The sequence below is a fragment of the Rattus norvegicus genome, chromosome Y (genome assembly GCF_036323735.1).
Source record: "Rattus norvegicus strain BN/NHsdMcwi chromosome Y, GRCr8, whole genome shotgun sequence".
NCBI classification, from domain to species: Eukaryota; Metazoa; Chordata; class Mammalia; order Rodentia; family Muridae; genus Rattus; species Rattus norvegicus.
Window position 1 is genome coordinate 528,949 of NC_086040.1, and position 144,179 is coordinate 673,127.

General features: G+C 39.8%; 3 protein-coding genes, 1 long non-coding RNA gene and 1 pseudogene across 8 annotated transcripts; 3 read left to right on the forward strand and 2 right to left on the reverse strand.

Moving 5' to 3' along the window:
• The first annotated feature begins 2,687 nt into the window (after positions 1-2,687).
• On the forward strand, positions 2,688-3,200 carry Sry3b2 (sex-determining region Y protein 3B2). Its single transcript, NM_001409369.2, has one exon. It carries the CDS (start codon positions 2,688-2,690, stop codon positions 3,198-3,200), a length of 513 nt encoding a protein of 170 aa, NP_001396298.1.
• A 5,466-nt stretch (positions 3,201-8,666) lies between these two features.
• Limd2-ps4 (LIM domain containing 2, pseudogene 4) lies at positions 8,667-9,112 on the forward strand (annotated as a pseudogene).
• Positions 9,113-22,672: 13,560 nt separating this feature from the next.
• Positions 22,673-118,794, forward strand: Kdm5d (lysine demethylase 5D). Of its 5 annotated transcripts, XM_063280592.1 has the most exons (29): positions 22,673-22,811; positions 25,175-25,252; positions 28,126-30,658; positions 35,486-35,863; positions 36,886-36,963; positions 37,963-38,085; positions 38,318-38,488; positions 38,973-39,107; positions 53,120-53,258; positions 53,330-53,523; positions 58,605-58,763; positions 61,869-61,988; positions 62,073-62,231; positions 91,864-92,045; positions 92,133-92,295; positions 102,069-102,188; positions 102,313-102,507; positions 102,781-102,962; positions 103,041-103,165; positions 103,304-103,451; positions 111,849-111,945; positions 112,756-113,114; positions 114,647-114,785; positions 115,631-115,810; positions 115,949-116,086; positions 116,269-116,865; positions 117,285-117,366; positions 117,496-117,695; positions 117,791-118,794. In XM_063280592.1, exons 4-29 carry the CDS (start codon positions 35,714-35,716, stop codon positions 118,136-118,138), a joined length of 4,683 nt encoding a protein of 1,560 aa, XP_063136662.1. In that variant the 5' UTR covers positions 22,673-22,811; positions 25,175-25,252; positions 28,126-30,658; positions 35,486-35,713; the 3' UTR covers positions 118,139-118,794. The 5 variants fall into 5 exon arrangements, with proteins under 5 accessions (XP_063136662.1, XP_063136663.1, XP_008771911.1 ...); XM_008773689.4 differs by lacking the exons at positions 22,673-22,811; positions 25,175-25,252 and having other exon boundaries at positions 27,871-30,658; positions 53,360-53,523; NM_001419852.1 differs by lacking the exons at positions 22,673-22,811; positions 25,175-25,252; positions 28,126-30,658 and having other exon boundaries at positions 35,538-35,863; positions 53,360-53,523.
• LOC134484400 (uncharacterized) lies at positions 33,071-35,218 on the reverse strand. The gene is made up of 2 exons (XR_010061846.1): positions 34,948-35,218; positions 33,071-33,414 (listed from the first exon to the last, which is right to left on the reverse strand). It is a non-coding gene; the product is annotated as an uncharacterized LOC134484400 (long non-coding RNA).
• On the reverse strand, positions 79,540-80,010 carry Sry2 (sex-determining region Y protein 2). Its single transcript, NM_001409365.2, has one exon. The coding sequence runs from the start codon at positions 80,008-80,010 to the stop codon at positions 79,540-79,542; it is 471 nt and encodes a 156-aa protein (NP_001396294.1).
• Positions 118,795-144,179: the final 25,385 nt, after the last annotated feature.

Sequence of the window (144,179 nt, forward strand, 5' to 3'; positions counted from 1 at the left end):
GGGCAGTGGCTTGGCAGAATGGACGGGGGTCCTTTCTGGAGCTGAGTGAGGAAGTCAGAGAGAAAGGTAGTTCCTCCTCCTAATAGGTTACGTGCACTCTCTTAGGAAGACAGCACACAGATCATCAATGCCTCCATCAAGAGCAACCAGGCAATAACAGGCTACCAGACAAGGCATTTGGGGCACTTTAACTCCTGCTTCAGAGTCCTGGAGGACACACTAATTGCTCCTGCCTCATGTGGGAAATCACAGAATGTTGGCCTTGACAGAATTCCCTGTGCCACCCTCCAGTGCAGTTCTCAATGTTGGGATGTGACCTCACTAGACACACTGACTCAGACACAGGATTCAAGAGTAAAGTCTGGGTTTCTGAGAGTAACCCAGAAAGCCCATCCCCGCAGTGTTAGGAAAGGTGCAGCTTCATTGTCAGCACGGTTATGGAACTCCCCAACTTCCATCCCATCAGTGCCCTCAAACTGACTTTCTCCACAAGTATCAGCTTTTCCTGTTATTGTGTCCACAACACAGGAAAACTGCTAGGCCTCACCTGGGTGTCTGGTGCCCCTCCACCTTGACTTATATTGACACAGCAGCTGCAGAGCAGGGATTGATGAGTCTGAGGATCATGGGGGCTTCTCCAGATCTTCCCTTGCTGATTCTCAAGAAGATGTGGCCCCTTCCTACTTCAAGGTCTACTTCTTCAAGGTCTGGCCAAGACCTATCCGGCATGAATATACACAGAATATGAAATGCCAGCACACAATTGAGGAAGGCTGGCTGGGCATTACTCACAGTGTTTCCTTTACTCTTACTTGAATTGAGCTGGCATTCAGACTCTCTGCCTGAAAGGACTTTGCCTCAGCATTTCCCGAACACCCTTCCTGCCCAAGAGCTGACAAACCTTTCTGTGCCTTCTTGGGCCAAGCAGACAAATGTGGTAGGTCCTTCTTGGGCCAAGCAGACATATGTGGTAGGTCCATCTTGGGCCAAGCAGACATATGTGGTAGGTCCTTCTTGGGCCAAGCAGACATATGTGGTAGGTCATTCTTGGGCCAAGCACACATATGTGGTAGGTCATTCTTGGGCCAAGCACACATATGTGGTAGGTCCTTCTTGGGCAAAGCAGACATATGTGGTAGGTCCTTGAAGCAAACTGGGAGAGACATAGGCTTGGCTGTGGATGTTGAGAAATACCTGTCCTATTGCCTCACAGGAGGGACCTCTAGCAAATGGCTTTTCCCTGACCTGGAGGTCTGCATCTTCTGCTCCCCACATTACTCTACTTACCGACATTGCTCCTCTGGTAGGCCATCTACCGTCCACTGAACTAAGAGATGGTTTGTCTGGCACTCTGTGAAATGTCTCTGCCTGTGCTAAGAGTCCCCCTACCATCCCTTGTACACACTGCTTATCTTCTGGACAATGTGGTCAAATCCAGATAGGTCAGCAGCTCTGTGAACTCTCATATACCAGGCTGCTCAGCCATGATTGCATGTGTTCTCCCTCCAGCCTTCTCTGTCGGAGAGAGAAGTACTTCTGGATATCCAGACAGATGTCTTCTGCAGTGACCTGAGGCAAATGTCTCTAGCTTCTGGATGGGGGTCCCTCTGCAGCCCACCAAGGCTCAGGACACATTTTTTCAGAGTAGAGAATACAGTAGTGTGTTTCTGTTGTATTTGTCTGAGTGTCTGTGCGTGATTACCTGCATGTGGAGTGTGTGTGTGTCAGTGTGTATCTGCAAATAATTGAGTCTCAAATGCACTTTAGCAACATGCCAGCAACAACTGTTGGTTGTATTGAAATAATCCTAATAACAATATTTTTAGTATTACTACATAGGAAATTTGTACAAACGAGCTTTATGATGCATGTATATGACAAAGAGAGAAAGAAAACTTCCTTGAGATATTTGTTGAGTTTTAGGTTTTGTAGCTTTCAATTCTAAAACTCAGCATTACTACTGTTTTTGTTTTTGGTTTTTCTTTGTCCCATGGTGTAGATCTTTATAGTGGGCTATTGCCCTGGACAGACTGATTCTTTTTCTTCATGCTACCTCGCTTACTGGACTAGGATACAATTGATTGTTTTCCTACTTATCTTTGACCCTCTCTACCACTTGTACATGCTTGTTTATTTCTCAGTTAGTCCATCATAAATATCATGTATGCTACAGGGCAAAAAGAACGGCTTAGTATGCTCATTGTTGTATCTTAATGCTTGTTGAGAAGAAATGACCAAAGAGAAAGTTGTATGTTTTTAAGGAGTGTAAAAGTGCAGTCTCTACATTTACAATCCACAGGGGTTTTGGTTGACAATATGTAGGTTTGTGTGGTGGCTTCAAAGTAGATTAGTTGGGCTGGACGTGGAAGGTCCTGAGGGAGGAGGGATGAATATTTTCTGACACACTTTAAATACTAAAATCTTTGTTACAAACACAATTTGGATACTAGCTTTTACCCCTTACACTTTATATCTTGACTTCTGTCTCTGTCTGTCTCTGTCTCTCTGTTTCTGTCTCTATCTCTGTCTCTCTCATCTCATCTCTGACTTCCTGGTTGCAATTCTAATTCTTCCACTACATTCAGCATTTCAGATCTTCACTTTCAGTGTTCAGCCCTACAGCCTGAGGACATATTAATCTCTGGAGAAGGGAGAGCTTTGGGAGCAGTGACAGTTGTCTAGATAGCATGGAGGGCCATGTCAAGCGCCCCATGAATGCATTTATGGTGTGGTCCCGTGGAGAGAGGCGCAAGTTGGCTCAACAGAATCCCAGCATGCAGAATTCAGAGATCAGCAAGCAGCTGGGATATCAGTGGAAAAGCCTTACAGAAGCCGAAAAAAGGCCCTTTTTCCAGGAGGCGCAGAGACTGAAGACCCTACACAGAGAGAAATATCCAAACTATAAATATCAGACTCATCGAAGGGTTAAAGTGCCACAGAGGAGTTATACTTTGCAGCGTGAAGTTGCCTCAACAAAACTGTACAACCTGTTGCAATGGGACAACAACCTACACACTATCATATACGGACAGGACTGGGCTAGAGCTGCACACCAGTCCTCCAAGAACCAGAAAAGCATTTATTTACAGCCTGTGGACATCCCCACTGGATACCCACTACAGCAGAAACAGCAGCACCAGCAGCAGCAGCACGTGCACCTGCAGCAGCAGCAGCAGCAGCAGCAGCACCAGTTCCACTAGCAGCAGCTAACCTACTTACTGTCCGCTGATATCACTGGTGACCCTACACCATAGCAGGAGCACCTCAGCAAAGCCCTGTGATAGGTAATCTCATGATACTGGCTCTGCTCCTACCTATCCCAACACTCCCCTTGCTGTAATTTACAGCTTGAGATTCCTACTTGGTTTGGATACTGAGTTCCCTCTGGTTGTAATAAAGGTCCTGCTCCCCTTTTTTTTTCTGGTGGGGGTGTGGGGGAGGAGACCAAAATGTGTGTAAGGATGTGTAGTGTGTAAGAAAGGAGAATGCTTAGAAGGGCTTACTACATACTTTTTGTTTAACAGCGTACTACTCGCATTCTTATGGCATTTAATCGATGGAAGAAACTAGGTTTAGACTCATAATGAATTTATCTGTACTGCCAGCTCAAAGGCAGCAAACAGCTTTAGAGCCAATACAGCTTGACATGCTAAAGTGGGAGGTGGGAGAGGGGAAGGTGGAGTTTTAAAGGAAACATCAGAAGGGTACACACTACAAATATCCAGCTGGGCAAGGAAATTCTTTTCATTCCTGTTTGATAGGAATAAAGGACTATTTCAATCCCTTTCCCACAGATAAGAAGGTGTTACAGGAACAGAGGCAGCTGTTAATTCTTCCCAGCCCATTGTTCTATTCTTTTCTTAAACTCCAGACAGTAGGATCTTGCAGGCATTCCAATGCAAAGGTCAAGGGACTTTACTGGATGCCTGGATGCATATTAAAGTTCTTTAGCCACCAAGGGGAACATATGTAAATTATCACTTAGGTTGAGTATTCTAATGACTAGGATACAGTAGTTCATTTCTGAGCAGGCAAAAACACAGTGCCCTCAGGTCTGGGCTGGCTGTCCTGTCCTTTCAGCATCACCATGGAAACCATTGTCTATCTGTAAGTGGTCAGTACTCATCTCTGAAAAACATACATAATGCTGTAAAAACACTGGCTGTGCCCCTTTAGCATGCAAAGTACTCCTTTGTAGATCAGACACATCTATCTGTTTATCAGGGTCTCTCTCTCCAGCACACAAAACTACATCATATATGACTTCTGTCACTGTGTGTGCTTGCGTGTGCACGTGCGTGCCAGTGTGCATGGGTTTGTCTTTTTCACTTCTCCTTCACACTATGATAAACCCAGTTGTTCTGTAAACTCTTCTCTCTGTAACATCGTTTGATAAAATAAGCATTTATACAAGTTCATGCACAGGAAGTCACATTCTGCTTCTCTTTTACCTATCTTTAAAGAATAAACAGTTTTATTCACAAAATTTTTGTATAAAAGCAGTACAGACAAAGCTATGTTTTCCAGGACCGGGTAAGAATCAGAAACAAAATGTACAAAGCACCAAGTTACATAGGCAAGCTAAGTGGACACTTAGCCTGCAGGTAACACTCCCCATATACAAAGTGATGCAAAATGGACTACTACAAAAGGTGAAGGGAAGGGGAAGTATAAGTGGCCATTTACCCATTAGCTCACCCGCCAGATTTTTAAGCTAAAGAATGGTTCAAAGTTACAAACTCTTACAAGCAAGCTTAAAACAGAATACAGCAACCCCTGCCATAGCTTCTTTAAGAAAGCTCAAGGAACCAGGCATAGGTTTGTCTATACCAAGTTTCATACCCAGAGCTTCAGTTAGCCTCTTCCAGTTTCATCACATTATTCTCCCACAGTGTTTCTCTCATACAAACTGTTCCCCGTAAGCTCTTGAATCGACTATGTAACCCTAAGGCATAGGTCGGAAGGAAAGAGCAGCCCATGGAGCTTCAATTGTGATATCTTACACACTAAGTAAATACAATACAGTGTATTACCTGATGTATTGAACTCTTTGAAACAAACTACTGTTCTACAGGACCGTAAAACCTTTGAGCTTTAATTGATTTTCAAACCATTTAGTGTTCACACTAACTAACTTACATGTATTGTTTCTGTAAATCAGTTAAAAGACTGTTCTCCAGAATTCAGTGGATTAGTTAGTTGACACTACTGGACCTCTAAGTCAGGGCATGCTTCAGCACATTTCAATGCCAACACTCAATAAGGGTTTATGTCTTTGGGTAGACTTCTAATATAAATGAATGCAAATATATCTACTCAATGGGTGCTTATTAATCTTTCGCTGGAGAGTTTCTGCATGTGTTCCCCGTGTCTTTTGTCTTTTGTTTCTCCATTGTGTGGATTATAAGCAAAGAGCCGTAGATACAGGCCAAGGACCTCATGGATCCTATGGCAGTCCACAGGCTTCCTCTTTCTCACCTGGACCTATTTGCTTCTTATCTTCCTCCTTTTCTCTCTCTTCCTTTTCCACTACCTCCTCCTCCTTCCTCCTCTTCCTCCTCACTCTCCTTCATCTTTGTGCACAGGAGTATCCTTGTGCAAGAAAGCTTTGTAGTTAGTTGCAGCTTGAATTTCGTAAGCAGTGCTCTGCCTAAGATTTAGAGTCCTTTTCTCCAAAATGTTCACCCCACTATCAGCTTAGAGGTCAGTACTGGGATTGGTGGCTATTCTTGGAGAACTCATGAGATTCATTCTTTTGTTAGATGCCACCCCCATCCCTCTGCCTGTTACTTTTTCATGGCATACCAAGGAGTCCAAACGAAGGCACTGATCACTGCACCGATATCTGGGAGAAACTTGTACAACGATGGTGAACGTGGGGTTTACAGTCCTGAAACACTTTGTTCGGTCCTCCAACTTTTAAAGTAAGTTGTATAGCAAAAGGGGAGTTGCAAGCAAATTGCATGAGATTTCACTGAAAATCTAAACTAGACAGGGAAAACTATAAGTAAATAAACACCAAAACTATAAATAAGTAAATACTAAGTATCCTTGTTCTTTTTGTTTTGTTATGTTTTTCCACAAAGTATATTGAAACTCTGGAATTGTGACAAGAAGTATTATTTTGGCTTTATGTCCAAGGTTTCAAAGCACTTAATGACACAAACTGTAAAATTAAACTGCTGTTAGCTAATTTTGTTTAACTAAAGAAGTTTCTTTTATCTCTGAAATAAGCAGTTTTTGGTCCCTGGATATTAACTTCCTACTGACCAGGGACTGTGAGATCCTTTGTTCTCTGATAATTGAAATTCAAAACAAAGACAATCAACATTACAAACCACACACACACACACACACACACACACACACACACACACACACCATTAGAAAAAGAATTTCCTGAGAGACTGTTCTTCTAGGAACCAAGCTTAGTTAGCACCTGGCTTTCAGACATCAACAGTTACTTGTTACAAAGGTAAGGGAAAACTCACCCAAATGAAGTCTAAACACTACTGAGCCAGAACCACAAATTCTGATTGTCATTCTTGTCAATTACTCATCTTTACAAGTAGTTCAAATGCCAGTAATAAAGGATTTCTGAAATGTTATTGATGGCAAACTTTGATTTCCAAATACAGCAAGGCTGAGAAAGAAAACCATAAGGGGCATAGCCAAGCCAGCTTAGGGTATTGGTGGTGGGAGGCCAAGTAGGGAACTGGCTCAGACTGCATGTGAGGGGAGCAGGGTCAGGGAGCCTGAGGTGGCCAGTGGCAATTTGTGGGTGGACAGGTGGCGGCAGCCCAGACCATCTGAGACAGCATTTGGTTCAGTTTTTGTTTTTCTGGGAATGTCCTTCTATGTCACTCTGTGTGTGTATTCTGTTTGTGCTTTTTGTCCTCTCCTACAAATTTTTCTTTAATTCCTAGGACGGGGCAGGCACAAAGCATTCCACTGGGGCTGATCCTGAACCATTTTAGGACCTCACAGAGTCACAGAAGACTTGGGTCTGGTTGTTTATGATGTGTTTATGAAAAGATAAAGAGTGGGGATATGTTCTATGGAGGTGTGGTGAGGTATAGGGGAAAGGGGTGCCTCTGCAGGCCCATGCTGAGACATCCCTTCCCCTGAGGAACCAACCCAGGATAATACAGTATAGTATAAAGTTTATCCAGGGCATGGGGAGAGGAGTTAAGAGGGTAGTAGAGGCACAGGAGAGAGGGAGAGTGGGAGAGAGAGGGTGAGTGGGAGGGAGAGGGAGACAGAGGGGGAGGAGGAGGAGGAGAGGGAGGGACAAAGGGAGTGAGGGAGAGGGAGGGAGGGAGAGAGAGAGGGGGAGGGGGAGGGAGAGGGAGGGGGAGAGGTGGAGGGAGAAGGAGTAGAGGAGTAGAGAAGTAGAGAGGCAGAGAGGCCAGCTGTGAGCATGTGGAGGTGGAGGGGAGGGAATGGGGGGAGAAGGGACAAGGGAAAGAGTTGGTAAGAAAGCAAGAGGGAGGAAGAGAACAAGAGAGTGAGGAGGGGAAGCATCCCCTTTTATATAGTCAGGCATACCTGACTCTTGTTGCCAGGTAACCTATGGGGTGGAGCTTAGACAGAATGCTAACATTCCCCTGTTTGGGTTTAATAAAAAAAGAAAAATTCAAAAGAGATGATGGTGAAGCAGGAATAGGGTTGTCATTGTTGTGATCTCTACTTCCTGTTTGCTTTACAGCCATATGTCTCTAGGGAACCTAGAAAAGTGGGCATGGGGATGTTTGTCCAGTCTTAGAGTTGGCTGTTTCCTTGTTGTCCAGGGTCTGTTGAACCGTCTGTGGATAGGTGAGAAGGAACAGGTCCAATCGAAGCGTCTGTGTCTGTGAGGGGACAGTTCAGCATCTGGAGGTTGCTTCTCTGGAGCTGTCCTAGATGTACTAAGTGTCTGGACTTGGCAAGATGCTGGAACACACACACACACACACACACACACACACACACACACACACACACATATATATATATATATTATAGGCAGAGAATAAGATTAAGTGTATTTGGGAGAAAAGTAAATTTTTCTTAGATGTACATTTGAAACCCAGAGGAATCCCACCCTTTGGAATAGGTAGTAAGTGGGAACATTAGACAGATAGACAGATTACCCAGATTATCTGGGTGGAGTCTATTTGGTCCATAAGGGATAGATCTGAGTGGGTTTCCTGTAGTTTACAAGTTTACAAAAGAGATAACAACAAAAGTTAATTTAACAACATGGGGCTGGAGAGGTGGCCCAGAGGTTAAGAGAACTGACTGTTCTTCCCAAGATCCTGAGTTCAAATCCCAGCAACCACATGGTGGCACACAACCATCTGAAATGAGATCTAATGCCCTCTTCTGGTGTGTCTGAAGACAGAGACAGTGTAATCGCATATATAAATAAAATAATCCTTAAAAAAAAAAAGAGTTAACGACATGAACATTCTTTAAGATAATCTGTTTGTGGAACAGAAGGAATAAGAATTTGCGATTATACAGTTAGATCCATGTAGTGAAAAGTTTAACAAGAAGAGGAAATACGGGGCTGCTGCTCAGGGACTACTGGCAGCTATGGCAGCTAGAGCCCGAGCCTCTTGCACCGGAAGCGGTCCCCCAGCAACCTACCCCCGCCCTGCGGCGCAGGCCAGCCCGAGCCTTCTTGGCTTGGCATCTCCTCCAGGGCCGCCAAGCACCTCTGAAGAGCCATGTTCCAGGCTGCTGGAGCCGCCCAGGCCACCTTGTCTCATGAAGCCAAAGGCAGCAGTGGCAACAGCACGGTGCAGCTATCTAAGTCCTTTAGCTTGCAGACTCAGGTGAAGGAGACCTGTGCAGCCTGCCAGAAGACTGTGTACCCTATGGAGCGGCTGGTGGCAGACAAGCTCATTTTCCACAACTCCAGTTTCTGTTGCGAACACTGCCGCACCAAATTCAGCCTGGGCAGTTATGCTGCAATGCACGTGCATTTTACTGCAAACCTCACTTTCAGCAGCTGTTTAAGAGCAAAGGCAACTAAGATGAGGGGTTTGGTCCAAAACACCACGTGGAGCTCTGGGCCCACGAGGAGGTGGGCTGAGGCACCAAGACAGCCTGAGACCCCTTTAACATCCATTCTCTCCCAGCACATGGCCTACAGCTGGGCAATGGGAAGGACTTGGGCTTGGGGGAGCAGGGTGGGAAAGGATGAGGCTCCCTCAGACAGGTTTCAGGCATAAGGCTCTGCTCCAGGATTCCTTGCCTTTCCTTGTAGGATGTTGGCAGTGGGAACCAGAATTGGAGTTTTCACCATACTGCTCCCTTTAACCCGTGTCTCCCTGGGAGGCCCACAAGTCCAGCTTCCCTATTTAGGTGCCTTTTCTCCAGCAAGGTGTCAGCATGCCCTCCTCAGGGTTCCAAGCTCCCTCACTGCCACCTGGGCCTCGTGTACCCCCTTGTCTCCCCAGCTACCTCTGCCCCTTAGCCTGGTTGTGAGCCACAGAGACTGGAAGAGGGAGAGTGCCATCTGCTGGGCCTCATAGATGCCACCTCGCTGGTGGGGGGAGGCCAGGGGGAGAGGGAAGACAGCCTGCAGCCTTGGGGGTCTAGGGGTCCCTTGTATCACAAAGCTAAAGCTCTTCCTAGAGCCTCAGCTGACCGGGTTGGCAATAGCTATGCTCCCCCTCTGTTGTGCTGTTGACTGTTGTGATCAACCCTGGTTTAAAAATGTTTAAACTGGGGGCTGGGGATTTAGCTCAGTGGTAGAGCGCTTACCTAGGAAGCGCAAGGCCCTGGGTTCGGTCCCCAGCTCCGAAAAAAAGAACCAAAAAAAAAAAAATGTTTAAACTGAAAACAAAAAAGGGGGGGGGGGATATGAAACATTTAATCAACGGGATCCAGGTTTAGATAAGGAAACAACCAATTCCATCTGTGAAGGCTTACGGCTGAACTAGTCGCTAGAAACTGAGTTTAGAGTCTGTGTCCTAGTTGTTAAGCTACAGCTACCTTAGCTGTCAATGTAGTCAGAAATCTGGGAATAGCTTATAATCTAGCAGTCATATGTTATTTAAAACATGACAGAGTGTACTACCCAACAGTTCCCTAAGGTCTCCATGGCAACTTGGGCAGACTCAGTCTGGCTTTGGAGCCCAGAAGACACAGAGCTTTTTCTCTGTGTAATGGATAGGTGTGACATGAGATTTTTGACTTACCTTAATTTAGATAAATCATTTGACTCTAAGGGTATCCAGTTTTGTACACTGTGTTTCTCAGTGGCTATCATATCACAATCCAAGCAGACTCTTGAAGCTGTGTTCATATCTTCTGAAACCTTTTGGGGCAAACTGTTAGAGATTTCAGAAGATTCTGTCTCATAAACTTAAATATATTAATAATTAGCAGATTTCTAACAAGATCGGGGGCTATATTGCCTAGTAATATCTGAATAGAGCATACCATAATTTAAAGGCAGTAGCAAAAATCCTATCAGACAGGATAAGAATGAAAGTCATAATACGGAACTTTGACAGGTTTTGTAGGTAGAGAAAAGGAATAAGAAAGTTGTGCTGTGAGGGAGAGAGTGATGGAACTGAACACAGGCCAGTCTTGGTAATGGCTAGTCTGTGGAGCTAGGTAGGGACAGGAGTGGGCACACGCATGCATGCATACACGCATGCACATAGTTGAGGTAGAGGGCAGCCGAGAGGTTGGTTCTTTGGTTCTGCGGTGCACGCTCCTAGTTCCACCTGGCATGTGGGCAGAGTTTCCACCTGGCATCTGCAAGCCCCTGACCACTGTTTCAGGCCCAGCCCTGGTTGGGGTGGGGGACAAGGAGGACTCAAAGTAGCCTGTTTCCCATCCCAGCAATGAGTATGCTATTATTGCGGTGGGTGACAAACAGATTATGAAAGGGGACAGGGCGAAAGCTGGATTTTTTTTCTTTTGAGCCTGCTGTGGGCAGAGAGCAGGAGCAGAGTCCCAAACACACATACACACGCAGGACACACAGACAGAGACAGAGAGAGGGAGAGAGAGACAGAGAGGGAGACAGAAAGAGAGAGTCATGGAGAGAGACAGAGAGACTGAGAGTCAGAGAGAGAGAGACACAGAGAGAGAGAGAGAGAGAGACAGAGAGAGAGTCAGAGGGAGACAGAGACAAAGATAGAGAGATAGAGAGAGTCAGAGAGGAGAGACAGAAGGACAGAGAGGCAGACAGAGAGAGAAAGAGAGACAGAGAGATAGACAGCGGAGAAACAGAGAAAGACAGAAAGACAGAGGCAGAGTGACAGAGAGAGACAGACAGAGAGTCAGAGAGACTGAGGAGAAAGAGAAAGACAGAGAGAGACAGAGAGACAGACACAGAGAGACAGACAGAGACAGACAGAGAGACAGACAAACAGAGAGACAGAGAGAAATAGAGAGATAGAGAGATAGAGACAGAGAAAGAGAGAGCGAGAAAGAGAAATAGAGAAAGCAACATAGAGACAGAGAGAATCCGTGAGAGACAGAGAACGAGAGAGACACAGACAGAGAGAGAATAGAGACAGACAGAGAGACAGAGAAATAGAGAGTCAAAGAAAGACAGAGAGGGAGAGACAGAGGGAGACAGAGAGAGAAAGAGAGAGATACAGAGAGAGACAGAAAGACAGAGAAAGAGAAAGACAGGGAGACAGAGACCATGAGAGACAGAGACAGAGAGAGACATAGTCAGAGAGACAGACAGACACAGAGACAGAGAGACAGACAGATACAGACAGAGAGACAGAGAGAGAAATAGAGAGATAGAGAGATAGAGAGAGTCAGAGAGGAGAGACAGAGGGACAGAGAGGCAGACAGAGAGAGAAAGAGAGACAGAGAGATAGACAGAGGAGAAACAGAGAAAGACAGAAAGACAGAGGCAGAGTGACAGAGATAGATAGACAGAGAGTCAGAGAGACTGAGGAGAAAGAGAAAGACAGAGAGAGACAGAGAGACAGAGGCAGAGAGACAGACAGAGACAGACAGAGAGACAGACAAACGGAGAGACAGAGAGAGAAATAGAGATAGAGAAATAGAGACAGAGAGAAAGAGAGAGAGAAAGAGAAATAGAGAAAGCAAGAGACAGAGAAAGTCCATGAGAGACAGAGACCGAGAGAGACACGGAGAGAGAGAATAGAGACAGACAGAGAGACAGAGAAATAGAGAGACAAAGAAAGACAGAGAGAGAGACAGAGGGAGACAGAGAGAGAGAAAGAGAGAGATACAGAGAGAGACAGAGTAACAGAGAAAGAGAAAGACAGGGAGACAGAGAAAGCAAGAGAGAGCCAGAAACAGAGAGAATAGAGACAGAGACATAGAGAGACAGACAGATGGAGACACACAGAGAGAAAGAGAGAGACAGAAGGAGAAAGAGAGAGACAGAGAGACACAGAGAAAGACAGAGAGAAAGAGAGAGACAGAGAAAGAGAAATAGAGAAAACAAGAGACAGAGAGAGACCATGAGAGACAGAGGCAGAGAGAGACAGAGGCAGAGAGAATAGAAACAGAGAGACAGAGAGAGAAATACAGAGACAGAGAAATAGAGAGACAGAGAGACACACACAGAGAGAGAAGGAGAGACAGAAGGAGAAAGAGAGACAGAGAGACAGAGAAAGAGAGACAGAGAGAATAGAGTCAGACAGAGACATAGACAGACAGATGGAGACACAGAGGGAAAGAGAGCGAGACAGAAGGAGAGAGACAGAGAGACAGAGAAATAGAGAGACAGAGAAAGCAAGAGAGATAGAGACAGAGAGAACAGAGAAAGACAGAGACATAGACAGACAGATGGAGACACGGAAAGAGAAAGAGAGCAAGACAGAAGGAGAAAGAGAGAGAGAGAGATAGGGAGAGAGAGACAGAGAGCTAGCGAGCACTGGAACACTTGGGAGGGAAGATGGCTGCACACAGGGAAAGAGAAGGTCTCCTCAGCCAGTCTCCAGCAGGACTCAAGGGGCTAGGCCAGACCTGCTTCTGCTCTCCCAGCCCACCATTAGAACTAGAGGCTGCAAAGTCAGCAACCAGGCAGGGAGGGTGGCAGAAGCCTAGAGAGACTGGGGGTGGGGGAATAAGAGTAGAGAAATAGAGAAGTAGAGGCTGTCTATGAGTACTTGGAAGAGTAGGGGAGAGGGGAATGTGGAGAGACGGACAAAGGGGGAAGAGAGTAAGAGCAAGAGAGCAACAGAATGAGGAGGGGGCCATCAGCCCCTTTTATAGTGTCATGCATACCTGGCTGTTGCCAGGTAACTGGGGGGGGTGGAGCTTAGACCAATGCTAGCAGTTTGTCCCTACAAGCTAGGCATAACTGCAGGAATGAATGACCCACCTATAGACTGAGGAGGGGACTTTCCATCTCTCCATCATTTACAGGGTGAAGGTTTAGTTTATGAGACTTTGAGGCCACCCAGACCAACTGTCATACATCTCCACGTGGCAATACCTGGTTGAGAAGTCCCTGTTTGGATGAGGTCTTTTTTTGTTATGGGCCTCTCTGCTCCCCACCCTTCTTCTTCTAAAGGAGAATCAGCCTCGGCCCCTTTGCCTTGCTTCCTCTTTCTGCTCCCAAGGATTTCTGTCCCCTTCCTATGTTCCTCATCATGCCCTCTCTGCCACTACCCTTCCTCAGCCAGCACAGGCAGAGGGAAGAGCAGCCCCTGACCTCCCCGACCCCACTTGGAGTCCACCTCACATTCAGGCCCATACTCTCCAGAGGGCAGTCTACTAAGGCCTTACCTCTCCAGGCTATGGAACCCAGGTAGTATCTCCCCCCAGATGTTCAGGGGAATATGTGTTCATGACACATGTGCCATTTGCAGGAACTGGCAGAAACCCCCCTCCCATTTTTAGATAGAACATGAGCTCTCACAGGTCTTCTAGATTCAGTCATGTTGACTTACCTGGGATGAGTGTCAGTCAACCCAGGTGTCAGCTCTAGCTGCACTACACAACAGAGGAAAGAGAGAGAGGGTTCTTGGGAGCCACCCAGAAAATGGTTCTGGGAGCAAATGGGCTGCCTACTCTAGTTCAGGCTGATATAGGTGCAGCCTTTCCTTGGACTGGACCTGACTGAGAATTTAGCAATGCTGTTAAAGAACAGGTGCCAGATTCTGATGGGCGGGGTGGGGGCTCTGAGAGGCCACCGGATAGCCCACAAATTTATGTAAGGTTAGCCAGGTGATGCAGGGAAAGAATGAGGACCCCAGGGAATATCTAGAGTTTTTTAAACCTATAGGACCTATACTGCTTTTGACCCAGAAGCCAGAGAGTAACAGTCAGCTGTGAACATGGCTTTTGTTAACCAAACTGCCCCTGACATCCTTTTGAAAGCTTCAGACACTGAATAGCTTTGTGGCCTAAAGCCAGCCTCTATTTGTCTTTGAATGGCAAGACTGGGAGAGAGGCTTCAAGGGACAACTGACATGGACACACCTGCATCAAGGATTCAGGACTGCAGGCTGTTAGTGCCACTAAATATTAAACCGGACAGGAGCTGATCCAATGCAGTCTCACATGAGGGTTTATTCTAGTTAAGCTAGCTCAGCCCCTCAGTTAACCTCAGGCAGGCAGGACTTCTTTTGTTGGAATAAGGGGCCCTGAGCATCTATCCAGGATTAAGCTTTACAGCAAGCAGCAAAGGGGTGGGGGGAGCAGATAAGTGTGCAAGCATCTAAATTGGAAAGATACTAAGGCCTTTAGTTTAACTGGCTGGTGCTGGAGATCAAATTGTAGACTCAATTTCTATTTCTCTCTGCATTGGTGCTCATTAGGCAGTGGGGGTGAGGAGATGGGGAAGGGAGTTGGGGGCTTGTAACCTGGGGCTGCAGATCTGTTGGGGTAATAACCTGGAGCCACTGGTCTTGTTGGGGGTGTAACCTGGAGTGCAGATCTTACTGGGGTGAGCCTAGAGACTGGAGAGAGGCCCAGGTTTTGTTGGGGGGTGGGGGCTGGGGCGTAACTTGGAAACTAATGCCTGTTTGAACCTGAGTTCAAACTTAGGGCAGGTTCTCTAAAATGGAGTCTGGATTTAAAAGATCTGGTCTCTGAACCTATCACCTTGGAGGAGGCACTGCCTGAGTACTTGGGTCAGCAGCTGTGGGCCCACCCCCAAATAACTGTGGTCCTGTGTGTATTGCAGGGCTCCCGGCTTGGAGACATGCCAGGAGGCCGCATGAGACTCCTACAGGAACTGAGACAACTTGGCTGCCCAGTGTCTGCTAAGAAGGCAGGCCCAGCTTTGTCATCTTGAGGTCCCCTATCTGGGATGCATAGTCAACGGGGGCCAGCCAACATGCTGTTGGACACCTGGAAGCAAACCATCCTCAGCATCCCAGTTGCAACAACCCTAAAGCAAGTACAGGAATTTCTGGGATCTCACAGGTTTTGTAGACTTTGGGTGCAAAGGTCTTGAGCTAGCCAAAGCCTTATGAGGTCGTCCAGGACCAAGAAAACAAAGTAGATGGACCCTTAAGAGGAATGTAGCTCTTAAGACTCTAAGAAGAGCCTTACTGGAGATGGCAGCATTGGCCCTCCTAGAGAGTCACAAACCATTTCACCTGTATGTGGATCAGAGAGAGGGGACAGCAAAGGGGGTGCTCACCCAAACTTTGGGATCATAGAAAAGACCTGAGTCTGATTTATCTAAGAAGCTGGACCCGGTGGGCCAAAAATGGCCAGCCTGCTTCTGGACCACAGCTGCCACTGTCCTTCTAGTCAAAGATGCTGGCAACCTAACCATGGGTCAGGGACTTGTTATCACTATCTCCCCTCCCCCATGCTACTGAGGGGACCCTCAAGAATCCACCCAGCCAGTGGCTGTCGAACCCCAGTTGGTGCACTTTCAGGCTCTACTTTTGAGTCCCCTCACATAAGATATAACCCATCTTCTGCCCTAAACCCAGCCATCCTCCTCTCTGACCCAGCCACAGATGTGCAGCATGTTTGCTCTCTGTATAGTTCTGGGGCACATCCAGAGTGTCAGGCTGATGGGGAACGTATGTACCACAGGGATAGGAGCAGCTTCATCCAGAATGGAGTCAGGGACGCAGGGGTGGTGGTAGTGGACTTGGACCTGTTATTTGGACCACTGATTTGCTGCTGGGAACTTCAGCTCAGAAAGCTGAGCAAAAGGCTCTTACCCAGGCCTTAAAACTGGCAAAAAGAGCCATAGCCAACATTTACACTGACAGCAGATAGGACTAATAACTGCCCAAGGAAAAACCATCAAAAATAAGGAAGGAATACTTGCTTTATTCAAAACACTCTCAAAATGGCTATAGTTCATTGCCCTGGGCATCAATCAGACAGGGACATCAGAAATTGTCTGAGGGAACAGGCTAGCTGATAAAGCCAAAAGGGAGGCTACTCAAGCTGCCAACTCCTGATAGCTTTGCTGCCCAGTGCACTCCTAACCATCCCTGAGTATACTACTGAAGACAAACGACATCAGGTGAAATGCCAAGGAGTTTTCAGAAGAGACTGACAGTTGCTGACCTCTGAAGGCTGCACCATCCTACCTAAGAAGTTTGCTAAGCCAGTCATCCATCAGATCCATTAAACTTCACTGTTGGTCACTGCAAACTGAAGTAATTTTTGTGAGGGGCAAGGTACAAAATATTTGACTTACGACAAGTGGTTGATCAGGTAATCTCAGACTGAGCCATCTGCCAGGCTGTGAACTCCTCAGACTACAGGAACCAGAATCAGGGGTCAACAGCCAGGGGCTAATTGGGAAATAGACTACAGAAATAAAACCAGGAACTTATGGACACAAGTATTTGCTAATTGTTATGGATACCTTTTCAGGATGGGTTGAAGCCTACCCCACAGAGAGGGAGACTGCCAAAATAGTGGGAAAAAAAGCTTCTGGAGGACATCATACCCAGATATGGTTTGCCTACCCTGCTTCGGTCTGACAATGAACCAGCATTCCTCTCTTAGGTAACTCCACCTCTACCATAGGTAGAGATTCTGGGGAACCAATAGAAAATTATATTATGCATACCTTCCCCATGGTTTAGGGCAAGTAGAAGGGATGAATTGGACCCTGAAGGCGGCCTTTACCAAATCTACACCTGAAACTGGCAGCGACTGGGAATCTCTCCTACTTTATGCCTTATTTACAGCTAGGAACACTGCCTATATTTTAGGTTTCTCTGCTTTTTGAGATCCTATATGGGAGGCCCCCTCCCATGCTGCCCTACCTCCAGTCGGTATCTTAGCTGAATATGACCAGCAAACGTTTTAAAAATCCTTGGGAGCCCTCCATAGGATCTACACGCAACTCTGGCCTTCCATCAGCCAGGTTTATGAGTTTGTCCCTCTCCGTAGCCCCCATTACTTTGAACCATGTGACAAATCTGGATTAACAGATATAACCACAAGACTCTGGAACCTTGCTGGAAAGGGCCTTACACCTTGTTCCTGACCACACATAGGGCTGATAAGGTGGACAGGATCAGAATGTGGATACATCACTCTCGTGTTAACCCTACGAGGAGAGACGATCCAGCAGTCAAGGTCCCAGCACAGGAGACTTCCAGGCAACAGGAACAATGGAAGGTCACTCCATACCCTGTTGATACTGAAACTGTGACTCCAGTACTCCAGTGATCCTGCTTGTTTGCTGCCTACATTTTGCTGCACCAGCCACTAGCCCCATTACTATCTGGATTCCCCCAATGGAGATGCTACAAACCTTGTCATCAAGTTCACAGTGGCTGGCAAGAAGGCAGATCAGATTGCTGGTTCTTAACTCCTCTCTCCCTGGACTTAACAAAGAACCGTTGGTTACCAGACAGGGACTCTGCATTGGAAAGAAGATATCCCCAACTGATTCCCACCTCTGCCACTGCACTGTAACGCGTACTTCAGGGCTTACTACATACATTTATGGCCTGGCTATAAATATGACTGAGGATTTTTATGTTCTAGTACACCATGTACCCAGAATGACTTACTACTCTGGGGAGGATGTCTCCAGCCAGCTAGCACCTCCACACAATCAGGTCACTTCTGTTGTGTTTCTAGGTTCTCTCCTTGGCCTATAGGGCTGGCTGGAGCTGCTATTGTAGGTGCCTCAGCCCTAATACTCCTAGATAAAAATTTCAAGGCCCTACAGATAGAGATAGATACAGGAAAATAGGAGATGAAATAATGCATCCCTGACAGAAGTGGTCTGAGAGAACAGAAGAGGCCTAGACTTGCTGTTCCTCTAGTAGGGAGGACTCTGTGCAGCCTTAGATGACGAATGATGTTTCTATGTTGGCTGCTCAGGGGTGGTCAAAGAATCCATGCCAGATTCTACTGATGTTAGCTTTGACTTACTGTCTCTGCATAATCAGTGCTTTAGTTTGGTTTGTTTCAGAACAGTTTTATTAAAATCTCTCAAGGATTGGAGATGGCCCAAACTGAGGGTGAAATGATGAGACAGGCTGACTCCATGACAGGTCTCAAATTGGCAGTTCAAGAGATTAGGACTAAAAACTGAGGCTTCATGCAACTAGTCAGAAACTGCCCCACCACTTGGCCTAAAGTAAGGACAATGGCTCAGCAGCAGTATCCAGCCTTCACACCCAGGTAATAGTTCTGAATGTCCTTAAGAGATAGAACAAGGGTTTGGGGATTTAGCTCAGTGGTAGAGCGCTTGCCTAGGAATCCCAAGGCCCTGGGTTCGGTCGCCAGCCCCGAAAAAAAAAAAAAAGAACCAAAAAAAAAAAAAAAGAGAGATATAACAAGGTCAGGCCACCTACCCCTGAATTACTCAACAACAGATTCCAGGCTCCATGCTCCAATAACATTCCCTAAGAGGTAGAGCAGGATAAGGTCACCTACCTGGGAATTCCCCAATGTGCTTTAAATCAAACCTGCAAGCTCACTCGGGTATCTATCTTGATAATGGGAGACCCCAGCATGCAGAACTTCTACAGAATAAAACACTCCTTGCATTTACATGCTACTTGAATCTGGATATCATTCTTCTTGGAATCATGGATGCTTACAAAAGGACTGAAGGACAGGTACATGTACATACACACATATGGGGAACTTACAGCTATTTTTAACCCTGGCCTCTTGTAATGCTCTTGCAGCTGATGTAGAAAGGTCAGTGTTTTAGATTCAAGTGCATGAGATTCCTTCCTTACCCTTTTGCTGGACCGTTGCTCTTCATATTTCACTGAAAAATTTGGTTGATTACGGATGGGTCCCATGATTCTCTGAACTATTTCACTTGGCTCATTCTGTCTTCTGACATCGGACTCCGCCTCCTACGATGATTAAGCAAACTTAAGATTTTGATGTTTCAGCATTAATGAATAGTGTTTACATCTATTTCCACATCTGTGGTTCAATTATGTGCTGGGAAGAGCGGTATTGTGAGCCTCATGTAGCTGAGACTGTGCTCACTCACTCATGTGTGCTTATTTGTTCCTGAAGGCCAGCAGAAGGTACCAACCACAAATCTTTTGATGTATAATGCTATCCTACCTCCAAGACATGCTATGGTATCTATGTCACATATTTGAGGGCTAACTAGTAAATATTTGACTTGACTTACGGCTCCCTCCATCAGACCTATATCTGACACTGCTTGGGTGGCCAAGAAGTTGAGACTAAAGAGCCCAGTGACCTAAAAGCAAATACTACCAATCTATAGAAAAATAAAATTAAAAGATCCCAACAAATTACTGTTAAGGGCATTTCGCTGTACTCATACAGCTTTGTTCAGTCATCAAAGCTTCCTCCTGCAGCGGATGGGAAAAAAATACAGAATGGGGGGGGGTAGAAAGAGGGCGTGGGGAGGGAGAAGCTTTGGTACACTCAGCCCTAAGTGGGATTTCTTCATCAAATCCTCCTGTCAGGACTCAGGGAACCTCATGAAAGAGTAACTGGAAAGATTGTAAGAGCCAAAGGGAATGGAGGACAGAAAGAAAAGACAAGTCTCTCTAAATTAACTGAGCAAAGCTCATATGAACTCACAGAGACTGAGGCTGGATGCACAGGACCTCCATAGGTCTCCACCAGGTCCTCTGTGTGTATATTATGGGTTTCAGTTTAGTGTTTGTATGGTATTTGTGAGTGGGTCTCTGATTCTTGTACCTACTTTTTGTTTCTTTTCTTTCTGTTATTGTTTTTTTTTAGTATGTTTTATTTTGTTATAATTTATTATTAAACATTAAAAGCCTGTTTTTTACAATAAGAGATAGAAAGGAAGGGGATCAAAAAGGGGCAGAATTGATGGATGCAGGTATTGGGAAGTGTAGAAGGAGGAGATACCATAATCAGGATATATGAAGTGAGAAAGAGATCTATTTTAAATAAATGGAAAAAATAAACCACAACCAATCAAAGAAGAACAAACCAAAACACCTCTCTCTTCAGTACATTAAAATCAAATGTCGCCTGCTTCCTGCCCTTAAACCAGGTAGCCTCGTCTCCAAGCAGGGGTCAGTGGGAGAGTTCTTTTCTCCACCCATGGGATTCTGCAGTTTTCCTTGACATTTGTGATGTGGTGGCTTGAGGTGGGATCGGGCAGTAAGGTAGCTGGATTGAGCCCAAGTGGTAAAGAATCTAGTCCCATGTCAGCTGACTGGTGGTCCCATCCTCTGGGTCTTTCCACTCAGAGGCTAAGTATTCTTGACTTCGGGGTGCCAAAGGCAGGCAGAAGAAAGCTTCTTTCAAGTCTGAGACTAGGTACCAAATTCTGGATGGTGGCTAAAAGCTCAGCAGGGTGTAGGGGTTAGGCACAGTAGGGCGGATGTCAGCCACTGGATGGTTTACCGCTCCTATGTCCTGCATTCAGTAGTAAGTATTAGTGCCTGGCTGCTTAACTTGCAGGAGGGATATGTTTCAGGCCCCAGAATTGTATGTTCCAAGAAGCCTCTCCTAGGGCTATAAAATGGGTAATTACATTGGCCAGCTCAACAGCTTTCTCCCAGAAACTAGCTGACCATAAATCTTAGAGAACAATCTTGAGAAGCAGGAAGCAACTTCTCCTAGGAACGAGCAGACCATGAAGTTAAACAATCTGAGAAGCAGGAGATGGCTCCTCCTACGAAACAATCTTGGGAGACAGAGAGTTTTTCCTTGTGATTTTTCACTGTTATTCTACACACTTTCCAATGACACCATCCCTGCCCCCTCGGGTTGTGGTTTCTCCCTTTAAATAGCTCTTCTCCCAGCCTCTAGGGGTCGAACCCCACTGCCCCTGCGTGGGATACAAGTCTTGACCCCAGTGCACTGGTTGCTATCCATAAACCTCATGTGATTACAACAAGGATGGTCTTGTGTGAGTTCTTATGGGGTCGAGTTATCCCAAGACTTGAGTGAGGGTGTCATCACTCCGGGGGTCTTTTGCTACTGACAAGTTTTCTCCTCTTTCCCTACCTTCCCTCCAGTGGTTAACTAGGATGTTTAATGGGGTAGATTCAGTCTGTCCCATGTCCAAAAATATTGTGAGTTCAAGTCCAAGAACACAAAATGAGATAACTAACACCAACAAACACAGAGAAAGACAACACACAAACACTTTGGCCCTGCTGTGAGTGTAGAAACCAGGTAACCTGGCGACTCCCTTGGATCCTACCAGTATGGAGTTTAGCAAGTTTCAATAGTGCAGAGTCCTCCTGACTCCCTCCAGGGGCCTGAAGTGTCCTCCAGAATCCCCAGGGTCACAGAGTTAAGCCACATCTGCCCTCTGCAATTGACCCACACCAGGGTAGAGGCTTTCCAGCCAACACCATGCTCAGGAGTCAAAAGTGAAAGCAAAAGACCAGAGACAAACAGCAGTAGGTGCCTGTTGCTGAGTTTGTCCTTTTGCACTCTGATAGGTCTCCAGGGATGGGGGCAGGGGTGTCTACCCAAATTCAGGACGACCCTCCCACCCCACAACCCTCTTTCAGTGGTACTTACTTCGAGATAACCCCGAGTGAGACACCGAGATGCAGATCAATGGAAAAGCAAGAGGTTTATTTTTCATCACTTCAGGGTCAACCTTCAATTAGTCCCTCAAGGTGAGTGACTAGAAAGTGACTCCGAATGGCTATTACAAGCAGTTCTTATGCCTTTTATGGGAACTTGCAGGAGGGATATGTTTCAGGCCCCAGAATTGTATGTTCCAAGAAGCCTCTCCTAGGGCTATAAAATGGGTAATTACATTGGCCAGCTCAACAGCTTTCTCCCAGAAACTAGCTGACCATAAATCTTAGAGAACAATCTTGAGAAGCAGGAAGCAACTTCTCCTAGGAACGAGCAGACCATGAAGTTAAACAATCTGAGAAGCAGGAGATGGCTCCTCCTACGAAACAATCTTGGGAGACAGAGAGTTTTTCCTTGTGATTTTTCACTGTTATTCTACACACTTTCCAATGACACCATCCCTGCCCCCTCAGGTTGTGGTTTCTCCCTTTAAATAGCTCAGCAAGGTTACTGCTTATCGGCTAAGAATATTAACCTTTAAAGCCATCAAGAATCAGTCAGTACAGTCTGAGAATTTTCTACTCAAAAATGTTCCTGTGGGTGGAGAATAGAACTTGGCCTAGTCTTGCCCCGGAGACAGTGGGTGTAAGGCTGGCCAAAGGCCCTAGGGTTCTTCACAAGTAAGCATTTATTTGAAGATTAGCTGATTAGCTGATCCAGTCGAAGAGATAGGAAACAATCACAACAGCTGATCTGTTTTACTTTCAGCAAGTGCAGACAGAGCTCAGCAGTTTGCAGTCCTCTGGTGATCCCTGGATGGAGTTTGCCAGCCACTTGAGAATCTGCTGAGATATCATAGACTCCCAGGGGCACAAGGTATAATTTCCTAGTAATTGGAGAAGGTAAGGAATCTCCTGGAGAAAGAGGGGGAATCTCATTTTGAGGGACAGACATGTGCAGAAAGTTTGGATGTACTTATCTAGAGTCATATGACATGTGGCGGGTAGATCAAGGTCTTGAGATTTCTTTGACTCCCTGAAGTTTATATGAAATTTAGCTCACAGATGGAGATATATAAGCATACCATATTAAAATTCATATTTAAAAAAAGCAGTTAATATGTGTCTGTATGACAGCAAGAGCAGACTCATGCCTTTGAGTCTTAGCAAAAATGATAGCTTTAGATTAAAAGATATGTTTGGTTTGGTTTGGTGTTTTGTCCAGAGAGCTAGGTACAAAGGTTGGACAGAAATGTTTTAGCCTAATGAAAACCATTTGTAAGTCAGGAGACAACTAAAGAAAACTCAGAATTCTGAGCTTGTGACTGAGTAGTGGGCAGTCTTTGTTCTTTTTTTTTTTTTTTTTTTTTTTTTTTTCCGGAGCTGGGGACCGAACCCAGGGCCTTGTGCTTCCTAGGTAAGCGCTCTTCCACTGAGCTAAATCCCCAGCCCAGTAGTGGGCAGTCTTACTCCAGCAAATCTTGCATCTTCAAGATCCCAGGGCAATAACAGCATAGGAGGGTCAAGAAATCTGAAATATTACACACACACACACACACACACACACAAACACACACACACACACACACCTTTAATAGTTTTTGAGACCCTCAGACTCAGAACTTATCTTCAAACCTCTACATATCTTAGAACATTTTTTTATCTAATCATTTATCAGAGACATGAATAGAGATTACTGATACTTTATTTCTCTGCTGGTGAAATGAGCCAGTTCAAGCCAATTAGATTATATTAAAAGGAATAATTCTGGAAAGCTGCTTTGGGTTGAATTCATTGAGCTCAAGGTCTGAGGTCAGGGGAGTTGCCATGCTGAGTCAGGAGAGAGAAGAGAAAAAGAGATAGGGTGTGTGGAGAGAAAAGAGAAAGAAAGAGGAAGAAGAAAGTAAAGGAGAAACAAGAGGAGCAGGAGGAGAAGAGAGAGGGAGAGAGAGAGACAGAGACAGAGAGACACAGAGACAGAGAGAGACAGAGACAGAGAGAGACAGAGAGAGAAACAGAGAGAGAGACAGAGACAGAGAGACAGACAGAGAGACAGAGACAGAGAGAGACAGAGATTCGTCCATAGTTCATAACCCAGACCAGTCATCCCAGGCTCCTGTGGTCTCCATGGCATATCTCAGTTAAGCGATCCTTGTGTGTGTGTGTGTGTGTGTGTGTGTGTGTGTGTGTGTGTGTGTGTGTGTGTGTTTGCAATCTGAACATATTCAACAATTTGGTCATTGATAAGGTGACTATGAACATGCATTTTTAAATTGTCGCTAAACGTCTACAGTAACTTAATAGCTTTTGTAAGACTAGGACTTTACGTTAAACCTCTCTTGGGTTTAGATTTAACATAACTATTTTAAATTGAAGCTATAAGTTTTTAACTTATAAACATAATTCATAAAGAATCTGGGGAATTTTTTAATCTTTATGTAGTGTAGAACATAACAGTTTCCTGCATGGGTTAGTGTATAAAACATAGCTATATCGTAGTAATGCCAGCAGAGCAAGGCTAGACTTATATTGTTAAATCAATCTCTGTTAGCGTGAATAGACCTGAGGTCACGAGAGACATATTTTAAACCCTTTTAATGATTTTTAATCAACCCTAAACCCTTCCCCAGCAGGTCATTGGTAAATATTTTAGCTTCTTCTTTTATTGTTTTTCAGTTTTAAAATTAGTTATTTTCTTTATTTACACCCAAATGTTGCCTCCTCCCAGTCTCCCGTCCCAGAGCTCTTCACCCCATTCCCCATCCTTTCACCTCTGAGATGGTGCGCCCATCCCTGGGCATCCCCCTTCCCTGGGGCATCGAGTCTTGACAGGATTAGCTGAGTCCTCTGCCACTGGGGACAGACAAGGCAGTTGGTCCACTTGAACCAGCCCATGTACGCTCTTTGGTTGGTGACTGAGTCTTTGGGAGCTACCAGGGGTCCAGGTTAGTTGGTACTGTTGTTCTTCCTCTGAGGTTGCCCTTCCCTTCACTTCTTTTAATTCTTCTCCTAACTTTCCCACACTGCACCACCGACCTCAGTCGAGTGGTTGGCTTTAAGGATCTGCATCTGTCTCAGTCAGCTGCTGGCAGAGCCTCTCAGAAGACAGCCTTGCTAGGCTCCTGTCTGAGAGCACAGCAGAGCATCAGTAACAGTGTCAGTAAGAGTTGGTGCCTGCTCATGGGATGGATCCACATTGGACCAGTCATGGGATCGCCTTTCCTTCACTGTGTGTTCCATTGTGTCTCTGCATTTCTTTTACACAGGAACAATTGTGGGTCAAAAATCTGCAGGTGGATTGGTGTCCCCATCCCTCCACTGGTGACCCTGTCTGACTACTAGAGGTGAGCACTTCCGGTCCCATCTCCTCACTGGTGGGCATTTGGGCCAAGGTCTCTCACATCTCAGATCTCTAGGACTTTCTAGGGGTTACCACCTTCCATGATGGCATACCCCCCTCTCCCCGAGTGCCTCAACTCCCATCACCCACCCCTGAGAACAGCATGTTTCTATTCATTCTCCTGGCCCTCTGGGCTTCTCTCTCCTGTCTTCCCCCCAATGTCTGATCCTGTTCTCCCTTTTCCCTTCTCCCTCCCCTCTGCCACTCAGGTCCCTCCCTCCCTCTGCCTCCCATGATTATTTTGTTCCCCCTTGTAAGTGAGATTGAAGCACCCTCACTTGGGAGTTCCTTCTTGTTTAACTCTTCAGACTGTGGGATGTATCATGAGTCTTCTGTACATTTTGGCTGATATCCATTTTTCAGTCAAGGGACAATCTGATTTGCTTCCAGTTTCTGGGTATTATGAATAAGGCTGCTGTGAACATAATGGAGCATGTGTCCTTGTGGTATTGTGGAGCATCTTTTGGGCATATGCCCAGGAGTTGTATAGCTGAATCTTCAGGTAGAACAATTTCCAGTTTTCTGGGGGAACTGCCAGACTGATTTCCAGAGTGGTTGTTGCTGCTGAACATTTAAGTGATTGTCAGCCATTTGAGATTCCTCTGTTTAGAATTCTCTGCTTAGCTCTGTACCCCAATTGTTAATCAAATTGTTTGGTTTGTTGGAGTCTAACTTCTTGGATTGTTTATATTTTTTTGGATATTAGCGCTCTATCAGATGTAGGGTTAGTGAAAAATCTTTTCCCAATATTTAGGTTGCCATTTTGTCCTATTGACAGGGTCCTTTTCCTTACAGAAGCTTTCCAGTTTCAAGAGGTCTCATTTATCAATGGATGATTGTACAATCTGAGCCAGTGATGTTCTGTTGAAGAAAATATCCCCTCTGCCAATGCATTTGAGGCTATTTTCTACTTTCTCTTCGGTTAAATTCATTGTATCTGGTTTTATGTTGAGGTCCTTGATCCACTTGGACTTGAAATTTCTGCAAGGTGATAAATACGGATCATTTTGCATTCTTCTAAGTGCAGACTGACAGCTAGACCAGCACCACTTGTGAAGATGCTTTCTTTTCTCAACTGTTTCACTTTGGTTCTTTGTCAAAGATCAAGTTTCCTTAGGTACGTGGATTATTTCTGAGTTTTTGATTTTATTCCCTTGATCAACTTGTCTGTCTCTGTACCCATGCCATGCAGTTTTTATCACTATTTCTCTGTAGTACAGCTTGAGAGCAGGGATGATGATTCTTTATTGTTCAGAATGGTTTTGGCTCTTTGTTTTTGCTTTTGTTTTGTATTCGGTACGAAGTTCGGAATTGCTATCTCCATGCCAGTGAACATTGTGATGGAATTTTCATGGGTATTGCATTGAATCTGTAGATTGCTTTTGGGATGATGGCCATTTTCACTATGTAAATCCAAGCAATCCATGGACATGGGAGAGCTTTCCATCTTTTCAGGTCTTTTTTGATTTCTTTCTTCAAAGACTAAATTTTCTGTCATACAGTTTTGTCACTTGATTGGTTAGAGTTACACCAAGATATTTTATACTAACTGTGGCTATTGTGAAGGTTGCAGTTTCTCTTATTTCTTTTCCAGCCTCTTAGAAAGGAAGACTCCTGATTTGTTTGAGTTAATTGTATATTCCTTCATTTTGTTGAAGTTGTTAATCAGGTGTAGGAGTTCTCTGGTAGAATTTAGTGGTCTCTTATGTATCATCCCTGTATAGTGATACCTTGACTTCTACCTTTCCAGTTTGTATCCCCTTGATCTCCCTTAGTTGTCTAATAGCTCCAGGTGGAATTCCAAATTCTGTATTGAATAGACAGGGAGAGAGTGGGCAAACTTGTCTTGTTCCAGATTTTAGTGGGATTGTCCGAGTTTCTCTCCATTTAACTTGATGTTGACTCTTGGCTGGCTGTATACTGCTTTTATTTTGTTTAGGCTAGTTTTCTGAATTTGTTATCTCTCCAAGATTTTGAACATGAAAGGGTGTTGGATTTTGTCAAGGGCTTTTTCATCATCTAATGAGATGATCATGATTTTTTTCTTTCAGGTGTTTTACATAGTGGACCACATTGATGAATGTTCTTATATTAGTCTATCCTTCCATTCCTGGAATAAAGCCTACTTGATTTTGGTGAAGACATTTTTCATGTGTTCTTAGAGTCAGTTTGCAAGAATTTATTGTTTTTGCACTGACGTTCAGAAGTAAAATTCATTTGAAGTTCCTTTTGTTGGGTCTTTGTGTGCTTTAGGTATCAAAGTGATCCTGGCTTCAAAGAATGAATTAAGTAATGTTCCTTTTCTTTCTATTTTGTGGCACAGTTTGAGGAATGTTGATATTAGCTGTTTGAATGTCTGGTAGTATTGTGCACTTAAACCATCTTGTCCAGGCTTTTTGGGTGGGAGGTTTTTGATTACTACTTTTTTCCTTATGGATTATAGGAGGTTTTAGATAGTTTACCTGATCTTGAGTTAACTTTGGATGTGTGTCTCAAAAATCATCTATTTCATGTAAATTTTACAGTTTTGTCAAATGTAGGCTCTTATGGAAGACTTTTTCTTTTATTTCCTCAGTTTCTTTTGTTATGTCTCCCTTTTCATTTCTGGATACTGTCTCTGTGCTCTTTATGTAGATTGGTGTATCTCTTTTGTTTTTTTCAAAGAAATCTTTGCTTGGATTGTCTTACAGTTGGATATACTATAGTTGTGGGATACCTGTTGAGGTAAGCTTCTACCAAAAAGTGGAATGGTAATGTATATCCTGTGCTATGTACATGTTGAAATATGTAATCTGCTTCTTCATTTTTATTTTACAGGGATGACTGTTTCCCCAGAAAATCAGGGATCAGTTTACCTCAATTCCCAGCTATACCTCTCCTGGGCATATAGTCAAAGGACAGTCTATCCTATCACAAGGACATCTGCTTATAGCAGTTTTATTAATAATAGCTAGAAACTGGAAGCATCCTAGATCTTCTCCAACCAATGAATGATTAAACAAAATGTACATTGATAAGTGGAATATTACTGAGGTTAAAAAACTAACATCATGAAATTTTCAGGCAAATGGATGGAACAAGAAAAAAATCATCCTGTGTAAGGTAACCCAGACTATATACAAATATAAACCATATAAAAACATGGTATATATTCACTTATAAGGCGGATATAAGCTGTAAAGTAAAGGGCAATTATGGTCAGTTCACAGACCCAGAAAGACCCAAAAAAGGATGGGTCAATCAGGGATTCATAGATCTCTATGGAAAGAGAGATGTGGTGAGTGGGGATGCGAACAGAAGATTGTGCTTTGGAGATGGAAGGAGAGTATATTGTAGTGAACAAGTAGAAGTGTGAGCCATTTTAGAGACAAGGTAGAGATGTTGTGCAATGGAAACTCCTAGGAGTCTAAGAAGGTGACAGGAAATGAGAGATATAGTAATGAGGGATATGGAGACTAATCCAGCCATCGTCTGTAACTAAGCAAGGTTTCCAGGAATTGGAACACCAACCCAGCCATAAAACATTTGACGTACAATTTGTCCTGCCTACAAGATGTGCTGTGATAAAAGTGGTGTAGAAATTGATGTAGTAACCTGTGGGTGTTGTGCCTCTAAGTGGTGCCCAGTGGACATTGAGGGAGGCTCCTATACTATTCTAATATTATGAGTGCACATCTCTGATGGCATATCAAATGGCATAAGATAGAAGATCTCAGAAAGCTAGTGAGTCTCAGATTGGTACAGTATAGGATGATGGCTGCTTCTCCCAACTTCACTGAAGTCCCCTTAGGTCCTGGCAGTGGCACTGGGGTGATCGGCTACTCCAGAACTCATGTCAGTGGTCCAAAGGCTATACTAAAAAAATGCTTACAGCTGTATTCTGGTCTTGAGAGTCTGTTTCCCTTGTTAGTGATTCCACCTCCCTCAGTCCTCCTAGATCTTGGTTCCTACAGTTGCCAACCAATATCTGCTGGTCCAGCCTGAGATCAATGCCATGAGAGGGAACACTGCCTGGAGGGCCAGGAACACAAGTCTAGATATACCAGAGTCCTAGAATAGAAGCAAACAAGATCAGAAAAAAAATTAATGAATGGATCACTAAATGTATTCCTTTTTTTTTTTGGTTCTTTTTTTCAGAGATGGGGATCGAACCCAGGGCCTTGCACTTCCTAGGCAAGCGCTCTACCACTGAGCTAAATCCCCAACTCCTAAATGTATTCTTTTATTCTCATAGCCGTGTGCTGTGATAAGGGTAGTATAGAATGGGGGGAGTGGCATGTGGGTGCTTTGGCCTCTGAATGGGCTTCAATGGACAGTGAGGGAGGCTTCCATATACTCTAATACAAATAATTGTCTTCATCTTCAGAGAGGCTCCACACAAACTGATGGAAGCCAATGCAGGGAAGCACAGCTAAACATTAGGTGGAGCTCTGGGAATCATATGGAAGAGGGGAAGAAAGAATTTTAGGAGGCAGAGGTTAAGAACACAACAAGAAAACCCACAGAATCGACTAACCTGGTCTTGTAGGAACCAGGGTCTCACAAAGCCTGAACCATCAACCAGGAAGTCTGCATGGATCTTACCCAGGCCCTCTGTATGTTTTATGATTGTGTAGCTTGGCCTTTTTTTTAAATTTATTCATCTATTTTATGTATATGAGTACACTGTAGCTGTTTTTAGACACACCAGAAGAGTGTATCAGATATCATTACAGATGGCTGTGAGCCACCATGTGGTTGCTGGGATTTGAACTCAGAACCTCTGGAAGAGCAGTCAGTGCTCTAACCACTGAGCCACCTCTCCAGTCTTCTTGTGAGACTCCTAACATTGGAAGCAGGAGCTGTCTTTGTCTCTGTTGCCTGCCTTTAGGATACTTTGCTCCTCCTGTGTTGCTTTGTCTAGCCTTCATAGGAAAAGAAGTGCCTAATCTTACTGCAAGTTGATTTGCCAAGGCTGGTTGATATGCATGGGAGTCCTCCCCTTTGTTCAAGTGAAAGAAGGATGATGGGGGTGGAAAAGTGGGGTGGGAGGGAGTAGAGGCTGAGAAGGGAGGGGAAACTGTGTTTGGATGTAATATATGAGAGAAAAATAAATAACTATAAATAAATAAATAAATAAATAAATAAAGAATAAACTTTGGTCTTTTACAACACTGCTGAGACTTTTACAGACTAAAGAATTTTGAAAGTGGAATAAGTGCATTTTTGCATTATGATATTGCCACCAACCTATGTATGCCAGAGAATGTGGTGATTTGAATAAGAATGACTCATATATTTGAATATTTTGTCATCAGGAAGTAGCACTTTTTGGAGGTGTGGCATTTTTGGAAGAAATGCATCATCAAAGGTGAGATTTGAAGTTCAAATATCTTCATTTCATTTAAAGTCTACTTCAGTGTTCAAGCCAGGCCAAATGTCTCTCTCTTTCTGTTGTTTGTGGATCCAGAACCACAATTTTTTTTACCAGGACCATTTTTACCTGTACTCTGCTATGCTTTTCACTATGTTGACAATGGACAAAAACTCTGAACCAGCAAACCAGCTCCAATCCTTTACAAGAATTGATGTGGTCATGGTGTCTCTACACAGCAATAGAACAAAGTAGACTAAGATTGGTAAAACCTACTTAGAAAAATATTGTAATGTAACGTAAGAGTTGTCATCAAATTAAGATTTTCATATTTCAAACTTGGGAAAATATAAAAATAGTTTCCATATTATAATAGTAAAGCTGTTAAGAGTGTGGAAAATCTCCTACTATACATATTTGTGGTGATAATTTTTTTGAAATATATATATTATTAAATGGTCATCCACTGGATTGTGTTTGATTAATTCACCAGGGGCAACTGTGGAACTTTTTATAATTTTTAACCTATGATACTCATATGTCTTAGTTAGGGTCTTATTGCTATGAACAGATACCATATCTACATCTTTACCTGAAGGAAGCCAGGAACAGACTGAGCACCTTCAGGCAGCTAGGAGGAGGGTCTCCAAGCCCTCAGTGACACACTTCCTTCAACAAGGTCACACCTCCTAATAATGCCATTCCGTGGGCCAACCATATTCACATTCCACTCCCTGACCTCCATAGGCTTGTTTTTAAACCAAGGAGTCTATGGAGGCCATACCTAAACATAGCATAATAAAAAAGTACATTTAGTTCAACTTCCAAAGTCTCCATAGTCTATAGCAGCGTCAACAATGTTAAAAGTCCAAAGTTCAAAGTCTCTTCTGAGATCCATCCAGTCACTTAACTGTAATCCCGGAATTAAGACAGGCAACCAGCTGGGCAAACTCCAAACTCTGCCATTTCCATGTCTGATGTCAGTGTGGTCTTCAGATCTTCAACTCCCTTTTCATCTTTGTTGACTACAACAAACTTCTTTCTCCTGAGCTGACTCCACTCCCTGTTAGCAGCTTTCCTCAGCAGATGGCCCGTGACTCTGGCATCTTTAACATCTTTGGGTCTCCAAGGCAGCTTCAATGTTACAGCTTGTTTCAATGTCTGGGATCCACACATGATCCTCCAAAGGGCTGCCTTCACTTCTCCAGCTCTGCCCTCTGTAGCAGTTTAACTGCAGGCTGACCCACACCACACTGTTGCTGTTGTTCTTAGTGATCATACCATAGTGCTGGCGTCTCCAATACACTGGGGTCTTCTGTTGCATCTAGGCTTCACCAATAGCCTCTCCTAGCTCTCTTCATGGTGTCAAGCCTTAACTCCTTTGCCTGACCCCTTCAGTCCTGGGCCATCAGATGCAACTGAGGCTGCACCTTCACCAATGGCCTTCCAAGGCCTCTCACAGTGCCCAGCCTCAGCTGCTCTCCATGACCCTTTCATGCCTTCAAAACCAGTACCAGCTGGGTGACTCTTACACATTGCCAAGTACAGCCACAGCATGAGGTACAACCTTGGCATCTCTGGAACACAGCTCTCAAAAAACACTTCCCAGAGATTTCACCTCAGTGATGCTGGTCTCTTTCTTAGCTCCAGTTAACCAGCATCAATTGTCCCAGGAATCTCCTTCTCCTCTTGAATATAAAGCTAGAGATATGGCTGAAGCTGCTGAGTTCTGCCACTTGCAGGAGCTGGAACATGGGCCCCTTGTTCTATTACATTTCTAACTCCTTCACTGCCTAAACTTGGCTGTCCTGGATCTTGCTCTATAGATTGACCTTGAATTTAGAGATCTGTACACCAGTCTCCTGGGATTAAAGATTTGTACTAAGTTGCCTGGAGCTAACCTAGCTGGGTGGGATCTTACCCCAAGGTCATTACTCCCTTAATTCAATTTAATAATCTTGAACACAGGATTCAGTTCCATTTCACTCCTGGTGTTTCTTTAATACTTGAACCATATATTTTGTATTTTTCTTTTATCAACCTCCCTTTTTTCATTTAAGATGTTCTTCATGAGACCTAGAGAACAAAATCTATGATGGGTGTTTCTGAGACTTCCTTTGTCAATGCAATTAATCTGAGTATTTTCACCTTATCCTCAGGCAGACTCTTCAGACAGGGCAAAAAGCAGCCACATTCTTCACCAAAATACCACAAAAGCAATCTTTACAGCACATATTGAAATTCTTCTCTTCTGAAACCTCTTGGGCCAGGCCATTCTACTGCTTTCCCAAAATCCACATTCTTCTAAACAAAAACATGGTAAGGCCTATCACAGCAATATCACAGCTGGTCCCTGGTACCAGTTTCTGTCTTAGTGATTATTTCTGGGAACAGACACCATGACCAATGTAAGTTTTATAAAGGACAACATTTAATTGGGGCTGGCTTACAGGTTCAGAGGTTTAGTCCATTACCATCAAGGCAGGAGGGTGGCAGCATCGCAATATCCAGGCAGGCCTGATGCAGGAGGAGATGTGTTCTATGTCTTCACCCGAAGGAAGCCAGGAACAGACTGAGCATCCCTTGGCAGCTAGGAGAAGGGTCTCCAAGCCCACCCCACAGTGACACACCTCCTCCAATGAGGTCACACTTTCTAATAGTGCCACTCCCTGGGCCAAGCATATGCAAACCATCACATTCCACTCCCTGGGCCAAGCATATGCAAACTATCACACCATAGAACCCAATATCACCTGTAATACATAAATATGTATACATTCATAATTATTCATAGCAGCTTTCAAATAGCATAAAATAAAAACAATCTATGAACACCGGTCAAACAAAATGTAATGTCTCTCTATAATTGTGGGTTGCAATTTATAAAATACAATAAAATTTTTATATACCTATAATGCTTTATTCTAAAAGTGTTAAAATATATTTATCTTAGCCATTAAAACAAAATACATATAAATGTAATATATGTGCAATTTGTAGTACTATCTTACAAAACAGATAAGAAAAGGAATAACATATATTGTTCAAATCTATTTTAACAGATGTTCAAAATATATAAATGCAAAGTAACATAAGTAGTTTAATAATTCTAAGTGGAAATATCCTGTTAGGCTTATATTAAACTTATATGTCTGGCTTTATGAAATAGAAAAGGCTATTTAGAATATTTTAAATAATGATTTTTACAACCTAAATTGGATAAAGTTCTAGTATGAAGAAATGTCAAAAGTAGCATAAAATGAAGTATCATCTACATTATAGTAACAAATCTAGTGTTCTTGAAATGAAGTCCACTATTATTTTACTCTTTGCTATAAAAATTTATTTTTCCAGATTGACTTTTAAGAAAACCCATGATTCTTTGTGAGTATATTGTTCAAAATATAGAAGAAAGGATACTACAAAATGAATTTGAAAGTATAAAGTTGGGGTCAGGGTACAGATAGGTTATTTTTCTGCCAGCGAAATGAGCCAATTTAGATTATATTATCCAAATTAGATTATACTAAATGGCCAAGGAAGTTGCCATGGGGAGGGTAGTTTTGGAGCAAAAAGAGAGAAAGGGCCAGAAGGAAGAGAGAGAAGATAGACCTTAACATCTGGATTTACATAGTGAAGAGACACTGGGCAAAAGACAGCCCAATCTCTGTGCTGGAAAGTTCAAGGTAGGGGGAAGGGCATGCCAAGTAGGGAGAACCTGGAGGCCAGGTTTACTTTGATATGTAAAATAGATAGCTCAGTTTCTTTATCTTGGGTCCTAAACCAAAATGGTACGTTTTATGGTACTTGCGTACATATCAAAACAAAAATAAAACAAAAGAAAGATTAAAAGGAAGGAAAGTACAGTCCACTTCGAAGATAATAAAACTGCAAATTACTGTGGATTTCCTTTAATAACAAACATGTAAAAAGCTATAAACAAAATTACAGGCAGAAATGTAGAACAGCATGTTTAAAAATAAAACTAAATGTTAGAATGTATATATTTATACTCATAAAAAGCAAAAAGTAATTTAATGAGGTCTACACAGCTTGTTCCATAAAAAGTAAATAATGGAATTCTCTGTTTAAACAGAGGGAGGAAGAGTAAGGAGAAAAAGAAGAGGAAAAAAGGGAGGTAGGGAATAAAGTCATGATAATTTTCTAGAAAGAATATGGTTTTCTGTTTGTTCAAAATTGCTACCCAAAAAAAGGTAACGAATTTTATTTCTAAGTATCTCAGAAAGTTTTTGGTTTTTCATGTAGTAAATAAAATCTTTACTTACCAGTAACTGTGTATTTAAATAACATGCCTATTTTTCATACAGTATGTCCGTTATTAAATTTCAGTTTTTAATGGAAGATATTGTCGCGAAATTCAATCTTGAATATGTTTAAATATTATAATAAATATATGCATAGCAAGTGCAGTATTAGTTAAATAATGTGCATGGAAATACCCGGGGCACTAGAATTACAGTCACCTATTCACTGCACAAAGCCAAAGTCTTGCGACCAGGTCGTATAGGGACAAAGGAAAAAAAAAAAAAAAAAAAGCTGTTACTATTTGCATAAAGATCAAGTTCCTTGAGCCACAAATTGCTTCCGGGTTGTTAGGTTCCTTATCCTTTTACTGCGCAGGCGTCCATGTGCAGTGATATCTTAAAAGTAAAAAAAGATCCGGCTGAGTAAACAGTCGGGTTTTTTTTTTTTTCTTTTTAAAATACTGTTTAATTAGGAAGATAAAATAGTTTGTGTTTGTTTTTCTTTGGCCGTCTCGTTTCCGCAACTTTAACTTTTACCTATGTGTGGAACGACTTCCAGGTTAATAAATAACACTTGAAAAATATCTCGGCGGAGCAACACAACTCGTATCACATTGTGATCTAAAAATGGTGGACCTGAACAGGGAGGTGAATATTTAAGGATGTGGAATTAAGCCGACTCTGAAATTTGGAAAAAAATAAGTTCCTGTGGGTCATCGCAGTGAGTAGGAAATTCCATTCGCCTTTTAAAATCGAATCACGTTTTATAACCGCGTTTTGGGAGGACATGAAGCCAGAATCTGACGACTTTCTACCGCCGCCCGAGTGCCCGGTGTTTGAGCCGAGTTGGGCGGAATTCCGAGATCCACTTGGCTATATAGCTAAAATCAGACCTATTGCGGAGAAGTCAGGCATTTGCAAGATCCGCCCACCTGCGGTAAGCTTCTAAAATGAAACTTGAAGTTAAATAATATGATCGACAGTGGGTCTACTGTGTCCCTTAACAAGGCCTTGGATTTAAGAACAAATATATATAAATATATAAATAATATACTATTTGAATCTTTCCAGTTCCTTGTTTCATACTGTAGAAGAGTCCTGTAGCCATCCAAATTCCTTGTGGTTAGAACTTGAAATGCTTCTGCAGCTGTGCAATTAGTACATTTTCAGTTAACGAGTTGCCTTTTCTACGTTTCAAGTAAGAAAAATTCAGTATACTAGCAGCCGCATAACTGGAAAAAGAGATGGTATACAAGTTTATATTTCTATATTTATATTGTTATTGGTCACTTTCCCTCTCACAGTTTCAATATCAGGATTTCGTTGACTTGTTTTTCTTTAAAAAGGCGAAATGAAAAGGGTGTCGAATCCTTGCTTCAGTTTAAATTTCTGTTGATTGGCAGGATATGCCTGCACTCTGTTTTACCATGAACAATTACTTGTTGGCTTCACTAGCAAGCCACATTTAAATGAGCTTGCAGCATCATATTAAACAGCTAACATTTACAGAATATAAACTTTTTGCACAAAATGCTGCTCTTATGTTTTCAATCTGTAGACATTTTCTTTTCTATTACTTACGTGTTCATCTTTTCCTAAGCATTATGATTTTATTACACACACTTTCCCCAAGTGCTTGAAATAGGGTTATATTGGGGTAAAGGTATATTAGTATTTTATCTGTTAGAACACTTGTAAGACTGACATCTGAGTTTATGCAGATTTGTCTTAAATTGTTTTGTTTGTCCTTATTTTTGAGTTCTTTGGAAGCATATTAACTTTGTGGATCTTTTATTTTTTTTGTCTATTTTTAAAAGATGATTAAGAATTTTAGAAAACAAATAGCAACTTTAACTGACATAAAGCATTAATATGAGAGTATAACAGTTCTCCCTATCTTCATCTTTAAGTTCTTGATCTATTTCAGTGTGTCATAATCATCAGTTTTATTCCTTCTAGGATTGGCAGCCTCCTTTTGCTGTAGAAATTGATAACTTCAGATTTACTCCTCGAATTCAGAGACTTAATGAACTGGAGGTAAAAAATTTGTTTCTATAGAACAATTACAATTCTAATCTTTCTGATTTTACAATGACTTGTATTTAATTTCTGATATCAAATATAGTTTATTGCAACCCACTGTTATCTTAAAAATATTAATTTATGAAGCATCTTCTTTAAAACAAAATATTGATTTATAAAATTCTAGAACATGAAGGTTTTAACATCCAATTATATGGGAGACTAAGGTTAAAGCTACAAAGAAAGTAAAGATAGGATGTAAGTAATCCTAAATAGGAAATAAGAAAAATGGGGTCTAGAATTTTAATCATACCTCTTGTATAATTTTTTTAAAGCATAGGTTATTTATCAGCTAGTCCCCTCTATTACTTCTTCCCCCCACTCTGAAGTGGTTGCCTTTTCCTTTTCTAGTTTATTCTCTCCTGCACCTAAGGGTTAGAGATCATTGTGGAAAAGGGAATAGTGATGTTGAACAAGCAAAGGAACAGGAAGTTTGCTTTGAGAGTATATCTCCTGGAAATGTTAAAGAAACTATGCATAAGAAATCTTACCAACAAGGGAGTGTAAACATGATCTAAACAGGGATGACACCAATAATAGAAAACTCAGGAGCTCTCAACCTTAGAGAAATAACTATAGGGCTCTAAGGAAAGCTGAACGTGGGAGAAATAGTGTGGTGCCCTCACAAGGAATAATGTACCAGTTTGTTATTTCATACCATTTGGTGAGCCCTGAAAACATATACATACACATACAGACTGAGCAAATCATATTTATGTATTTAGAATAAATAATAGAATATTTTGAATGTACATCTATTTGCATTATCAGACTAAGAAGTCATGTATTTGAAAGAGAACAAGGAGATAGTAAACTGGAAGGTTTGGAGAAAGGAATGGGAAGAGGGAAATTATGATAATATAATTATAAAATATATTTTTAAAAAGCAACCAAACAGGAAGTTGAAAGTGGGACAAAAAGTAAGCCCAAGTTACTGACCTTCTTCTTTCCCAGGCCCAGACTAGAGTAAAACTGAACTATTTGGATCAAATTGCAAAATTCTGGGAAATTCAAGGCTCTTCCTTAAAGATACCTAATGTGGAAAGGAAAATCTTGGACCTTTACAGCCTTAATAAGGTAAGAGTAGTTCATAAGAAAAAAAAAAAGGCATAACTAGAAAACATACTTTCTTTTATATATGCTTAGAAAGGAGTACTAAAGTACCTGACAATAATTCTTGGCTTAATGTTTGAGTTATACAGTGGTTAAGTATTGGAAGGATGTGATATTTTTTCTGCATTAAGGGTCATTGCAAAATTTAGATTTCCCTAGTGTGTTCATGATTTATATCCTTTTCTTATCCTTTCAGATTGTGATAGAGGAAGGTGGATATGAAGCAATCTGCAAAGACCGTCGGTGGGCCCGTGTTGCCCAACGCCTTAATTACCCATCAGGAAAAAACATTGGTTCCCTTCTACGGTCTCACTATGAACGGATCATTTACCCTTATGAAATGTTTCAGTCTGGAGCTAATCATGTGGTAAGGGTTGTAACAGACTTGGAACTTGATACAAGATTTGATTTCTTTTGTTTTTATTTCTTTCTTTGTAATCTTGGCATTTATTTTGAATTGTGGGACATTTAAAATTTATTAGTATATTTTGAAATTTTAGGAATAGGCCTTCGGACACTTGCTTATATAAAGCTTTATTATTCTGCCTATGGTAGGTAAACTTTACTGAGCTCCTTTTTATCTTGGGAAGTTATTATTATAAATGAAATCATATACTAGAGAAGTGCAATTACATCAGATTGTTATCTGAAACTATTAAGCTTCCTTGTTTTATCAGTTTCATAGTTTAGGTGTCTAAAATGAGTAAACTAGGATTTGGTTTAACTGAATGATTAATTAGGTATTTTAAATATTACATATATATATGTTAATGTTTTGTTGCTGAACTCACATTCTTTATACATATATATGAGTTTATATGATAATAAATACATATTTTTCTCCATACCAGCAATGTAACACAGATCCATTTGACAGTGAAGAAAAAGACAAGGAGTACAAACCTCATAGCATCCCTCTGAGACAGTCTGTTCAGCCATTAAAATTCAGTTGCTACAGTAGACGAGCAAAAAGGCTACAACCTGAGGTAAACTGTGTTTTCCTTTTAATAAGCTTCCAGAGTTAGTTTACAAATTGAGTTTAGGTGAAAAATCCATGTTCAGAGGACATTTAAACAAATAAATAAACAATCAGGAAAAGGGGAAAAAAGCTGACATGAATTATTAAGCTGAAACTAGTAAGAAATGGGCACTTTCATTTATAATTAATAGTATTTTTTATTTTTATTTGTTCTTTACTTGTTCAGAGTGAATATTCTTATAGCTCTAAACTCATTTTTATTAATCATATATATATATATATTTTTTTTTTTTTGGTTCTTTTTTTTGGAGCTGGGGACCGAACCCAGGGCCTTGCGCTTCCTAGGCAAGCGCTCTACCACTGAGCTAAATCCCCAACCCCTTATTAATCATATTTTTATAAGGTATATAATGAGCTTTGAAAATAACAAATATGCCTAAAAATATAAAACTTTGTGTGTGTTCAAAATGTCATGAAAATGTTAAAATACCTAAAAATGTAAAATATATAATTTTTATAAATGTTCAAAATGTCATGAAAAATGTTATATCTAGCATACTTTTTTATTGGATTTTTTAAAATTTACATTTCAAATAGTATCCCCTTTTCTGGTTTCCCATGCATAAACTGTCTATCCCATCCCCCACAATAAGGGTGTTCCTCCTCCCCAACCACCTACCCCTTCCCTGACATTCCCTTACACTGGGAGGTCCAACCTTGGCAGGACCTTCCACTGGTGCCCAACAAGACCATCCTCTGCTACATATGTAGCTGGAGCCATGGGTCTCTCCATGTATAGTCTTAGGGTAGTGGTTTAGTCCCTGGAAACATGTTGTTCTTATGGGGTTGCAAGCCCCTTCAGCTCTTTCAGTACTTTCTCTAATTTCTCCAACCAGGACTCTGTTCTCAGTTTAATGGTTTGCTGCTAGCATTCACCTCTGTATTAGTCATTCTCTGCAGAGCCTCTCAGGAGACAGGGATATTAGGCTCCTGTCAGCATGCACTTCTTGATTTTATCAATATTGTCTGGGTTTGGTGGTTGTATATATACATATATATGTATGGGCTGGATTCCAGATGGGGCAGTCTGTGAATTCCTTCAGTCTCTGCTCCAAACTTTGCCTCCATATCACCTCCTAAGAATATTTTTGTTTCCCCTTTTGAGACGGACTGAAATATCTGTCCTTTGGTTGTCCTTCTTCTTGAGCTTCATGGGGTCTTTGGATTGTATCTTGGGCCACTTATCAGTGAGTGTTTACCATGTGTTGCTTTTTTTTTTAATTTGGGGTACCTCAGGATGATATTTTCTAGTTCCATCTATTTGCCTATGAATTTCATAAAGTCATTTTTTTTGATAGCTGAGTAATATTCCATTGTGTAGATGAACCACATTTTCTGTATCCATTCCTCTGTTGAAGGGCATCTGGGTTCTTTCCAGCTTCTGGCTATTATAAATAAGGCTGCTATGAACATAGTGGAGCACGTGTCTTTGTTGTATGTTGGGGCATCATTTGGGTATATGCCCAAGAGAGGTATAGCTGGATCCTCAGGTAGTTCAATGTCCAATTTTCTGAGGATCCTCCAGACTGATTTCCAGAATGGTTGTACCAGTCTGCAATCCCACCAACAATGGAGGAGTGTTCCTCTTTCTCCACATCCTCGCCAGCATCTGCTGTCACCTGAGTTTTTGATCTTAGCTATTCTGACTGGTGTGAGGTGGAATCTCAGGGTTGTTTTGATTTGCATTTCCCTTATGACTAAAGATGTTGAACATTTCTTTAGGTGCTTCTCAGCCATTCGGCATTCCTCAGCTGTGACTTCTTTGTTTAGCTCTGAACCCCATTTTTAATAGGGTTATTTGTCTCCCTGCGGTCTAACTTCTTGAGTTCTTTGTATATTTTGGATATAAGCCCTCTATCTGTTGTAGGATTGGTAAAGATCTTTTCCCAATCTGTTGGTTGTCGTTCTGTCCTAACCACAGTTTCCTTTACCTTACAGAAGGTTTGCAGTTTTATGAGATGCCATTTGTCAATTCTTGATCTTAGAGCATAAGCCTTTGGTGTTTTTTCGGGATTTTTCCCCAGTACCCATGTGTTTGAGACTTTTCCCCACTTTTTCTTCTATTAGTTTGATTGTATCTGGTTTGATGTGGAGGTCCTTGATCCACTTGGACTTAAGCTTTGTACAGGATAATGAGCATGGATTGATCTGCATTCTTCTACATGCTGACCTCTAGTTGAACCAGCACCATTTGCTGAAAATGCTATCTTTTTTCCATTGAATGGTTTCTGCTCCTTTTTCAAAAATCAAGTGCCCATAGGTGTGTGGGTTCATTTCTGGGTCTTCAATTCTGTTCAATTGGTCTATCTGTCTGTCTCTGTACCAGTACCATGCAGTTTTTATCACTATTGCTCTGTAATACTGCTTGAGTTCAGGGATAGTGATTCCCCCTGAAGTCCTTTTATTGTTGAGGATAGTTTTAGCTATCCTGGGTTTTTGTTATTCCAGATGAATTTGCAAATTGTTCTGTCTAATTCTTTGAAGAATTGGATTGGAATTTTGATGGGGATTGCATTGAATCTGTAGATTGCTTTTGGTAAAATGGCCATTTTTACTATGTTAATCCTGCCAATCCATGAGCATGGGAGATCTTTCCATCTTCTGAGATCTTCTTCAATTTCTTTCTTCAGAGGCTTGAAGTTCTTATTGTACAGATCTTTTACTTGCTTGGTTAAGTCACACCGAGGTACTTTATATTATTTGGGTCTATTATGAAGGGTGTCGTTTCCCAAATTTCTTTCTCGGCTTGTTTCTCTTTTGTGTAGAAGGCTACTGATTTATTTGAGTTAATTTTATACCCAGCCACTTTGCTGAAGGTGTTTATCAGCTTTAGTAGTTCTCTCGTGGAACTTTTCGGATCATTTAAATATACTATCATATCATCTGCAAATAGTGATATTTTGACTTCTTCCTTTCCAATCTGTATCCCTTTGATCTCCTTTTGTTGTCTGCTTGCTCTGGCTAGGACTTTGAGAACTATATTGAATAAGTAGGGAGAGAGTGGGCAGCCTTGTCTAGTCCCTGATTTTAGTGGGATTGCTTCAAGTTTCTCTCCATTTAGTTTAATATTAGCTACTTGTTTGTTGAATATGGTTTTTACTATGTTTAGGTATGGGCCTTGAATTCCTGTTCTTTCCAGGACTTACAAAGCGGTGTTGAATTTTGTCAGATGCTTTCTCAGCATCTAATGAAATGATCATATGGTTTTTATCTTTCAGTTTGTTTATGCAGTGGATTACGTTGATGGTTTTCCGTATATTAAACCATCCCTGCATGCCTGGGATGAAGTCTACTTGATCATGGTGGATGATTGTTTTGATGTGCTCTTGGATTCAGTTTGCAAGAATTTTATTGAGTATTTTTGCATTGATATTCATAAGGGAAATTGGTCTGAAGTTCTTTTTCTTTGTTGGGTCTTTGTGTGGTTTAGGTATAAGAGTAATTCTGGCTTCATAGAAGGAATTCGGTAGCACTCCATCTGTTTCAATTTTGTGGAATAGGTTGGATAATATTGGTATGAGGTCTTCTATGAAGATCTGATAGAATTCTGCACTGAACCCATCTGGACCTGGGCTCTTTTTGGTTGGGAGACTTTTAATAATGGCTTCTATTTCTTTACGAGATACTGGGTTGTTTAAATGGTTTATCTGTTCCTGATTTAACTTGGATACCTGGTATCTGTCTAGGAAATTGCCCTTTTCCTCCAGATTTTCAAGTTTTGTTGAATATAGGCTTTTGTAGTAGGATCTGATGATTTTTTGAATTTCCTCTGATTCTGTAGTTATATCTCCCTTTTCATTTTCATTTCTGATTTTGTTAATTTGAACACACTCTCTGTGCCCTTTGGTTAGTCTGGCTAATGGTTTATCTATCTTGTTGATTTTCTCAAAGAACCAGCTTTTGGTTCTGTTGATTCTTTGTATAGTCCTTTTTGTTTCTACTTGATTGATTTCAGCTCTGAGTTTGATTATTTCCTGCCTTCTCATCCTCCTGGGTGTATTTGCTTCTTTTTGTTCTAGAGCTTTTAGGTGTGCTGTCAAGGTGGTGACATATGCTCTTTCCTGTTTCTTTCTGCAGGCACTCAGAGCTATGAGTTTTCCTCTTAGCACAGCTTTCATTGTGTCCCATAAGTTTGGGAATGTTGTACCTTCATTTTCATTAATTTCTAAGAAGTCTTTAATTTCTTTGTTTATTTCTTCCTTGACCAGGATATCATTTAAGTAGAGAATTGTTCAACTTCCATGTATATATGGGCGTTCTTCCCTTATTGTTATTGAAGACCAGCTTTATCCCGTGGTGTTCTGATAGGACACATGGGATTATTTCTATCTTTCTGTATCTGTTGAGGTCTGTTTTATGACCAATTATATGTTCAATTTTGGAGAAAGTACCATGAGGTGGAGAGAAGAAGGTATATCCTTTTGTTTTAGGATAGAATGTTCTATAAATATCTGTTAAGTCCATTTGGTTCATGACTTCTCCTAGTCTGTCTAAGTCTCTGTTTAATTTCTGTTTCCATGATCCGTCCGTTGATGAGAGTGGGGTCTTGAAATCTCCAACTATTATTGTGTGAGGTGCAATGTGTGTTTTGAGCTTTAGTAAGGTTTATGTATGTAGTTGCCCTTGTATTTGGAGCATAGACATTTAGGATTGAGAGTTCATCTTTGTGGTTTTTTCCTTTGATGAATATAGAGTGACCTTCCTTATCTTTTTTGATGACTTTAGTTGAAAATTGATTTTATTTGATATTAGAATGGCTACTCCAGCTTGCTTCTTTCGACCATTTGCTTGGAAAGTTGTTTTCCCGCCTTTCACTCTGAGGTAGTATCTGTCTTTGTCTCTGAGGTGTGTTTCCTGTAGGCAGCAGAATGCAGGGTCCTCATTGCGTATCTAGTTTATTAATCTATGTCATTTTATTGGGGAGTTGAGTCCATTGATACTGAGAGATATTAAAAATAGTGATTATTGCTTCCTATTATATTCATATTTAGATGTGAGATTATGTTTGTGTGCTTTTCTTCTCTTTGTTTTGTTGCAAAACGATTAGTTTCTTGCTTTGTGTAGGGTGTAGCTTGTCTCTTTGTGTTGGGCTTTACCATTTATTATCCTTTGTAGGGTTGGATTTGTAGAAAGATATTGTGTAAATTTGGTTTTGTCATGGAATATCTTGGTTTTTCCATCTAGGTTAATTGAGAATTTTGTAGGTTACAGTAACCTGGGCTGGTATTTGTGTTCTCTTAGGGTCTGTATAACATCTGTCCAGGATCTTCTGGCTTTCATAGTCTCTGGTTAAAAGTCTGGTGTGATTCTGATAGGTCTGCCTTTATATGTTACTTGACCTTTTTCCCTTACTGCTTTTAATATTCTTTCTTTATTTTGTGCGTTTGGTGTTTTGACAATTATGTGACGGGAGGTGTTTCTTTTCTGGTCCAATCTATTTGGAGTTCTGTAGGCTTCTTGTAAACCTATGGGTATCTCTTTTTTTAGGTTAGGGAAGTTTTCTTCTATGATTTTGTTGAAGATATTTACTGGTCCTTTGAGCTGGGAGTCTTCACTCTCTTCTATACCTATTATCCTTAGGTTTGATCTTCTCATTGAGTCCTGGATTTCCTGTATGTTTTGGACCAGTAGCTTTTTCTGCTTTACATTATCTTTGACAGTTGAGTCGATGATTTCTATGGAATCTCCTGCTCCTGAGATTCTCTCTTCTATCTCTTGTATTCTGTTGGTGAAGCTTGTATTTATGGCTCCTTGTCTCTTCCTTTGGTTTTCTATATCCAGGGTTGTTTCCATGTGTTCTTTCTTTATTGCTTCTCTTTACATTTTTAATTCCTTTACCTGTTTGGTTGTGTTTTCCTTTCATTTTTTCAGGGATTTTTGTGATTCATCTCTATAGGCTTCTATTTTTTCGTGTCTTCCTGCTTTTCTCTAAAGGAGTTCTTTATGTCTTTCTTGAAGTCCTCCAGCATTATGATCAAATGTGATTTAAAATTTAGATCTTGTTTTTCTGTTGTGTTTGGATATTCAGTGTTTTCTTTGGTGGGAGAATTGGGCTCCGATGATGCGATGAAGTTTTTGGGTTCTGTTATTTGGGTTCCTGTGCTTGCCTCTTGCCATCAGGTTGTCTCTGGTGTTACCTTGTTCTGCTATTTCTGACAGTGGCTAGATCGTCCTATAGGCCTGTGTGTCAGGAGTGCTCTAGGCCTATTTTCCTGTTTTCTCTCAGCCATTTATGGGAACAGATTGTTCTGCTTTCAGCTGTGTTGTCTTTCCTGTCTACTGGTCTTCAGTTGTTTCTGTGGGTGTATGTGCTGAGTCCAAAAGGCAGGTCACTTGGAGCAGAAAAGTTGGTCTTAACTCTGGTCTTGGGCCTGAAGTTACTCCCCATGGCTGTGTTCCAGCTTTCTGTGAGAGCAGCAACCAGAAGGTCCTGCCCTGCCTTCTCTCATGACCCTGTGAACAGGGGGCCCAGATGGTGCTAGGCGTTTTCCTCTAGAGTCAGAAATGTGGGCAGAGAATAGTTTACTCTTGCTTCCCAGGCGTTTCTGCCCCTCTGAAGGTCTTTCTCTCCTTCCCAGGGGATTCGAGTGCAGGGAGCTATTTGACTGGGTCCCTTCAGATCTGGGGGGTGTCAGGACTGCAGGGGACCTGCAACTTGAGTGCCTCTATCTTCCTGTTCCCAGAGACCCTGTACAGTTTCCTCTTGTGCCTGGGATGTGGGCAAAGGTGGGCTTTACTGGCAGTCTCTCCTGCCCAGCAATCTCAGGGATGCCCACCTGTCTGGGCAGTGAGCTCTCTCTCCCCCAGTCATTTCTTACTTTACCACCTCTGTCCTAGTCTCCATTTGCACCTCTACCTCATGTTCTTTCCTCATCCCTAATATCTATATTTCGCTATGTCAACTCCGTCACAGTTTTTTTTTCTCTGCTCAATGACTACTTTATTATTTCCTGACTTCTATAATACCTGAATTTAAAGAAATATATCTACATCTGTAGATCTGCCATCTACATGTGACAGAAAATGAGTGGTCTATATCTTTTTGGTTCAGAATTATTTCAGTATTCTTTTACAGTTCCTTGCAGTTATCTAAAATTTAATAATATTTTGCTTTAAAGATACATAAAATTCCATTGTATGGATTAAGTTTTTTTTTTTAAATCACCTTTTCATTTTGTGGAAATCTGTGATGATTCCATTTTCTGACTTTTGTGAATGGAGCTATAGTGAATATGATATACATGTGTTCCTATGGTACGATGAAGATCCTTTAGGAAATATACAAGAAATATACCATTGGTATGTATTGGTCTCCTCATTGATCTATCTCCAATGTTTTGTGGGATTACTATGGTAATTTGTAAAACAGTGAGACTACCCTTTTACCAGCAGTATAAGGATTTTTTGTTTGTTTGTTTGTTTGTTTCCTACATCTAAACCATTGTTTATTGTGATGTATATCCTTAGTGATGGTCGTAGGGGTATTTTCAACTTTTAGAGGACTTTTTACTCTGAATTTAACTGATAACTAGAGTATAGAAGAATATCATTAGGAATACTTATATTGACTTTTTTCCATTCCTTTCCTTTCCTTTTTATTCTTTGTTTTTTCTTTTTGTTTTCAAGTCATTTTTGAGTCTGATTCTATGCTGGGTTTCTGGGTGGTCCTCCTCTGGTTTCTGGCCCTGCAGGCAGTGGCAGTGTGGGCTCCCTCTTGAGGTGTGGGCCTCAAGTTGGACCAGTCAGTGGTTGACTACTTCTGCACCACCATTATCCCAGCACATCTTACAGGCAAGGCAGATTATGCATTGAAGGTTTTATGGATGGGTTAATGTACCAGTCCCCCACTGGGACCCTTGTGTAGTTCAGAAGATGGTTGGTTCAGACTCACTGTCCCCCATTACTAGAAGTCTTCATTGAGGTCACCTGGACAGAGTCCAGGCACTCTGGTGTTTTTTAATCACAGCCATTCTAACAGGTGTATGATAGAATCCTAAAGTCATTTTGTTTTACATTTCCTTGATAACCTAAGGATATTGAGCATCTCTTTAGGTGTTTCTCAGCTATTTGATGTTCCTGTGTTGAGAATTCTGTTTAGATCTGTACTCTCTTTTTTAATTGGATTATTTCATTTGTCGATGTCCAGTTTCTTGAGTTCTTTGAATATTTTGGATACTAGCCAAATAATGTGCACTCACACTGTTTGTCAGATGTGGAGTTGGTAAAACTCTTCCCATTTTGTAGACGGCTCTTTTGTCCTACTGATGGTATACTTTAGCTTCTTCACGAGGTCCCATTTATCAGTTGTTGAAGCTGAGTGGTTTGTGTTCTGTTCAGAAAATTGTCTCCTGTGCTAACGTGTTCAAGGTTATTTCCCACTTTCTCTTCAGTTAGGTTTAGTGTATCTGGTTGTATGTCTATGTCTTTAAGTCACTTGGACTGGAGTTTTGTGCAGGGTGGTAGATATGGATCTATTTGCATTCTTCTACATCCTGACATGCACTTAGACCAGCACCATTTGTCAAAGAGGCTTTCTTTTTTCCAGTGTGTAATTCAGCTTCTTTATCAAAAATCAGATATCCATAAGTGTGTAGATTTATCTCTGAGTCTTAGATTCTATTCTGTAGATCAACCTGTCTTTTTTTATTTATTTTTAATATCAATACCATGCAGTTTTTATTACTGTATCTCTGTGGTAGAGCTTGAAATCCAAGATGGTGATACCTCCAATTATTATTCTTTTTTTTTTTTTTTTTTTTTTTTTTTCTCTCCGGAGTTGGGGACCGAACCCAGGGCCTTGCGCTTCCTCGGCAAGCGCTCTACCACTGAGCTAAATCTCCAACCTCCAGAAGTTCTTAATATGGGGTTGGTTTTAGCTGCCTTGCTTTTTTGTTTTTTCCATTTGAAGTTGAATATTGTTCTTGCAAGGTCTATAAAGGATTATACTGGTGTTTTGAAGGCTGATGGGTTGAATCTCTAGATTTCTTTTGATAAGGTGGCCATTTTCACTATGTTAATCCTACTGATTTGTGAGTGTGGGAAACCTTTCCATCTTCTGATCTCTTCTTCAATTTCTTTGACGTTTTGGTCATAGAAGTCTTTCACTTAGCTTGGTTAGAGTTACCCTAAGATATTTTGTATATTTGTGGCCATTGTGAAGGGCTTATTTTCTTGGTTTCTTTAGCAGACTAATTGTTATTGGTATAAAATAGTGCTAGTGATTTTTTTTTCAATCTAGTTATGTATCCAGTCACTTCAATAATTGTGTTCATCGTTTGTATGAGGTTTCTGATAAATATTTTGGTGTTGCTCATGTATACTGTCATATTATCTGTAAATATGTTTGAGTTTTCATTCTTCGATTTGTATCTCCTTGATCTCTATTAATTGTCTTATTGATCTAGCTAGAACTATAAGTATTATATTGAGTAGAGTGAACAACCTTGTGGTTTTCTGATGTTAGTGGAATTGGTTTAATTTCTCTCCATTTTATTTGATGTTGGCTATTGGCTTGCTTCATATTGTTTTAATTATATTTAGGTATGTGTCTGTCTTATATTTTTATCTTAAAGGTGTATTGAAAATTGTCAAAAGGTTTTTTTTTAATATCTAGTTAAGATGATCTTGTGTTTTTTTTGTTTTCTTTCAGTTTGTTTATATGGTGAATCACATATATTAATTTTTTTAATATATTGAACTGTTCTTACATCTCTGTGATAAAGCCATCTTGATCATGGTATGTTTTGGTGTAGCGATTTGGTTTGTATGTATTTTATTTAGTATTTTTGCATATGTGTTCAGGAGATTGATTTATAATTCTTTTTCCATGTTCAATTCCTGTGTGTCTTGGGTAATTTTGTACACTACTGCTTCCCTGAAGATATAAGTTGTAAATTTTAGGATAGCTTAGGCTCTGTATTACATATAGGTAGGTAGGTAGGTAGGTCGGTCTGTAGGTAGGTCGGTAGATAGATAGATATAGATATATGGCAAGTCCATAAATGGATTTTAAATTCTGTTCCTAATATGAGTATTAACCTTTTTCTAGTGAATACCTGACAAGATGTGTTTTTCCTATTCTCTAGATTACCTTTTTCCTGTGGAATACTTACCTAGTTTTAGTGAAGGTTTTTATTTTATTTTAGTTCTTATTGTCAATATTCACTTAACTTCCCCATTGTGCTTTCTGGGTTTTTTTTTTTTTTTTTAAGAAAACCAACATCTTAAACTTTTTTTCAATTTAATTTTTCTCAATTTTAAATAGTATTTAGGTCTTGGTCTTCAGTAAAATAGTATTTGATCTTTTAGATTATATTTGTACAGGACGAGAAACTGATGTCAATCTTTTATCTGTGGATATTCAGTTTTGACAACACTAGAATGTCTTTGGTATTTTGTTGTGGAAAATAAGTCCATACTTAATTGACTTCTGCTTGTTTCATTGCTGTTTGTTTGCTTTGTGTTTGTTTGTTTGTTTTTTACATAGGTTATTCCTATATGTCCTGGTTTGTCTTCACATTTGAAATTGTCCTGCTCTGCAGGTCATAGCTTTACTTATAGACATTACTACAATGCTTAACTTCCATCTTTTTTTCTGTTGTTTTTTTCTTACTACTTTCCTTACACTGTTTCAGTAATGTATCTTGAAATTAATTATTGTGATATTTTTAATTTTATCTTTCTGCTCAAGAATACTTGATTATTAGTGATTTTCTTTGCTTCCTTGTATTTTTTATAGATTGTTTTTCTAGTTCTCAGAAAAATGTCTTTGATATTTTCATTAGAGTTCTATTTTGTGAATATTTTAAGAATATTAATTCTGTAGTGTATCATGATTTTTATTTTAGAAATCTTTTGTTTGTTTGGGTAAGTTTATTCCTAGGCTAATTTTGTTTCCACGGTATGGAATTGTTTCATGTTTACTTGCTTTAAAATTTTATTATTGGTAAATTAAAAAGCAATCTTGATGTCTAAATCTTTTTTTCTTTTCTTTTCTTTTTTTTCGGAGCTGGGGACCAAACCCAGGGCCTTGCGCTTGCTAGGCAAGCACTCTACCACTGAGCTAAATCCCCAACCCCTTGATGTCTAAATCTTGTTACTTGACTAAATTCACTTATCAGTTATAATATTCATGATAGAATCCTTAGGATTTTTATTTTCTTTATATTCATATCCTTGTGAGTGAGGTAATTTCAGTTCCTCATATGACTTTTCTTTGTCTCTCTTACCTTACCTTAGTGACATGAAGAAGTGAATACCATTGAAAAGAGAATTTAATCTTATTAATAATATTAAATAAGAAGCAGATACATCACTTGAGTTTTTATAGTTTCTGCAGGAAGAGTAAAGAGGAGACACTGAATGATTTAATGATTAATGCCATTAGGTTTCTATTGCTATGAACAGACACCATGACCAAGGCAACTTTTATAACGGCCAACATTAACTGGGGCTGGTTTACAGGTTTACAGGTTCAGTCCATTATTATTAAGGTGGGAGAATTGCAGTGTCCAAGCAACCATGGTCCTGGAGAACAAGCTGACAGTTCTACAACTTCCATCCAAAGGAAGCCAGGAGCAGAGTGTTTCTCATAGAGCTAAGAGGAAAGGCCCACACCCACAGTGATACATTTTCTCCTAATAGTGTCAATCTCTGTGCCAGACATTCAAACCATGACAGCTAGGGTCTGTCCCTAGTTTCTGCTCCTTAGGCCATAATTGAACTTAAGAGAAATGTGAAATTTGTAAGTCAAAGTCAGGATACATTAGTTTATATTTGGAATAAAATGTCACTAGCAAGTTGTTTGCCAGCTCATAGGGAGTTCTTTGACTGATTAGGGTAATTTCCATAGTCAAGGACTATGGGAGAGTTAAAGAACATTATAAAAAATAAGAAAAAATATGTATATCAAAGATTAATATAGTTACCAGAAATTTTGGAATTGGCCATGATATTATAAAGAAAAAGATTCAATTTTTTTTCTGAAGAAACAGACTGTTGAGGTAGATATATGTAGATACTATCATATAGAACATCTGACTTTCAATAATTACCATAGAAATACAAATAAAAAACAAGGTTATTTTTATATTGTATTTTATGGGAGAACATTTATGCATCTTAAGTGAATCAAAACTTATTTTAAACTGATTTACACATGACTACTCAGTGGAAAGAAGAACTACAGTGATAATAATTTAAAAATAGGTCTGTTTTTACTAAAGATATACACTACAAATTCTAGGTTACATGTTAATACTGTATATTAGCATATTAATATGTATGCTATACATAGCATATATAGGCATATATTAGCATATTAATTGTACATTAATAATTTATATTAGTATCACAATGGTATGTTAATAGACTTAGAGGGTTATAATTCTAGCTGCCTTGGAAACCTAAGCTAATTGTTGTTTGCCTCAACTACAAAGTAAATTCAGAGATAATTGTGGCAATTTACTCAATACTTGTCTCAAAAAAAAAAAAAGACAAGTATAAAAGTTGGAGATACATAGTTCAGTGGTAAGTACTCGATTATTAGTTATTGATTAATGTTATAATATTTGTCTTTTGTTTTCAAAATTTGCCTATTTTTATTTTTTTAAATTGGTATTTAAGATTTTTTTCTTTTATTAATTACCTTATGATCACAGCTTTCCCTCCATCCTCTCCTCCCAGTCCCTCCCTCTCACCTGTCCTCTTTCTACTACTTTTCTCCCTTTCTTTTCAGAGAAGGGAGACCTCTCATGGATATCAAATCTCCTTGACATATCAAGTTGCAGTAAGATCAGGCAGATCTTCTCTGAAGACAAACAGGGCACCCCATTTAATAGGAAAGGGATCCAGAGGCAGGCAACAGAGACAGAAACAGTCCCCGTTCCCTTTGTTAGGGCGTCCCACATGAAGACCAAGATGGATATCTTCTATATAAGTGTACATCTGCTGCATAAATGTAGAGGACACTTAACAGGTTTTACTTTCCTGAAGTCTTTGATAATACAGGGGAGGAGAGTTATGTTTTTGATGGTATGTATATGCTTCTTGGAATAAAATTATTTTGTCTTACTATTTACCCTGTTTATGTGAAGGAGCTTATTTTTATTGCATTCTAATATGTAAATTTGTATTTAATCTTTTAAAGGTGTCTTTTAGATTTTAAAATTTTATGAATATGAGTGTTTTTTCTCTGTCTCTGCTCATTAAATCTCCTGCCCTTAGTGGTGGGAAGAGGTCACTGAATACCCCGAAACTGGAGTTAGTTAGTTGTAAGTCATTATGTAAGGGCTATAAACTGAACACTGGGATGCAAAAACAGTGAGTGCTTTTAACCAGTGAGCCAGTTCTTTATCCCACATGTCCAGTCTTGAAAATATTTATTTTTTTACAACATGAAAAATAATTAGAATATGAACTTTATATGTTTCATACATATGTAAAGTACGTTCTGATATATTTTCTTCTTTTTTTTTTTATAATCTCCGTTCCACCTGTGTTACCTACCACTTGTACCTATAAGTCTTTTTCAATTTATTTTGAGACCCACTGTATTTAACCATTACTGTCTGTGTGACTGTGGGCTTGGACTGTGTCCTTTAAAGCCTGCTGTCCTCTTCAGCAATACATAGAATTATTGTTTTTGTTATATTATTAGAAGTATTTGGGAATTTTTGTGTGCATGAATAGGGTTTCATCAAATCTACCTTTCACTCTATTTCCTCCAAACTACTCTAGTAAATTCCCTTCCACTTTCTCTTTGAAATTATGTGCTCTTTTTTAAACTCACTGCATGCCTTTAGTGCTTGCTAGTTACTGTAAAGGTAAAGGTTCATCTACTAGATGAACTACCTTATCTGGGGCTGACTTTTTAAGATATTCTGCTAATAATAATGCTAGACATTCTCTGTAAACTATTGTGTCCTTTTATTTACTGTCTCCTCTGAATTTTTTTAATAGCCAGAACCCACAGAAGAAGACATTGAGAAAAACCCAGAGCTAAAAAAACTACAGATATATGGGGCAGGCCCCAAGATGATAGGCTTGGGCCTCATGGCAAAGGAGAAGACTCTGAGAAAGAAAGGTAGCATTCAACCAGGTGAGATTAAAATACAAATTAGTGATATAGTAAAGAATCATGAGATGTTCTGTTAATTGTGATGTAAAAAGTCTGTTTTCCCTTACTTTTGATGCTCCTAGATAAAGAAGAAGTGACATGCCCTGCAACTGTTATAGTGAAGGGGGAAGCCAGTGGGTTTGGAAAAGTGACATCAGCATTTTCTGACAAGAACTTAAATCACAATTTCAAACCTTGTACTGAGATGACTACGCAGCTACGGAACAATCACAGCAATACCCAGTTTGTAAGAATTCACCAGTGATTTTGTGATAACTGTTTTTAACTGTTGATATTAGAATGCACCTAAAGTTACATTGTTTTAATTCATTATTTTTGTTATTTTGTTATTTTTGTTATTTTATGTTCAATATTTTATTAAAATTTATTTAATCTCATGTAGTCCAGTCTGGACTTTTAACATGTTACATAGCAAGGGTGATCTGATTCAACCATTCCAGCGCTATGACTGCAGATGTGGATTTTGAGGCATAGATCTTTGTTTTTACCTTTATGGAACCATAACCTTTTTTATAATTTAATGAACTATACAGCTCCCCTTCCTCTGAGTTGTAATAATATTTCAGAGCTATGATTCTGTAGTATAATTTCAGATAAGGTGTGATTTGTTTGGAGTCAATGTTTCTTTAATTTGAATTTTTTTCTATAAAGAATATAACTGGGATTTTGATGAAGATTGGATGTAATATGTAGACTGTTTTTAGTACTACAGATGTTTAAATAATATAGCCACTTCTTTAGACTGGATGATCTATCTTTTAATACTTTTACTAAGACTTTGTCTTTGATGTTTTCACTGTTGGAGTTTCTCTTCTTTCCTAGTTTTATTGGGTCTATTTTGAGGCATTTTTTTTAAAAGATGTTGTAAATTGAATATATTTTTCTATATTTATCTTTCAAATATTTATTAATGGTGTATAAAAAACTTTTTTCTGATACAGAACACAACAATGTTTTATAGTACTTGCATAGTTCTGTATTTTATAGGAAGTGTTGCCCATTTTTTTTCATTTAGTATAATATTTTCTACAGCTAATTTCCTTTGTGTGTTTTTCAATTCAGTATGCAAGTTATATCTGTATAAGGAGAATAACCTATAGTTTCATTGAAGTTGTTTGTTTTTAATCAGTTTTACTGTCAGGTTAATTCAGGATTAATAGCATTTGTTCTCTCTCTTTTTTTTAAATGCAGTAGTTTGAGAAGTATTCCTGTTACATGATTCTTAAACATTGATGAATGTGTCTGGTCCTAGACTGCTTAGTCATGTTGATTGTGAGGTTATTTATTTTGGTGACTTAATTTTACGTCATGTTTTCGAATCTATAGATTTCTTTCAGATTTTCTGGCATTCTGTACTAAATTTATGAAGTATTCCTTAATGGTTTTCTGGATTGTATTAGAGTTGTTGTAAAAACTCCATTTTCATCTCTTTTGTTACTAGTTTGGCTCTTCTTCATTGTTGGTGTAAGGCTTTGTCAATCTTAGTTCTTCAAAAAAAAAAAAAAGAACTGTGTGCTTAACTTCTTTTAAATGTTATTCTTTTTTTTTTTTTTGTTCTTTTTTTTTTTTTTTTTTCGGAGCTGGGGACCGAACCCAGGGCCTTGAGCTTCCTAGGCAAGCGCTCTACCACTGAGCTAAATCCCCAACCCCTTAAATGTTATTCTTTTTTTTTGTTCTTTTTTTTTTTTTTTTTTCCGGAGCTGGGGACCGAACTCAGGGCCTTGCGCTTCCTAGGTAAGCGCTCTACCACTGAGCTAAATCCCCAGCCCCTTAAATGTTATTCTTAATTTATCAATTTCATCTGTATTACTTCTTGCCATTTGCTTTACTTGTTTCATTCTTTTTGTTTTTCCAGAATTTTGAGGGATATCATAGGGTATTTATTGGAGATCTGATTTTTATTTTTCCTGTGTACATTGAGTGTGTGCATGTGCATATTTGTGTGTGTGTGTGTGTGTGTGTGTGTGTGTGTGTGTGTTTGCACATGAATGCTTGTATATATAAAGCACAGAGGTATAAGGTGGGAGTTTTCAGTTCACTTTATTTTTTGAGGCATGATAGACTGGCTAATAGACTGGCTGTTAAAAGTCTAGGCATTGCAGCACAGATATTAAGATTGAACACTGGATTAATGTCAGATGTTTGAAACTATTCTGTTTTCACTATGATGGCCAAATTGGCGTGCGCTCTCTCTCTCTCTCTCTCTCTCTCTCTCTCTCTCTCTCTCACTCTCTCTCTCTCTCTCTATCTATACATACATACATACATACATATATATATATGTATATATATATGCTCACTGAAAATGGGAGTGCAGGCGTCTGGTATCAATTCACTTTACTGGAGTACTGGTTTGTTGTATTATTGACACACCAGCTATAAAGTTCTCTGGGCTTCTGGGAGGAGAACAATGAATGATATAACAATGTCAAATGAAGTGCAGTCAGTTTTACCTAGAACTCACTGTAGAAATATTTTTCTTAGACTTAATGTTCCCAACAAAGCTGCTTTAATATGCAAATGATCTGAAAATTGTTGAACATGAAATATTGCTGAATGTTGAAGCATAAAATTTCCTTGAATCATTAGGACCCTACCAGGTTACTCATAAGATTTACCTATTGCTATGCCAATAGATGCTGGGCATCCTCTGAAAGACGCCCTTAACATACAGTTCTCTGAGTCTATTTTAGCTGTCACCCACAGAATGTCTTACTGCATTTTTATACAGATGAATGGATCTGTATTGTACTGCATTTAAACATTAATCTTGTAGTAACCAGAGAAAGGTTTTTTTTTTAAGTGTTTTTCAATTAATTATTTTTGGTTAACAAAGCATTGCTGAGTGTTTCTTAAATATGGTGCTTATGTGTCAGCTAGAGAGAATGAGACAATCTGATTATTTATTTATTTACTTACTTTTTTGTAAAATAAATGTTTTGACCTCCAAAAAAGAAAGGCTAGACATTGGACTACTTTCCTCTATTTCTCTTGACACTTGGCAACAGATCCATACCACCCGAGCTTTATCTCAGGCTCTAGTGACCAAAAATTAGGTTCTCAAGTTGTGGGTGGGCACTTGGTCTATTGAGACATATCCCCAGCTCTTCTCTGAGTTTTTTGTTTGTTTGTTTGTTTGTTTGTTTTTTGGGTTTTTGTTTGTTTGTTTGTTTTGTTTTGTTTTTAATTTTAATTCTTAGCCCATTTAAATTTCCTTCATTTTTTTAGTGGTTCATTTGAAACTATATTAGCCTCCATGTATTTATGTAGTTTTACTTTCCTTTTTAAACTTGGGGATTTTTTATTTTGTTTTGTATGAGTGTTATATTTGTGTGCATGTCTGTGTACCATGTGGTAGTTTAGTATTCAGGTCAGAAGAGGTCAGAGAGAATATTGAATCTATTAGAACTGGGCATATAGAACTGCTTTGTTAGTGTTGGTACTTCTGAAATATCAACTAGGATTCTTAACTTGCTGAGCCATTTCTTTAGTTTTTCTATGCTTTTTCTTACTATTGATTTCTGGTTTTATTCCATTATGTCGTAGTAAGATATAAGGAATTATTTTAACATTTATTGTATTTATTAAATCCCAATTTAATGCTGATAACATGATTGATTTTAATGATGATTCCTTGTGCTGCAGAGTTGTTTTCTCTATCTGCCAGATGTGATATTCTGTAGCTGTCCATTAAATTAATCTGCAGGATACATTTCTTTTCTGATTTTTTTTCTTGTTTGTTTAAACTAACTGTTGGAAGGTAAGAATTGACTACATGATTATTGCCTGAGACAGAACCACTTATGCTTTAAAAAAACTAAAGCATAAGAAACACTTATGCTTTAAAAAAAAAGTGTTTCTTTTGTAAAGTTCAAACCTCACCAGTTTAGTACAAAAGTATGTACAAATTATATTTTCTTGATGAATCTTTACCTATATAGTGGCTGTTTTTAATCTTCTCCTGCAAGCTTTGTTTGAAGTCTACTTTATTACACATAAAAATAGGCAAGCCTTTTCCAGTAGTAAACAAATTAAAACACAAAAGTATAAAAGATACAAAATTAACAGTAATAAAAAAATAACTAAAAGAAAATAAACTATAGTAAAAACAGTGTTGTGGTTTCTATCTTTTAGTACTTCTTCCTAGCTGTGTTGAGTTGATGCAGAAGTCTTTAATCCTTTGGCTTAAGTTGCAACAATTTCTGATTTTCAGCTGTTACTTTTCCTGTGCAAGGGTTTATGTCATTATTTTGAGAGAGTGCAAGATGGGTACTGGGATGGGAGTAAATAACTCACATAAGGCTGGCTCTAGGACAAGTGGATGAGATGGATGATGTTATAACAGAAGTTATGGTTCTAGAGGGTGAACGAAGTGCATGCAGGGAAGATAGGTAGAGTAGGTTGGAGTGACAGTTGTAGAGGACTAATATCATCTAGGTTCTTCAGCTAGAAATGGGAATAGACAAGGACTCTCACAGGGAATTCGATAAGCTGTACAAGATGGAGCTCCTTGCCCTATCCAAATGTGCAGGAAATAGTACAGTGAGTGGGTCAGTGTGTTCCAAGGACTAGTCCAGAGAGTGGGAAGAGCTTTAGTCCTTTCTCCTGGAGCAGGGAGGTCCTGGGGAGGGGTTGAGGGTAGTTGGCTGAGCAAATTCTGATGGCTGCTTAGAGAACTGACTAGAGATCTGTAGCAGAGGTTAGAGTAGGTAGCTGTGGTGAGTGAATGGGAACTGGGGAAGGCTCTAGGTTTCCTGGCTAGGGAAAGGGGCAAACAGGTCTTTTAGTGGAAGGTAGGTTAGGTTAGCTATACAAGTGCAAGTTAAGTTTATGGAAGAGACCAAGTGAATTTTCTGTCATTGAATATTTTTCTTTACTTTTTGCTGTGTGAGACAGGGTTATAATATATCCCTGACTAGCCTACCTATATATCTAAATAGAGTCTTGAATCATCTTACCTCCATCCCAAGTGTTAGAATTATAAGTGTGCATGGACATACTTTCTTTATGTACTACACTGGAGAGAACTCAGGGCATCATGAATGATAAATAAACATTTTGCCAACTTAGCTGCATCTTGAACCCCACTACTGATTTTTCAAAAAGAATACTTCATTGTTGCTTTTTGAACATTTTGAACATGAGCCACTTATTACTGTGTTGTTATGATTATTTTTATACTATTGTGCTTTCAGTCAGACTGGAGTTTTCATAGTGTATGTTTACTGAAATCCAGATACAATAGACCAAAGACTTGGGATAGGTATATAAAAGAACCTTACTTATTTACTTTCTTTACCCTACCAGATGGATTCATATGTTTGCCGAATATGCTCTCGTGGGGATGAAGATGATAGATTTCTGCTCTGTGTTGGGTGCAACGACAATTACCATATCTTTTGCCTATTGCCACCGCTTTCTGAAGTCCCCAAGGGGGTATGGAGGTGCCCAAAGTGTATCTTAGCGGTAAGATTTGTCCATCTTGAGACAGTTTAATCATAACCTAGTCCATTTCTTTAATCTATCCTTTTGGACATGGATGGACTAAAATTAGTAGAGAAGATTCTGATTAGCTTGTAGTCAATAAGAAAAATTGGACAGAATAGCTAAAAGATGTTAACAATTTACATGAAGCAGATAAAATTATAATTTATAAATTGTGAAAATATTGGCTAAAAGGAAAAATTAATATTGAACAACTTGAAACTGTTTAAACATGTAGAATTTTTGATGTAAAATACTTACTTTCCCTGAAAATCTACTTTTTTTTCTTTTTTCTTTTTCTTCATTTATTTATTCACTTTATATCCTAGTTATAGCCTATACTCTTTCCTCTCTTTCCAGCCCCACCTTCACACACCACTCTTTCCAGATCCTCCTCTCCAGAGAGATGGGAAGTCCCCTATGAGTAGCGTACCTCCCTGGGACATTCAAATGCAGTAGGACTAAGAATATTCTTTCCCACTGATGCCCAATAAGACAGCCCAGATAGGAGAAGATGATGCAAAGGGAGCAACAGAATCAGAGACAGACCTCATTCCAGTTGTTAAGGGACCCACATGAACACCAAGCTGCACATCTATTACATATGTTTAAGGGGCTTACATCTAGCCCCTGCATGCTCTTTGGTTGCTGGTTCAGTCTCTGTGAGCCTCCTGCAGGCACAGATTAGTTGCCTCTATTGGTTTTCTTGTGGTGTCCTTAACACCTCTCCAGCTCTCAGTCCTATTCCCCAATCTTCCACAAGATGCTAAGAGCTCCATCTAATAGTTGACTGTGGTTCTCTGCAACCTGCTTCCATCCTATGCTGGATGAAGCCTCTCAGGAAACAGTTATACCAGGCTATAAGCATACCACAATATCATTAATAGTGTCAGGGCTTCTCTCCCATGGTCTCAAGTTGACCCAGTCATTGTTTGGCTGTTCCTTCAGTCATCTTGTAGGCAGGACATATTTTGGGTTGAAGGTTTTGTGGGTGAGTTAGTGTTCCATTCCTCTAATAGAAATCCTGCCTAACTACATTATAGGAGTTAGTCACTTCAGTTGCCATACCTCCAACTGTTAGAAGTCTCAGCTAGGGAGCTGGGGATTTAGCTCAGTGGTAGGCCCTGGGTTCAATCCTCAGCTCCAAAAAACGAAAAGAAGTCTCAGCTAAAGTCACATCCATAGACTCTGGGGAGAATCCCTTGTCTCAGGTCTCCTGCTCATCCCAGAGATGCCAGCCCAGTGATTTCCATTTTTCTTAGCCCTCTCCTCACACCTGATTCCCGTCCACGATCGCCTCTCCATCCCTTTCCTTACTCCTCCCTTTATTCACTTCTAATGTCTATTTTATTTCCCACTTTGAGTGAAATTCACATACCCTCACTTGGGCCCTTCCTGTTACTTAGTTTTTCCTTTCATCTGTGGATCATAACATGTACTTAATGACTAATATCCACTTATAAGTGAGTATATACTATGTCTGTCTTTCTGGGTTTAGGTTACTTCACTCAGGATTTTCCAGTTTTTATCCATTTGCCAACAAATTTCATGATGTCTTTGTTTTTAATACTTACACAATTGTATTACATTGTGTAAAGTCTTTACTTATTTTTCAGTTAACGGACATCTAGATTGTTTCCAGTTTTTGAAATTCCAGTTATTACAAATAAAGCTGCTGTGAATGTAGTTGAGCAAGTGTAGTATAGTGGGACATCTTTTGACTATATGCCCAGGAGTGATATAGCTGTGTCTTGAAGTAGAAAACTTCTAGTTCTGTTAGTTGCTGTTTTGTCCTAATGACAGTGTCCTTTGTCTTGCAGAAGCTTTGCAGTTTTATGAGATCCCATTTGTTGATTCTTGATCTTAGAGCATAAGCCATTGGTGTTCTATTCAGGAAATTTTCCTCTGTCCCTATGGGATTCAGACTCTTCCTCACTTTGTCTTCTATTAGGTTGAATGTATCTGGTTTGATGTGGAGGTCCTTGATCCACTTGGACTTAAGCTTTGTACAGGGTGATAAGAATGGATCAATTTGCATTCTTCTACATGCTGACCTCCAGTTGAACCAGAACCATTTACTGAAAATGCTGTCTTTTTTCACTGGATGTTTTTGTTTTTGATGAGTGGATACCAAGTGTGTTTTTCTGTGATTGGGCTACCTCACTCACGATGGTATTTTCCAGTTCCATCCATTTGCCTATGAATTTCAGAAAGGCATTGTTTTTGATAGCTGAGTAGTATTCCATTGTGTAGATGTACCACATTTTCTGTATCCATTCCTCTGTTGAAGGGCATCTGGGTTCTTTCCAGCTTCTGGCTATTATAAATAAGGCTGCTATGAACATAGTGGAGCACGTGTCTTTTTTTATATGTTGGGGCATCTTTTGGGTATATGCCCAAGAGAGGTATAGCTGGATCCTCAGGTAGTTCAATGTCCAATTTTCTGAGGAACCTCCAGACTGATTTCCAGAATGGTTGTACCAGTCTGCAGTCCCACCAACAATGGAGGAGTGTTCCTCTTTCTCCGCAACCTCGCCAGCATTTGGTGTCACTTGAGTTTTTGATCTTAGCCATTCTGACTGGTGTGAGGTAGAATCTCAGGATTCTCTTGATTTGCATTTCCCTTATGACTAAGGATGTTGAACATTTCTTTAGGTACTTCTCAGCCATTTGATATTCCTCAGCTGTGACTTCTTTGTTTACCTCTGTACCCCATTTTTAATTAGGGTTATTTGGCTCTCTGGAGTCTGAGTTCTTTTGTATTTTGGATATTAGCCCTCTATCAAGTATAGGATTGGTAAAGATCTGTAGGTTGCCTTTTTGTCCTATTGACAGTGTCTTTTGTCTTACAGAAGCTTTTCAGTTTCATAAGGACCCTTTATCAAATGTTGATCTTAGAGCCTAACCCATTTGTGTTTTCTCAGGAAATTTTCTCCTGTGCCAAGGTGTTTAAGGGAGTTCCTTAATTTCTCTTCCATTAGATTTAGTGTGTTTGAATTTTATGTTACTTATTTATTTATTTATTTTTACCTTTTGCTTTCAGCTTACTGAATTTTTCTTTTCTTTTTTTTTTTCTTTTCTTTTCAGGAATGTAAGCGTCCCCTGGAAGCTTTTGGCTTTGAGCAAGCTACACAGGAGTATACGTTGCAGAGTTTTGGTGAGATGGCTGATTCCTTCAAGGCTGACTACTTCAACATGCCTGTACATGTATGTGACTGTATGATTAATGTCTGCTAGTCTTATGAAAGGAAATACAAGTGAACCGTGAGAATCTTTTCACCTTTCTCATAGATGGTACCTACAGAAGTTGTGGAAAAGGAATTCTGGAGGCTGGTGAGCAGCATTGAGGAGGATGTGACAGTTGAGTATGGAGCAGACATTCACTCCAAAGAATTTGGCAGTGGGTTTCCTGTCAACAATAGCAAATGGACCTTATCTCCTGAAGAAAAGGTAATTTGCCTAATATCTACTTTGCCCGTTTCATTCATATGATTGCATTTTGTTTGGATTTTTATTGCTCTCCCTTTATTTCATTTCTCATGCAAATAGTATTCTTACTACATTTTCCCCTCTCTCAACTCCAAACATTCCCCAGCTCTCCTCTACTCCATTTCTGTCTCTGATTAGAAGAGAACAGGCTTCTAAGAGATAGTAACCAAACATGACAAAATAAAGTATAATAAAACAAAAACATTATTATGTAGAAGTTGGACAAGGTAACCCTATGGAATGAAAGGAGTCCCAAGAGGAGACATAAGGATCAGAGACTCACTTATTCACACACTGAGGAGTCCAATAAAAATACTAAGCTGAAAGCTGTATATACACCGAGGACCTGGTATAGAACTGAGAAGACCCTATGATTACTGCTTCAGTCTTAGTGAGTACATATGAGCCTTCCTCAGTTGTTTTAGAGAACCTTGTTCTTGTGTCCTCTGTCTGCTCTATCACTAACCCTTTTCTCTTCTTCCACAGGGTTTCCTGAGCTGTAAGGGGAGGAATTTGTGGTCTCTGTCTTTGTCTCTTTCTCTCTCCCTCTCTCCTCTGCCTCCTCTTCCTCTTCCTCCTCTTCTTCCTCCTCTATACTTTCCCTTCCTCTTTCCTTCCCTCCCTCCTTTTCTGTCTGTGTCTCTCTTTCTCTTTCTCCCTCTGACATCCAATTTAGAGAGGAATATTTCAAGATGCCTTTCTTTTCCTCTGCATAATGGCTGACTGTGGGTCTCTGTATTTGTTCCAATTTACTGCAGGAGTAAGCTTTTCTGATTGTAGATGGCTGTCTAGTCTCTGGTTCTTAGTCACCCAAGGTCTGTTATGATTGGCTTCCATTTTGTAGGGGAACCTTAAGTCAAATCATACATTTGTTGGTCATTCCCTACAAGGTTTGTGCCACTTTTGCACTAACGCATTTTACAGTCAAGATCGCTCTATTGATCAAAGAATTTGTAGCTTTCTCCTTTAGCAGCCTGCAAAGTACCTTTTTATAACAAGACTTTAGAAAGTAGGGATGAATGTTCTCAGTACTAGCCCTATCTTTTCATGTTCAATAAGTTGTGTGGGTGTTGATTTCAGCAATGAGGCCCTGCTTTCAGCTTATGGAGAGCATTTACTGTCAATTGTCAGTCTGGATTGTTTGGGGATTTTCATGGTATGTCTTTGGCAGAAACTAAATTGGATAGGCCCCGATATCAGTACTAGAAGCTTCATTTGGTGACATGAGATGGCCAGTTGGGACTCAATCTCCCTCATTATTTTAAAGACCTCAATAGGATACTATTCATATATTTTATGGAGTTTCTACTTAAACTAGATTTCCATATTAATTGTTAGATGCCCTGCAGTTTTAGCTGTCTCTCTTTACATTTCCTCCCTCAATCCTCCCTCCTGTGTTCCTCTCCACTTGAACCTCTCCTTCCTGCAAAAGACCCTTTCCACTCCTAATCCAGCCAGGCTGACACCATGCATAAAATGTATTCTAATTATCACTGCCAGAGAGATTCATGTGTTATCTCTACTCACTTTAAAAATACCTATTTTTTTTCTTGGTCTATGGACTGTTGCTTGGATATCACTTAGTTAGTGGCTACTATGCAATTATGACCAAATACCTACCCTACTTATCTTTCTGATTTAGGTTACCTCCCTCTGGTAGATGGACTATTTGATTATTTATTTGTTATTTGGTTCCATCATTTCCATGAAAATATCACAATGTTATTTTTTTCATTTATTCTGACAGCAGTTTCCTCTTCCTCCACTCTTCCCAGTTCCCCCTCTTTACCCCATTTCCCCCCACATCCACTAACTACTCTTTTGTTACTGTTTTTTGCTTTGTTTTATTTTCAAAGAAAACATCAGGCCTCACAGTTATATCAACCAGAGACAGCATAACAAGTTACAGTAGTACTAGACACAACCATTTTATCAAGGCTGAACCAGGCAACCCCAGGAGGATGAAGAGAAAGTGAAAGAGTAAGAGATGAATGCCCCATTCCCATTTAGGAACCCCATGAGGACTTCACACTGACACAAACCACAGCACTTACACAGAGGATCTAGAGGATCTAGCATACAGGGTCCAGGAGTGTAACTTGACTTACTGCAAGTCCTTTTGATTCCTGCTTAGTTTGTTCTGTGGGCCTTGCTCTCCTGGTGTCCTTCACCCCTCTGGCCCCTACAAATCTTCCTCCCCTCTTCCAAAGGATTCACATGGCTCCCCCTAATTTTTGGTGGAGGGTCTCTGCATCTGCTCCCATAAGTTGCTAGATGACTCCTCTTTGATAATACTTGAGCTAGGTACTGATCTATGGGTATAGAGAATATCATTAGGAATACTTGTACTGACTTTTTTCCATTCCTTTCCTTTCCTTTTTATTCTTTGTTTTTTCTTTTTGTTTTCAAGTCATTTTTGAGTCTGATTCTATGCTGGGTTTCTGGGTGGTCCTCCTCTGGTTTCTGGCCCTGCAGGCAGTGGCAGTGTGGGCTCCCTCTTGAGGTGTGGGCCTCAAGTTGGACCAGTCAGTGGTTGACTACTTCTGCACCACCATTATCCCAGCACATCTTACAGGCAAGGCAGATTATGCATTGAAGGTTTTATGGATGGGTTAATGTACCAGTCCCGCACTGGGACCCTTGTGTAGTTCAGAAGATGGTTGGTTCAGACTCACTGTCCCCCATTACTAGAAGTCTTCATTGAGGTCACCTGGACAGAGTCCAGGCACTCTGGTGTTTTTTAATCACAGCCATTCTGACAGGTGTATGATAGAATCCTAAAGTCATTTTGTTTTACATTTCCTTGATAACCTAAGGATATTGAGCATCTCTTTAGGTGTTTCTCAGCTATTTGATGTTCCTGTGTTGAGAATTCTGTTTAGATCTGTACTCTCTTTTTTAATTGGATTATTTCATTTGTCGATGTCCAGTTTCTTGAGTTCTTTGAATATTTTGGATACTAGCCAAATAATGTGCACTCACACTGTTTGTCAGATGTGGAGTTGGTAAAACTCTTCCCATTTTGTAGACGGCTCTTTTGTCCTACTGATGGTATACTTTAGCTTCTTCACGAGGTCCCATTTATCAGTTGTTGAAGCTGAGTGGTTTGTGTTCTGTTCAGAAAATTGTCTCCTGTGCTAACGTGTTCAAGGTTATTTCCCACTTTCTCTTCTGTTAGGTTTAGTGTATCTGGTTGTATGTCTATGTCTTTAAGTCACTTGGACTGGAGTTTTGTGCAGGGTGGTAGATATGGATCTATTTGCATTCTTCTACATCCTGACATGCACTTAGACCAGCACCATTTGTCAAAGAGGCTTTCTTTTTTCCAGTGTGTAATTCAGCTTCTTTATCAAAAATCAGATATCCATAAGTGTGTAGATTTATCTCTGAGTCTTAGATTCTATTCTGTAGATCAACCTGTCTTTTTTTATTTATTTTTAATATCAATACCATGCAGTTTTTATTACTGTATCTCTGTGGTAGAGCTTGAAATCCAAGATGGTGATACCTCCAATTATTATTCTTTTTTTTTTTTTTTTTTTTTTTTTCTCTCCGGAGTTGGGGACCGAACCCAGGGCCTTGCGCTTCCTCGGCAAGCGCTCTACCACTGAGCTAAATCTCCAACCTCCAGAAGTTCTTAATATGGGGTTGGTTTTAGCTGCCTTGCTTTTTTGTTTTTTCCATTTGAAGTTGAATATTGTTCTTGCAAGGTCTATAAAGGATTATACTGGTGTTTTGAAGGCTGATGGGTTGAATCTCTAGATTTCTTTTGATAAGGTGGCCATTTTCACTATGTTAATCCTACTGATTTGTGAGTGTGGGAAACCTTTCCATCTTCTGATCTCTTCTTCAATTTCTTTGACGTTTTGGTCATAGAAGTCTTTCACTTAGCTTGGTTAGAGTTACCCTAAGATATTTTGTATATTTGTGGCCATTGTGAAGGGCTTATTTTCTTGGTTTCTTTTTCAGTCTCCCCCTCCCCCTTTTTATTTAGGAAGAGTACTGTTTTCTCAGTTAATTTTCTGTCTAGCTACCTTGATGAAAGTGTTCACCAAGTGTGAGTACATCTGAGTTTCCTGTTGGAATTTTGAGGGCTAGTTATGTATACTGTCATATCTTTTTTTTTTTTCTGTCCGGAGCTGAGGACCGAACCCACGGCCTTGTGCTTGCTAGGCAAGTGCTCTACCACTGAGCTAAATCCCCAACCCCATATCTTTTTTTTTTTTTTGTTCTTTTTTTCGGAGCTGGTGACCGAACCCAGGGCCTTGCGCTTCCTAGGTAAGCGCTCTACCACTGAGCTAAATCCCCAGCCCCATATCTTTTTTTTAAAATAATGAAACTTTGACTTCCATTTCTTTGATTTTCTCTCATTCATTTAGCCATGTCTGCATGCACTATATTGAAATGAGATGAGAAAGTGGGCAACCTGATTTTAGTGGAATTGGTTTTAGTTTCTCTCCATTTAAGTTGATTTCGACTACTATGGGTTTGTTGCAAAATACCTTCATTATGTATGTATTATGTATGTGTAGTGTATCTTTTTTCCAGAATTTTTATTTTGAAGCATTGTTGAATTTTGTCAAAGGTCTTTTCTCCATCTCATAAGATAATCACACTGTTTATAGTCCTTCAATTTCATTTATCAATACTTATCAATTTTTATATATTGAGCCATCCTTGCATCTCTGCAATGAAGCTTACTGAGTCATGGTTGATGATCTTTTTGATGTGTTCTTGGTTTCAGTTTTCTAGTATTTTAGTGAAAAAATTTGCATGTGTCACGAAGGCCGGTAATTCTGTTGAAACTGTGTAGTTTGGGCATCAGAGTAAATGTAGCATCTTAAAATGAATTGGGCGGTTTTTCTATTCTGTTTCTAGTTTGTGAAACAATTTACAGAGTACTGTCCTCAGCTCCTCTCTGGTAGAGGAAGTCTGGTAGAATTCTGTGCTAAAAGTATCAGACCCTGGGGTTGGGGATTTAGCTGTGGTAGAGCGCTTGCCTAGCAAGCGCAAGGCCCTGGGTTCAGTCCCCAGCTCCGAGAAAAAGAAAAAAGAAAAAAAAAAGTGTCAGACCCTGGGCATTTGTTTTTTGGGAAACGTATGATGGCTTCTATTTCTCTAGTGGTTATATGTTCATTTAATTTGCTTTTTTTTTTTTGGTCTTAATTTAACTTTGGTTTGTGCTACATAGCAGGAAAATTATTTATTTCCTTTAGATTTTGCAGTTATGTGAACTACAGGTTTTAAGGTATGCCTCCATGCATTTCCTTGATGTCTGATTTTGAATATTCTCTTTATGGTTTAGATAGTTCAGATTAGAGGTTTCCTTCCTTCCTCCCTCCCCCCCTCCTTCCCTTCCTTCTTTCCTATCTTTCTTTTTTGAACCATGTTGTTGATGTTCTAGAAGAACCAATTCTTTGTTTCAGTGAATCTTTAAATTGTTATCTTTTTGATTTTACTGATTTCAGCCCCGAGCTTGATTAATTATTGCCATCAGTCTTTTTGGGTGTGCTTGCTTCTTTTCCTTCTAAAGCTTTTAGGTATGTTGTTAATTTGCTGGTATGAGATTGAACAAGTTGTGTGGTTTGTTTGTTTGTTTGTTTTAATGTTCACACAACTTGCATCTTTGAACTGTTTTCTTTGTGTGTCCTTTAAGTTTGGTTATGGTTTGTGTTCATTTTCATTGAATTATAGAAAGTCTTTTTTAATTACTTCATTTCCATTTTAACCCATTTTTTCTCAGTTACATAATTTATTTGAGCTAAATTAGCCATCTCCTGATTCACGCAACTTAGTGTTGTTTTAATGGATGTGGAATTTTTCTATAATTTCATAATCTGCCAAATGTCATTACTCTTGATAATGTGATGAATAAACTTATTTTTATTACTATGATACATCATTCTTGAAAACATTTTTTTTAACTCTGTATCGAGTTGTTTAATTTCCACAAGTTTGTAAACTTTCTGTTCTTTCTGTCATTGTTGATATCCAGCCTTAATCCATGGTAGTTAGACAGGATGAAGAGAATTACTGCAGCTTTCTTGTTTTTGTTGAAACTTTCTTTGTGTTCAAGAATATGGTCAAGTTTTGAGGAAGTTCCATGAGGTACTGAGAAGAAGGTATCTTCTTTTGTGTTTGTGTGAAGTATTCTGTAAATGGATTAAGACTTTTTGATTCATAAAATTTACAAGCTTCAGCATTTCTGTTTTTGTCTAGATGGTATGTACAGCAGTAAGAGCAGGGTATTGAACTCTTTGACTATTAGTGTTAAATGGTCCATATGTGATTTAAGCTGTGGTAGTATTTCTTTTGCAAAAATGGATGTTCTTGAATTTGGGACATAGATATTAAGAATTGAGATGTCATCCTCATGCATTTTTCTTTTGATGACTATGAAGTACACTTTTCTATCTCTTTAAATTAGTTTTGATTTGTATTCTATTTTGTTAGATATTAAAATGGTTATATCAACTTCTTTCTTAGGCCCATTTATTCAAAATATCCTTTTCCAAGCCTTTGATATCTATTCATTATTTTAAGATGTGTTTCTTGGGTGCAGCAAAAGGATTCATTCCTTAACATATGTTGTGTTCTAGATTTCTTTAAGGGGATTGTTCATTTCCATTAAAAGAGCCTCTACTGTATTTATAGAGTGTTTTAAAGTCTTTTTCTTTTCTTGTGTTGTAATATTCAGACCTTGCAGACATAGGATAGCTTGCTTTATCGGAGACATTGTCCTGGCCATTTCTGTGTTTTTAAGCTGGTGCCTGTGCATCTGGGATTGAGATGGTTATGTCCAGGTGCTGATTTTTGGTCCAGTGTTTGTTGGATACATTTTGTTTTTGTTTTTGTTTTTGTTTTTGTTTTTGTTTTTGTTTTGTTTTTCCTCTCTAAATTTTAGGAGACTAGTTGGCTGTGCGTTGTCTGGTAGAAGATTATCTGTGGATCTGTTAGTTGTGGCTACTGAGGGTTCTGGGTAAAATGTGTTTCTGAGTATTGGAAGCTGATACTTAGGAATGGGCCAGGCATTCTCAGAAGAGAGGAGAACAAGTATTCCAGCAGAATCTACTTATTTGGTCTCTTTGAAATGGGAACAGAGTGTGAAGAGAGGTCAGCTATAGGGCTGGGCAGTTGGATCTGGAGGAAGCCAAGGAGAGGTCTATAATCAACCTACCTGTTTCCCTGAAAGGGGGTGCCCTATGGCAAGGAGGGCCTCTGGAGTTGGGAGTGGGATAAAGCAATTAGTAGGTGGAGGGAGATTAGGAGGGGAAATTCTGTGGGATCCAGAGGAGTTGAGGGCTGTGAGGGCAAGAAGAAGGCTACAACAGGTATTCTGTTTCAGAGATTTGGAGTGTAAGAGGAACTGGTTATTTTTCAGTTCCCCTACCTAATTCCCAGGCTGGCTCATTGGCATGGTCTCAGGGAATACCTGCTGGTGTTGGAGCCTGGAATAATAGAATGAGTCAGGGGAAGGAAGTTTTAGGAGAAGAGCTTCATGATCGTGGTAGGTTATTTTTCCACTGATGAAGTGAGCTAATTCAAACCAGATTAGATTATATAAAAGGCAGATTTATTGGGAAGCTGTTCGAGGGGAGTTCACTGGCCCAAGAATCAAAGCCAAGGTCACCATGGGAAGGGAGGAAGAGAATGAGATAAAGAGTACACATGCACAGAGAAAGGAGAGGGAAGTGGGGAGAGGAAAGAGGGAGGGAGGGAGGGAGGGAGGGAGGGAGTGAGAGAGAGAGAGAGAGAGAGAGAGACAGACAGACAGACAAACAGACAGACACACAAAGACAGAGACACAGAGGCAGAAAGACAAAGAGACAAAGAGAGACAGAGAGACACACAAAGACAGAGACACAGAGACAAAGAGAGACAGAGAGAGGGGAGGAAGGGAGACCACAGAGTTGTGATAAGTGGGGAATTGAATGAAGATGCAGCATAAATGAAGATCTGTGTTCAGACTACCGGCTGAAGTTGGGAACTAGGACAAAGCAACAAACTGGGAATGGAGGTTAGAAGGAAAAGCTCTGTGGGGTCCATGGGAAGTAGAGATGGGGGCAAAGAAGGCTGAGCCTGCTGTTTTAATGCAGGGCTGGATGTGATACTGGGGAGTCTTGGAGAGCAGAGGGAAAGGGTGAGGTGAAGATCTGCAGTCAGCCTACCTGCTCTTCTTCTGGAATTGTTATTGGGTAAAGACCCAAAGACCACTCAGTACAACCAAAGTTTGTAGATTAAGCCTTCTGCTTGGAGAAAAACACTTCTCACAAAAGCAGCCATGAATGCAATTAAAGGAATTTTTTTAAAAGATAACACAGAAAAAGTACATTCTGGTTAGCAGTAGGTAGGGGAAGATGCAAGCAGTTCCACAAGTATTGAGAGGCTTTTGGGGTCCTGATTGAGGTTTGATAATAATAAAGACATGGACACATCTATATAGTTTAGAAATGTTTGCCTGCTTGCTGGGGGAGTCTCTCAAATAACTTCCTAACTTAACCAGACTTCTCTGCCATTCCCATCTTCCCTACCTCAGCCTCAGCTGGTTTTTATTCTACAAAAAGCTACAGTCCTTTTTGTTGTGTATTTTTATCAAAAAGAAAGGGAAGCCAGGAGTATGTTTGGTAGAGGCCTGGTATGGTAGCCGGGTCAGAGTGGGAGAAGGAGGTGTCTCTGCAGGGCCATGCTAAGGCATCCTTTCCACCTGAGGTATCAGCCATAAGGTGCATGGAGTGTGGAATAGTGTTTATTTAGGGCATGGGGAGGAAAGTTGAGGGGGTAGAGACAGAGAAAGGCAGAGAGAGGGAGAGAGTGAGGGGGAGGGAGAGAGACATACAAAGAGGGAGGGAGGGAGGGAGAGAGGAAGGTAGGTAGGTAGGTAGGGAGGGAGGAAGGTAGGTAGGGAGGGAGGGAGGAAAGTAGGTAGGTAGGGAGGGAGGGAGGGAGGGAGGGAGGGAGGGAAGAAGGAAGGAAGGAAGGAAGGAAGGAAGGAAGGAAGGAAGGAAGGAAGGAAGGAATAGAGGCCAGCCAGGAACACTTGGAGAGAGCAAGAGGGGAATGGGGAGACAAGGACAGAGAGGGAAGAGGGTAAGAGGTTAAGAGAGCAAGAGAGGAGGGGGCAAGCAGCTCTTTTTACACTGAGTTGTCATACCTGGCTATTGCCACCTAATTGTGGGGCAGAGCCTAGAAGAAATGCTAACACTAAATCACGAAGTCAGAACCAATCAGACCAGCAGAACAACACCTAGTACTTCTCTTTTGGTTGATTTTTGGCATTGAGGGCTACTTAATCTTAACTAAGACAACTTGCCCTCTAACATGATTATCTCAAACAATCATCTTTGGAGCAGGTGAGGAAAGACAAGTATTTACATACAGAAAGCATAGAAATGGACCATAGAAAGGACGATACCAAATACTTGCCAACACTTGGCTCTGCCAACACAGCAGTTAAAAATTGAAAATGCAGGGACATACCTACATAGCCATTTGATAAAATGGATGTGTGGGGTAGATTATCCCAACAAACAAGAGCCAAGAACCTGGGGAATTTCGACCCTGAGTTTCTAGAACAGGTTTGAGTGTTTTCCCATAGAATTTTTTCAGGGCAAGCAGTAGAAATCAGATAGTTTCAGCTAAGACAAACTAGAGAAACCTTTGCCCTGTTTTGAGCAGCCTTGTACTGAAAAGTTTTAGGAACCAGAACAGTTGAAGAAAATGCTCCATTAATTTTACCATTTGTTTGTATTCATACCAAAACCCATATAAAACAGCATAACAAACAAATTTGATCAATTATAAAAAAATTTGCAGTTCATACAAAATTCTATTTATGGTAGAAATAACTAATTGAGTTATAACGGAAGTTATAACGAAGTATTTTAGAAGCTATATATTATTGTTGAACATCAAGGAATTATTTATTACTCAAGGGCACGTTATTTTGGTGAACATCACAAAATTATGTAATCATTCATTATATAATTATTGTTTCAGCATCGTGACATAGTACTAGAGAATTAATATTTTACTTTATGTAAAATACTGGTTTTAGGAGAGATTTATTTCACAAAACTATAGGCTACTGAAGGTAATCAATTCAGCAAATGTGACTGAAATTTTTTGTGAGGTATATCTGTATAATTGTTAACTTAACAGTTTCTTTTTTACTGGATATTTTGTATTTACATTAGAAATGTTATTCCCTTTCCAGTTTTCCTGTTCATGATTCCTCACCCTCTCCCCCTCCCCCTCCCCCTACTTCTTTAAGGGTTTTCCTCTCCCAAACCAGCCTCCCTTTCTGCCTCCTGGCCTGGACATTGACCTACACTGTGGGGACCAGTCATGACAGGACCAAGGGCCTCTCCCACCGTTGGTGCCCAACAAGGTCATCCTGTGCTACATATGCAGCTGGAGCCATGGGTCAGTCCATGAGAACTCTTTGGATGGTGCTTTAGTCCCTGGGAGATCCCTCCGGTTGGTTGGCATTGTTATTCTTAATGGTGTTGCAAGCCCCTTTGGCTCCATCAATCCTTTCTCTAACTTCTCCAACGGGGACCCCATAATTGGTACAGTGGTTTGCTGCTAGCATTCGCCCCTGTATTTGTTATGCTCTCACTGAGCTTCCAAGGAGACAGCTATGTCAGGCTCCTCTCAACATGCACTTCTTGGTTTCATCCGTATTGTCTAGGTTTGGTAGATGTATATATAAGGGCTGGATCCCCAGGTAGATCAGGGTATAAAGGGACATTCCTTCAGTCACTGCTTCAAACTTTGTCTCCATATATGCTCCTAAGAATATTTTTGTTCCCCCTTTTAATAAGGACTGAAACATCTGCCCTTTGGTTGTCCTTCTTGAACTTCATGTGGTCTGTGGATAGTATCTTGGGTAATTTGAGGTTTTGGGCTAATATCCAGTTATCAGTGATTGTTTACCATGTGTGTTTTTCTGTGATTGGGTTACCTCACTCAGGATGATATTTTCCAGTTCCATCCATTTGCCTATGAATTTCATAAAGTCATTGTTTTTGATGGCTGAGTAATATTCCATTGTGTAGATGTACCACATTTTCTGTATCCATCCCTCTGTTGAAGGGCATCTGGGTTCTTTCCAGCTTCTGGCTATTATAAATAAGGCTGCTATGAACATAGTGGAGCACGTGTCTTTTTTATATGTTGGGGCATCTTTTGGGTATATGCCCAAGAGAGGTGTAGCTGGATCCTCAGGTAGTTCAATGTCCAATTTTCTGAGGAACCTCCAGACTGATTTCCAGAATGGTTGTACCAGTTTGCAGTCCCACCAACGATGGAGGAGTGTTCCTCTTTCTCCACATCCTCGCCAGCATCTGCTGTCACCTGAGTTTTTGATCTTAGCCATTCTGACTGGTGTGAGGTGAAATCTCAGGGTTGTTTTGATTTGCATTTCCCTTATGACTAAAGATGTTGAACATTTCTTTAGGTGCTTCTCAGCCATTTGGCATTCCTCAGCTATGAATTCTTTGTTTAGCTCTGAACCCCATTGTTTTTTTGGTTCTTTTATTTCGGAGCTGGGGACCGAACCCAGGACCTTACGCTTCCTAGGCAAGCGCTCTACCACTGAGCTAAATCCCCAACCCCCCCCCCCCATTTTTTAATAGGGTTATTTGTCTCCCTGCGGTCTAACTTCTTGAGTTCTTTGTATATTCTGGATACAAGCTCTCTATCAGTTGTAGGATTGGTAAAGATCTTTTCCCAATCTGATGGCTGCGGTTTTGTCCTAACAACACTGTCCTTTGCCTTACAAAAGCTTTGAAGTTTTATGAGATCCCATTTGTCGATTCTTGATCTTAGAGCATAAGCCATTGGTGTTTTGTTCAGAAAATTTTCTCCAGTGCCGATGTGTTCAAGATGCTTCCCCACTTTTTTTCTGTTAGTTTGAGTGTATCTGGTTTGATGTGGAGGTCCTTGATCCACTTGCACTTAAGATTGTGCAGTGTGATAAGAATGAATCGATCTACATTCTTGCTCATGCTGACCTCCAGTTGAACCAGCACCATTTGCTGAAAATGCTATCTTTTTTCCATTGGATGGTTTTGGCTCCTTTGTCAAAAATCAAGTGACCATAGGTGTGTGGGTTCATTTCTGGGTCTTCAATTCTAGTCCACTTGTCTATCTCTGTCTCTGTACCAATACCATGCAGTTTTTATCACTATTCCTCAGTAATACTGCTTGAGTTCAGGGATAGTGATTCCCCTGGAAATCCTTTTATTGTTGAGGATAGTTTTAATAGTTTTTATTATTCCAGATGAATTTGCAAAGTGTTCTGTCTAACTCTATGAAGAATTGGATTGGTATTTTGAAGGGGATTGCATTGAATCTGTAGATCGCTTTTGGTAAAATGGCCATTTTTACTATATTGATCCTGCCAATCCATGAGCATGGGAGATCTTTCCATCTTCTGACATCTTCAATTTCTTTCTTCAGAGACTTGAAGTTCTTGTCATACAGATCTTTCAGTTGCTTGGTTAGAGTCACACCAAAACATTTTATATTTTTTATGATTATTGTGAATGGTGTCATTTCCCTAATTTCTTTCTCAGTCTGTTTATCCTTTGAGTATAGGAAAGCTAGTGACTTGATTTTCTCAAAGAACCAGCCCCTGGTTTTGTTGATTCTTTGTATAGCCCTTTTGGTTTCTACTGGTTGATTTCAGCTCTGAGTTTGATTATTTCCTGCCTCTACTTCTCCTGGGTGTATTTGCTTCTTTTTCTTCTAGAGCTTTTAGGTGTGCTGTCAAGCTGCTGACATATGCTCTCTCCTGTTTCTTTCTGCAGGCACTCAGCGGTATGAGTTTTCCTATTAGCACAGCTTTCATTGTGTCCCATAGGTTTGGGTGTGTTGTACCTTCATTTTCATTAAATTCTAAAAAGCCTTAATGTTCTTTATTTCTTTTTTTATCAAGTTATCATTCAATAGAGCATTATTTACCTTCCATGTGCATGTGGGCTTTCTGCCTTTTTTTTTTCATATTGTCTGTGGTGATCTGATAGGAAGCATGGGATTATTTCAGTCTTCTTCTATCTGTCGAGGCCTGTTTTGACTGATTATATGGTCAATTTTGGAGAAGGTGGTACAGTGAGGTGCTGAGAAGGTATATTCTTTTGTTTTAGAATGAAATGTTGTATAGATGTCTGTTTAATCCCATTTGGTTCTGTTGTTTCTCTATGTCTGTTTTTAGTTTCTATTTCCATGATCTGTCCATTGATAAGAGTGGGGTGTTGAAATCTCCCACTATCATTGTGTGGTATACAATGTGTTCTTTGAGTTTTAGTAAGGTTTCTTTTATGACTGAATGTAGGTGCCCTTGCATTTGGAGCATTATTGATATTCAGAATTGGATGAGAATTTATCCTGGTGGATTTTTCTGTTGTTGAGTATGTCCTTCCTTATCTTTTTTTGAAACCTTTTGAGTAAAAGGTCTAGTTCCCTAATTGTTTCTTGATTTGGTCAATAAAGGAGGCCAGGAAATGCTCAGTGGAAAGGACAGGTAGGACTTCTAGGTCCCAGGTGGAAAAGGAAACACAGGGAAAGAGTGGGGGCCTTTTCTGACAGACTTTGGAATGAGTAGGAAGCAATTAGGGAAGATCTCTGGGAACCTAGAACCAACCTCTTCCACGAGGTTGGTGGAGGCTAGCTGATAGGAGCCATTAAGCTTAGGGCAGGAGGAGAGATGGGATTAATAAATTGTTAAGGACACACATTTTCAAGTGGAACGTCCTTCTTTTTTTAATTGGATATATTTTTAATTTACATTTCAAATGCTATTCTTTTATGGTTTCCTGTTCATCAGCCCCTTAACTCCTCCCCCTCCACTTCTATGTGGGCGTTCCCTTCCCCATTCACTCCTCCACCACTCCAACACATTCCCCTGCACTGGGAGTCCAACCTTTGCAGCACCAGGGCTTTCCCTTCCACTGGTGCCCCAACAAGGCTATTCTCTGCTGCAGATGTAGTTGCAGCCCTGGGTCAGTCCAAGTATAGTCTTTGAGTAGTGACTTTGGGAGCTCTGGATGGTTGGTATTGTTGTTCATGTGGGGTTGCAAACCCCTTCAGTTCCTGCAGTCCTTTCTCTAACTCCTCCAATGGGGACCCCATTCTCAGTTCAGTGGTTTGCTACTCGCTTTTGCCTTGGTATTTGTCATGCTCTGGCAGAGCCTCTCAGGAGACAGCCATATTAGGTTCCTGTAAGCATGAACCTCATGGCATCATCAATATTGTCTGGGTTTGGTGGCTGTATGTATATGGGCTGGATCTCTAGATGGAACAGGCTCTGAATGGCCATTCCTTCAGTCTCTGCTCCAAACTTTGTCTCCATATCCCCTCCTATGAATATTTTTGTTTCTCATATTAAGAAGGACTGAAGCATACACACTTTGGTCATCTTTCTTCTTGAGCTTCATGTGGTCTGTGGATTGTATCTTGGGCCACTTATCAGTGAGTGTTTACCATGTGTTGCTTTTTTTTAAAATTGGTTTACCTCAGGATGATATTTTCCAGTTCCTTCTATTTGCCTATGAATTTCATAAAGTCATTGTTTTTGATACCTGAGTAATATTCCATTGTGTAGATGTACCACATTTTCTGTATCCATTCCTCTGTTGAAGGGCATCTGGGTTCTTTCTGTCTTCTGGCTATTATAAATAAGGCTGCTATGAACATAGTGGAGCACGTGTCTTTGTTGTATGTTGGGGCATCTTTTCAGTTTACACCAACGAGAGGTATAGCTGGGTCGTCAAGTAGTACAATGTCCAATTTTCTGAGGAACCTCCAGACTGATATCTAGAGAGGCTGTACCAGTTTAAAATCCCATCAGCAATTGAAGCGCCTACCTCGACCAGCAAGAAAGACGCAACACCGGTAGATTCTTCTCAACAGCCTTTATTGCAGGAACACCTTGATACGAGGGACCCGGGGAAACAAAGGCACTCGCCTTAAATACAAGACAGACAGTGACTGTAAACTTATCCCCTGGGGATTGGTGGAGTATGAGATACCTTATTAGCATGCATATCACTCTGGCCTTGTAAATGCCAAAGGAAGGCCAAAGACACTGCCATAATGGTTGTAATACCACAAATGACCACTAGATGTCAGCGCCGTCTTTAGCCGCTCCCAACAAGCAATGGGGGAATGTTCCCTCTTTGTCCACATCTGGACCAGCATCTGTTGTCACCTGAGTTTTTTTTTTTTTTTTTTTTTTTAATTTGGTTCTTTTTTTCGGAGCTGGGGACCGAACCCAGGGCCTTGCGCTTCCTAGGCAAGCGCTCTACCACTGAGCTAAATCCCCAGCCCCCTGAGTTTTTATCTTAGCCATTCTGACTGGTGTGAGGTGGAATCTCAGGGTTGTTTTGATTTGCATTTCCCTTATGACTAAGGATGTTGAACATTTCTTTAGGTACTTCTCAGCCATTTTATATTCCTCAGCTGAAAATTCTTTGTTTAGCTCTGTACCTCATATTTAAGCGGGTTTATCGATCCTACTGATTTTCTCAAATAACCAGTTCCTGTTTTTTTCTTTTTCTTTTATTCTTTGTATAATCCTTTTTATTTGATTTCAACCCTGAGTTTCATTATTTCCTGCCTTTTACTCCTCTTGACTATATTTGCTTCTTTCTGTTCTAGAGCTTTTAGGTGTGCTGTCAAGCTGCTGATGTATGCTCTCTCCTGTATCTTTCTGTAGGCACTAAGAGCTATGAGTTTTCCTCTTAGCACAGCTTTCATTGTGTCCCATAAGTTTGGGTATGTTGTACCTTCATTTTCATTAAATTCCTTTCACCTTTTGTAGTAGTCCATTTTGCATCATTTTGTATATGGGGAGTGTTACCTGCAGGCTAAGTGTCCACTTAGCTTGCCTATGTAATTTGGTGCTTTGTACATTTTGTTTCTGATTCTTACCCGGTCCTGGAAAACATAGCTTTGTCTGTACTGCTTTTATACAAAAATTTTGTGAATAAAACTGTTTATTCTTTAAAGATAGGTAAAAGAGAAGCAGAATGTGACTTCCTGTGCATGAACTTGTATAAATGCTTATTTTATCAAACGATGTTACAGAGAGAAGAGTTTACAGAACAACTGGGTTTATCATAGTGTGAAGGAGAAGTGAAAAAGACAAACCCATGCACACTGGCACGCACGTGCACACGCAAGCACACACAGTGACAGAAGTCATATATGATGTAGTTTTGTGTGCTGGAGAGAGAGACCCTGATAAACAGATAGATGTGTCTGATCTACAAAGGAGTACTTTGCATGCTAAAGGGGCACAGCCAGTGTTTTTACAGCATTATGTATGTTTTTCAGAGATGAGTACTGACCACTTACAGATAGACAATGGTTTCCATGGTGATGCTGAAAGGACAGGACAGCCAGCCCAGACCTGAGGGCACTGTGTTTTTGCCTGCTCAGAAATGAACTACTGTATCCTAGTCATTAGAATACTCAACCTAAGTGATAATTTACATATGTTCCCCTTGGTGGCTAAAGAACTTTAATATGCATCCAGGCATCCAGTAAAGTCCCTTGACCTTTGCATTGGAATGCCTGCAAGATCCTACTGTCTGGAGTTTAAGAAAAGAATAGAACAATGGGCTGGGAAGAATTAACAGCTGCCTCTGTTCCTGTAACACCTTCTTATCTGTGGGAAAGGGATTGAAATAGTCCTTTATTCCTATCAAACAGGAATGAAAAGAATTTCCTTGCCCAGCTGGATATTTGTAGTGTGTACCCTTCTGATGTTTCCTTTAAAACTCCACCTTCCCCTCTCCCACCTCCCACTTTAGCATGTCAAGCTGTATTGGCTCTAAAGCTGTTTGCTGCCTTTGAGCTGGCAGTACAGATAAATTCATTATGAGTCTAAACCTAGTTTCTTCCATCGATTAAATGCCATAAGAATGCGAGTAGTACGCTGTTAAACAAAAAGTATGTAGTAAGCCCTTCTAAGCATTCTCCTTTCTTACACACTACACATCCTTACACACATTTTGGTCTCCTCCCCCACACCCCCACCAGAAAAAAAAGGGGAGCAGGACCTTTATTACAACCAGAGGGAACTCAGTATCCAAACCAAGTAGGAATCTCAAGCTGTAAATTACAGCAAGGGGAGTGTTGGGATAGGTAGGAGCAGAGCCAGTATCATGAGATTACCTATCACAGGGCTTTGCTGAGGTGCTCCTGCTATGGTGCAGGGTCGGTCACCAGTGATATCAGCGGACAGTAAGTAGGTTAGCTGCTGCTAGTGGAACTGGTGCTGCTGCTGCTGCTGTTTCTGCTGTAGTGGGTATCCAGTGGGGATGTCCACAGGCTGTAAATAAATGCTTTTCTGGTTCTTGGAGGACTGGTGTGCAGCTCTAGCCCAGTCCTGTCCGTATATAATAGTGTGTAGGTTGTTGTCCCATTGCAGCAGGTTGTACAGTTTTGTTGAGGCAACTTCACGCTGCAAAGTATAACTCCTCTGTGGCACTTTAACCCTTCGATGAGGCTGATATTTATAGTTTGGGTATTTCTCTCTGTGTAGGGTCTTCAGTCTCTGCGCCTCCTGGAAAAAGGGCCTTTTTTCAGCTTCTGTAAGGCTTTTCCACTGATATCCCAGCTGCTTGCTGATCTCTGAATTCTGCATGCTGGGATTCTGTTGAGCCAACTTGTGCCTCTCTCCGCGGGACCACACCATAAATGCATTCATGGGGCGCTTGACTTGGCCCTCCATGCTATCTAGACAACTGTCACTGCTCCGAAAGCTGTCCCTTCTCCAGAGATTAATATGTCCTCAGGCTGTAGGGCTGAACACTGAAAGTGAAGATCTGAAATGCTGAATGTAGTGGAAGAATTAGGATTGCAACCAGCAAGTCAGAGATGAGATGAGAGAGACAGAGATAGAGACAGAAACAGAGAGACAGAGACAGACAGAGACAGAAATCAAGATATAAAGTGTAAGGGGTAAAAGCTAGTATCCGAACTGTGTTTGTAACAAAGATTTTAATATTTAAAGTATGTAAGAAAATATTCATCCCTTCTCCCTCAGGACCTCCCACGTCCAGCCCAACTAATCTACTTTGAAGCCACCACACAAACCTACATATTGTCAACCAAAACCCCTGTGGATTGTAAATGTAGAGACTGCACTTTTATTTACTAGTTTTACAACCACATATTTATACCGTGAGAAGGTAACATTGGGTGTTGCACATTTCTAATTTATGAAGTAGAACATCTTTTTTGCATTATTTTGTTTATTATGAAGGCCAAAAGTTTTCATTTGGTTTTCTTCATTTGTGGCTGTTTAAGATTATACACTTTATGTTGCCTATAAAACTGAAAAGGTGTTAAGACAATTACATTTGCATAATTCACATAGATGTGAATATGTCCAGTGTACTTGTCATTCTTAATCTGGTTAATAATAGTGTGAAATATAAGTGATTTTATAGGGGTTTTGATGTTTTGTGGAGTTTTAGAACTCTTCAACCATCTTTTTTACAATGAGAACCAAGTCATTGTTATAGTTCTTACTTCTGTATACTCACACTTTAAATAGATCTGAGAGAGAGAGAGAGAGAGAGAGAGAAATGTTTTCATCTTTAACTGTAAAGTGTACTGCTCAGTTTTTAATCCATTGTAATTATGGATTGTTTAAATGCATTTTTATTTTCTAATTTTCCAATACATTTTCTTTATATTTACTTTTTATGTACATTCCTATTTCTTATCTCTTAAAATTTTTTCATAGTTTATTCTGATCATAATTCTATCCTGCAAGCTATTTTGTTCTTGTTCTCTCTCTCTCTCTCTCTCTCTCTCTCTCTCTCTGTCTCTTTCTCTCTCTTTCTCTCTTTCTGAAACACATACACACACACACACACACACACACACACACACACACACACACACACAGAAAACTAAAACATAGAACCAGAAACCGCAATGGACACACCAAACACCAATAAACGGTGTGCCCAAGCAAAAGATATTGAGACAGCAATTCTAGAGAAATAGCATTCAGTTCATTTTGTGTTAGTCAATTTCTCCAGGGCTTAAGGCCTGCTGTAAAATGTGATTTATATACACAGTAAGACGTCAGTTGGGAAAATTAACTTTTTCTTGGTCTGTGGGCATGAATTATAGATAACTTCTTCCTTAGAATGTTATGCATCCACTTATCTCTCACTGTTGGGATTCACTGGCCCGAGGATGAGTGGACCCTATTTGTGTTGTCACATCTTTGGAATTCATATGTGCATCATTCTTCATGTAGCAGGAAAACACAATCTATCTTTGAGGTTCTTAGAATCTTTCTACATTCTCTTCCAATAGCTTCCTAAGCACCATGGGAAGTATTTTGAGGAAGGTAAAGACCTTTGACTCTCAAATTGCTTTTTGTACATTGTTTAGATATAGTTCTCAGTTTTTGTTCCTATTTAGTAAAAGAGGATTTTTACCATGAGGTGAGTTGGATTTGTCAAAGGCTTTGTAATACATCTCATGAGATGATCATGTGGTTTTGTCTTTCAGATTGTTGATGTGGGGTGTTAAGTTTATTGATTTACATGTGTTGTACTATTCCTACATCTCTGTCATGAAGTGAACTTGATCATGTATAATCTTTCTGATGTTTTGTTGAATTTGGTTTACAAGTATTTTATTATTTTGCTCATAGTACTATTTGATTTATTTCATTGGTGAATGTCTTTTTGAAGTTTTTGTATTAGGGTAATGGTGGCTTCATAAAAATATGAAGGTTTTAAAAGGTTTTTAAAGGTAATTTGAGGTATATTTGTGTTGGTTATCATTTAAGGTCTGGTAGACTTCTGGGCTGACTACTCAGCTTTTTTTTGTTGGGAGATTTAATTACTCCTTTTTTTCACTAGGGTTATTTGTGTCTTGTAAGTTGCTTTCTTGATCATACTTTAACAGGCTGTTACTATATCAAAAAATTCATACATTTCTTTTAGATTTTTGTATTTGATGAAATAAAGATTTTAAAGCATGTCATCATGGTTCTCTGTGTTTCCTTGGGTATCTAGGGTGGTGTCCTCATTTTCATCCCTAATTTTGGATCTTCTGTCTCCATCTCTTAATAATTTGACAAAGTATTGATAATCTGGTTGATTTTCTCGAAAAGAATAACTTTTATTTCACTGATTTTTAAAATAGTCTCTCTTGTTATTTCTATCTCATTGACTGCAGTCTTTGATTTATTTTTACTCTCTAGAGTTTTGGGGTATTATTGCAATAGGAGATCTTCAATTTATTATGTTGGCATTTAGTGCTGTGAATTTGCCTCTTAGAACTACCTTCATTCTGTCCCATGGATTTGGTTATATTCTCTTTCTATTTTCATTCATTAGTGATTGGTTTAGTTTCCATTAGTTTCTAAGGTTTCCGTGTTTTCTGTTTTTCATATCCTACTTTAATCTGTGGTGATCTGATTGTATACAGAACATTACTTTAGTTTTCACTTACTTTGTACCCAAGAATACTTTCACTGGTTGAGAAAGCTCTATGTACTTCTGGGAAGAAAGAATGTTCTTCTGTGTCAGGTTCACTTGATTTATGACATTATTTAGCTCTATTTAGTTTGTTGTTTTGTTTTTTGTTTTTGTTTTTGTTTTTCCATCTGAATGATGTATTCATTGGTCAGAGTGGGGTATTGAAGTCTCCCACTATCACCATGTAAGGGCCAGTATATGATTTTAGCAGTAGTATTGATTCTTTTATGGATGTGGATGTCCTTGTGTTTCCTGAATAAATGTTTAGAGTTTTAGTACCCTCTTGCTGGATATTTTTTCTGTGGATGAATATGTATGAAGTCTGTTTTGTCATATATTAAATTGGTTATACCTGCTTGCTTTTTGTGTGTGTTTCATGGAAATTTTTATTTCTGATCTCTTACTCTGATTTTATGTCTGTCTTTGGTGAGGTGTGTTTCTTGGATGCATCAAAAATATGGATCTGGTTTTCTAACTTGCTCTCTTTTTTTAGTCTGTGTCTAAAGGAACTGAAAAATTTAAATCATTGATATTGATAATTATCAATGAATAGAGTTTAATAATTTCTGGGGTTTTGTTAAGGTTCCCCCCGCCCCGGATTTGTTCTGAGATGATTTATTCCTTTTGACCTTTTTGATGTTAACATCTTCCAACTGAAGTTCTCCTTCATGTATCCTATGCAGAGTTAGCTTGGTAGATAGGAATAGGTAGGATAGGAGTTAAAGTTAGTTTTATTGTTGAATGGTTTCTTTCACCATCTGTTGTCATTGATAGTTTTGCTAGACTTTGGGTTCTTCTATTCCCTTGCTTTTAGATTTTCCATTGAGAAATCCAGGGTCATTGTTATTATTATTTATTGTTATAGTTGTTATTGTTATTATTTATTGAGTTATATTTACTTTACATACTGATTGCAGCTTTTCTTTCCTTCTCTCCTCCTAGTACCTCCTTCTCACCTTCCTCATTACCCATCCATTCCTCCTTCCCTTCTCAGAAAAGGGAAGACCTCCCGTGGGTATGAGCCAGCCAGGGCATATTAAGTTGTGGTAGGACTAAATAGATCTTCCTTTTCCTATTGTGGTTAGCCAAAGCAGCTCAGGTAGGGGAAAGGGATCCAAAAGCAGACAGCCCCTGCTACTGCCATTAGAGTTCTAACATAAATACCAACATGTACAAGTGTTACATATATGTTGGGGGCCTAGGTCCATCCCATCATGCTGTCTGGATGGCAGTTCAGTTACTATGAGCTCATACGGGACCATAGTGGTTAGTTGATTCTATATGTTTTCTTATGATATCCTTCTGGCTCTATCAATCCTTGCTCCACCTCTTCTACAGGATTTCCTCAAGTTCCACTTAATATTTTGTTGTGGGTCTCTACATTAGTTTCTGTTGCCTGTAATTTTAAAAAACATGCTATGCTACTACTGCCTTTGCCTGGGAGTTGCAGCCATGCTCTGTGTCCTTCCGTTGCCCTTTGTTCTTCATGGAACAAAGTTTTATTACTTTAGAATTTGCCTGCTAGCAGCACAATTGCTGGACTCAAATAATTACTGCTGACCTCCTTGGCCAACTGCCACTAGTGGTGGCTGCTGGTTTTAGCTGCTCCAAGATCTTACATAATTGTTGCATGCTTCCCATTCCAAAGAATGACCAAAAAAAGCCCCTTCTCTTTCCATGTGTCTTCCTTTTCCCCCTGGGACCTGGAAGTCCCACTTGTCCCAAGCAATTGACTCCCAGCCTCCTTTATTGACCGAATCAAGAAATAATTAGGGAACCAGAACTTAGCATCAGCATCTCTCCCTACAACTCACCTTTTCTGTCAAAAACAAAAACGAACAAACAAAACCCTCTTTTTCCAGATATAAATTGAACAAAACCATAACAGTTAAGTAAATTACACAGTAGGAGGTACAAATGACATCCAATCCTTCAATTTGTCAATTAGACAAAGTACTCTACCAATTCCTAACCGAAAGATTTATGATTCTATCCTAAATTATGTTTAGATATTTAATCCAGGATTGCCACCTGAAAACCAGTTCATGTCTCTCTCAATGTTAAATAACTTGAGTTTGATATTGACACTAAAACTAGTCCTTAACCCCTTCAGAAATCTGAGTATGACTTAAGTATTGCCTGAAAATAGAGCAAGCACAAAACATAGTTTGCACAACAATCACTTTGTAGAGACAGTTGACTTTCAGGACAGGCTCTCCCTCCCATACTCCATCCCCCAATTTTTCAAAACCTAGGAGCATCTGTCTTCAGCCTTCTGGCCAAGGATCATTTTTCTGACAGACTTATAAAGCAGAATTATTTGAACCATTGACAGCATCTGCTGTCACCTGAGTTTTTTTGTTTTTTTTTTTTTTGTTGTTGTTGTTGTTTTCTTTTTTCTTTTTTCTTTTTTTTTTTTTTTTTTTTTTGGAGCTGGGGATCGAACCCAGGGCCTTGCGCTTGCTAGGCAAGTGCTCTACCGCTGAGCTAAATCCCCAACCCCGTCACCTGAGTTTTTTATCTTAGCCATTCTGACTGGTGTGAGGTGGAATCTCAGGATTGTTTTGACTTGCATTTCCCTGATGACTAAAGATGTTGAACATTTCTTTTGGTTCTTCTCAGCCATTTGATATGGCCATTTGATATTCATAGCCTCAGCTATGAATTCTTTGTTTAGCTCTGTGCCCCATTTTTTTCTTTTTTCTTTTTGTCGGAGCTGGGGACCGAACCCAGGGCCTTGGGCTTGCTAGGCAAGCGCTCTACCACTGAGCTAAATCCCCAACCCCTCTGTACCCCATTCTTAATAGGGTTATTTGGCTCTCTGGAGTCTAACTTCTTCTGTGCTTTGTATATTTTGCATATTAGCCCTTTATAGGATATAGGGATTGGTGAAGATCTTTTCCCAATCTGTTGGTTGCCCTTTTGTCCTAATGACAGTGTCCTTTGCCTTACAGAAGCTTTACAGTTTTATGAGGTCCAATTTGTCAGTTCTTGATCTTGATCTTAGGTGTTTTGTTCAGGAAATTTTTCCTACTGCCCATGTGTTCGAGACTTTTTCTTCTATTAGTTTGAGTGTATCTGGTTAGATGTGGAGGTCCTTGATCCACTTGGACTCAAGCTTTGCACAGGGTGATAAGAATGGATCAATTAGCATTCCTCTACATGTTGACCTCCCGTTGAACCAGCACCATTTGTTGAAAATTCTATCTTTTTTCCACTGTATGATTGTCAAAGATCAAGTGACCATAGGTGTGTGGGTTCATTTCTGGGTCTTCATTTCTATTCCACTGATCTATCTGTCTGTCTCTGTACCAGTAACATACAGTTTTTGTCACTATTGCTCTGTAATACTGCTTGAGGTCAGGGATGGTGCTTCTCTAAGAAGTTCTTTTATTGTTGAGGATAGTTTTTGGTTTTTGTTATTCCAAATGAATTTGCAAATTGCTCTTTCTAACTCTATAAAGAATTGAATAAGAATTTTGATGGGAATTGCATTGAAACTGTAGATTGCATTTGGCAAAATGGCCATTTTTACTATATTAATCCTGCTAATCCATGAGCGTGGGAGGTCTTTTCATCTTCTGAGATCAACTTCAATTTCTTTCTTCAGAGAATTGAAGTTCTTGTCATACAGCTCTTTCACTTGCTTCGTTAGTCACACCAAGATATTTTATATTATTTGTGATTGTTGTGAAGGGTGTCATTTTCCTAATTTCTTTCTCAGTCAGGTGGGAGGTCTTTGAGACCAGCTCTTCTGCTAGTAGGCAAATTGCAAGTAGTAAAGCTGTCTGAGTGTTTTTCATCCTTGGAGTAGAGTTAGGTATAGAGAGATGCTGAGTCAATTCTGGCAGCTTAACTCAGCCAAGTGGAGGAACAAAAGGGAACCTGGAGGGGTCAGAGCACTGGCAAGAGCTCCAGGGTCATAGCTCCTGAGAAAGGCAGTATCATGATTTAAAACTACCCACAACAAGTTTCCATTGGTTACCGGGCAAAGCCTCTTTGGCAACAGTTATGCTTGGCTCCATTCTGCAAGAATAGTAGGATATCATCTTTTTTTTTTCTTTATTTTATTAACTTGAGTATTTCTTATTTACATTTCGAATGTTACTCCCTTTCCTGGTTTCCGGGCAAACATCCCCCTAATCCCTCCAACTCCCCTTCTATATGGGTGTTCCCATCCCCATCCTCCCCCCATTGCCGCCCTCCCCCCAACAATCATGTTCACTGGGGGTTCAGTCTTAGCAGGACCCAGGGCTTCCCCTTCCACTGGTGCTCTTACTAGGATATTCATTGCTACCTATGAGGTCAGAGTCCAGGGTCAGTCCATGTATAGTCTTTGGGTAGTGGCTTAGTCCCTGGAAGCTCTGGTTGCTTGGCATTGTTGTACATATGGGGTCTCGAGCCCCTTCGAGCTCTTCCAGTCCTTTCTCTGTTTCCTTCAACCGGGGTCCCATTCTCAGTTCAGTGGTTTGCTGCTGGCATTCGCCTCTGTATTTGCTGTACTCTGGCTGTGTCTCTCAGGAGAGATCTACATCCCGCTCCTGTCGGTCTGCACTTCTTTGCTTCATCCATCTTGTCTAATTGGGTGGCTGTATATGTATGGGCCACATGTGGGGCAGGCTCTGAATGGGTGTTCCTTCAGTCTCTGTTTTAATCTTTGCCTCTCTCTTCCCTGCCAAGGGTATTCTTGTTCCCCTTTTAAATAAGGAGTGAAGCATTCACATTTTGATCATCAGTCTTGAGTTTCCTGTGTTCTATGCATCTAGGGTAATTCGAGCATTTGGGCTAACGGCCACTTATCAATGAGTGCATACCATGTGTGTTTTTCTGTGATTGGGTTACCTCACTCAGGATGATATTTTCCAGTTCCAACCATTTGCCTATGAATTTCATAAAGTCATTGTTTTTGATAGCTGAGTAATATTCCATTGTGTAGATGTACCACATTTTCTGTATCCATTCCTCTGTTGAAGGGCATCTGGGTTCTTTCCAGCTTCTGGCTATTATAAATAAGACTGCTATGAACATAGTGCAGCATGTGTCTTTGTTGTATGTTGGGGAATCTTTTGAGTATATCCCCGAGAGAGGCATAGCTGGATCCTTGGGTAGTTCAATGTCCAATTTTCTGAGGAACCCCCAGACTGATTTCCAGAATGGTTGTACCAGTCTGCAATCCCACCAACAATGGAGGAGTGTTCCTCTTTCTCCACATCCTCGCCAGCATTTGCTGTCACCTGAGTTTTTGATCTTAGCCATTCTCACTGGTGAGAGGGGAAATCTCAGGGTTGTTTTGATTTGCATTTCCCTGATGACTAAAGATGTTGAACATTTCTTTAGGTGTTTCTCAGCCATTCAGCATTCCTCAGCTGTGAATTCTTTGTTTAGCTCTGAACCCCATTTCTTAATAGGGTCATTTGTCTCCCTGCGGTCTAACTTCGTGAGTTCTTTGTATATTTTGGATATGAGCCCTCTATCTGTTGTAAGATTGATAAAGATCTTTTCCCAATCTGTTGGTTGCCGTTTTGTCCTAACCACCGTGTCCTTTGCCTTACAGAAGCTTTGCAGTTTTATGAGATCCCATTTGTCGATTCTTAATCTTAGAGCATAAGCCATTGGTGTTTTGTTCATGAAATTTTTCCCCAGTGCCCATGTGTTTGAGATGCTTCCCCACTTTTTCTTCTATTAGTTTGAGTGTATCTAGTTTGATGTGGAGGTCCTTGATCCACTTGGACTTAAGCTTTGTACAGGGTGATAAGCATGGATCGATCTGCATTCTTCTACATGTTGACCTCCAGTTGAACCAGCACCATTTGCTGAAAATGCTATCTTTTTTCCATTGGATGGTTTTGGCTCCTAGGTCAAAAATCAAGTGCCCTTAGGTGTGTGGGTTCATTTCTGGGTCTTCAATTCTAGTCCATTGGTCTATGTGTCTGTCTCTGTACAAATAGCATGCAGTTTTTATCACTATTGTTCTGTAATACTGCCTGAGTTCAGGGATAGTGATTCCCCCTGAAGTCCTTTTATTGTTGAGGATAGTTTTAGCTATCCTGGGTTTTTTGTTATTCCAAATGAATTTGCAAATTGTTCTGTCTAACTCTTTGAAGAATTGGATTGGTATTTTGATTTTGATTGCATTGAATCTGTAGATTCATTGCTTTTGGTAAAATGGACATTTTTACTATATTAATCCTGCCGATCCATGAGCATGGGAGATCTTTCCATCTTCTGAGGTCTTCTTCAATTTCTTTCTTCAGAGTCTTGAAGTTCTTTTTTTTTTAAGATTTATTTATTTTTTGTATACAATTACACACACAGATCCCATTACAGATGGTTGTGAGCCATCATGTGGTTGCTGGGATTTGAACTCAGGACCTCTGGAAGAACAGTCAGTGCTCTTAACCGCTGAGCCATCTCTCCAGCCCCCTTTGAAGTTCTTATTGAACAGATCTTTTACTTGGTTGGTTAAAGTCACACCAAGGTACTTTATATTATTTGGCACTATTATGAAGGGTGTCGTTTCCCTAATTTCTTTCTCGGCTTGTTTCTCTTTTGTGTAGAGAAAAGCTACTGATTTATTTAAGTTAATTTTATACCCAGCCACTTTGCTGAAGTTGTTTATCTGTAGTTCTCTGGTGGAACTTTTGGGATCACTTAAATATACTATCATATCATCTGCCAATAGTGATATTTTGACTTCTTCTTTTCCAATCTGTATCCCCTTGATCTCCTTTTGTTTTCTGATTGTTCTGGCTAGAACATCAAGAACTATATTGAATAAGTAGGGAGAGAGTGGAGGCAAGCTACACCCTCGAAAAAGCAAGAAACTAATCGTCTTGACAACAAAACAAAGAGAAGAAAAGCACACAAACATAACCTCACATCCAAATATGAATATAACAGGAAGCAATAATCACCATTCCTTAATATCTCTCAACATCAATGGTCTCAACTCCCCAATAAAAAGACATAGATTAACAAACTGGATACGCAATGAGGACCCCACATTCTGCTGCCTACAGGAAACACACCTCAGAGACAAAGACATACACTACCTCAGTGAAAGGCTGGAAAACAACTTTCCAAGCAAATGGTCGGAAGGAGCAAGCTGGAGTAGCCATTCTAATATCAAATAAAATCAATGCTCCAAATACCAGGGCACCTGCATACATAAAAGAAACCTTACTAAAGCTCAAAGCACACATTGCACCTCACACAATAATAGTAGGAGATTTCAACAGGCCACTCTCATCAATGGACAGGTCATGGAAACAGAAATTATCAGAGATGTCGACAGACTAAGAGAAGTCATGAACCTTCAAATGGACTTAACAGATATTTATAGAACATTCTATCCTAAAGCAAAATGATATACATTTTTCTCAGTTCCTCATGGTACTTTCTCCAAAATTGACCATATAATTGGCCAAAAACACGGGCCTCAACAGACACAGAAAGATAGAAATAATCCCATGCCTGCTATCAGACCACCACGGCCTAAAGCTGGTTTTCAATGACAATAAGGGAAGAACGCCCACATATCCATGGAAGCTGAACAATGCTCTACTCAATGATAACTTTGTCAAGTTAAAAATAAAGGAAAAAAATTAAAGACTTCTTAGAATTTAATGCCAAACTTATGGGACACAATGAAAGCTGTGCTAAGAGGAAAACTCATAGCTCTGAGTGCCTGCAGAAAGAAACAGGAAAGAGCATATGTCACCAGCTTGACAGCACACCTCAAAGCTCTAGAATAAAAAGAAGCAAATACACCCAGGAGGAGTAGAAGGCAGGAAATAATCAAACTCAGAGCTGAAATCAACCAAGTAGAAACAAAAAGGGCTGTACAAAGAATCAACAGAACCAACAAGATAAATCAACAAGAAAATCAACAAGATAAATAAACTCTTAGCCAGACTAATAAGAGGACACAGAGAGTGTGTCCAAATTAACAAAATCAGAAATGAAAAGGGAGACATAACTACAGATTTGGAGGAAATTCAAAAAATCATCAGATCTTACTATAAAAACCTATATTCAACAAAATTTGAAAATCTTCAGGAAATAGACAATTTCCTAGACAGATACCAGGTATCGAAGTTAAATCAGGAACAGATAAACCAGTTAAACAACCCCATAACTCCTAAGGAAATAGAAGCAGTCATTAAAGGTCTCCCAACCAAAAAGAGCCCAGGTCCAACGGGTTAAGTGCAGAATTTTATCAAACCTTCATAGAAGACCTCATACCAATATTATCCAAACTATTCCACAAAATTGAAACAGATGGATCACTACCGAATTCCTTCTATGAAGCCACAATTACTCTTATACCTAAACCACACAGAGGCACAACAAAGAAAGAGAACTTCAGACCAATTTCCCTTATGAATATCGACGCAAAAATACTCAATAAAATTCTGGCAAACCGAATCCAAGAGCACATCAAAACAATCATCCACCATGACCAAGTAGGCTTCATCCCAGGCATGCAGGGATGGTTTAATATACGGAAAACCATCAACGTGATCCATTATATAAACAAACTGAAAGAACAGAACCACATGATCATTTCATTAGACGCTGAGAAAGCATTTGACAAAATTCAACACCCCTTCATGATAAAAGTCCATTTCTAGTTTCAGGAATAGGCTCCCTCTTGTGGCTTAAGTCTTAGATTGGACCAATTATTGGTTGGTCCTTTCCTTAATTGCTGCTCCATCTTTTATTCCTGTTCATCTTATATTTATGTTGACTTTAAATTCAGTTAGAATATCTTACACAAAAAAGGCAAAAGGCAAATGAGACAAATAGTTTAATATTAACAATTAAAAAGAGTTCTTACTGGGCCATATAAACTTGTTCATTTACATTATGATTTTTAAAATAATTATATTTTTGTTTTGTAGAAAAGAAAAATTATACTCAGAAGTCATACATACACCTCCTAAGCAACTACAAATTATGGGGTGCATTATATTCTAAGAACATACTTATTTTTTCTTTGTAGATCTGGATCATTTTACCTTTCTTAGTCCAATCTTACTCCCTACCTATAAAGTAACTTTGTGACTCCACAGGAGTATGCTGCCAGTGGTTGGAATCTCAATGTGATGCCAGTTCTGGATCAGTCTGTTCTCTGCCACATCAATGCAGACATCTCAGGCATGAAAGTGCCTTGGTTATATGTGGGCATGGTGTTTTCAGCATTTTGTTGGCATATTGAGGATCACTGGAGTTACTCCATTAACTACCTGCACTGGTGAGTAAGACACAATATTTTGAATATATGAAGATACCTTCTATATACAATAATGCATCTAAACTTTGTATCTCTTCTCTCTGGCAGGGGTGAACCAAAGACCTGGTATGGAGTACCTTCTCTAGCAGCAGAACACTTGGAGGATGTTATGAAGACACTTACACCCGAGTTGTTTGACAGCCAGCCTGACCTCCTACACCAACTTGTCACTTTGATGAATCCCAACACTCTCATGTCACATGGAGTGCCAGTGAGTACCTGGAAATGAGGCTCGAGGGGAAAATGTTCCTTTTTCAGAACACACACACACACACACACACACACACACACACACACACACACACACAGAGGAATTGTCATTCTGGGTATTGGCAGACCATCACATATGTAGCTTTCTTACAATGCTTCTTTCAAATAGAGAAATAAAAAAGAGAAATAGGATTGTGTAACAGCATAAAACAATCTTAAAAACCTTGTCTAGAGCCAGGCTTGTATTAACATTGCCGAGCATAAATTCTTTTATTATTATTATTTTTTTTATTTTTACACTCCAGTATTTATTCCTCTCCCAGTCTACCCTCCAACCACTTTACATCCCATACATCCTTTCTGTCCCTCCTTTCCTCCCACTCCCGAAGACCCTCATCCCAACTTCCATCCCCACAAGGATGTCCCCACCCTACCCCACCAGACCTCTAAACTTGCTGGGGCCTCCAGTCTCTTGAGGGTTAGGTGCCTCTTCTCCGTCTGAACCCAGGCCCACAAGTCCTCTGCTGTATACGTGTTGGAGACCTCATGAAAGCTGGTGTATGCTGCCTGGTTGGTGATCCAGTGTCTAAGACATCACAGGGGTCCAGGTTAATTGAGACTGCTGGTCCTCCTACATGGTGGCCCTCCTCCTCAGCTTCCTCCAGCTTTTCCCTAATTCAGCCAGAGGGGTCAGCAGCTTCTGTTCATTGGTTGGGTGCACATATCTGTATCTGACTCTTTCAGCTGCTTGTTGAGTACTTTGGAGAGCAGTCATGGTAGGTCTCTTTTTGTGAATGCCCCATAGCTTCAGTAATGGTGTCACGTCTTGGGGCCTCCCCTTGACGTGGATCCCACTTTGGGATCCTGTCACTGAACCTCCTTTCCCTCAGGCTCTTCTCCATTTCCATCCCTGCATTTCTTTCAGACAGGAAGTATTATGGGTCAGAACTTTGGCTGTGGGATGGCAACCCCATCCCCTCACTTGATGACCCGTCTTTCTGATGGAGGTAGGTTCCAAAAGTTCCCTCTCCCCACTGTACAATCTTTCATCTAGGATACACCCTTTGAGTTCTGAAAGTTTCTCACTTTCCCAGGTCTCTGATATATTCTAGAGGATCTTCCCAAACTTCTTCCTCCCAAGATTGCCTGTTTCCATTCTTTCTGCTGGCCCTCAGGGCCTCAGTTCTTATCCCCCACATAATACCAAATCATGTTCCCGTCTCCCCCAGCCCCATTCCCTTCCCACTCCTGTTTCTCCCTCCCTCCTTCCTCCCTTGTGGTTGCTTTCGTCTCCCTCCCAAGTGGGATCAAGGCCTCCTCACTTGGGCCCTTCAAATTGTTGACTCTTTTGAGTTCTGTGGAATGTGTCTTGGGTATTCTGTACTTTTTTTTCTGGCTAATATCCACTTATTAGTGAGAACATACTGTGCATGTCCTTTTTTGATTTGAGTTAGCTTACTTAGAATGATATTTTCTAGTTGCCTGCAAAACTGAGGATATCCATGTTCTTAATAGCCCATTTATAAATGAACCACATTTTCTGTAACCATTCTGTTGTGGGTCACCTGGGTTGTTTCCAGCTTCTGCCTATCACAAACAAGGCTGCTATGAACATAGTGGAAGATGTGCCCCTGTTGCATGGTCTGGCATCTTTGGTGTATATTCCCAAGAGTGGTATTTCTGGGTCTATAGGTAGGTCTATTTTCAATTTTCTGGGGAAACTCTTAAAATGATTTCCAGAGTGGTTGTACCAATTTGCAATGCTACCAGCAATGGAGGAGTGTTCCTCTTTCTCCACATCCTCACTAACATGTGTTGTCACGTGACATTCTGACTGCTGTGAAGTAAAATCTCAGGGTCATTTGATTTGAATTTCCCTGAGAACTAAGGACTTTGAACATTTCTTTAAGTCTTTCTCAGGTATATAATATTCTTCTCTTTGTAACTAACTGTTTAGTTCTACACCCAAGTTTTTTTTTCTCCCTCTTTATTAAATTAGGTATTTCTTATTTACATTTCAATTGTTATTACCTTTCCCAGTTTCCAGGCCAACATCCCCCTAGCCCCTCCCCTTCCCCTTCGATATGGGTGTTCCCCTCCCCACTCTCCCCCCATTACCACCCTCCCCCCAACAATCACGTTTACTGGTGGGTTCAGTCTTAGCAGGATAGGGCTTCCCCTTCCACTGGTGACTTACTAGGCGATTCATTGCTACCTATGAGGTTGGAGCCCAGGGTCAGTCCATGTATAGTCTTTTGGTAGTGGCTTAGTCCCTGGAAGCTCTGGTTGCTTGGCATTGTTGTTCATATGGGGTCTCGAGCCCCTTCAAGCTCTTCCAGTTCTTTCTCTGATTCCTACAACGGGGGTCCCATTCTCAGTTCAGTGGTTTGCTGCTGGCATTCGCCTCTGTATTTGCTGTATTCTGGCTGTGTCTCTCAGGAGAGATCTACATCCGACTCCTGTCGGCCTGCACTTTTCTTCATCCATCTTGTCTAGTTTGGTGGCTGTATATGTATGGGCCACATGTGGGGCAGGCTCTGAATGGGTGTTCCTTCTGTGTCTGTTTTAATCTTTGCCTCTCTCTTCCCTGCCAAGGGTATTCTTGTTCCCCTTTTACATAAGGAGTGAAGCATTCATATTTTGGTCATCCTTCTTGAGTTTCACGTGTTCTGTGCATCTAGGGTAATTCAAGCATTTGGGCTAACGGCCACTTATCAATGAGTGCATACCATGTGTGTTTTTCTGTGATTGGGTTACCTCACTCAGGATGATATTTTCCAGTTCCAACCATTTGCCTATGAATTTCATAAAGTCATTGTTTTTGATAGCTGAGTAATATTCCATTGTGTAGATGTACCACATTTTCTATATCCATTCCTCTGTTGAAGGGCATCTGGGTTCTTTCCAGCTTCTGGCTATTATAAATAAGACTGCTATGAACATAGTGGAGCACGTGTCTTTGTTATATGTTGGGGCATCTTTTGAGTATATGCCCAAGAGAGGTATAGCTGAGTCCTCAGGTAGTTCAATGTCCAATTTTCTGAGGAACCTCCAGACTGATTTCCAGAATGGTTGTACCAGTCTGCAATCCCACCAACAATGGAGGAGTGTTCCTCTTTCTCCACATCCTCGCCAGCATCTGCTGTCACCTGAGTTTTTGATCTTAGCTATTCTGACTGGTGTGAGGTGGAATCTCAGGGTTGTTTTGATTTGCATTTCCCTTATGACTAAAGATGTTGAACATTTCTTTAGGTGTTTCTCAGCCATTCGGCATTCCTCAGCTGTGAATTCTTTGTTTAGCTCGGAACCCCATTTCTTAATAGGGTCATTTGTCTCCCTGCGGTCTAACTTCGTGAGTTCTTTGTATATTTTGGATATGAGCCCTCTCTCTGTTGTAGAATTGGTAAAGATCTTTTCCCAATTTGTTGGTTGTCATTTTGTACTAAAACAGTGTCCTTTGCCTTACAGAAGCTTTGTAGTTTAATGAGAACCCATTTGTCGATTCTTAATCTTAGAGCATAAGCCATTGGCGTTTTGTTCAGGAAGTTTTCTCCAGTGCCCATGTGTTCAAGATGCTTCCCCACTTTTTTTCTATTAGTTTGAGTGTATCTGGTTTGATGTGGAGGTCCTTGATCCACTTGGACTTAAGCTTTGTACAGGGTGATAAGCATGGATTGATCTGCATTCTTGCTGACCTCCAGTTGAACCAGCATCATTTGCTGAAAATGCTATCTTTTTTCCATTGGATGGTTTTTGCTCCTTTGTCAAAAATAATGTGACCATAGGTGTAAGGGTTCATTTCTGGGTCAATTTTATTCAACTGGTCTCTGTGCCTGTCTTTGTACCAATACCAGTTTTTATCACTATTGTTCTGTAATACTGCTTGAGTTCAGGAATACCGATTCCCCCTGAAGTCCTTTTATTGTTGAGGATAGTTATTTCATATTCCAGATGAATTTGGAAATTGTTCTGCCCAACTCTCTGAAGAATTGGATTGGTATTTTCATGGGGATTGCATTGAATCTATACATCGCTTTTGGTATAATGGCCATTTTTACTATATTAATCCTTCCAATTCATGAACATGGGAGAAATTTCCATTTTCTGAGCTCTTCTTCAATTTCTTTCTTCAGAGGCTTGAAGTTCTTATCATACAGATCTTTCACTTGCTTGGTTAAAGTCATACTGAGGTATTTTATATTATTTGGGACCATTATGAAGGGTGTCGTTTCCCTGTTTTCTTTCTTGGTTTGGTTCTCTTTTGTGTAGAGGAAGGCTACTGATTTATTTGAGTTCATTTTAAACCCAGCCACTTTGCTGAAGGTGTTTATCAGGTTTAGTAGTTCTCTGGTGGAACTTTTGAGATCACTTACATATACTATCATATCAAATATTGATATTTTGACTTCTTCCTTCCCAATCTGTATTCCTTTGATCTCCTTTTATTGTCTGATTGCTCTGACTAGGACTTCGAAAACTATATTGAATAAGTAGGAAGAGAGTGGGCAGATTTTTCTAGTCCCTGATTTTAGTGGGATTGCTTCAAGTTTCTCTCCATTTAGTTTAATGTTAGCAACTGGTTTGCTGTATATGGCTTTTACTATGTTTAGGTATGGGCCTTGAATTCCTACTCTTTCCAGGACTTTTATCATGAAGGGGTGTTGAATTTTGTCCAATGCTTTCTCAGCATCTAATGAAATGATCATGTAGTTTTTATCCTTCAGTTTGTTTATATAGTGGGTTATGTTGATGGTTTTCTGTATATTAAGCCATCCCTGCATGCCTGGAATGAAGCCTACTTGATCATGATGGATGATTGTTTTAATGTGCTCTTGGATTCGGTTTGCAAGAATTTTATTGAGGATTTTTGCATCGATATCATAAGGGAAATTGGTCTGAAGTTCTCTTTCTTTGTTGGGTCTTTGTGTGGTTTAGGTATAAGAGTAATTGTGGCTTCATAGAAGTAGTGCTCCATCTGTTTCAATATTGTGGAATAATTTAGTTAATATTGGTATGAGGTCTTCTATGAATGTCTGATAAAATTCTGCACTGAACCCATCTGGACCAGGGCTCTTTTTGGTTGGGAGACCTTTAATGACTGCTTCTATTTCCTTAGGAGTTATGGGGTTGTTTAACTGGTTTATCTGTTCCTGATTTAACTTCGGTATCTGGTATCTGTCTAGGAAATTGTCCATTTCCAGCATATTTTCAAGTTTTGTTGAATATAGGCTTTTGTAGTAGGATCTGGTGATTTTTTGAATTTCCTCTGATTCTGTAGTTATGTTTCCCTTTTCATTTCTGATCTTGTTAATTTGGACACATTCTCTGTGTCCTCTTATTAGTCTGGCTAAGAGTTTATTTATCTTGTTGATTTTCTCAAAGAACCAGCTTTTGGTTCTGTTGATTCTTTGTATAGCCCTTTTTGTTTCTACTTGGTTGATTTCAGCTCTGAGTTTGATTATTTCCTGCCTTTAACTCCTCCTGAGTGTATTTGCTTCTTTTTATTCTAGAGCTTTGAGGTGTGCTGTCAAGCTGGTGACATATGCTCTTTCCTGTTTCTTTCTGCAGGCACTCAGAGCTATGAGTTTTCTTCTTAGCACAGCTTTCATTGTGTCCCATAAGTTTGGCATTAAATTCTAAGAAGTCTTTAATTTTTTTCCTTTATTTTTAACTTGACAAAGTTATCATTGAGTAGAGCATTGTTCAGCTTCCATGGATATGTGGGCGTTCTTCCCTTATTGTCATTGAAGACCAGCTTTAGGCCGTGGTGGTCTGATAGCAGGCATGGGCTTATTCCTACCTTTTTGTGTCTGTTGAGGCCCGTGTTTTTGACCAATTATATGGTCAATTTTGGAGAAAGTACCATGAGGAACTGAGAAAAATGTATATCATTTTGCTTTAGGATAGAATGTTCTATAAATATCTGTTAAGTCCATTTGGTTCATGACTTCTCTTAGTCTGTCGACATCTCTGTTTAATTTCTGTTTCCATGACCTGTCCATTGATGAGAGTGGCCTGTTGAAATCTCCTACTATTATTGTGTGAGGTGCAATGTGTGCTTTGAGCTTTAGTAAGGTTTCTTTTATGTATGCAGGTGCCCTGGTATTTGGAGCATAGATATTTAGGATTGAGAGTTCATCTTGGTGGATTTTTCCTTTGATGAATATGAAGTGTCCTTCCTTATCTTTTTTGATGACTTTTATTTGAAAATTGATTTTTATTTGATATTAGAATGGCTACTCCAGCTTGCTTCTTCCGACCATTTGCTTGGAAAGTTGTTTTCCAGCCTTTCACTGAGGTAGTGTATGTCTTTGTCTCTGAGGTGTGTTTCCTGTAGGCAGCAGAATGCGGGGTCCTCATTGCATATCCAGTTTGTTAATCTATGTCTTTTTATTGGGGAGTTGAGACCATTGATGTTGAGAGATATTAAGGAATGGTGATTATTGCTTCCTGTTATATTCATATTTGGATGTGAGGTTATGTTTGTGTGCTTTTCTTCTCTTTGTTTTGTTGTCAAGACAATTAGTTTCTTGCTTTTTCTAGGGTGTAGCTTGCCTCCTTGTGTTGGGCTTTACCATTTTTTATCCTTTGTAGTGCTGGATTTGTAGGAAGATACTGTGTAAATTTGGTTTTGTCATGGAATATCTTGGTTTCTCCATCTATGTTAATTGAGAGTTTTGCAGGATACAGTAACCTGGGCTGGCATTTGTGTTCTCTTAGGGTCTGTATGACATCTATCCAGGATCTTCTGGCTTTCATAGTCTCTGGTGAGAAGTCTGGTGTAATTCTGATAGGTCTGCCTTTGAATGTCACTTGACCTTTTTCCCTTACTGCTTTTAATATTCTTTCTTTGTCTTGTGTTTTTGGTTTTTTGACTATTATGTGTGGGAGGAATTCCTTTTCTGGTGCAATCTATTTGGAGTTCTGTAGACTTCTTGTTCATGGACATCTTTCTTTAGGTTAGGGAAGTTTTTTTTATAATTTTGTTGAAAATATTTACTGGCCCTGTAAAGTTCAGAGTCTTTATTCTCTTCTATACCTATTTTCCTTATGTTTGGTTTTCTCATTATGTCCTAGATTTCTTGGATATCTTGGGTCATGAGCTTTTTATATTTTCTTTGACCGTTCTGTCATTGTTTTCTATGGGATTCTCTCTTCTATCTCTTGTATTCTGTTGGTGCTTTTGTCTATGACTTCTGATATCTTTCCTAGGTTTTCCATCTCCAGGGCTCTTTCCCTTTGGATTTTTTTTTATTGTTTCTATTTTTATTTTTAGATCCTGAATGGTTTTGTTCAATTCCTTCACCTCTTTGGTTGTGTTTTCCTGTCATTCTTTAATGGATTTTTGTGTTTCCTCTTTAAGGGCTTCTACTTGCTCACCTGTGTTGTTCTGTATTTCTTTAAGGGGGTTATTTATGACCTTCTTAAAGTCCTCTATCCTCATCATGAGATGTAGTTTTAAATCCAAAACTTGCTTTTCTGCTGTTTTCAGATACCCAGTATTTGCTTTGGTGGGAGAACTGGGTTCTGATAATGTTGCTTGGGTTTTTGTGCCTGTCTTTTGCTGGTGGCTATCTCTGATGTTAGTTGTTCTTGCTGTCTCTGACTGAAACTTGCGTCTACTGTGGGCCAGTGAGCCTGTGATCTTAGGAGTAAGAGGGCTTCTTGGAGACCAGCTTTCTTTAGGGTAGGTTTTGGGTCTGAAGAGCTGTGCAACAGCCCCATTTCTAGGTGTAAATGGAGCTATTTTTTTTCTCTATATATAAACTCTTAGTTTCCTTATTTGTGCAAAATGAACTTGGAACTTCTAATGTTGGAACTTCTAAAGTTGGAACTTCTAACTTAAATGTTATAGTCAAACTTTATCAATTTTCTAATTCTATAGAGTAATATTTTATTATGTCTTTTTCTTTAACTTTATCATTTAATGTATCAACCATTCCATCAGAACCTGTTGATCCTTGTTTACTCTGACAGGTTTTATTTTTTCTGATAGTACTAAAGTCGTCTGCCTTTATTTTATCATTAGTCTTATAAAGTACTTGTGACTACTTTGTATTAAAGAATGCTAGTTATATTTAAATCTATGTTTTGGTCTTTTTGTCTTTTTTTTTTTTTTTTGAGAAAGTGATCCTACTAAGGAAAATATTGATAAATAAACACTGGATTAGGTATACAAGTATAACCACTCTCCTTCCACAAGAACACCAGCAAAAAGATTCTTGATGAAGTCAGGCATTGTGACATATGTTTATGATTCTAACTTTCAGGACTCTAAAGAACACAATCTAAAGACACTATATCATATACAAAAATTATGAAGCAAGAAATCCCAAAAAACAAAAAATTTAAAATTAATAAAATTATTTAAAAAATGAAAGACAAAACAGCAATTGTCTATAAGTGAAATATTCATTCTAGTCAAGAACTTGTTTGAGTAAGAGGAATTAGCAACTGTCTTTGTAATAAGTTGGTCAAAGGAGCAAAGGTATAGAATAAACAAAAGTACCCAATACCTAGAAAACTAAGGTTGCCATCAGTATAACAATACATATGGAAAAGGAGGGAGGGAGAGAGGATATTTTAGGAAATAATAAAAACAATTTTCTAAAAGTAAATATTCAAGAAGGACAAATACTGCAAGCTAGAAACAGCAGATGGTACTGTACAGATTTTTAGTCTATGAATTCACTGTCTACCTAGTTTTTAAAAACATATTCTTAAAGTAGGTGATTTATTATGGATAACTAACTTCTCTTGGTGTAAATTCAATAGTTAATTCTTATTAAATAATATCAGTACATCATTGCTTTTTGTGGATACATAATACTGATATTTTGTTTACACATTCCTAAGTTGATGAACTACTTAGCTGATTTACTTTTAGCTGTGGTGAAAGATTCTGCTGTCAACACTTGTTTACAAATATCTGTTCAAATCTTTGTTTTGAATTGTTTGTTGTATACTCAGGTATTACTCCATAATCCATGCACATTTCTCTTGAGAAACCAATGTACTACAGCAGCTTCATGACCATTTCACATTCCTGCTACATATGTATATATCCTAATGTTTGCATATCCACATGACATTTGTTTTCTGCTTTGAATGATGACCAAGACTTGAGTTCTCTGTATTTTTTCCACAGTTGTGAAAAATTGACTTCATAATTTGACTTTTATTTCACTAATATAAATATAATATTCAGCAATATATTTCACTTGTACAAAGCGTCTTCTCATTTGCTTGACAAACCTCATACAAATTTCTTTTCTTTTTATATGTCTTACTGAGTTTTGTTGATCTAGCAGTACAACAGATTCTTTTAAACAATATTTTGTTTAAAATAAGTCTTATCATTTAGGTCTTTCAGATAATATCTGTTTTGAAAAATGGTTTAATTGTGGTTTTAAAATTGCTTTTGCTATTATCACCTGTATGAACAGAATGTGAAAGTCAGAGATATAAGAGCTTAGAATTTGATCTCCTGGTTTTTTGGGGGTTTTGTTTTGTTTTGGTTTTTGCTAAAAATATTTTTGATACTGTATTATCTTTCCTTTGAATTCCACATCATTTTGCTTTATAGATTCTTCTGTGTATATCACATTTAGTCTTCACAGTTTCATTTTCTTTGTTCACTTATACATTTGAAGATAGTCTTTAATTTCTAATCTTTTCTTTTTTGAATCCATAACAGAATTTGATTGTACTTATAAGTTTATATTCATCATTATTTCTAACATACATACTTCTGATTTCCCTTCTGTATTTCAGGTTGTTCGTACAAACCAGTGTGCAGGGGAATTTGTCATTACTTTCCCTCGTGCTTACCACAGTGGCTTTAATCAAGGCTATAACTTTGCTGAGGCAGTTAACTTTTGCACTGCTGATTGGGTAAGTCTAGGATGTGGTGGGCCTGCAGGTAGAACTATATAAAGAATATGAATAGAGGTTATTTTGGAGAAACTATGCTTCATGGTTTCTAGGTAGCCATATAGAATCTCAAACACACTTACAGCTACCTGTTGGACGCCAGTGTATTGAACACTACCGCCGACTCCGGCGCTATTGTGTCTTTTCCCATGAGGAGCTCATCTGCAAAATGGCTGCATTCCCAGAGAAGTTGGATCTAAATCTAGCAGTGGCAGTTCACAAGGAGATGTTCATTATGGTACAGGAGGAGCGGCGCCTACGGAAGACCTTGTTGGAGAAGGTGGGTGGTAGAAACCAGGGCTAAGGACTCATCAAGTATATACTATGTTAGAGACACAGACCAATATTAAGTAAGCACTTTATGTCTTCTCTTTAATTCATGCTATTGGAAATGTAAGGGCAAAGATTGTATGTGTTTATGTGTTTTTCTTCCAATTTCTCTACAGCTATCCTTACAAGCTTAAGCCCACAGCAGGGCTCAATATTGGCTGTGGTGGGGTGTCCACATCACTGCTCCTAGTCTTTACAGTATATGTGGGTTGAACACCCCCAGGGCATCACGGAAGCTGAGCGAGAGGCCTTTGAGCTACTCCCAGATGATGAGCGTCAGTGCATCAAGTGTAAGACCACGTGTTTCCTATCAGCCTTGGCCTGTTATGACTGTCCAGATGGTCTTGTCTGCCTTTCTCATATCAATGATCTGTGCAAATGCTCAAGGAGCCGACAGTACTTACGGTGAGTATGGGTCTTATATAAAAAAGATAGAGGAAATACAGATCTAGGCCCTATATTCTTATCCTGGTCTTCCTCCAGGTACAGGTACACATTGGATGAACTGCCTGCTATGTTACAAAAGTTGAAGATTCGGGCCGAGTCATTTGACAACTGGGCCAACAAAGTACAAGCAGCCCTAGAGGTAGAGGACGGACGGAAACGGAGTGAGTAGTAGAAATTGAAGAACGTTCGAGCTATGATCAATTATTTATTTATTATTTTTTACTTTCTTCACTATTCTAAAAAACTCCTATCTTCCCAAAACACTCTCTTGGAACGTTGACTCTTTTTTTTTTTTTTAGGTTTTGAAGAGCTAAGAGCACTGGAAACTGAGGCTCATGATAGACAATTTCCTAATAATGACCTGCTTCAGCGATTGAAGAAATGTCTTACTGAAGCAGAGGCTTGCATTTCCCAAGTCCTAGAACTAGTCAATAATTCAGAGGACAGGTATGTTAGAAAACAAACAAAAATGAGTGGGGACTTAGTTCAGCTGTAAAATGTTTAACCAACAAGTGCTAGACCCTGGGATGTCATGAGCTTCAAGAATGAAAGAGAAAAACAGAAGCAGACAAAAGTAGGTGACTATATGAAATTAAATAACAACAACAACAAAAAAATTGTGTAGGCTAAAATAGAATTCTTGTACGAAAAACTTGTATGTCATATATGACCAGTTGGAATTCAAAACTTACATAGACTTCTCAGTTTAAGTGGTTGTATCTCTGGACTAGGGAGATGACTCATCTTTTAGAAGGCTTCCTAGCTTGTTAGAAGTCTCATTCCCACTAAATAATTGGCTTATAACTGCTTGTATCTTCAGGTACAGGAGATAGGACATGCTATCAGTATTCCACAGACATACAAATGGCATACACTGTCACTCAGATTCCCATACAAGTTTCTTTTTTTCCTTTTTTTTCTTTATTAACTTGAGTAACTATTTCTTACTTACATTTCGATTGTTATTCCTTTTCCCAGTTTCCGGGCCAACATCCCCCTAACCCTTCCCTCTCCCCTTTGATATGGGTGTTCCCCTCCCCATCCTCCCCCATTACCGCCCTGCCCTCAACAATCACATTCACTGGGGGTTCAGTCTTAGCAGGACCCAGGGCTTCCCCTTCCACTGGTGCTCTTACTAGGATATTCATTGCTACGTATGCAGTTGGAGTCCAGGGTCAGTCCATGTATAGTCTTTGGGTAGTGGCTTAGTCCCTGGAAGCTCTGGTTGCTTGGCATTGTTGTTCATATGGGGTCTCAAGCCACTTCCAGTCCTTTCTCTGATGCCTTCAACCGGGGTCCTGTTCTCAGTTCAGTGGTTTGCCGCTGGCATTCGCCTCTGTATTTGCTATATTCTGGCTGTGTCTCTCAGGAGAGATCTACATCCAGTTCCTGTCAGCCTGCACTTCTTTGCTTCATCCATCTTGTCTAATTGGGTGGCTGTATATGTATGGGCCACATGTGGGGCAGGCTCTGAATGGGTGTTCCTTCTGTGTCTGTTTTAATCTTTGCCTCTCTCTTCCCTGCCAAGGGTATTCTTGTTCCCCTTTTAAAGAAGGAAGAAGCATTCGCATTTTGGTCATCCTTCTTGAGTTTCACGTGTTCTGTGCATCTAGGGTAATTCGAGCATTTGGGCTAGTAGCCACTTATCAATGAGTGCATGTGTGTTTTTTTGTGATTGGGTTAGCTCACTCAGGATGATATTTTCCAGTTCCAACCATTTGCCTATGAGTTTCATAAAGTCATTGTTTTTGATAGCTGAGTAATATTCCATTGTGTAGATGTACCACATTTTCTGTATCCATTCCTATGTTGAAGGGTATCTGGGTTCTTTCCAGCTTCTGGCTATTATAAATAAGGCTGCTATGAACATAGTGGAGTATGTGTCTTTGTTATATGTTGGGGCATCTTTTGGGTATATGCCCAAGAGAGGTATAGCTGGATCCTCAGGCAGTTCAATGTCCAATTTTCTGAGGAACCTCCAGACTGATTTCCAGAATGGTTGTACTAGTCTGCAATCCCAGCAACAATGGAGGGGTGTTCCTCTTTCTCCACATCCTCGCCAGCATTTGCCGTTACCTGAGTTTTTGATCTGAGCCATTCTCACTGGTGTGAGGTGAAATCTCAGGGTTGTTTTGATTTGCATTTCCCTTAGGACTAAAGATGTTGAACATTTCTTTAGGCATTTCTCAGCCATTCAGCATTCCTCAGCTGTAAATTCTTTGTTTAGCTCTGAACCCCATTTTTTAATAGGGTTATTTGTCTCCCTGCGGTCTAACTTCTTGAGTTCTTTGTATATTTTGGATATAAGCCCTCTATCAGTTGTAGAATTGATAAAGATCTTTTCCCAATCTGTTGGTTGCTGTTTTGTCCTAAGCACAGTGTCCTTTGAGTTACAGAAGCTTTGCAGTTTTATGAGATCCCATTTGTCAATTCTTAATCTTAGAGCATAAGCCATTTGTGTTTTGTTCAGGAAATTTTCTCCAGTGCCCATGTGTTTGAGATGCTTCCCCACTTTTTCTTCTATTAGTTTGAGTGTATCTGGTTTGATGTGGAGGTCCTTGATCCACTTGGACTTAAGCTTTGTACAGGGTGATGAGCATGGATCGATCTGCATTCTTCTACATGTTGACCTCCAGTTGAACCAGCACCAGTTGCTGAAAATGCTATCTTTTTTCCATTGGATGGTTTTGGCTCCTTTGTCAAAATAATGTGCCCATAGGTGTGTGGGTTCATTTCTGGGTCTTCAGTTCTAGTCCATTGGTCTATGTGTCTGTCTCTGTACCAATACCATGCAGTTTTTATCACTATTGCTCTGTAATACTGCCTGAGTTCAGGGATAGTGATTCCCCCTGAAGTTCTTTTATTGTTGAGGATAGTTTTAGCTATCCTGGTTTTTTTGTTATTCTAAATGAATTTGCAAATTGTTCTGCCTAACTCTTTGAAGAATTGGATTGGTATTTAGATGGGTATTGCATTGAATCTGTAGATCGCTTTTGGTAAAATGGCCATTTTTACCATATTAATCCTGCCAATCCATGAGCATGGAAGATCTTTCCATCTTCTGAGGTCTTCTTCAATTTCTTTCTTCAGAGTGTTGAAGTTCTTATTGTACTGATCTTTTACTTGCTTGGCTAAAGTCACACTGAGGTACTTTATATTATTTTGGTCTATTATGAAGGGTGTCGTTTCCCTAATTTCTTTCTCAGCTTGTTTCTCTTTTGTGTAGAGGAAGGCTACTGATTTATTTGAGTTAATTTTATACCCAGCCACTTTGCTGAAGTTGTTTATTAGCTTTAGTAGTTCTCTGGTGGAACTTTTGGGATCACTTAAATATATTATCATATCATCTGCAAATAGTGATATTTTGACTTCGTCTTTTCCAATCTGTATCTCCTTGATCTCCTTTTGTTGTCTGACTGCTCTGGCTAGAACTTCAAGAACTATATTGAATAAGTAGGGAGAGAGTGGGCAGCCTTGTCTAGTCCCTGATTTTAGTGGGATTGCTTCAAGTTTCTCTCCATTTAGTTTAATGTTAGCGACTGGTTTGCCGTATATGGCTTTTACTATGTTTAGGTATGGGCCTTGAATTCCTATTCTTTCCAGGACTTTTATCATGAAGGGGTGTTGAATTTTGTCCAATGCTTTCTCAGCATCTAATGAAATGATCATGTGGTTTTGTTCTTTCAGTTTGTTTATATAATGGATCATGTTGATAGTTTTCCATATATGAAACCATCCCTGCATGCCTGGGATGAAGCCTACTTGATCATGGTGGATGATTGTTTCGATGTGCTCTTGGATTCAGTTTGCCAGAATTTTCTTGAGTATTTTTGCACCGATATTCATAAGGGAAATTGGTCTGAAGTTCTCTTTCTTTGTTGGGTCTTTGTGTGGTTTAGGTATAAGAGTAATTGTGGCTTCATAGAAGGAATTCAGCTGTGCTCCATCTGTTTCAATATTGTGGAATAGTTTGGATAGTATTGGTATGAGGCCTTCTATGAATGTCTGATAGAATTCTGCACTAAACCCGTCTGGACCTGGGCTCTTTTTGGTTGGGAGACCTTTAATGACTGCTTCTATTTCCTTAGGAGTTATGGGGTTGTTTAACTGGTTTATCTGTTCCTGATTTAACTTCGGTACCTGGTATCTGTCTAGGAAATTGCCCATTTCCAGCATATTTTCAAGTTTTGTTGAATATAGGCTTTTGTAGTAAGATCTGATGATTTTTTGAATTTCCTCTGATTCTGTAGTTATGTCTTCCTTTTCATTTTTGATTTTGTTAATTTGGACACACTCTCTGTGTCCTCTCGTTAGACTGGCTAATGGTTTATCTATCTTGTTGATTTTCTCAAAGAACCAACTTTTGGTTCTGTTGATTCTTTGTATAGTCCTTTTTGTTTCTACTTGATTGATTTCAGCTCTGAGTTTGATTATTTCCTGCCTTCTACTCCTCCTGGGTGTATTTGCTTCTTTTTGTTCTAGAGCTTTTAAGTGTGCTGTCAAGCTGGTGACATATGCTCTTTCATGTTTCTTTCTGCAGGCACTCAGAGCTATGAGTTTTCCTCTTAGCACAGCTTTCATTGTGTCCCATAAGTTTGGGTATGTTGTACCTTCATTTTCATTAAATTCTAAAAAGTCTTTAATTCCTTTCTTTATTTCTTCCTTGACCAGGTTATCATTTAGTAGAGCATTGTTCAACTTCCACGTATATGTGAGCATTCTTCCCTTATTGTTATTGAAGACCAGCTTTATCCCGTGGTGGTCTGATAGCAGGCATGGGATTATTTCTATCTTTCTGTATCTGTTGAGGACTGTTTCATGACCAATTATATGGTCACTTTTGGAGAAAATACCATGAGGTAGTGAGAAGGTATATCCTTTTGTTTTAGGATAGAATGTTCTATAAATAAATATCTGTTAAGTCCATTTGGTTCATGACTTTTATTAGTCTGTCTACATCTCTGTTTAATTTCTGTTTCCATGATCTGTCCATTGATGAGAGTGGGGTGTTAAAATCTCCAACTATTATTGTGTGAGGTGCAATGTGTGTTTTGAGCTTTAGTAAGGTTTCTTTTACGTATGTAGGTGCCCTGGTATTTGGAGCATAGATATTTAGGATTGAGAGTTCATCTTGGTGGATTTTTCTTTTGATGAATATGAAGTGTCCTTCCTTATCTTTTTTGATGACTTTTATTTGAAAATTGATTTTATTTGATATTAGAATGGCTACTCCAGCTTGCTTCTTCCGACCATTTGCTTGGAAAGTTGTTTTCCAGCCTTTCACTGAGGTAGTGTATGTCTTTGTCTCTCAGGTGTGTTTCCTGTAGGCAGCAGAATGCGGGGTCCTCATTGCGTATCCAGTTTGTTAATCTATGTCTTTTTATTGGGGAGTTGAGACCATTGATGTTGAGAGATATTAAGGAATGGTGATTATTGCTTCCTGTTATATTCATATTTGGATGTGAGGTTATGTTTGTGTGCTTTTCTTCTCTTTGTTTTGTTGTCAAGACGATTAGTTTCTTGCTTTTTCTAGGGTGTAGCTTGCCTCCTTGTGTTGGGCTTTACCATTTTTTATCCTTTGTAGTGCTGGATTTGTAGAAAGATACTGTGTAAATTTGGTTTTGTCATGGAATATCTTGGTTTCTCCATCTATGTTAATTGAGAGTTTTGCAGGATACAGTAACCTGGGCTGGCATTTGTGTTCTCTTAGGGTCTGTATGTCATCTGTCCAGGATCTTCTGGCTTTCATAGTCTCTGGTGAGAAGTCTGGTGTAATTCTGATAGGTCTGCCTTTGAATGTCACTTGACCTTTTTCCCTTACTGGTTTAAGGATTTGTGTGTTTTGACTATTATGTGATGGGAGGAGTTTCTTTTTTGGTCCAATCTATTTGAAGTTCTGTAGGTTTCTTGTGTGCTTATGGGCATCTCTTTATTTAGGTTAGGGAAGTTTTCTTCTATGATTTTGTTGAAGGTATTTACTGGTCCTTTGAGCTCGGAGTCTTCACTCTCTTCTATACCTATTATCGTTAGGTTTGATATTCCCTTTGAGTTCTGGATTGTATGTTTTGGACCAGTAGCTTTTTATGTTTTACATTATCTTTGACAGTTGTATTGATGATTTCTATGAAATCTTCTGCTCCTGAGATTCTCTCTCTATCTCTTGTATTCTGTTGGTGAGGCTTGTGTCTACAGCTCCTTGTCTCTTCCTTTGGTTTTCTGTATCCAGGGTTGTTTCCCTGTGTTCTTTCTTCATTGCTTCTATTTCCATTTTTAATTCCTTCAACTGTTTGATTGTGTTTTCCTGGAATTCTTTCAGGGATTTTTGTGATTCCTCTCTGTAGGCATCTACTTGTTTATTAATGTTTTCCTGTGTTTCTCTAAGGGAGTTCTTCATGTCTTTCTTGAAGTCCTCCAGCATCATGATCAAATATGATTTTAAATCTAGATCTTGCTGTTCTGGTGTGTTTGGATATTCAGTGTTTGCTTTGGTGGGAGAATTGGGCTCCAATGATGCCATGTAGCCTTGGTTTCTGTTGCTTGGGTTCCTGCGCTTGCCTCTCATCATCAGATTATCTCTGGCATTACTTTGTTCTGCTATTTCTGACAGTGGCTAGACTGTCCTATAAGCCTGTGTGTCAGGAGTGCTGTAGACCTGTTTTTCTGTTTTCTTTCAGCCAGTTATGGGGACAGAGTGTTCTGCTTTCGGGTGTGTAGTTTTTCCTATCTACAGGTCGTCAGCTGTTCCTGTGGGCCTGTGTCTTGAGTTCACCAGGCAGGTCACTTGGAGCAGGAAGGTTTGTCTTAACCTGTGGTCCTGAGGCTCAGGTTTGCTTGTGGGGTGTTGCTTATGAGCTGTCCATGAGGGCAGCAGCCAGGAGGACCTGCGCCGCCTTTTCGGGAGCCCTGGTGCACCAGGGACCCAGATGGTGTTAGGTGTTTTCCTCTGGCGTCAGAGATGTGTGCAGAGTGCAGTCTCTTCTGGCTTCCCAGGCGTGTCTGCCTCTCTGAAGGTTTAGCTTTCCTCCGATGGGATTTGGGTGCAGAGAACTGTTTATCCGGTCAGTCCCTTCAGGTTCTGGAGGTGTCTGGGGCACAGGGACCTGCAGCTCCAGTGACCCTATCTACCGGTTCCCAAAGGCCATATACAGTTTCCTCTTGGGCCAGGGATGTGTGCACGAGGGTGGGCAGTATTGGTGGTCTCTTCCGCTCTGCAGTCTCAGGAGGGCCCACCCCAATACAAGTTTTAAGAAGAAGAAACTCAATATTGGGCAAATATAATGAGAATTACAACATAATAGAACAACATGTAGTATGAACTAGGAATTTTTTAACTGGACATTTTCGAATATACTTTACAACTTATTATGCATTACTATGAAAGATGCCCTTCATGTTAGCAAATCTTACAAAATTGTGAATATCAGAATTCTTTTTTTTTTTTTTTTTTTTTTGGTTCTTTTTTTCGGAGCTGGGGACCGAACCCAGGGCCTTGCGCTTCCTAGGTAAGCGCTCTACCACTGAGCTAAATCCCCAGCCCCCAGAATTCTTATACAGTTAAGTTTTGCCTATATCTTTAGATAAAAAAAAATCTTTACTTGTGTATGTATAAGTGAGGAACTGAGGACGTACATACAGGCTAGAGGACAACCTGACTCATTCCTTAGGCAGTAACTATGTTACATTTTTGTGTTGTTTTGAATAAAAGATACGTTGTCTTGGAAGTCAGTAATTTTCTAAGTAGACTAGACTTATTGGCCACCAGACTCCAGGGATTAATATGTTTTTATCTGGGATAATTAGCATGTATCACCAGTCCTAGCTTTAAAAAAAAACTCTTTACCAGCTTTCTACATGTACCAAATGAAATTTGGGCCATTTAACCCCCATTATATTCTCTCCTTCTCCAAACTGACATCGTCCCAACAAATTCTCTCCAACTACTTTGTTTTTAGTGTGTGACCCATTTAATTCAATTATAATTGCTTGTGTAAGTGTAGTTTTATTAACTACGATATCACTTAAGAGATACACACCTATCCCATCAAGTACTTAACCACCTTCAGCCCTTCAGTGAAGATGAGGGTCATTTGAATTCCCTCTTGCATGTATAATGAAATTAAGATGGTGCTCAGACTCTAAATTTTTTCATTAAAATATGATTACCTCATGGGAGTACCTTTTCCAGGATCATGCTCCCTCCCCTATCTCTACCCTTTTTTCTTTTGAGCAGATGGACTCCCATTCCCCCTGAGTATCCTTCACCCTGGTCTATCAAGTCTCTGCAGAATTAGGTGCATCCTCTCCAACTGAGGTCAGACAAGGCAGCACTGTTAGACTGAGCAGATACTACAGTTAGACTACAGCTTTAAGGAATAGCCTCCACTTCAGTTGTTGGGAAACTCACTTGGAGACCCAACACATCACCTAAAATGTGTGTATGTGTTGGGTGGGAGGTGGGGGAGGTGGGAGAGAGGGGTGATCTGCATTGACAATTGTAATCTTTCAGAATTCTTTATATTTAACTTGACTCTTTTTCTACTTTCTGTAACCATTCCTTATTCCTTATTAAATATTTTTTAATATTTTAATGATAATATCTCATGGGGGAGGTTTTTTATTTTTTGTCTGTGATGTTGTGTAAGGTTTTTGTACATGGACAGCATCTTTCTCAGAATTGGAAAACTGATTTTACTAAAATAAATCTTTGCTATAGTATTTCTCCTTTTTATGTCCAATATACATACATAGTCATATATACATGCATATATGTGGTGTATATGTGTGTTTGTATTATTTTTTCAGTAAGGCAGTGGCAGGTTTACTAAATAACCTTTTTTCCTACAGGTTAGAAACACCACAACTCACCCTGACTGAACTACAGATTCTTCTCAAACAGATGTGCACTCTGCCGTGTACCATACATCAGATTGATGAAGTTAAGGTGAAGAGCAGCCAAGGATAGTGAAATTTTTGTTAACAGGAGATACATGAGAGGCATCCTAAGTAATAAGGAGTCATAAGAGCCTGATTGTTCTAAAGAACAACACTCCTCTTTTTGTTTTTGGGGGGTTGCTTTGTTTTGTTTTGGCCTGGTTTATTTTACTTACACTCAGCAAGCATTTACTGAAAGAAGGAATTGAGCTTGAATACAGAGGGTCAGTATTAGTCAGGGTTCTTTAAAGGAATTTAAAAATAAGCTCTCTAAAAGATGTACTGGGATAGCTTACAAGCTGTGTGGTATGTCGATTAGCAGTTGTAGAAAGGCCAAGAACTAGCAGTTAAAGAACCCTTATAAAAGCAGGTTTATTCTTATCATTGAAGGAGACTGAAGTCTCATACGTTCCTTATACTTTTAGTTTTACACTATAAAAAAGATATTCTCTAAGTAAACATTACATTAAAGATACTAAGCAGGTATTAAAACTGCCTACACATCGAAAGCTAGAAAATACTAGAAAAATAATAATACTAGAAAAATGAAGCTTCCTTTTTTTCTTTTTCAGTTTCAAGAGCGTTTTCTCAGTGATAGGATTGTATTAAATTGTTTCAGAAAATTAAATTTAAATCTAGATTATTAAAGAGAACATGGAATATTCTGACAAAGTATTTCATAATAAATGGAACATAGGGAAAAAAGATTGAGGATAAATTAATAAAAATCTATTAAAAGGATTTATAAATAGATTATTTAGACAGATTACTTGATTATTTAGATACTAAAAATCTTCATTTTTATTCTAAAATTTTGCAGGATGTTCTGCAGCAGGTGGAGACATATCAAATTGAGACCCGTGAGGCTCTAACTTCACTGCCTTATAGTTTAGAAATACTTCAGTCCCTGATGGAAAAGGGACAGCAGCTTCGTGTGGAAGTTCCTGAAGCTCATCAACTTGAAGAGCTGTTGGAGCAGGCACAATGGCTAGATCAAGTGAAGCAGGCCCTGGCTCCCTCAGGCCAGAAACACTCTCTGGTCATCATGAAGAAACTTTTGGTTATGGGTACCAAGTTAGCCTCCAGCCCTTCTGTGAACAAAGCTCGAGCAGAGCTACAAGAACTGCTTACTATTGCAGAGCGTTGGGAGGAAAAGGCCCTTTTCTGCTTAGACGCTAGGTAAAAAATAACTTCTTGCCATTTGTATTCTCCTTCAGGCCTTTATTAAGGCTGTTTCAGAGTATAATTTTCATTAGATGTTTTAGGCATCCAGGATAGTACCTAAGCATCCTAGGTTAACCTAGTCCTGTGTATGTAAAATGTCATGCCAACCTTTAAGATTTTTTTTTAATTAAAAATTTTTGTATATGTGCTGCCGAAGCAAGCACATTAATTAAAAATTTTATATACTATATTTGATCATATAAGGAGATCTTTCTAGCACTCTGTACTTTTCCTATATGCCCAACTTTATATTTTCTCTCTTTCCCTCTCTTAAAAAAACAAATCAAATTTTCAAACTTAAAATTAGAAAACCAATAAGATGAAAAATAATAAAATAAAACATACACACAAAACATGATGTCATACTTGACTGGAAAAAGCCAATATTTCTTCTCACAGTGCATGTCAATTACAGTTAGCCTTCTGGTTAAGGATGGCAATTCGTGTCAACTTACCCTCTCAGGGATTTTGTCTCATTTAAACTTGTATAGGTCATGTGTTTACTGTCAAGGGTCTATGGGTTCACATGTGTACCAGTCCAGAAGACACTTTTCCTGAAGCTATCCTCTATCTCTGGCTCTTACATATGATCCTTCTTTGCTGCAAAGATTGCTGCTTAAGCAGAGGGATTTGATGAAATAATCTCATTTTAATCTGAGTGCTAGGTCCAAAAGTTCTCATTCTCTGCATAGTTCACTTGTAAGTCTATGTTAACTCTCATCTACTACAAGAAGGTTTTCTGATGAAAATTGAACAGTGCTCTGATTTGTACTTATAGCAGAATGTCATTGCTATGTTCCTTTGTCATCATAATAGTCTTGTCCTCATAGTGCCCTAACAAAGCATCTTATGCCACTAAGTGAAACCTCTAGTCCCAGAAATAAGTTATATTTTCTTGAGTTAGTGGCCCAAGGAGTCCTGTGGATCCCCAACCCCCAAGTCACAAGCTTTAGCCTAAACTATTGGTTTCTCTTCGTCACCTTGCTAAACATACGCGATTACATAATTCAACAGAAAGAAATTGATCTGGTTTCTAACTAGAAGCTTTACCCCCTACTGATTACATTTGAGTACCATCACAGTAATTGAGGAAAAATAGCAATATCACCCAGATGCAAACCTGAGTGCAAGATATTGGTGCAATAGTGGCGTTAATGTTATGACACCACTTTTTGCTTGTATTTATAGCCCATTCTTGAGACCCATATATAACATATCTAATAGCCAAGGACCTGAAAGTCATAGGCCTGGGGAAATCTTTTAGTACTTTTAAGGAAAAATCATAAGTGTATTTTTTGACTGAGTTTGTTCTCAGATTATCAACATGATTTTTGCAATATATAGGTGATCACTATATCCTTACTAAGACATTATTATTCACTCACTTTATGAAAAAATGTATTGCTTATACTTTTAGCAAGAAACTAGGACTATACACATGCAACTATAATATTAAATACAAATTTCTTTTTCCCAAATATTTTTAGCCAAAAGCATTCTCCAGCCACTTTGGAAGTTATAATACGTGAGGCAGAAAACATCCCTGTCTACTTGCCTAACATCCAGTCTCTCAAGGAAGCTCTGACTAAGGCACAGGCTTGGATTGCTGATGTGAATGAGATTCAAGTGAGGATCATGATTTCTTCTTCTTCTCCTTCTCTTCCTTCTCCATCTCTTTCTTCTTCTTAGATTGATTTGATTGATTGATTGATTGATTGATTGATTATGCAGTGCTCTGCCTGTATGCATACCTGCAGGCCAGAAGCGGGCCTTAGATCCCAATACAGATAGTTGTGAGCGACCATGTGGTTGCTGGGGATTGAACTCAGGACCTCTGGAAAAACAGCCAGTGCTCTTAACCACTGAGCCTCCAGAGGATCACATATTTAACTTTGCTACCCAGACCTGCAAGATGAAGAGAGACATTCTACTATTTCAGTTTTTTATAGAATTAGGGTTGTGGGAAGAATTGAAGAAGGAAAGTTAGCTAAGTTAAGGTTATCAGGATAAAAACAAGGAGGAGACAATGATTTGTGTCCAAACTTACAAAGAGTTAGTCAAAACAAGAGTAAAGAAACAAGTGACTAAAATCAGCCTTTTCTATTTTGATTCTGAGCCAGGAAAAGGAAGAATTTTATGAGAAATTTTTCCTTTTTAAAAAATAAGTCTGGGGGCTGGGGATTTAGCTCAGTGGTAGAGCACTTACTTAGGAAGCGCAAGGCCCTAGGTTCGGTCCCCAGCTCCGAAAAAAAGAACCAAAAAAAAAAAAAAAGTCTGTATTTCATCTGCACTATGATTATACAGTATGATATATAACAAATATATCAACAAATCTAGGGGGTTGGGGATTTAGCTCAGTGGTAGAGCGCTTGCCTAGGAAGCACAAGGCCCTGGGTTCGGTCCCCAGCTCCGGGAGGAAAAAAAAAAATCTAAACATAATACGTGGCACAATTGAATTGTACCTTCCACAGAATGGTGATCACTACCCCTGTTTGGATGATTTGGAGGGGCTTGTAGCTGTGGGTCGGGATTTACCTGTGGAGCTAGAGGAACTAAAACAGCTGGAGAATCAGGTACTGACAGCACATTCCTGGAAAGAGAAAGCTTCTAAGACTTTTCTCAAGAAGAATTCTTGCTACACACTGTTGGAGGTAAGATCTGATTCCTTTTACCACAGCATTTTCTGTGCCTGACCCTGGTTGTTGAGAAGTGCATAAGTGAACGTGAATTTTTGGGACATTTCAGGGAGATGAAGGGTAGTAATCCCCCTTTCTTCTATCTTCTAATAGGTTCTCTGCCCATGTGCAGATGCTGGTTCTGTCAGCACCAAGCGCAGTCGGTGGATTGAAAAGGAGATGGGGTTATACAAATATGACACAGAATTGCTGGGGCTTTCTGCACAGGATCTCAGGGACCCAGGTTCTGTGGTAAGCAGCTTATGTGTATGTCCCTGAAAAGAAGGTAGCCTAGAAATATATTGGTTGGTTCCCATAAGCAGACCATTTACGCACTGAGCCTATTACTTTAATTGGGAGAAGGTTAAAAGAACTGAGTAGTCTAAGAAGAGGATGGGATGCTCAACAGCTTTTCTCTGTCCTGGGTTCAATAGATCATGGCCTTTAAGGAAGGGGAAGAGAAAGAAAAAGAAGGTATCTTGCACTTGCGTCACATCAACTCAACTAAGCCCAGTCCAATGTCCTCATCAATCAATGCCTCTGCAACCTCCATCTGTATATGTGGGCAGGTCCGTGCAGGAGTAGAAGCTCTGCGGTGTGATCTCTGTCATGACTGGTTCCATGGACAATGTGTGACTGTACCCCACCTACTCAGCTCCTTAAGGGCTAGTCATACCTCATCTCAACTGCTAGCTTGGTGGGAATGGGACACCAAATTCCTGTGCCCACTGTGTATGCGATCAAGGCGTCCACGACTGGAGACCATATTGTCATTGCTGGTAGGACTACAGAGACTGTCTGTAAGGCTGCCTGAGGGTGAGGCCCTACAATGCCTCACAGAGAGAGCCATTGGTTGGCAGGGCCGTGCCAGACAGGCTCTAGCTTCTGAGAATGTGACTGCTTTGTTGAAACAGCTAGCAAAATCCCGCCAACAACTACAGGATGAATTGAGACATGAGAAGCCGCCTACATCTCATTCAGGTCTTCCCTCTGAGTGTCTCACAGAGGATAGTGACAAGGATATCCTTAAGGTAAGCTGTTCCTGTCTAGACTCCTTTTCACCTTCAAATTTCTATATTCTAAATTGTTAAGACCATCCTTAAGAAGCTGCTGTTATCAATGTTCTTTATCAGTGTCAGTCCCTCTCCCCTGTCCTGCATCATTCTAGATTACTGGTACTTGCAGCACTATAAATATTAGCAGTTCCCAACCTTTGAGTCATGAGCCCACAGAGGTTGAATATCAGATATCCTCAATATAATATATTTACATTACAATTCCTAGTAGCAAAATTATATTTATAAGTATCAATGAAAGAGTCAAAGCATTTGGAAGGTTGAGAATCACTATTCTATGTGCTCTGAGTAAAAGTTTCATTTACAGAGGATATAAAGAGCTTAATTTTTTTTCCAATTTGATTAAAATAATCAGTTCCTGCTCTTCTTCTCAGGAAGAGGAGGAGTTGGTACTAAATGAAGACATGCTGAAAAATTCTGAGAAGATTGTTCCAAAGGAAAGTTCATGTGAAAGAGGTATATCTTGGTGTTTGTAGGCTAATGAATAAATACCACCAAAATGACTTACTGCGTCTTTAGCTCTTTTGTAGTAAGGAGAATTAGACCAAAGTCATATTTTAAAAGAGCTGTCCTCAAACCTTCCAGGTGAGGAACTGTTGCCTTCGCTATTATCCCAATTAACTGGTCCTGTACTGGAACTGCCTGAAGCCACCCGGGCCCCACTAGAGGAGCTTATGATGGAAGGAGATTTACTTGAAGTTACCCTAGATGAGAACCACAGCATTTGGCAGCTGCTGCAGGCTGGACAGAATCCTAATCTAGAGCGGATTCATACACTTCTAGAGGTGAGATGTATTATGGATAGTCCTTGGTATCAGTACAAACATAATACTTGACATGAACCACATACACCTTATTCTTCCTTGTCTGTGTATTGTAGCTTGAGAAGCCTGAGGACCCAAAGAATTGGTCAGAGGAACAAACACCAGAGAGGCGGCAGCGGCGAAGGCAAAAGGTCGTTCTGAGTAGAAAGGGTGAGGATCTTACTCAAAAAGAGCTAGCATCAAAAAGAGCTAGGAGTTCAAGGATTAAGCCTAAGGGAAAACAGTTTCAAGAGCCAATACACGGGGATAATGTGCTCTTGTCACACCATACAGAACATACAAACATCTTAAAAGGGAACATGAACAGTGTACAAGGGAAGGATCCAAGCCCTTCATCTACTTTTCCTTCCTTACCACCTTTGCTACATCTCTCTTATTTTCATCAGCAAAAATTACAACAATAGTATGTGATTATTTTTTTCCTTGCTTAGTCTTTCCTTCCTTAAGCCTTTCTCCTTTCTCTCTCCCTTTTTCTTTCCTTCCTCCTCCTTTCTCCTTTGTTGTTCCCTAGCTTCCCTCCATTTTACTCTATTCTCTGCCCTTAATTCCCTCAGATTCCCACAAAATATTTATTCCTTACCTACAGCTTGACTACAAATTATTTTATCCTTACTCCTAATACATGTTTATGCCTTCGTTCCTAAGAACTATTCCATTTACATGTTTCCCAAAATTTTATCAACAATATTTCTGGAATTACTGTAGATAAAGTGATGTTCTTGTTCTTAGTTACCTCTATTCTAATCTGGAGAAGCAAAAATAAAATTTGAGAATGCTAAAGTTTATTAATCTTTATTTTTAAATCCTTCATCATCCTCTGTGTAATTCCACATCGTGTACTTATTAAAACAAGTGTTTTTTATTTTATATTTTTATTCCATTTCTTACCTTTTTCTCTTTGGTTCACATTCTAAAAAAAATAGTATTTTGTAATTCTTAAGGAAAAAGAATACAGGAATGCAAACTTACCATAGTTGTTTATTTTTAATTTTGTTTCTTTTGTTGTTGGCTGTTGTTGTTGTCATTAAAAAAATAAATAAAACATTTGCTTGGGACTGCATCTGACTTGTACTTCTTGAACTATGGGAATAGAAAACCAAGGATGGAAATCATTGTTGTGGGAATCAACAAATTTGTTTCTGGTCTTAATACTTGTCTGTATCTGGATTCTGGGTTCTCTTTGTTTCTTGATACATGTTGTCTAGGTAATGTCTTCATAGCTGTAATGTCCTAGCAAGTGTCAAATAAGATGACTCTTCTTACTTTCTCCTTTAGACATTGTTTTAGTGAACTTATAATTTTTCTTATGTACTTCCTTTTGCATCTTAAATTTTATAACTTCAACTTCATTTTACTCCCTCATGTGTACTTCTCGTTCTTATTCAATTCATTGGTTGTTATACTTTATTGTACAAGGTGTAAGTAAGTCAAGAGCATATAATACCAACTCAGACACTATTTTACTTAATTTCTTTCAATTATCAAACATCAATTTTTTTCCTAGCTTACCAATACTAGTTGTCTTGTTCATACTTAATCCGTTGTTTTTCTACAGTCAGTCTATCATGAAGTTCAAGTTTATTACTAAAAAATAATTATGGTCCCTTACCACAGTTTTAAGGGGTTTTTTTTAATACAATAGTGTTTAATTAATTTATTTATTTTCAAGTAATAAGCTTCTTTATATCATTTCACCCAAATTTAGTTTTTGTTAAATCTTCCCTCAACTATTTCCTCTCTCATATCTTTGTGTCCTCATCCTTGATTAGCCCTTACTATTTAGAGGCTGGAGAGATGGCTCAGTGGTTAAGAGCACTGATTGCTCCTCCAGAGGTCCTGATTTTAATTCCCAGCAACCACATGGTGGCTCACAACCATCTGTAACTTCAGTTCCAGAGAATCTGATGCCCTCTTACAGGCATATATGCAGGCAAAACACCAATGCATATGAAATAAAAATAAATTATTTTTTAAAAACCGTATTATTCCTCCATTCCCTTTTATGGTGCATTATATATTGTTAATACCCCTATCTTCTATTTTCTAGCCTGTTTTTCTTTTTACAGGGCTCCTTCTAATTTTTGAACTTCTATAGTACCCAAAGCTAACCATACAATTATAAGCATCTGGAGCTTGGATATCCCTATGAGTGAGACTAAGCAGTATTTGTGTGGCTCTAGCTTAATTCACTCAGTATAGTTTTTTCTATGTTCTACCCTTTTCCATAAAATAAGTTGATTTCATCTTAATTTATAACTGAAATGAGTTCCACTGTGTATATGTAGTATAATATCAAACCTATAGGCTAATTGGATTTTCTAGCTATTATGAATGAATATACCTGAAATTAATATAAGCAAATATCTCTGTAGTAAGATATGGAAAATCATCTCATTCACAGTTTCCACAAAATAAATCAATTCATGTTTATTTTTCAAGAAATTCAACCAAGGAAGTGGAAAAAAAATAACCTGTATGCCAGAAACTTTTCCTTAATGGTCAAGAGAGAAATTAAGAACACGATAAGAAATGCATGCTGACAGGAGCCTGATATAGCTGTCTCCTGAGAGTTTCTGCCAGAGCATGACAAATACAGAGGCTGATGCTCACAGCCAACCATTGCACTGAGCTTGGGGTCCCCAATGGAGGAGTTAGAGAAAGGAGCTGAAGGGGTTTACAACCCCATAAAAACAACAGTATCAACCAACGGACCCCCGAGGGACTAAACCACTATCCCAAGAATACACAGGGATGGACTCATGGCTCCAGCTGCATATGTAGCAGAGGATGGCCTTGCAGGCATCAATGGGAGGAGAAACCCTTGGTCCTGTGAAGGCTCAGTACCCCAGTGTAAGGGATGCTAGGAAGGGGAAGTGGGAGAGCATCCTCATAGAGGCTGGGGGAGGGGAATTGGATAGGGGGGTTTCCAAACAAGAAACCCAGAAAGGGGTTAACATTTGAAATGTAAATAAAGAAAATATCCCAATAAAAGAAGAAAAAAAAAGAACACTACAAGATAGGTGCTATGCTCATGAATTTAATTAAGCAAGCAGTATTGTAAAAATAACTGCCTTGCCCAAAGTAATCTATAGATTTATTGTAGTACCTCTTAATTCCCAGTGACATTCATTTTATAAAATTAGAAAAATAATCTTTTTTTAAAAGATTAAATTAAAAAATTATTTTAATTTTTTAAAAAATTAAGTATAAATGATTTAGTTACAAAAATCCCAAGGGGAAAGGATAAGGTAAGAGATACCACCATACATGATTGTAAAGTATTTCAAAAACATAGTACCAAAACTGGCACACTACAGGTACAAACACAGACATAAATATCCATGGAACAAAACAGGATATCAAGTCATAATCCCACAAAGCTACAACTACTTGGTTTTTTACAGAGGCCAAAAATACATATTTTTGGAGAAAAGGCAGCCTCTTTAATAAAAACTTTTGGGAAAACTGAATATTCACACAGTATTTTGTCACATAGTAGAAGAATTTTTTTATTTTAATTGGCATAGGAGTTAATTATCGTAAGGTTACATAATAATTGATATAAACACATGAAGTCATTTTTCAAAAATTACTTTCTTTGTATCAGTAAGTATGAAAGAAGGCCCCTGGTTCTCAAAACAGATCCACAGGGTGTTAGTGGGAACTATGATGTGGCAGAAGATTTGAGAAATCTCTTTAACAATCTATAATGTGGTAACTGTAAATTATATACTATTATATATTATTAATGTAGTAAGGAAGCAGCCAAAATCAGAAACATTTTTATATGCTTCATCCACTAGTTGTTTTTTAATTAATTCTGCTGAAGGAATGAGTTCTGGCCCTGTACAAACCATGCAAAATTGGAATATAAAGTTTTCGTAATAATCTTGTGCTTCATTAGTCATATTAGTCATTGCTGGAGCAACAAAGGTGTTCACCAAAAGAATTTAAAGAACAGAGGTTTGGGACCACATTTTACTTGCAGCTCTTAAGGTTTCAAACAACTTTAACTTGTCGTTGACACCTTTTTCATTTGAGGTCGTAGAATATTCAGTTTGCAGCAGTGATTAAGGAAAGCTTGAAATCCCCACAGGTCCTCCTTTAATTATCCTAATAACTTCTTTAATTTTTAATTTTTTGAGACAAAATGTCATCTAAGAATACACATTTTTTCAGGTATGATTCTTCAAATTTCACTAGTTTCCATATAATTCTAAACAGCTTCCATGTTTGTTAAGTACTATGACAATGACACTACACTCTGAATATTAATTTATGTTATTTTCATACTTAGACTTTTTAAAATTGGATATTTTATTTACATTTCAAATGTCATCCTCTTTCCTGGTTTCCCCTACACAAACCCTCATCCCATTCCTTTCTACCTGATTCTATGTGAATGTTCTCCCGCCCACCCATACATACCTGTCTGACTGTCCTGGCATCCCGTACATTGGTGCATCAAGCCTTCTACAGGACCAAGGACCTCTCCTGCCACTGATGCCAGATAAGGCCATCCTCTACTATAGGTGCAGGTAGAGCAATGGGTCCCTTCATGTGTACCATTTGGTTAATGACTTAGTCCCTGGGAGCTCTGGGGCATCTGGTTGGTTGATGTTGATCTTCCAATAAAGTTGTAAACCCCTTCAGCTTCTTCAGTCCTTCCCCTAACAGGGTCCCCATGCTCAGTGTGATGGTTGGATGCAAGCATCCGCATCTGTATTTGTCATGCTCTGGCAGAGCCTCTCAGACATACATATCAGGCTCTTGTTAGCAAGCATTTCTTGGCATCAGAAATACTGTCTGGGTTTGGTGTCTATGTATGTCTGCATATGGGATATATTTCTGGCTGACCATTCCTTCAGTCTCTGTTCCACTCTGTCTCTATATTTCCTCCTATGAATATTTTTGTTCCCTCTTCTAAGAAGGACTGAAGCATGTACACATTTGGTCATCCTTCTTGAGGTTCACGTGGTCTGTGGATTGTATCATTGGGTAATCCAAGCTTTTGGGCTAATATCCACTTATCAGTGAGTGAATACCATGGGTGTTATTTCGTGATTGGGTTACCTCACTCAGGATGATATTTTCTAATTCCATCCATTTGTCTATGAATTTCATGAAGTCATTGGTTTGATAGCTGAGTAGTATTCCATTGTGAGATGTACCACATTTTCTGTATCCATTCCTCTGTTGAAGCACATCTTTAGAGCTTCTGGCTATTATAAATAAGGCTGCTATGAACATAGTGGAGCATGTGTCTGTGTTATATGTTGGGGCATCTTTTGGGTATATGCCCAAGAGTGGTATAGCTGGGTCCTCCGGTAGTACAATATCCAGTTTTCCAAGGAACCTCCAGAGTGATTAACAGAGTGGTTGTAACTAGCTTGCAATCCCACCAACAATGGAGGAGTGTTCCTCTTTCTCCACATCCTCACCAGCATCTGCTGTCACCTGAGTTTTTAATCACCATTCTGACTGGTGTGATGTGGAATCTCAGGATTGTTTTGATTTGCATTTCCCTTATGACTAAAGATGTTGAACATTTCTTTAGGTGTTTCTCAGCCATTCGGCATTCCTCAGCTGTGACTTCTTTGTTTAGCTCTGTACCCCATTTTTAATAGGGTTATTTGGCTCTCTGGAGTCTAACTTCTTGAGTGCTTTGTATATTTTGGATATTACCTCTCTATCTGTTGTAGGATTGGTAAAGATCTTTTCCCAATCTGTTGGTTGCCGTTTTGTCCAAATGACAGTTGCCTTTGCCTTACAGAAGCTTTGCAGTTTTATGAGGTCCCATTTGTCCATTCTTGACCTTAGAGCATAATATAAGCCATCGGTGTTTTGTTCAGGAAAATTTTCCTAGTGCCCATGTGTTCGAGATGCTTCCCCACTTTTTCTTCTACTAGTTTGAGTGTATCTGGTCTGTTTAGATGGTTTATCTGATCCTGTTCTAATTCTGGTCCCTGGTATCTATCTCAAAAATTATCCATTTTCTCCAGAGTTTCCAGTTTTTGAGAGTATAGGCTTTTGTAGTATGATCAGATAATTTTTTTAATTTCCTCTGTTGTTCTGCCTCCCTTTTCATTTCTGATTGTCTTAAATTGTGAAGCACCCACCTCGACTAGCAAGGAAGATGCAACACTGTTGGATTCTTCTCAACAGCCTTTATTGCAGGAACACCTCATTCTTGATTTGGGGGGCCCGGGGGAACAAAGGCACTCGCCTTAAATAGGAAACAGACAGTGGCTGTAAACTTGTCCTCTGGGGATTGGTGGAGTGAGAGATACCTTATTAACATACTTATCACCCTGGCCTTGTAAATGCCAAAAGAAGGCCGAAGACACGGCTATAATGGTTGTAATACCACAAATGACCACTAGATGTCAGCGCCATCTTTAGCTGCTCCCAACAAATTTGGGTATTGTCTCTGTGGTTAGTTTGGCTAAGGTTTTATCTATTTTGTTGATTTTCTCAAAGAACAAGCTCCTGTTTTTTGCTGATTCTTTGTATAGTCCCTTTTGTTTCTATTTGGTTGATTTCAGCCCTGAGTTTGATTATTTCTTGCCCTCTACTTCTCTTGGGTGTGTTTATTTTTTGTTTTACTTTTAGGTGTGCTATTACACTGCTATTGTGATGCCTGTTTCTTATTAGAGGTATTACAATTCTTGTGTATGTTGTACTTTCATTTTCATTAAAATATAAAAAGTATCTAATTTCTTTCCTTATTTCTTCCTCACCAAGTTATCATTGAGTAGAGAGTTGTTCAGCTTTCTGTGTGGGCTTTCTGTTGTTTTTCTTGTTATTGAAGACTAGTCTTAGTTCATGGCGATCTGATAGAATACATGGGATTATTTCAGTTTTCTTTTATCTGTTGAGACCTGTTTTATGACTGTTATATGGTCAATTTTGGAGACGGTACCATGAAGTGCTGAGTAGAAGATATATTCTTTTGTTTTAGCATGAAATCTTCTATAGATGTCTGTTAAATCCATGTGATTCATAACTTCTGTAAGTTTCACTGTGTCTCCATTTAGTTTCTGTTTCCATGATCTGTCCATTGATGAGAGTGTGGTGTTGAAATCTCCTACTACTATTATGTGTGTTGCAATGTATGCTTTGAGCTTTAGTAAAGTTTCTTTTTTGAATGTGGGTCCCTTTGAATTTGGGGCATGATATTCAAAATTGAGAGTTCATCTTGGTAGATTTTTTTTTCTTTTGATGACTATAAAGTGTCCTTCCTCATCTTTTTTGATAACTTTTGGTTCAAAGTAGATTTTATTCGATATTACAATGGCTACTCCAGCTTGTTAAATGTGACACTGTTTTTTAGCCATTTACTCTGAGGTTCTGTCTTTGTCACTGAGGTGTGTTTCCTGTATGCAGCAAAATGTTGGGTTCTCTTTATGTATCCAGTCTGTTAGTCTATGTCCTTTTATTGGAGAATTGAGTTCATTGATGTTAAGAAATATCAGGGAAAAGTGATTGTTGTTTCCTGTTATTTTTGTTGTTAGAGGTGGGATTATGTTTGTGTGTTTCTCTTTTTTTTAGTTTTCCTGCAAGGAGATTACTTTCTTGCTTTTTCTAGGGTGTTGTTTCCCTCCTTGCTTTGAAGTTTTCCATATATTATCTTTTGTAGGGCTGGAATTGTAGAAAGATATTGTGTAAATTTGGTTTTGTCTTGGAATATCTTGGTTTCTCCATCTATGTTAACTGAGAGTTTTGCTGGATACAGTAACCTGGGCTGGCATTTGTGTTCTCTTAGGGTCTGTACAACAGCTGCCCAGGATCTTTTGGCTTTCATAGTCTCTTGTGAGAATTCTGGTGTAATTCTGATAGGTCTGCCTTTGTATGTTACTTGACCTTTTTCCATTACTGCTTTTAATATTCTTTCTTTGTTTTGTGCATTTGATGTTCTGACTATTATGTGACGGGAGGAATTTCTTTTGTGGTCCAATCTATTTGGAGTTCTGTAGGCTTATTTTATGTTTATGGGCATCTCTTTCTTTAGGCTAGGTTCATTTTCCTCTATAATTTTGTTGAAGATATTTACTGGCCCTCTAAGCTGGGAATCTTCACTCTCCTCTATGCCTATTATACTTAGTTTGGTCTTCTCATTGTGTCTTGGATTTCCTGGATGGTTTGGGTTAGGAGTTTTTTCATTTTGCACTTTCTTTGTTGTGTTGATGTTTTCTATGGTATCTTCTGTCCTTGAGAGTTTCTCGTCTATCTCATGTATTCTGTTGGTGATGCTTACATCTCTGACTCCTGATCTCTTCCCTAAGCTTTCTATCTCCAGGGTTGTGCTTTCTTTGTTTCTATTTCCATTTTTAGATTCTTAATGGTTTTGTTCAATTCCTTCACCTGTTTGATTGTGTTTTCCTTTAAGGGATTTATTTGTTTCCTATTTAAGGGCTTCTACCTGTTTACCTGTGTTGTCCTGTTTTTCTTTAAGGGAGTTATTTATGTCCTACATAAAGTCCTCTATCAACATCATCACAAGATAGATTTAAATCAGAAACTTGCTTTTCTGGTGGTTTGTTCTGGATGGAGAACTGGGTTCTGATGTCATTTAGCTTTGGTTTTTGTTGCTTAAGTTCTTGCCCTTGCCTCTTGCCATCTGGTTATCTGTGGTGTTAACTGTCTCTGACTGTGGTTTGTCCCTGTGAGCCTATGATCTTAGGTGTGTCAGCTCTTCCTGTTCAGATTTGGGTAAGGAGAACTGTAGCACAGGGTCAGCTCCAGGATGTATATGCAAACAGGAAGAATCCTGTCCCCGGCTGCTCTGTGGTTTCTGTCATAAATTGACTCTTTTTTTAGGATATTCTTTTTTAAGTATGAATTTTACTGAGATGGAACTACAACTTTTTCCCTCCTTTAATTTTTTTTTTCTTTTTTCCTGGTTCTTTTTTTCGGAGCTGGGGATCGAACCCAGGGCCTTGCGCTTCCTAGGCAAGCGCTCTACCACTGAGCTAAATCCCCAACCCCCCCTCCTTTAATTTTTCAAGCTCTCCCAGGTATCCTCCCTTCAACTTTCTGACTGCCCTTCTCAAGTTGATAACCTCTTTTCCTTTATTTTGGTTTTATACTTAAAAAAAAAATTGAACTTGCCTTTGAGGGTACATGTAACAGTCAACTCTAGTTGCCTTGGATTTTCAATATAGATATATATTTTTCTTAAATTGTGCAATATTCAGAAATTTCATATATTTCAAGAGACTGGAGCTATTGCTGGACATTACAGGCAAAGTTAGTAATACACCTTGAAGCTAACCCACTGTGTACTGAAACTGTTCAACTTGCAATGTAATAACCAACTTTCCTTGCTTTGGATTTCACATACAGTCAACTTTGGCAACCTAAACTAATAAATAGCCATAATATTAGATTATGGTCTCTACCATGCCTTACCTAGAGTAATGTTATTTTTGATAAAATAAACAAGTGAGAAGTTGAAACAAAACTCAAACATTGGCCATATGGTTGAAAGCATTTATATATGCTGGGTGACAAACAATGAGATTTATTATGTGGGTGCCATTGGAGCCATTGACTTAGTCCATGAAAACCTTTGTTAGAAATGTCTGTTAAAGCTGAAATCAACCAAGTAGAAACAAAAAGGACTATACAAAGAATCAACAAAACCAAAAGCTGGTTCTTTGAGAAAATCAACAAGATAGATAAAACCTTAGCCACACTAACCAGAGGACAGAGAGTGTGTTCAAATTAACAAAATCAGAAATGAAAAGGGAGACATAACTACAGAATCAGAGAAAATTCAAAAAAACCATCAGATCCTACAAACCAATACTATCCAAACTATTCCACAAAATTGAAACAGATGGAGCACTACTGAATTCCTTCTATGAAGCCACAATTGCTCTTATACCTAAACAACACAAAGACCCAACAAAGAAAGAGAACTTCAGACCAATTTCCCTTATGAGTATTGATGCAAAAATACTCAATAAACTTTTGGCAAACTGAATCCAAGAGCACATCAAAACAATCATCCACCATGATCAAGTAGGTTTCAACCCAAGCATGCAGGGATGGTTTAAAATACGGAAAACCATCATTATGAAGGGTGTCATATAAATAAACTGAAAGAACAAAACCACATGATCATTTCATTAGATGCTGAGAAAGCATTTGACAAAATTCAACACCCCTTCATGATAAAAGTCCTGGAAAGAATAGGAACTCAAGGCCCATACCTAAACATAGTAAAAGCCATATACAACAAACCAGTTGCTAACATTAAACTAAATGGAGAGAAGCTTGAAGCAATCCCACTAAAATCAGGGACTAGACAAGGCTGCCCACTCTCTCCCTACTTATTCAATATAGTTCTTGAAGTTCTAGCCAGAGCAATTAGACAACAAAAGGAGGTCAAGAGGATACAGATCGGAAAAGAAGTCAAAATATCACTAGTTGCAGATGATATGATGGTATATTTAAGTGATCCCAAAAGTTCCACCAGAGGACTACTAAAGCTGATAAACAACTTCAGCAAATTGGCTGGGTATAAAATTAACTCAAATAAATCAGTAGCCTTCCTCTACACAAAAGAGAAACAAGCCGAGAAAGAAATTAGGGAAATGACAACCTTCATAATAGACCCAAATAATATAAAGTACCTCGGGGTGACTTTAACCAAGCAAGTAAAAGATCTGTATGATAAGAAGTTCAAGCCTCTCAAGAAAGAAATTGAAGAAGATCTCAGAAGATGGAAAGATCTCCCATGCTCATGGATTGGCAGGATTAATATAGTAAAAATGGCCATTTCACCAAAAGCGATCTACAGATTCAATGCAATCCCCATCAAAATACCAATCCAATTCTTCAAAGAGTTAGACAGAACAATTTGCAAATTCATCTGGAATAACAAAAAACCCAGGATAGCTAAAACTATCCTCAACTATAAAAGGACATCTGGGGGAATCACTATCCCTGAACTCAGGCAGTATTACAGAGCAATAGTGATAAAAACTGCAAGGTATTGGTACAGAGACAGACAGATAGACCAGTGGAATAGAATTGAAGACCCAGAAATGAACCCACACACCTATGGGCACTTGATTTTTGACAAAGGAGTCAAAACCATCCAATGGAAAAAAGATAGCATTTTCAGCAAATGGTGCTGGTTCAACTGGAGGTCAGCATGTAGAAGAATGCAAATTGATCCATTCTTATCACCCTGTACAAAGCTTAAGTCCAAGTGGATCAAGGACCTCCACATCAAACCAGATACACTCAAACTAATAGAAGAAAAAGTGGGGAAGCATCTCGAACACATCGGCACTGGAGAAAATTTCATGAACAAAACACCAATGGCTTATGCTCTAAGATCAAGAATCGACAAATGGGATCTCATAAAACGGCAAAGCTTCTGTAAGGTAAAGGACACTGTGGTTAGGACAAAACGGCAACCAACAGATTGGGAAAGATCTTCACCAATCCTACAACAGATAGAGGCCTTATATCCAAAATATACAAAGAACTCAAGAAGTTAGACCGCAGGGAGACAAATAACCCTATTAAAAAATGGGGTTCAGAGCTAAACAAAGAATTCACAGCTGAGGAATGCGAAATGACTGAGAAACACCTAAAGAAATGTCCAACATCCTTAGTCATTAGGGAAATGCAAATCAAAACAACCCTGAGATTCTACCTCATACCAGTCAGAATGGTGATTAAAAACTCAGGTGACAGCAGATGTTGTCGAGGATGTGGAGAAAGAGGAACACTCCTCCATTGTTGGTGGGATTACAGAGTGGTACAACCATTCTGGAAATCAGTCTGGAGGTTCCTCAGAAAATTGGGCATTGAACTACCTGAGGACCCAGCTATACCTCTCTTGGGCATATACTCAAAAGGTGCCCCAACATATAACAAAGACACGTGCTCCACTATGTTCATAGCAGCCTTATTTATAATAGCCAGAAGCTGGAAAGAACCCAGATGGCCTTCAACAGAGGAATGGATCCAGAAAAGGTGGTACATCTACACAATGGAATATTATTCAGCTATCAAAAACAATGACTTTATGAAATTCGTAGGCAAATGGTTGGAACTGGAAAATATCATCCTGAGTGAGGTAACCCAATCACAGAAAGACATACATGGTATGTACTCATTGATAAGTGACTATTAGCCCAAATGCTTGAATTACCCTAGATGCCTACAACACATGCAACTCAAGACGGATGATCAAAATGGGAATGCTTCACTCCTTCTTTAAAAGGGGAACAAGAATACCTTTGGCAGGGAAGAGAGAGGCAAAGATTAAAACAGACACAGAAGGAACACCCATTCAGAGCCTGCCCCACATGTGGCCCATACATATACAGCCACCCAATTAAACAAGATGGATGAAGCAAAGAAGTGCAGGCCGACAGGAGTCGGATGTAGATCTCTCCTGAGAGACACAGCCAGAATACAGCAAATACAGAGGCGAATGCCAGCAGCAAACCACTGAACTGAGAATGGGACCCCCGTTGAAGGAATCAGAGAAAGGACTGAAAGAGCTTGAAGGGGCTCGAGACCCCAAAAGTACAACAATGCCAAGCAACCAGAGCTTCCAGGGACTAAGCCACTACCTAAAGACTATACATGGACTGACCCTGGACTCTGACCTCATAGGTAGCAATGAATATCCTAGTAAGAGCACCAGTGGAAGGGGAAGCCCTGGGTCCTGCTAAGACTGAACCCCCAGTGAACGTGATTGGTGGGGGGAGGACGGTAATGGGGGAGAATGGCGAGGGGAACACCCATATAGAAGGGGAGGGAAAGGGGTTAGGGGGATGTTGACCCAGAAACCGGGAAGGGGAATAAGAATCAAAATCTAAATAAGAAATACTCAATTTAATAAAGATTAAAAATAAAATAAAATAGGCCTTATTACAAAAACTTGCAAGTAAATAAAAATATTTTATATCAAAATAAAAAAAAGAAAAGAAAATATCATTCTGAGTGACCCAGACTCAAAAGGATAAAGTACAGGATGCCCATGCTACACTCCACAGACCCAAAGTAGCTAAACAAAAGGAAGTTGCTAGAGAAACTGCTTGGGTCTCCTTTAGAAGGGGGAATAAAATAGTCATAAGAGGTGCAGGGAGGGAGTGAACTGAGTGGGAGATGGGATGGGGAACGGAACAGCTTGGGGTAGGGGATAAGATGTAGGGAGGGCTGGGGAGAATGAATGGAAACAATGAGGGATAAGCATCTCCAGGATGTTCCAGAGACCTGGGGTTGGGGAGACTCCAGGGAGCCTATGCACATTACTCTGGCTGAGACCCCTAGCAATGTGGAACATACAGGGCATATGGAACCTGAAGTGGACTCCCTCTGTAGCCAGGCTGGAGTCCCAGTGAAGGGATAAGGACACTAACCCACTCACAAAACCTCAGACCCAAACTTGGTCCTGCCTATAAGAAATGCAGGAACAAAGATGGTGGCCAACCAATAACAGGCCCAACTTGAGATCCATCCCATAGGCCGACATAGATCCCTGACACAATAAATAATATTCCATTATGCTTGAAGCCTCACATAATTGTCCTCTGAGAGGCTCCACACAGCAGGTGGCCAAAACAGATGCAGAGATGCACAGCCAAACATTAGACAGAGCTCAGGGAGTCGCAGGAACGATTGAGGGACCCAAAGGGAAAAGAGACACCACAAAAAGATCAACAGAGTCAGCTATACTGGGCACCTGGGCACTGCCAGAGACTAAACCCCCAACCAAAGTGTTGGACATAGGCCTCTTACTCATATATAGCAGATGTATAGCTTGATCTTCATGTGGGTCGTCTGGTGATCGTAGCAGGGCTCTCTCTGATTCTGTTGTGGACCTTTAGATCCTTTTCCAATAGCCGGGTTGCCTTGTTTGGCCTCAGTGGCAGAGGATGAACTTAGTCCCACTGTGACTTGCTCTACCAGGGTAGATGGGTACCCATGGGTGGGGGTGGGGCTCCCCTCTTCTGAGTACAAAAGGAGGAGGGGGTATAAGGGTGGGTCTGGAAGGAGAGGAAGATGAGGACTGCAATCAGGCTGTAAAGTGAATAATAAATTAATCGAGAGGTCTGGCTCCCGCTCTCACAGCCATTGCAGTACATCGAGCTCCATAGAGACAGCGCCGGGGCAAGCGAGAGCCGGACGGGCACTGGGCGACTCTGTGCCTCGCGGAGGAAAATCAACTAAACATGGGCAAAGGAGATCCTAAGAAGCCGAGAGGCAAAATGTCCTCATATGCATTCTTTGTGCAAACCTGCCGGGAGGAGCACAAGAAGAAGCACCCGGATGCTTCTGTCAACTTCTCAGAGTTCTCCAAGAAGTGCTCAGAGAGGTGGAAGACCATGTCTGCTAAAGAAAAGGGGAAATTTGAAGATATGGCAAAGGCTGACAAGGCTCGCTATGAAAGAGAAATGAAAACCTACACCCCCCCACCAAAGGGGAGACCAAAAAGAGTTCAAGGACCCCAATGCCCCCAAGAGGCCTCCTTCGGTCTTCTTCTTGTTCTGTTCTGAGTACCGCCCAAAAATCAAAGGCGAGCATCCTGGCTTATCCATTGGCGATGTTGCGAAGAAACTAGGAGAGATGTGGAACAACACTGCCGCGGACGACAAGCAGTCCTATGAAAAGAAGGCCGCCAAGCTGAAGGAGAAGTATGAGAAGGATATCGCTGCCTACAGAGCTAAAGGAAAACCTGATGCAGCGAAAAAGGGGGTGGTCAAGGCTGAGAAGAGCAAGAAAAAGAAGGAAGAGGAAGACCACGAGGAGGATGAAGAGGATGAGGAAGAGGAGGAAGAAGAGGAAGACGAAGATGAAGAGGAAGACGATGATGATGAATAACTTGGTTCTAGCGCAGTTTTTTTTTCTTATCTATAAAGCATTTAACCCCCCTGTACACAACTCACTCCTTTTAAAGAAAAAAAATTGAAATGTAAGGCTGTGTAAGATTTGTTTTTAAACTGTACAGCTTCTTTTTTTGTATAGTTAACACATTACCGAATGTGTCTTTAGCTAGCCCTGTCCTGGTGGTATTTTCAATAGCCACTAACCTTGCCTGGTACAGTCTGGGGGTTGTAAATTGGCATGGAAATTAAAGCAGGTTCTTGTTGGTGCACAGCACAAATTAGTTATATATGGAGACAGTAGTTTGGTTTTTGGTTTCTTTCTTTTTTTTTTGTTTTTTGTTTTTGTTTTTGTTTTTGTTTTTTTCTTTTGGTTTTCTTTTTTTTTTCCATCTTCAGTTGTCTCTGATGCAGCTTATACGAAGATAATTGTTATTCTGTTAACTGAATACCACTCTGTAATTGCAAAAAAATGGCAGCTGTTTTGTTGACATTCTGAATGCTTCTAAGTAAATACATTTTTTATTAAAAAATAAATAAATTAATTAATCGAGAAAAAAATCATAGACACATGACACAATTACATGACATTAGGGACACCCAGTTTGGAAAGAATACCCTTCTTTAATAAATCTTTTTAAAAAATAGAAATTTTCTAATTTTTTTGAAAAGATGTCAGAACGGCTTAGTAACAATAACTCAGAAGGTGAAGTTTGTCCTGTAGAGTTTAGGTTCTTGTAATGCCAAAAATTAACCCATAAGTCTCACTTGCCCAGGAACTGGTTTTCTTCCTGGAATGCTGGGCACTGTAGTTCTTGAGTAATAACAAGTCACCTGGGAAAGTGCAATGGTCTGCATGGTTGTCCTTATGAACCTCTGCAACACATGGCCCCAGGCCATTCTCAGCTTCAAAATTCTGGAGAGTAGTCCTTATCAAAATCCACGTCTTGGTCAGTATTTCATACTAAATAAAGCCTGGTCTAGAGATCTCTCAGAGAGTGGGCAGCATATACCAGCTAATATGAGGCCCTAGCACATATACAGTGGAGGACTGCTTGGTCTGGCTTCAACGAGAGAAGATTCACCTGACCCTCAAGACACTTGGGGACCCAGTGAGTGGGGAGGCCTGCTGGGGTGTAGGTGGGAGGGTGGGAACATCCTCTTGGAGGAGGGAGAGAAGAGATATGGGATAGGGATCAGTCAGGGGTCAGACAAAGAGGGGGTTGAAGTCTGGACTATAAAAAAGGATTACAGGATAAAAATAAGTAAATGTATAAACAAACAAACAAACAAACAAGCAAACAAAGCCCGGTTTAAATTTGGCCCAAATGGTGGAGTTGGTTTTTCTCAGGCAAATCTCAGCCATAACATATGAAGTCCTGCAGTAAGATGATTACATTTAAAATTCATGCTTCATCCTGGGATAGCAGAGAAGTGAGCTATCAAGGGCCATGCACACATTGGGATGGTTGACCTAACCGTCCGAAGGTCAAGTTGACCCTGGACAATGCTTTTCAGTTTTCTTTAGATTCTGGAAGTGAAGGGCAACACTTGGACAAAACAGCAAGCTTTTTTATTCTGTTAGCTTCCTGTTGGTTTTTGGATACTGGCTATGAGGTACCCCCAGGAAACCAGCTCCAGCTGCAAGGGTTAGGTCCTCAGATGTGGAAAGGAGCGTCATCGAGAGTGAGGACACTGACCACCTCTTGACCTTCAAGGAAATGACCCCCACACAAATGCCTCAAGCCATCTTTATACAATCACAATCCTGTTCACCTGACAGTGACATCACTGGTTGTTTTATTAAAAGAAATGATAACATCAGCACTATCAAGGCTTCATCACTACAAAAGCTCCCAATGATTTCTTTTCCTCCTTCCCCCTCCCTCTAGGTCAGTCACCTCCTAGCTTTATTTTGTACTACAAAGCACAATTTCAGCAAGCTGAAATTAAATGTCTAGTCACACATGTCCTAGAGACATGAGCACATATACCTGATGGGGGAGGAGCTGATACTAAAATTTGGCTTCCTAACTGTTTCTTGATTATCTTAATTAACACAGCAGAAGGAAATCATTGGGCAATGGAGGAAAAGGCGGGGTTTCCGAGTCCCAGGAGGAAGAGAAGGGAAGCAGAGAGGATTGGAGATTTGGACCAGGCTGTGGAGCAGATAGAAAGTGTCAGATGTCTAGGTCTCTCAGGGAACCTATAGTATATAGCCTCCACCACCAGCAGAGAGGCCAAGGAGGATGAAAAAGGCTACTATTAAGATTAGGAAAGGAGAACCTGAAGAACGGAACTCAAGTGAGCTGCAGCCCACAGAGAAGTAACCGAGATGAAGACAACTCCGAGTTTGTCCTAGTGCAATAGAAACTCTGGGTTCACCTATGAGCAGTTCCAGGAGCTAAAAGACCACTTCAAGAAAGACCACCTCCCCAAGGCAGAGACTCTGGAGGCCTTGGCTAATGCACTCAAACTGACAAAGGGAGACATTAGGATTTGGTTCTTCCAGAAGAGGCATGAGATGATGCTCTAGCAGTTGTCTAAGGACCACACATTGAAGCTGAAGTCTATGTACAAGTCAAGGAACCCCAAGGGTTGGGGTGGAAGAAGTATGTGTCAAATTCTTACAAAAGAATAAGTTTAACAAACCTCTTGTACAAGAATTGGGAAATATACAGTTACCAATCAACACTACGAGGGACCACCAGACAGGCAGAACCCCAAAGAGTCCTCTCAAAATGACCCTGGACTTCCCGAAGCTCTGGAAGCCTTGAAAAGTCTCACACTGCCCTCTGGGTATCAAAGCAGAAATGGCATGTCATGGGATTCCTGACTCCCTGGCTTCGGCTCTATTTCTTAATGTTTTTTTCAACTTCCTTGTTGGAAGGGGATTGTTGGGATTTATGTCTATAGAAAGTACATTAATAATTAAGCTTGCATTCTTAGAAACTAAAAAAAAAAAAGGAAAAGAAATTCTTTGCCCAGCCATTGAATTATGTGGTCAGTTTTAAAATAATACAAGTCTCGGGTTGGGGATTTAACTCAGTGGTAGAGCGCTTGCCTAGCAAGCGGAAGGCCCTGGGTTCGGTCCCCAACTCCGAAAAAAAGAAAAAAGAAAAAAAATAATACAGGTCTCTAGTGTTTACCTTCCTCAGGGCTAAAGGTGACACAAGAAGAGAGTGTGCAGCCAGGGTGGTTAGCCAATAGCTCACAAACAGCAGCTCCCAGCAATGTTGAGAAAGGTGGTTGTTGGCAGCTTGGCATAGCCAGCCTGAGGAACTGGGATAGCTGGTGACTGGCAGGGCTGAGTGAGATGGCAGAGGCCTGGTGTCGGCTGTTCTCGGAGCATAGCTGGAAGCTCAGGGAGAGCTCCCAAGGAAGCCCGTTTTACCCACCTGGTAGGGAGCACGGTAAAACAGTTATGTAAGACAAGAGACAGATTAAACATGTGTGGGTATAAATCCAGCCATCAGTTAGCACCCTTCAGTCCTAACACTTTTTAAATTGCAGACAGAGACTTGTTCATTTCCAAGAACCATTTTAAATCTCTATTGACCAGACATAGCTTCCCTATTTTCTAAGTCTCTGTTGAGTAGACATGGCTTCACAATTTTTACTGTCTGTTGATCAGACACAGCTTCCTCAGAACCGTTATGCCAGCAGGACCCATTACTCTCCACAACTGGCACAGGCATAGTCAGTGTGATTGTAGCTGCTTCTCTAGGGACATGATTACAAAATACCCAGGATTAATGGTCACATCTGGAGGTTTAATAAAGGTAGGGCGAGGAGAGCAGGGTTTTGCCCCTCGAAAAAATATTGAGAAAAACTTGGAATTATCAATAGGGCTTTCAGCCTGTATGATCCCAGCCTTGCATGTGACCAACAAAGTAAAACTAAATATTGCTATGTGTATAGAGCATGACAAAAGCAAGGAGAGCTTGTGGCACACAAAATCTAGGTAATAAACATACAGCCAACCTAATTTACTAGGTGCTCGCCAGGCAAGAAATACTTTCCTTGGCCTTGCCAGAGTAGAATCCAAAGAGTCTCCAGGGGACTTGCAACTGCCACTTTCCTTCAGTGAAGCACTTATTTGCTGTTCCCTGCAGGTGCTGCATGACTACCAGCAGGTACCCCATGTGATGAATGGGAGAACCTGTCAGGGTTTGTACAACCTTTGGGCACAGGGAGGCATCTCACAGCCCATGGGGGTATTTCTGGTTATTTCTATTTCAGGTTAAACATGTTTGGAGTCCTGTGAACCCATTTTTTGTGCTCTAGGATAGGTCAGCAGAATTCCAAAGCCCAGAAACCACTGCAGGCATTCCATGAATTTGGGAGGTAAAGCAGAGGCTTCGAATAGGCCAGCAGGGACTTGGGGAGCTGGGAAAGACTCAGCATAGCCCAACCTTTGATGGGTTCCTAGCATCTGGGTTGTAGAAGAAGGAATTGCTAAATGATGTTGCTTTGTTTTGATTTTGCATCTTGTCTTGTGTCCATTTTTGTTGGCTCTGTATCATACTGTACACCCTTGGCACTGCCTGACAGATGCTGCCCAACCTTCTACTTGTGCTGAGCTGGCAGTGAGACTCTCCCAACCCCAATGTGTGGATGACTTCTGTGTGTGTGAGTTTTGCTGTTTGTTTTATATGTATAAATGTATATAGCCCCTGCATGCTTATTTCTGACTGATGTTGAACACATGAATAAATGCTGTTTATTTCTCCTGCCACTACTGGCTTAGGCTCAGAATTTACCTGTGGACTTTCTGGCCACTGGATCTAATGCAATAGGGATTCACATGTTACTTGGGTGTGGATACTATTAAAGTTGTTTCATGCTGGTCTACTTTATTGCTGGCTCAGAAATTGGTTTACGAGTCACTCTTTTTCAGACTCAGGCATGTTTTTAAAGGCCACGGTCAAAAACTAAAGAGATTATTGGATGTATCCAGCTCAAGCTGCTGGATATGATTAAGAATCTGTAACATCTATAACAAAACGTAAACTTGTAACTCGGGGTTGGTATTTAAAGGTCTATGCTTAGATAATCTTAAAACCGTATGGCAAGTTTCCATTCTGGATTACAAACATGTGTAGCTGGTCGACATCTTGGCTATGGGATGAAGAAGTCATCTGAATTAAGGGCAGCCATCTCTGCTATGGCTTAGAAAAAGCAAAAATCATATGGTTTCAGTTTGACTAAGAACATCTTGACTAAGGGCAACCACAGGTTTATAAAATGATAGGTTTTAAAGCAATGCTTGTTTAATGAGGTAGGTATCAAAGCCACAACACCATATGTTCATGCACAAGAACATAACTGGCTGACAGTCAAACTTTGAGGTATAAAAATAACCCACTTGGTATTGATTTTAGAGGCATTAAATTGTTTACAATGTTAGAACTTAGTTTGGCCTTCTAAAAATTCTGGTTGTGGTCTAGGTATTCACTCTTAAACAGTTATTTTATTAATTTTTAATCATTCTATTTTACTTTACTATTATTATTATTATTTATTATCATTGAACTTAATTTTGATCTTGCAAAAACACAATTAAGAGATTTTAAACTTGTTTTTCAAAAGCTTTGGAGGGACCTCCACCCACACGCATGGCAGATCAGTGTGTCTGCTCTCCAACCCCAGAGCCCTGCCTGTCTTGCAGGAGGGCTGCTCTAACCCAGGTCACACAGCTTCACCTACCTCTGAGGAGGCCTGTTCCAATCTGAGACACCCAGGCCAGGTAGACACCAGAGATAACTAGATGGCAAAAGCCAAAAGCAAGAATATAAGTGACAGGAGCCAATGTAATTTGGCACCTTCTGAACTCAGTTCTCCTACCACAGCAAGCTGTGGTTATCCTAACACTCCTGAAGAGCAAGATTCTGACCTAAAATCCCATCTCATGAAGATGACAGAGGGCCTTATGGGGGATATAAATAATTCCTTAAAAAAATACAGGGAAACACAGGCAAACAGTTAGAATCCCATAAAGAGGAAATAAATAAATAAATACATTAAAGAAATATAGAAAATTACATGCAAACCGGTAAAGGAATTGAAGAAAATGGTCCATGACCTAAAAATGGAAATAGAAACAATAAGAAATCGCAAATGGAGTCAATCAACCCTGGAGACGGGAAAACCTAGGAAAGAAAACAAAAACTACAGATGCAAGCATTACCAACAAAATACGGACATGGAGAGAGAATGTCAGGCATAGGAGATACCATGAAAGATCAGTCAAAGAAAATGCAAAGTGTATAAAATTCCTAACTCAAAACATCCAGGAAATTTGGGACAGGTTGAAAAGACCAAGCCTAAAAGTTACAGGAAAACTGGGTGAAGATTCCTAGTTCAAAGAGCCAGAAAACATCTCCAACTAAGTTATAGAAGACAACTTCCCTAACCTAAAGAGAGAGATGCCCATAAACATACAAGAAGCAAACAGAACCCCAAATAGACTGGACCAGAAAAGAAACTCCTTCCGTCACATAATGGTCAAAACACCAAATGCATAAGACAAAGAATATTAAAAGCAGTAATGGAAAAAGGTCAAGTAACATATAAAGGCAGACCTATCAGAATCACACCAGACTTCTCGCCAGAGACTATGAAAGCCAGAAGATCCTGGACAGATGTCATACAGACCCTAAGAGAACACAAATGCCAGCCCAGGTTACTGTATCCTGCAAAACTCTCAATTAACATAGATGGAGAAACCAAGATATTCCATGACAAAACCAAATTTAACAATATCTTTTTACCAAATTCAGCCTTACAGAAGCTTCTAAAAGTAAAACCCCAACACAAGGAGGGTAAGTAACTACACCCAAGAAAACACAGGAAATCAATCATCTCACAAAAACCCAGAGAGAATAGAATCAGACAGACATATAATACCACCTCCAAAAACAAAATGACAGGAACTACCAAGAGTAGCTCTCATCATCAATGGACTCAATCCTCCAATAAAAAGACACAGGGTAACAAGACTGCACCTGTAAACAGGTTCCATCATTCTGCTACATACACGAAACTTGGTCAGCAAAACAGACAGTCACTGCCTCAGAGAAAAGGGCTGAATAACGATCTCCAAGCAAAGGGTTCCCAGAAACAAGCCTTTGTAGCCATTCTAATATCTAGTAAAATAGACTGAACAAAAAGTAATCAAAGGAGATGGGGAAGGACACTTCATAATCATCAAAGGAAAAATCCACCAAATTGAACTCTCAATTCTGTACATCTATGCCCCAAATGCAAGGGCACTCGAATTGGTAAAAGAAAATTTACTAAAGCTAAAAGCACCCGTTGACCCTCACATAATACTAGTGGAAGATTTCAACACCCGACTGTCACCAGTGGTCATTGAAACTGAAACTAAACAGAGACAGGGTGTAAATAACAGAAGTTACCAACCAAAGAGATTTATCAGATATCTACAGAATATGTCACCCCAAAACAAGAGAATAAACCTTCCTCTCAGCCCCTCAGAGAACCTGGTCCAAAATTGACCATGTAATTGGACACAAAAAAAGCCTCAACAGACACAATACGATTAAAATAATCTCTTGCATTCTATTAGACCACAATGAAAAAACGGACTTCAACAACAACAGAAACAATGGAAAGCCCACATTTTTTTTTTTGGTTCTTTTTTTTCGGAGCTGGGGACTGAACCCAGGGCCTTGTGCTTCCTAGGCAAGCGCTCTACCACTGAGCTAAATACCCAATCCCAAAAGCCCAATTTTCATGGAGACTGAACAACTTTCTACTCTATGATAACTTGGTTGGGGAAGAAATAAAGAAATTACAGACTTTCTAGAATTCAATGAAAGTACAGCATACCCAAACTTATGAGATACTATGAAAGCAGTGATAAGAGGAACCCTCACAGCACTAAATGCTTTCATAGAGAAATTGGAGAGACCATACACTGATGGTTTAACAGCACATCTGAAATATCCAGAACTAAATGAAGCAATCACATCCGACAGGAGTACATGTCAGGAAACAGTCAAACTCAGGGCTGAAACCAACCAGTTAGAAACAAAGAATGATACAAAGAATCAACAAAACCAATAGCTGAATCTTTGAGTCAAACAACAAGAATCACACCCTTAGTGAAACTAACTAAAAGGCAGAGACAGTATCCAAATTATCAAAATCAGAAATGAAAAGGGAGGAAGTTTAAAAAAAAGAGGTCCTACTACAAAAGTCTATAATTGACAAAACTGGAAAGTTTAGATGATTTTCTAAACAGATACCCCCACATAACAAAGTTAAATTAAGATCTGGTAAAAAACCTGAACAGTCCCACAACCCCTAAGAAAATAGAAGCAGTTATTAAAAGCCTCCCATCCAATAAAAGGCCAGGGGCAGATGGTTTTAGTTCAGAATTCTACCAGACATTCAAAGAAGAGCAAACATCAACACTCCTCAAACTGTGCCACAAAATAGAAAGAGAGGGAACACTGCCTAATTCATTCTTTGAAGCCAGGATCACTTTGATACCTAAAGCACACAAAGACCCAACAAAAGGAACTTCAAATGAATTTTACTTCTGAACGTCAGTGCAAAAACAATAAATTCTTGCAAACTGACTCTAAGAACACATGAAAAATGTCTTCACCAAAATCAAGTAGGCTTTATTCCAGGAATGGAAGGATAGACTAATATAAGAACATTCATCAATGTGGTCCACTATGTAAAACACCTGAAAGAAAAAAATCATGATCATCTCATTAGATGATGAAAAAGCCCTTGACAAAATCCAACACCCTTTCATGTTCAAAATCTTGGAGAGATAACAAATTCAGAAAACTAGCCTAAACAAAATAAAAGCAGTATACAGCCAGCCAAGAGTCAACATCAAGTTAAATGGAGAGAAACTCGGACAATCCCACTAAAATCTGGAACAAGACAAGTTTGCCCACTCTCTCCCTGTCTATTCAATACAGAATTTGGAATTCCACCTGGAGCTATTAGACAACTAAGGGAGATCAAGGGGATACAAACTGGAAAGGTAGAAGTCAAGGTATCACTATACAGGGATGATACATAAGAGACCACTAAATTCTACCAGAGAACTCCTACACCTGATTAACAACTTCAACAAAATGAAGGAATATACAATTAACTCAAACAAATCAGGAGTCTTCCTTTCTAAGAGGCTGGAAAAGAAATAAGAGAAACTGCAACCTTCACAATAGCCACAGTTAGTATAAAATATCTTGGTGTAACTCTAACCAATCAAGTGACAAAACTGTATGACAGAAAATTTAGTCTTTGAAGAAAGAAATCAAAAAAGACCTGAAAAGATGGAAAGCTCTCCCATGTCCATGGATTGCTTGGATTTACATAGTGAAAATGGCCATCATCCCAAAAGCAATCTACAGATTCAATGCAATACCCATGAAAATTCCATCACAATGTTCACTGGCATGGAGATAGCAATTCCGAACTTCGTACCGAATACAAAACAAAAGCAAAAACAAAGAGCCAAAACCATTCTGAACAATAAAAGAATCATCATCCCTGCTCTCAAGCTGTACTACAGAGAAATAGTGATAAAAACTGCATGGCATGGGTACAGAGACAGACAAGTTGATCAAGGGAATAAAATCAAAAACTCAGAAATAATCCACGTACCTAAGGAAACTTGATCTTTGACAAAGAACCAAAGTGAAACAGTTGAGAAAAGAAAGCATCTTCACAAGTGGTGCTGGTCTAGCTGTCAGTCTGCACTTAGAAGAATGCAAAATGATCCGTATTTATCACCTTGCAGAAATTTCAAGTCCAAGTGGATCAAGGACCTCAACATAAAACCAGATACAATGAATTTAACCGAAGAGAAAGTAGAAAATAGCCTCAAATGCATTGGCAGAGGGGATATTTTCTTCAACAGAACATCACTGGCTCAGATTGTACAATCATCCATTGATAAATGAGACCTCTTGAAACTGGAAAGCTTCTGTAAGGAAAAGGACCCTGTCAATAGGACAAAATGGCAACCTAAATATTGGGAAAAGATTTTTCACTAACCCTACATCTGATAGAGCGCTAATATCCAAAAAAATATAAACAATCCAAGAAGTTAGACTCCAACAAACCAAACAATTTGATTAACAATTGGGGTACAGAGCTAAGCAGAGAATTCTAAACAGAGGAATCTCAAATGGCTGACAATCACTTAAATGTTCAGCAGCAACAACCACTCTGGAAATCAGTCTGGCAGTTCCCCCAGAAAACTGGAAATTGTTCTACCTGAAGATTCAGCTATACAACTCCTGGGCATATGCCCAAAAGATGCTCCACAATACCACAAGGACACATGCTCCATTATGTTCACAGCAGCCTTATTCATAATACCCAGAAACTGGAAGCAAATCAGATTGTCCCTTGACTGAAAAATGGATATCAGCCAAAATGTACAGAAGACTCATGATACATCCCACAGTCTGAAGAGTTAAACAAGAAGGAACTCCCAAGTGAGGGTGCTTCAATCTCACTTACAAGGGGGAACAAAATAATCATGGGAGGCAGAGGGAGGGAGGGACCTGAGTGGCAGAGGGGAGGGAGAAGGGAAAAGGGAGAACAGGATCAGACATTGGGGGGAAGACAGGAGAGAGAAGCCCAGAGGGCCAGGAGAATGAATAGAAACATGCTGTTCTCAGGGGTGGGTGATGGGAGTTGAGGCACTCGGGGAGAGGGGGGTATGCCATCATGGAAGGTGGTAACCCCTAGAAAGTCCTAGAGATCTGAGATGTGAGAGACCTTGGCCCAAATGCCCACCAGTGAGGAGATGGGACCGGAAGTGCTCACCTCTACTAGTCAGACAGGGTCACCAGTGGAGGGATGGGGACACCAATCCACCTGCAGATTTTGACCCACAATTGTTCCTGTGTAAAAGAAATGCAGAGACACAATGGAACACACAGTGAAGGAAAGGCGATCCCATGACTGGTCCAATGTGGATCCATCCCATGAGCAGGCACCAACTCTTACTGACACTGTTACTGATGCTCTGCTGTGCTCTCAGACAGGAGCCTAGCAAGGCTGTCTTCTGAGAGGCTCTGCCAGCAGCTGACTGAGACAGATGCAGATCCTTAAAGCCAACCACTCGACTGAGGTCGGTGGTGCAGTGTGGGAAAGTTAGGAGAAGAATTAAAAGAAGTGAAGGGAAGGGCAACCTCAGAGGAAGAACAACAGTACCAACTAACCTGGACCCCTGGTAGCTCCCAAAGACTCAGTCACCAACCAAAGAGCGTACATGGGCTGGTTCAAGTGGACCAACTGCCTTGTCTGTCCCCAGTGGCAGAGGACTCAGCTAATCCTGTCAAGACTCGATGCCCCAGGGAAGGGGGATGCCCAGGGATGGGCGCACCATCTCAGAGGTGAAAGGATGGGGAATGGGGTGAAGAGCTCTGGGACGGGAGACTGGGAGGAGGCAACATTTGGGTGTAAATAAAGAAAATAACTAATTTTAAAACTGAAAAACAATAAAAGAAGAAGCTAAAATATTTACCAATGACCTGCTGGGGAAGGGTTTAGGGTTGATTAAAAATCATTAAAAGGGTTT

Coding starts and splice junctions, on each gene's coding strand:
- Sry3b2 (NM_001409369.2), top strand. CDS start 2,688: ATGGAGGGCCATGTCAAGCGCCCCATGAATGCATTTATGGTGTGGTCC.
- Kdm5d (XM_063280592.1), top strand. CDS start 35,714: ATGAAGCCAGAATCTGACGACTTTCTACCGCCGCCCGAGTGCCCGGTG. Junction 53,259..53,329: donor GAAAGGTAGCATTCAACCAG/GTGAGATTAAAA, acceptor TGATGTAAAAAG/TCTGTTTTCCCTTACTTTTG. Junction 114,786..115,630: donor CTGATGTGAATGAGATTCAA/GTGAGGATCATG, acceptor TACCTTCCACAG/AATGGTGATCACTACCCCTG.
- Sry2 (NM_001409365.2), bottom strand. CDS start 80,010: ATGGAGGGCCAAGTCAAGCGCCCCATGAATGCATTTATGGTGTGGTCC.